The 144,179-nt window shown below is 35.8% G+C and overlaps 7 protein-coding genes and 1 non-coding gene across 24 annotated transcripts; 4 read left to right on the top strand and 4 right to left on the bottom strand.

Moving 5' to 3' along the window:
* The first annotated feature begins 11,278 nt into the window (after positions 1 to 11,278).
* On the top strand, positions 11,279 to 13,182 carry LOC126709682 (IRK-interacting protein-like). Its single transcript, XM_050410006.1, has 2 exons — positions 11,279 to 11,553; positions 11,647 to 13,182. The coding sequence occupies exons 1-2, from the start codon at positions 11,443 to 11,445 to the stop codon at positions 13,018 to 13,020; spliced, it is 1,485 nt and encodes a 494-aa protein (XP_050265963.1). The 5' UTR covers positions 11,279 to 11,442; the 3' UTR covers positions 13,021 to 13,182.
* Positions 13,183 to 28,075: 14,893 nt separating this feature from the next.
* Positions 28,076 to 35,069, bottom strand: LOC126708932 (uncharacterized). 13 transcript variants are annotated; one of them, XR_007649289.1, is made up of 5 exons: positions 34,870 to 35,069; positions 33,187 to 33,303; positions 32,219 to 32,290; positions 28,650 to 29,909; positions 28,076 to 28,503 (listed from the first exon to the last, which is right to left on the bottom strand). XR_007649289.1 is itself a non-coding variant. In XM_050408940.1 (5 exons), the coding sequence occupies exons 3-5, from the start codon at positions 33,104 to 33,106 to the stop codon at positions 30,952 to 30,954; spliced, it is 1,272 nt and encodes a 423-aa protein (XP_050264897.1). In that variant the 5' UTR covers positions 33,107 to 33,303; positions 34,184 to 34,264; positions 34,870 to 35,069; the 3' UTR covers positions 30,613 to 30,951. The 13 variants fall into 13 exon arrangements, 9 of the variants coding, with proteins under 9 accessions (XP_050264897.1, XP_050264900.1, XP_050264896.1 ...); XR_007649292.1 differs by having other exon boundaries at positions 28,656 to 29,909; XR_007649291.1 differs by having other exon boundaries at positions 28,076 to 28,885; positions 28,998 to 29,909.
* Positions 35,070 to 54,894: 19,825 nt separating this feature from the next.
* LOC126708369 (uncharacterized) lies at positions 54,895 to 56,022 on the top strand. The gene has a single exon (XM_050408160.1). The coding sequence runs from the start codon at positions 54,895 to 54,897 to the stop codon at positions 56,020 to 56,022; it is 1,128 nt and encodes a 375-aa protein (XP_050264117.1).
* A 7,249-nt stretch (positions 56,023 to 63,271) lies between these two features.
* LOC126708029 (SNARE-interacting protein KEULE) lies at positions 63,272 to 78,390 on the top strand. Its single transcript, XM_050407838.1, has 21 exons — positions 63,272 to 63,510; positions 64,578 to 64,636; positions 64,969 to 65,050; positions 66,406 to 66,484; positions 67,142 to 67,192; positions 67,296 to 67,392; positions 67,548 to 67,580; positions 68,775 to 68,900; positions 68,984 to 69,172; positions 69,269 to 69,352; positions 69,443 to 69,541; positions 69,635 to 69,711; positions 70,757 to 70,853; positions 76,107 to 76,232; positions 76,311 to 76,406; positions 76,540 to 76,659; positions 76,732 to 76,809; positions 77,196 to 77,386; positions 77,693 to 77,783; positions 77,868 to 77,957; positions 78,048 to 78,390. The coding sequence occupies exons 1-21, from the start codon at positions 63,435 to 63,437 to the stop codon at positions 78,099 to 78,101; spliced, it is 1,995 nt and encodes a 664-aa protein (XP_050263795.1). The 5' UTR covers positions 63,272 to 63,434; the 3' UTR covers positions 78,102 to 78,390.
* A 1,540-nt stretch (positions 78,391 to 79,930) lies between these two features.
* LOC126709152 (deoxyribodipyrimidine photo-lyase) lies at positions 79,931 to 84,319 on the bottom strand. Of its 2 annotated transcripts, none has more exons than XM_050409263.1 (9): positions 83,830 to 84,319; positions 82,696 to 83,036; positions 82,380 to 82,620; positions 82,016 to 82,173; positions 81,892 to 81,925; positions 81,623 to 81,681; positions 80,955 to 81,036; positions 80,788 to 80,859; positions 79,931 to 80,419 (listed from the first exon to the last, which is right to left on the bottom strand). In XM_050409263.1, the coding sequence occupies exons 1-9, from the start codon at positions 84,157 to 84,159 to the stop codon at positions 80,243 to 80,245; spliced, it is 1,494 nt and encodes a 497-aa protein (XP_050265220.1). In that variant the 5' UTR covers positions 84,160 to 84,319; the 3' UTR covers positions 79,931 to 80,242. The 2 variants fall into 2 exon arrangements, with proteins under 2 accessions (XP_050265220.1, XP_050265219.1); XM_050409262.1 differs by having other exon boundaries at positions 81,892 to 81,928; positions 83,830 to 84,318.
* Positions 84,320 to 102,281: 17,962 nt separating this feature from the next.
* LOC126708024 (uncharacterized) lies at positions 102,282 to 107,989 on the bottom strand. Of its 4 annotated transcripts, none has more exons than XM_050407824.1 (2): positions 105,027 to 107,989; positions 102,282 to 102,678 (listed from the first exon to the last, which is right to left on the bottom strand). In XM_050407824.1, the coding sequence occupies exons 1-2, from the start codon at positions 107,545 to 107,547 to the stop codon at positions 102,614 to 102,616; spliced, it is 2,586 nt and encodes an 861-aa protein (XP_050263781.1). In that variant the 5' UTR covers positions 107,548 to 107,989; the 3' UTR covers positions 102,282 to 102,613. The 4 variants fall into 4 exon arrangements, with proteins under 4 accessions (XP_050263781.1, XP_050263783.1, XP_050263784.1 ...); XM_050407826.1 differs by lacking the exon at positions 102,282 to 102,678 and adding an exon at positions 102,824 to 103,562 and having other exon boundaries at positions 105,027 to 107,988; XM_050407827.1 differs by lacking the exon at positions 102,282 to 102,678 and adding an exon at positions 102,824 to 103,559 and having other exon boundaries at positions 105,027 to 107,988.
* A 4,347-nt stretch (positions 107,990 to 112,336) lies between these two features.
* LOC126708368 (uncharacterized) lies at positions 112,337 to 113,857 on the top strand. Its single transcript, XM_050408158.1, has 2 exons — positions 112,337 to 113,007; positions 113,089 to 113,857. Exons 1-2 carry the CDS (start codon positions 112,337 to 112,339, stop codon positions 113,855 to 113,857), a joined length of 1,440 nt encoding a protein of 479 aa, XP_050264115.1.
* Positions 113,858 to 134,827: 20,970 nt separating this feature from the next.
* Positions 134,828 to 134,900, bottom strand: TRNAK-CUU (transfer RNA lysine (anticodon CUU)). The gene has a single exon. It is a non-coding gene; the product is annotated as a tRNA-Lys (tRNA).
* Positions 134,901 to 144,179: the final 9,279 nt, after the last annotated feature.

Raw genomic sequence — 144,179 nt, 5'->3', positions numbered from 1 at the left:
ATTAAAGAAAGGATCCCTGCCACCTCCCCCCCGCGCGCGCGCGCGCGCGACAACACAAAAACTTAAGCCTTACTCTGCCAAGCAAAATATATGGTGCAACCATGAGATTCAGCATCATTGCTTCAGAACCAATTAAACGAACATTATATAAAACAACAGCAACACAATACTAGCGTGGAAATGAATTGCTCCTATTCTCACCAAACTAATCATCTATGACTGCATGAGACTGCAACTAAAGAATCAAACAGCAAAACGAAATGCTGCCGTGCCACTAAAAAATATTTAGTGATAAACTAAAAGTTCCACAAATGCGGTCTGGTAGACCCTCGTAGCTTCTCCATGAACTAGTTTAATTTCTAAATTTATAAATTATGAGCACAATGTAAGTATAACTTTTGGAATTACAGCAGACAAAGAGCTTCACTCACCAAACTTACATCTATTTAACATCTCTTTCTCAACCACCAGGATCCCAAAGGATGCACCCCCACAACACATGCAAACCCAGAGAACGAAACATAGAATAAAGTTCAAACGAAATAAAATTCCTTATACATCGTCTCGAGAGGAGGACTTTAACACCATGATGATCAATGTTACAGTCCATGTACCACCTTATGCAACAACTATGTAAATCAGGCACAGAATCTACCCTTAAATGGGTCGAAAATAATTCATCTACATATTTAAGTGGAGATAAAGAAGTAGGTAAACTCAAGCAAAGAATCTACACTAAAATGGATAGAAAATAATTTATCGCCTGTAATCAAAAATAACTTCTACTACTAATATAAACAGGAACTCTCACTATATTAATAGAGTCTATAAACTAGAGCAATCCCTACTATTAGAAAATCACTCAAATACATGGAAACCATGGCATAGCAAAAGAATATGTTTTGTGCATAAATGTTTCATGCTTTTGTTTTTGATAAACGAACATTAAACAAAAACTATGATGCATATTAGAAAAATGAAACATGCCCACCGTATAATCATCACCACAAAATTGAGAACATAAAGCCTAGCCTGTTAATTAGGGCACTTTTATAAACAAAAGCATAAAACATGCGAACCTTAAGTCTTGAAATTAAGAGATTCTAAACAGAACTACTCACGTGACATGATTTGCAAAATAATACCCTTTGATCAAGTTGTTTACATTGATTTCAGAGACAAAATCGCACACACGAATTATACAAGTACTTATTTTATATATTTGAGATAGAATTCTACTCTAGAGCTTATTTAAGTGTATGCGTGTAAAATTTTCTTATGGAGATTTGAATTCTAGCTTTCTGCCTCTTACACTCTATAAACACTTATACTTATAAAATGATTGATACGTTTAGGGTGCGTGATGGTAATTAAGAGACTATAGTTAATGTATAGTACAATATAGTATTTGTCAATATCTTGAATATATCCTTGATTGAGCCAAAATTAAGAACAATCAATACTGTCAAACCTTGGTTTTATTTAGACCTTTACATCTACAAGTATCTAAGGGTCCGTTTGGTAGAGAAGTTTGAGTAATATTGTTTGTAATTTTTTGAAATACGTGTGGATGAAAAAATGTGTAAAAATACATGTAATATTGTTTAAAAATTAAAAATATATATTTAAAATATTATACCAAACGGAGCTTAAGTGTCTTGAAAGATTTCCTATCCCAAAATTTCAAATATAAAAAGATTTGTTTGCTTATGCTGTAAATTCAAACTCACTCCATAGAATACATATCAAAGTTGACCATATCGATTATAATAATCTCTTTTTTTGGTAAGGGTAAGTGGGACTTTTGCCTTTTGTTTTTGTTTTTTTGTTTTTCTTTTGTCTTGCTTAAGATTCAGAGCACACGAGGGAGTGGAACACCAAGACACAGAGAGAGAGAGAGGTCCAGAGTGGGGACACGTGCACGTGATCCTACACAACGATAAATAGATGACACAAGTCAGCGGTTAACCAGTGCAGCCTCGATCGATCATCGGAGTTCGCATAGGACCACATTGTGAGACTCACATCACATTTATTAACTTCACATGTAAAGCCAACGTCTTTCTCTCTCTTGCGTGAGACCATGGTTAATGTTTGGTGTGGGATGTGGTTTGTGATCCACAGCAGGTACATTTATCTGTGGGAATGAATGTGAGCAGTTGAGGCATTAAATGTTGGAGTTGGAGGATTAAAGATGGCTATAAATGTCACAACATTTCTTTTCGTGTAGTCATAACTCATAAATGAATGAGTCTGACACAATCCACCATTATAGCTGCTTCAATCACTTCGGGAACAGCACTTTCCCCATTTTTTACTCCCAATCATTTGTTTTAATAACTAATAAAAAAAAAAAAAAAAAAAAGTAAGATTCATTTAAACAATATTACACGTATTTTTATTTATTTTTTCACTCACATGTTATATATATTTTCAAACACATATTTTTGGTCAAAATGGTCAAATGGTCATAAAATCCTAACTATATAGTTAGTAGTTCTGGTCACTAAACTATATTATTTACTAGCATCTCGAGTCTGAGAGACTCGATTTTCGCCTATAAATCGAGTCTCAAAAACTCGATTTTCATGGTCTGATGTGGCATTTTTTTCCTACTTGGAAATCGAATCTTTAAGGCTCGATTTATAAACCAAAAAAATTTAAAAAAATTTTAAATCTCAAGTCTCTCGTACAAGCCAAAAAAAAAAAAAAAAAATTTAAGAAATCCATAAACACAACAATCCGATCAAAAGGAGAAAGAATCAGATCAGAGGCGACTTGCCCAAAACATACCAAAGAAGAACCCAGAGAAAAAAAAAATCAGATCAGACCATAGGAGAGGCTGCTTGGCCTGGGTCGCACACGGCGCGCGCGGCTTGGCCTAGGTCGTGCACGGCGAGCGGCACAGCCTGGCCTGGGTCGCGCACGACGCGTGGTGCGGCCTAGGTTCTTCTCTCTCTGTTTTTTTTTTTTTTTTTGGGTTCTTCTGGGTCTGGGTTCATCTTTGACCTTTATAAGGTTTATAAATCGAGTCTTAGAGACTCGATTTTCATGTGGTCACCACGTGGAAAAATATGCCACATCGGAAATGATTAGACCATGAAAATCGAGTCTCTGAGACTCGATTTATAAGCCAAAATCGAATCTTTTAAACTCGAGATGCTAGTAAATAATATAATTTAGTAACTAAAACTACTAACTATATAGTTAGGATTTTATGGCCATTTGGCCATTTTGGCCCATATTTTCAATTTCTAAGTCCATGTTCTAAACACTCCCTAAATTACTCTTATTTGGTATCTAATTGGTATTTTCCTTTTCAAGTGTTAATTTTGGTCATAGTAATAAGGATTTATAAGAGCATTCTCATCAATAATTTTAAAAAATTTAGCATTTACCATCTCAAAATCTAATTTTATAACATATAATACACCACTTTACAATACAACTTATATCAAAATTTCTATTTTTTTTACCATTTCATTTAAATATTGTTTCTTTATTATTTTTCAATAATTTTTTTTCTCTCTCTCTCCTGTCTCTCTCTTTCTCACAGCACTGCCGGCACCACACTACCCACCACCCACCAAAAACCCACCACCCATACCACAACCACCATTAACAAAAAAAGAAAAAAAAAATCATAACAAAAAGAAACCTCCACATCCACATCCACGTCCACCCACAACCACCACATCCACTCACCACCACCAACCACAACCAAAAAAAAAAAAAAAAAACCTCCACCATCGCCACCACCAACAAACCCATCACGCCGAACCAAAACCCACAGGACACGGACACCACTTCCCTCCCCGTCGTCATCTTGTTCCACGGCACAGCTTGACGTCCTCCTTCGCACCTATAAATCAAATCAAATCAAGACCCACCCCAACCAAATCAAGACCCAAAATCAAATCAAAGATTTGATAACATGTTGTTTTGTGTCGGCCTCGCACGATCGGAGCCCAATCGGACCCAAGAAGAACCACGCAGAACAAAAAACAAAAAACAAAAAAAAACAAAAAAAAAAAAGAGAGAAAAAGAAGAAGCCTCCATCGCCGCCACCAAACCATAGCCATCGGACCCATGATCCATGACCACAATCACCAGACCATAGCCATCGGCATCCCACAATCACCGAAGTACAATCATCGGCGAACCACATCGGCAAAGCACAGAGAGAGAAGAGAGAAGAAAGAAGTGAGAGAGGAAAGAGAAAGATAGAGCAGAGAGAGAGCATTGAGTGAATAAAAAAAATCGGCTTGGCTTGATGCTTCGACCTGGATTTCGTCAGAGAGGGAGGCAAAGACATCGAGCAAAAGGAGAGAGAGAGCAAAGAAATGGTGAGATAGGGAAGAAACGGAAATGAGAAAGACAAAGAAGAAAAGAAAGTAGGCCCCATCTGAATAAAAAAATAATATAAGGTTTACAATTGGTGAACAGTGCGATCTCAAATATGAGATTACACTGTTCATCAATGCCAAAAATTATAGCATTTAAAACACTTGATGGAGCAAGCTTTTGGGTTAAAAATGTTATTAAAAAAAAAAAAAAAAAGCATCTTTTAGCATATACAAGGATTAATGGGAATGCTCTAAGGACGAGTATATTCCATTTATGAGGGACCAAATTAATTAACATACAACCTATTTAGAGAACAAAGAGATAATTTACCCAATAGGAGCTTACAATTATGGCCAGTGCCCCTACACAACTTAAACCTTGCATGTGTTATGATGTGTGACTACTTGAGCACTGATTGAATTTATCATTACTTGAATTTACGAATTCCCAATTGTGACGAGTCTCAAAGCCTTTCTAGTTTCTACTTTCTACTACTACGCCGCCTTGTTAGTTGTTACGAACTTTTGTGATCTTTCTCCATTATTATTTCCAATCCTTTTACCACACCGTGAGGGTAGGTAGGGTTAAAAATGGATTCACATTAAAAGGAAGACTTAAATCCTTAATTAATATGGAATGACCCAGCAAGTTTCTTAACTATATGGCTTTCAACTATCGAATATGTGGAGTAATTGATGATAAATGCATTTAACTCTTTGAACCCAAAGATACTACTACTAGATTCTCAACAAAGAAAAAAACAAAAAACAAAAAGAAGATACTACTACTACTACTCCAATATGGTACCAAGCCTACGAGGTATACCTTAAAATGAACAATTACTTCTTCGTCCCTTCATTAATTTGATATTATCCTCACTTATTTTTTGATGGAAAATGTTGAGTAATTCTTAGGTACCTCTGAAACATGAAGAATAACGTTCTCTTCTTTCACATTCATGGTGAGGTTCACTCATTAAATTCATGGTAAGATCCATCATAAATATGAGAGGAAAAAACATCATTTTTTCGTACTTTGAGAGAACCTAAGAATTTTCTAAAAATGACAAAAGCAATTTAAGAAGCTTTTATGAGAAAAGAATAAAAACAATTAATTGTTTTGACGGCTTTTTATATTTCATGATAAGGTCCACCATAAATATGAGAGGAAAAAACATCATTTTTTCATACTCCGATAATATCTAAGAATTTTCCAAAAAGAACAAAAACAATTTAAGAAGCTTTTATGGAAAAAGAATAAAAATAATTAATTATTTTAACAGCTTTTTATATTTCTCATGAAAGTAGTATAAAAGCTTTTTTAAAATGATTTATTTACAATTGCCTTAAGAACACCCGTTAACAGGACCCTACACATGCATCAAACACAATGGGAAAAAAAAAATTCACACTTGCACTGAATATTTTTCTTCAAAATGTATTTATTGCGTATCATATGTGTGTTCCTAGACAAAAGGTGGCGAATTTTCTTGTATACACAGTACACAACATTCGTGCTCCCTCTTTGTTTTCACATTAATAAAACGCCTATAACATAAAACCATGGGGATGTCAAGGAAATCTAATGTCTAACCCAAGAATATTTTCTTTTCTAACCATTCATCCGTCTCAGTCCCTAATCTTCTCTAGGAAGGTTTTATCTGAGTAATGCAATAATATTCACATAATTTTCAACATGTACACAAATATTTAGGAACTTCACATCCACTTTACCATGTTAAACTACAAAATAACATGTTTCAAGCATTTTTAAAATCAAAACTAGCAATTTGGTCCCCAAAAAAAAAAAAAATTCAAAAGTACTAGCAGATGAACGTTATGTTTTGCTACACACATGATGACATGAACACTCGTACTTATATGCTATCACCTTACCAAGTTGCCCATCAATCCATCATATGATCATTTTGAATCAAAATCATCCTTGACATGGTCAATAACTCAATATCAAGTTCCTTATAGATGAGCGTGTACCATGCACAGTCTAGTCCAAAACGCCTGCTAATCTATATATATATATATATATATATATATATAACCGAAACTTTTGCTAATCTAATTTTAATGATAATTTTAAAACAAATTTAAATTCTATTCAAACTAAAAGTCTATTATCAAAAATTTCTAAACTTTAATAATAATTTAAAACAAATTCGAATTCTATTCAAACTAAAAGTCTATTATCAAAAATTTCTAAACTTTAATAATAATTTAAAACAAATTCAAATTCTATTCAAACTAAAAGTCTTTTATAAAAGAATTTCTAAACTTAAATCCCACACAACCCACGTTTTTGTTTTTTGTTTTTTTAGCAAGTATATATATATATATATATATATAAAAAAAAAAAGTTGAACTTAAAAGCCATGATTAGGTCAAGTGACTACTTTCACTAATTTGTAAATTAATTTTATTAAAAAAAATAAAAATGGTTCTCGTTTTGACTAAGGGATAAGATTTAACAATAATTTAAAAAAATTAACTCTATTCAAACTAAAAGTCTATTATCAAAAATTTCTAAACTTAAATCCAACATAAACCATGCATCCTCGAGTTGCATGATTTTATGATAATTTTAAACAATTTTAAATTCTATTCAAACTAAAGGTTTATTATAAAAAAAAAATTCTAAACTTAAATCCCACACAACCCACACTTTTTTTTTCCTCAAGTTGCACCTTACTAAATTAATATTTTATTAGTATATTAAGCTACAAAGCTCTTGACTAAATAAGATTTGACAATAATTTAATTTAAATAAAGTTTTATCATCTAGGTTTTAGAAATTTAAATTCTACTCCAACTAAAAGTTTATTATCAAAATTTTCGCCTTAGACATCAAAATGTGTGTTAAGCCGAACCTAGAGTTAGTGCCCTCCTTTCCAAGGAGTTGAATTTTCCTCAAGTCTTAAGCATGTTGTCTGGATAATCATTCAATATGGTTTTGCTTTGTTGAAAAGCAACATATTTTTTTGTCATGTCATAGACCTTTTCTCTAACATAGACAGGGAACAACAAAGCAACCAATTAGAATAGACCTATAACAAATGCCCTATTTTTCAAGGCATAAAAATATTTGGTGCTTAGGGTCCGTTTGTTTCGGCTAAAAATGGATTCAGGAAAATAATTTACACCCTACCGTGTATTTGGTTGCACATGGAAAATTTGGTCAAATGGAAAATCAATTCCGTTGACTATAAAATACCCACCCCACAAGTGTAAATCATTTTACACTTTCATTTTACCTTCGAACCATTTCCATCCTCAGAAAATTTCTCTCCTCACTCACTCTCATCACTCACGCCAAGCCCAAGCTGAAGGACAAAGAGAGCTATCGCCGGTGAAGCCCAGATCCAGTCCTCAACCCACGGCCCCGCCAGTCTGATCGCACTGCTCAAACCCATCGCCGATCTGATCACGCCGCCTCAGTTTCTCCGTCGTGCTCAAACCCATCTCTGATGAACCTAGCTAAACCCACCCCGATTTCACCTTCGTCCCAGTCCTCGACCCACGGCCTCATCGTCATGCCTGCAAGCCCCTCTGCCGGTGAAGGTAGTTTCTCATCTACTTCACCTTCGTCCTCTCTCTCACTCATTAGACCCATCCTTCTTCCACCCACGCCGTCGCTGCCTTAAATTTTTTTTTTTTTTTTTTTTTTTTGTAAAATAACATTTTTGCTTGGGTTTTGGAGGATTGGTGGTTGGGGTGATTCATGGGTTTTAGTGGTGGTGGGTTGGGGGTGAGTTTAAGCGTTGATGGTGTCGATTGGGGGTGGTGGATCGTTGGCTATGGTGGTTTGTGGTTTTCAATGGTTTTGATATTGATTTCTACCTTAATGGGTTTTGATTTTGATTTTGATTTTGATTATGTGGTGGATGATGGCCGACTGGGTTTGGGAGCTGAGAAAATGTGAAAAATTTGTAGGAAAATAGCATTTTCAGAATGTTACCAAACACCAAAAATCATTTTCTGGATTATTTTCCATTACAGAACCAAACACCTGGATTTCATTTTCCTTACGGGAAAACAATTTCCCCTAAAATCATTTTATGCTCGGAATTGACTTTCCGTTGAACCATACGCACCCTTAGCCACCTATTAGGTATTAACAACTTATCAATAATCTATATTTCCATTACGTTGTACAATTGGATTGTGAAGAACAAGTAACAAATATGTTTTGTGTTAAAGCTTGAATGACCATTTTAGTGACATGGTTACCTTTTTTTTTTTTTTTTTTTTGATACATGATAGAAAATCTACTTTAGCATGATCTCTAAGTGTATATATGTGTAAAGTTTCCTTTTAGAAACTTGAACCCTGACCCTTGCCCCCCACACCCCACAAGCACTTACATGTGTGTGAAGTTTCCTCATGTATGACATCATTAAAGATTTTTGGCCTTTAGATGTATTCCTTAGTATTAAATGTTAATCACCTTCAAGAAATAATTATTTTTGGGGTTTCTTTTATGTATGATGATATTGCAGAATTATTAAAGTGTATTTTTGGAAAGCTTTTAAAATACACATAAGAATAATAAACCCAAATATGTTTCCATTGAACAGGATACTGCAATGACAAAAGTATAAGTTGAGATGATGTTAAAAATGATGCAAAATGACATCAAGCACTTGGAGAATTTGATGAAGGAATTCTTTTTTCTTTTTTATTTTATTATTTCTTTTTTTATTAAATCCTTAATTAATGTGGAATGACCCAGCAAGTTTCTTAACTATATGGCTTTCAACCATCGAATATGTGGAGTAATTGATGATAAATGCATTTTAACTTTTGCACCCAAAGATACTACTACTAGATTCTCAACCAAAAACAAAAAACAAAAACAAAAACAAAAAAAAACAAAAAAAAAAAAAAACCAAAAAGAAGATGAACAATTACTTCGTCTCTTAATTAATTTGATATTATCCTCACTTATTTTTTGATAGAAAATGTTGAGTAATTCTTAGGTACTCTCGAAGTACGAAGAATGGTACTCCTCTCACATTCATAGTAGGGACCACTCATTAACTCTTTGCACCCAGAGATACTACTACTAGATTCTCAACCAAAAAAAAAAAAAAAAAAGATAACAATTACTTCGTCTCTTAATTAATTTGATACTATCCTCACTTATTTGTTGATAGAAAATGTTAAGTAATTCTTTGGTACTCTCGGAGTACGAAGAATGATACTCACTCCTCTCACATTCATAGTAAGGACCACTCATTAAATTCATGGTAAGGTCCACCATGAATATGAAAGGAATGAGTACCATTTCTTCGTACTTCAAGAGTACTTAAGAATATTCGGAAAAGAACAAAAGCAATTTAAGAAGCTTTTTATGAGAAAAGAATAAAAGCAATTAATTGTTTTGATGGCTTTTTATATTTCTTATAAAAATTGTGTCAAAACTTTTCTAAAATGATTTATTTATAATGGGAAATGCTATCAAATGCCCTTAAGGCATTGATTAATAATCCATTTAAAGAAAGTTTTTATGAGAAAAAAAAATATATATATTTTGACAGCTTTTTTGCATTTCTCATAAAAGTGATGTCAAAACTTTCCTCAAATTGATTGTTAACTAATGTCCTAAGGCAGGGCGGCGCTGCCTTAAGGCCAAGGTGGTCCTAGGACCACCCTGACCTAATTTTTTTTTTTTATATATAATAATTTAAAAAATTTTATTTTTCTACCCTTCAAAAAAATTTTGGGAACACCCTCAGTTTTTTTATGCCAATAAAATTAAATTTTACTTCATAATTTGTTCTACATTCAATAGATGAATGATTGCTTGGTTGTGTACATTAAAAGATATGTAACTTGTAGAATTGATAATGAGACTATCATGCACCGATTTCAAAATATGAAAACTCATAGAAAACAATTGTAAACTTTATGTATTTGTATTTTTTTTTTATTGTTGTTATCAATATATAAATTTCTCTTTTTATTAGATTGTATAATTTATATTTCTTAAGGCACACCCTGAAAAAAAAAAATTCTAGAGCCACCACTGCCCTAAGGGCACTCATTCACATGACCCATTTATAATTACCCTGAGAGTACCCGTTAACAGGACCTTATACATGCATCAACCACAATGTAGAAAAAAAAAACATTCACACTTGCACTGAATATTTTCTTCAAAATGTATTTATTGTGTATTATGTGTTCCTAGACAAAAGGTGGCGAATTTTCTTGTATACACATTACACACCATCCGTGCTCCCTCTTTGTTTTCACATCCTCTTTGTTTTCACATTAATAAAACAGCCATAACATAAAACCATGGGGATGTCAAGGAAATCTAATGTTTAATCCAAGAATATTTTCTTTTCTAACCATTCATCCGTCTCGGTCCCTAAAATCTTCTCTTGGGAGGTTTTACCTAAGTAATGCAATATTCACATAATTTTCAACATGTTCACAAATATTTTAGGAACTTTTCAAAAAAAAAAAAAAATTAGGAACTTAATATCAACTTTACCATGTTAAACCATAAAATAACATGTTTTAAGCATTTTTAAAATCAAAACTAGCAATTTGGTCCCAAAAAAAAAAAAAAAAAAAATCAAAGTACTAGCATATGAACGTTATGTTTTGCTACACACAAGAACACACCTACTTATATGCTATCACCTTAGCAAGTTGCCCATCAATCCACATATGATCCTTATGAATCAAAATCATCCTTGACTTAGTCAATAACTCAATATCAAGTTCCTTTACTGTTATTCTCAAAAAAAAAAAAAAAAAAAAAGTTGCTTTACTGTCTGGTCCAGAACGCGTGCTAATTAACACTTGTACTTGTGACTTACCCCTCTACGTGCGTTTCTATCTTTAACCATGGTTGATGATGATTAGAAGACGACGAAAATACAACCAAATAAGAAAATGAAAGAAAACGAAAAGAGCCTGAAACACAAAGGCACAATCCCAAATTAAAATCACAGCATAAAAAATAAAATTTTAATACTACTTCCAAGTAGCAGTGTATTTTTATTTTTCAGATAGATATGTATCTTCACAGAGCAAAAGGCAACCAAAAAATGCAATAAGAAACACAAACATGGCTCCTTCTTCTTCTTCTTCTTCTTCTTCTTCTTCACCTTCTTCTTCCTCTAAATCTCCTCCTCCTCCTCCTCCTCCTGCTTCCCACCTATCCCCTGACTTCACTCCAGTAAGTACACAAACATAAATAAACATTAACATGAAACAATTGGAAATGTTTTATTTGATGCTGTTTTTTTTTTTTATGTTTTGAATGTTGTAGATTCAAGAATGTGAAAATGAAGATGGGTATAGCGAGGAACAAAGGCAGAGTACTAGAGAGACTACACCAAGTGCTCCAAAGCACCACCCTACGCCACTTCATCAGCCTCACAAAAATGGCAAACCCAAGAAGATTATTAAGCAGTCAGATTCTGATGCCAACGGAATCGAAGATGGTACTACAGTGTGGTGCAACAAGTGTCGTCCACACGCGCGTGAGAAAATCTCTGTGGTTCCACTCGACAACAATGGCCTCAACAAGCACTCTTCTTATTCTTCATCGATTGCAAGTCCCAATGGCATATTAAAGTCGATATTTTTATCTTTAACTAAGAAGAGCCCGCGGTCTAGTCCATCAGAGGCGGCGAGAGAGGAGCAGTGGAAGATTGCAGTGGCTGAGCTCTCACAAAAGCTTATTCACGCTACAAGAAAGAGAGATGAGGCTCTTCTTGAAGCTTCAAGGCTTAAGTATTCCATGGCTGAGTTAGAGAAGAAGCTCAACAAGCTCGAAGTCTATTGCCATAACTTGAAATCTGGGCTCGATGAATGTAGCACCAACTCAGCTTATCAAACGGGAATGATAAAGACTAGCCACGGTAATCGACACAGCTCATTGGGGCTTAATGACAAAGTGATTGAACATTTTTTGGTTTCTGTTTCGGAGTCTCGGTCTTCTGTCAAGCTATTAAGCCGTTCACTCGCTATGCAACTTAGGCACACGGGAAGCAAAGTATACGAAAGAATTTCAGTTCTTCTCCAACCTTATGATATAAAAATTTCACTATCAAAGAACCCAAGAAGCTTGGTTTTTTACCTGGAGGCTTTACTGAACAAGGCTTTCTATGAAGACTTTGAATCAATTGGGTTTCAAAGGAATACCTCGATTCAAATCTTGAACCCGATTGATAGGTGCGAGGCTAACTTCGAGTCCTTCAACTTTCTTCGTGGGTTGACATGGGAGGAAGTGTTAAACAAAGGAACAAGGCATTTCAGCGAAGAGTATAGCAGGTTTTGTGACAGGAAAATGAGTGAAATTGTTTCGATGTTGGGATGGAACAGAGCGTGGCCAGAGCCATTGTTGCAGGCTTTCTTTGCTGCTTCAAAGAGTGTGTGGTTGGTGCACCTTTTAGCCAACTCGGTGCACCCAAGCTTGCCTATATTCAAAGTGGATATAGGTGTGGGGTTTGATGGGGTTTACATGGAGGATATGGGTGGAGATAAGGTGAAAAGGTTGGTTCCATCTGTGGTTCGTATCATGGTTGCACCTGGATTCTATGTCTATGGCAGTGTGGTCAAATGCAAGGTGCTATGCAGGTACTATAACGCCACCAACAACGATCAAAGTAATGGTGAAGGCAAGGGTATAATTATATGAACTTAAAACTTAAAACTTTGTGATCCTTTTGTAATACTTTTGCACTTTGTACTGCATATTGTTATATGGGGCATGTTTCTAATGGCCTAATGGGTACCTATGTTTCGAGACGTTGGGTTGTGGGGTTTTTGGGGTCAAAGTAAAGGATTGGCATTTCTTGGATCTCTTTGTTTTATTCTTTTTCTAGTCTACTCAGATCTTTATCATTTTCGCTCTTTGGTACATGAAAAATTGAATTCTGAATCTATAAATAGATAACTTTTGATGGGTCTTAACTATGTGGATATAATTGTCAACTAGGGAAGCAGAAGCAAAGGAAATAGAAAACAATCATGCGAATGGAATCAAAGGGTGATTTTCCTGTGTGAATGTTGTTTGGATTTTCTGGATTCAAATTTTTTTTTTATATGAGTATTGTTCTGGTAATGGAACAGCTGAAGCTATTCTCTGTGAGAGTCCAAGCCTCAACTGGGAAGTGCAATTCATACACCAAAGGGCTATAAGTATATTCCCCTTTCAAATATATGCATTTAAAAAATTAATAAAAAATAGAAGACTCATTTACACAGGTAGCACAATTGGCTTCAATAGTCTTTGCTTTCTATTTTAGTAGTGGTGCTGCCAGAATCTTTGCTTACCATACTTAATGTCACAATTTCAGTTGTTTTTACATGTATAGTTTTTAGATATGTGTATACGGATGCATGGAATAACGTGTTTGTAACAGCAATTTCCTTTTCCGGAGTAATTTTAGATTCCTATGTTTTGAATGAAATTGAGAGTACCTTTATAAGAGCACTCACAGCAGTGGTGCTAAAAAGTTATTTTTAGCACCACAAACTATAAATATTGGGCTGCAGTAGTGAAGCCATATCTAAAAATTTTAGCTGTTGAGCTACAGTGCACATCCATCTATACATGTGCACTGCAGCTCAAAGCTAAACCCAAATAATATTTTTTATTCTCCCTTTGCTTTAAAATATTGTTTTAATTCACCCAACACGTTTTGCTCTGTCTTTCTTCATTGAGCTTCAGACATCTCTCTCTTCTCATTCTCTCTCATTGAGCTTCTCTAGCTTCTCTCTCTCTCGTGCCACTCTAAGTAAATAGTTGCCGTCTTGCCGCTGATGGGTCACCGTCACACCGCTGAGGATCGCCATCGTGCCGCTAGATGGATCGTCGTCTTGCTGCTAACGGGTCACAGTCATGCCGCGATGGATCGCGTCGTGCCACTGGATGGATTGCCGTCATGCCGCTGGGTAGACCACTGCCATGCCTCCCCTCTCTGGGTGGATCGTGGTCGTGGGTTGCTAGATTTTGTGGTGGGTTCGGGTGTGGATGAGTTTGCAGTTGGCTTGTGTTGGCTTTTGATGGTTTGGATTGGTGGTTAGTGGCGGTGTGCCAACTGGTGAAGAACATGGGTTTTGTGGGTTTGTAGTGGTGGATCGTGGCTAATGGCAAATCGATGGTGGGTTTTGCCATGGATTGGTTGTGAGTTAGTGGTGGTTAGGTTGGCTTGACACAGCAGTGAGTGGTGGTGATGGTGGTAGTGTCGTGAGGGGCTATGGGTTGAAGAGAGGGAGAAGACAGAGATAAAAGATGAATAGTGAGAAAAAAATAATAAATAGGTGTTTATGGATATATATTATTTTATTATGATGTTTATATAATTTTATTGTGTTAAAAGCTAAAATAGATTCACTGCTGCAACATGTGAGGAGGTAAAATAGATAAAGTAACTTTTTGTAATGCCAAATAGCTATAATTATAGCTCCACTGCTGTAGATGCTCTAAATGAAGGGCCACCGTTAGTTGTTCCTTTTAATTCTTGAGATTGCATCATCTTTCGCATACTCTAATTGAAATTTTGCTCCAAAGTTCCTGGGCAACTAGCAGCTAAAGTCAAAATTTATCGACATTTTTGTTTTTGACAAATATAGAAAATAAACAACAAGAACAATAAAGTGTACATTTATAAAAGTGTACATTTTAGGATTAAGATTCTTTATAGACTGAGTCAACTCTAATGTGAGATTCTTAAAATCCTATCCCTACATTTAGGGTCTGTTTGGATAGAACTTATTTTGCTGAAACTAAAAACTTAAAACTGAAAATACTGTAGCAAAATAATTTTTAAATGTGTGAATAGTGCAGTGGAACCCATTTTTAATGAAAAAATTGCTGAAAAGTGAAGTTTGTGGGTCCCGTGCACTGTTCATGGGACCCACAGAACTGATAAAAGAGGGTTGAAAAGTCAATAAACGACGGCTATTGTTCATGAACAGTAGCTGTTGTCTCCCAAAAAGCGTGCGCAGTAGCAAGGAAAAAAAAAAAAAAAAAGGCGTCAAAACGTAAACGCAAGACGCGGACGTGAGATAAGTCCAATCCAAACCGCACCTTAGATTGTATTTACTTTGTCATATCAACTTGGTAATAGTAAACTTTTGTTCAACTTATCAAAAAAAAAAAAAAAAAACTTTTGTTCAAATGTTGATGAAGTGATAAAATCTAATTCATACGTTTCAAAATGGATTAATATGATATAAGCAATCTCATGGTGAAATCCCCCTCAGGATTCTAGAAAATTCTTTTTTTCCTTTTTAATGATAGGACCATAGTTGTCAAAATGTGAATCGTATCGTGAATCGATTTTTAATTTTTCTGTATCGTGTATCGTATCGTATCGTGTATCATAAGATACATAAACACTTAATAAAATTTATAAAAAAATTATAAATATACATATATAAAGGGTATATTCATTATAAGTTTTGAATATATTCAACAAATGACTAATTTGTTCATCACTTATGTAATAATATTTAACAAGCTAACTAAATAAATCAAACTAGCATCTGTTTATAACATACATATTCAAATTTCTTAAATTCGAAAGTGATAATATATTACAAATGACCCAAAAATAATAATTTATTTCCATCATATTCATCAAATTGCCTAATCAAACCCATCTAAGTCAATGCTATCATCATGCTTATAATTTTGCAAACTTATTTTTTCATTAAAATTTTCTTCATCATCATTTGTCATTAACATTTACTATCTCTTCTTTTTCTTTTTCTTTTAATAATATTTTTATAAATTTTTTTTGGCATTCTAGTTTCTTGGACTTATAACAATAATGATAAAAATAAAAAATTTATATTGTCAATTAATATTTTATTCGTAGTATATAAAATAAATTTGTAAATGTTAAAGTGAAGGATAAGTGTGTACTATGTAGTCTAATTGTAGGAGAGAGAGCAAAAAAAAAACTTGTGAACAAGCTAAGTAAACTAATAATTTTTTGTTAAAAACAAGTCTAACAACTTGTTAGATTCAAATAAAAGTACAAATTTTAACAAAAAATCTTATTTTAAAGCATTTGTCCATGAATCGTACGATACGTACGATTTTACAATACGATATGATTCATACGATATGCACACTGTATCGTACGATTCATGAGCACTTACGATACGCCGATACGATACAGAACTTTTTACACACGATACGATACGTATCGTACGATACGTATCGCGTATCGTACGATACTGACAACTATAGATAGGACACATTAGTGTACTTAACTTAAGAGACAACTGCGTCACATGTCTGGATTTTGAAAATATGGAAGTTTTGAACCACAAGCGATAAGGTCATAAACAACAATGTAAGAAGCCAACAAGTCCAATAATGTTTTACGATTCCAACCAGAAATATACAATATGAAGAGCAGAAAAAGGGGCACTGTTTATAGCACAAACTAAAAACTAAAAGGTCACAGCTCATCAAAGATTCCAATTGAACACCCTTGATCCCTTGAATTGAAGTAGTTATATCCAAGGTTGTCAAAATTGGGATCTTACGTAGGATCATAGGAGGTAGGTGGGATCGTGGATCGTAAGATCTTACATATTTTCAGATTTAAAGCAAAAAACACATTGATAACGACTTTATATGTTGAATAATCACGTAAATTGTGATTTTATCCATAAAAAAAACAAATATTTGCATTATATGATACAATTTGCATGTTATATATCGCTACGTCTATACTAACATAATAAATATATTTAATTTTTGACCCAATGTATCTAAAAAATTCAATAAATGTTTAATTAGTAACCAAATACCAAAATATTTATCAACACATATGGAGATATTTTCCAAGTTTAAAATCCAAAATAAGTTATCAAATGGAAACTAGCTAACTAAAATATGAAATTTGAAAGTAAGATGAATATTAAGGTGAAATGAACATTTAATTATTCTCATTCTAAGTTTCTTATAACCATCGTCCTAATCATCATCATCATCTAATTCATCACTGTAAAGTTGTGATTTACAACTATGTTTTATGTTGACTTTATTCCATGACAAAAAGTGTTGTAAGTGCATTAAATTATTTCCTTGTATTTTGTGAGATTTTATTGTAGCAAATACTTCGCGAGACAAGCCATCTTACGAGGTACTTGCAAAACATTCTGCTTGGAGGATTTTAAGTGTGACTTTTTTACCCTGCACCTATACTATATATACCCTCATTACCTACAAAAGTAAAAGAGGTTATTCAGAGAGAAAAACCTAGATAGGTTTCCACAACACAACACACCACATCCATGAGGGCTACTCATCCTTTAGTGAGAAATCATACCTTGAGAGCTGATTTGTACCTAAACATAACCCACACCTATTTAAAGTGTAGAGAGTGTTTTGGAGCTTGGGAAGCATTTGGGATTTGCCAAAAGAAGTCGGTGAGGCTTGGTGGATGCAATCGGGTGGTATTTCGGGATTCAGAAAGCTAGTGAAAACAAAACTCCGAGAAGTCTGTTAGGTAGACTTGGAGGGCTCAAGTATATTGGGTAAACTAGGCTAGGAGGGTCATTTGTTATTCGTGTACTACAACTTATTCACTAGTAGATTGATTTCAACTTTAAGGTTGCGGAGAGGTTTTTCGCCGAGTTCTTCAGTTTCCTATTCGATAACACGTCTTGGTGTTATCTTGTATTTGCATCTCTCTTCCCTTACTCTTTAAGTTTTATATTTATTGTTGCTTGCTAGCTTATGGCTTAGAGAGTAGTTTCGGTGATTGCATCTTATTTACTCTTGTTCTGCACTTAGATAAGTTAGAGTAAAAGCAATTAAGCCGTAATTTTAAAATTAGGGGTCTGAACAAGCTCTTATATTTTAGCACAAACCTAAGCTTTCAATTGGCATCAGAGCGAATACACTTGTATTGGTTTAATTATCTAAGTGTGATCCTTGACCTTTGTGTTTATTGCCATGAATAGTGCTTTGTATGCTTTTATGGATGTTGTTGATTGTAACATGCATGTGTTTGTGAAAATGCCTCTATGAGTGTTAATTCTCATGATTGTGATGACATGTTACATGAATCTTTAGTTGTTGTTAATATTCCAAATGTCAAACTCTTAAAGAAAAAAGGCTAAGAAGTTTCATGAGAATTTGAGCAAGTTCATTTGTGAAAATGATGATTTGATTGATAAGCTCTATGAATCTAACAAATTAGTTGAAAAGTATAAGAAACTTGCTGAACATTCTCTTGAAAAACGAAAGGAGTTTGAATGTGGATTTAGATGCTAAATTTGTTTTGTCTAACAAACTTTTTGATGATCTTAAATGTGAAAATGAATCTCTTAAGATGCATGCCAAGTGTTTGATTGTTGAACCTATTGCTAAAAAGGAAGATGTTATTTGTTGCAATTATGTTGTGTTGTCCGATTTTGTGCCTATTGTGAGTTCTATCTATAAAACAAATCGGTGTACATTCCTCCACACAATAAACCAAAAAGTGGAGAGAAAGGCTTTTAAGCCTAAACCTTCATTTAGGTCTTATCCTAGGGATTTGAGTGGATCTAATTTTGTTCCTACTTACCACCATTGCGGTGTGATCGGTCACATAAGACCTCAATGTTTCATTTTGAAGAGAGAACAAAACCATATTGCTAGATCTCTCCCTAAAAAGCCTGGTGGACCTAAACACATTGTTTATCTAAGATCTCGTTGCTCTAAGTTTCAAGCTCTTAAAAGAATCAAAAGAAAAGAGAAACTTAAGTTTTTTGGAAGTTGTGCTTTGCAAGCTAAACCGGATTTGATTGAAAGTGGTAAGTTGTTGAAACATGTGGTTAATGCTCTTACCTCCTTGTCTATGTGCATTTCCGATTCTCATTCTTCCAACCCTCTTCCCACTTCTCATGAGACACTCATTCCAAATAATTATTTTGTTTGGATGAGGAAGGGTTCCTATGGTTGAGCTTATGCTCTTTTAGTCTTTAATCTACTTCTTTCAATCTTTGTAAGACTCTTCATGCATTAAATGTTTCATTATCATGCATTTGTGCATCATGCATCTCTTTATATGCATTGTTTTTTTTTTTTTTTTGATCTTACTTTATTACATTTTTTTTGTGTGAGTAAAAATCTAAAAACACATAAAAAATTCAAAATTCAAAAAGTTTGATCATGTTTGCTTAAGCACATATCACATGTGAGTTTGGTCTAGTACCTCCATACTAATGGTGTAATGCATTTATAAGCTTAGCTTGTTATGCATACACATTTGTAAGTGTGAGCAACATCTAGAAATCTTCGTTTGATTGTTGAAAATAGATTTTCAAGCTTGTCATGAATTATTAGTCAATAGTCTTGTTTGATCTTCATACATGCATAGACTTGTGCCTATTTATTTTCTTACATTTATTTTTATGTCAAAAGCTCAATCATTAAAAGAGAAAGAGCTGAAAAAGTCTTGTTTCAAAAACTAGTTTGACTAGGAAAAGGTGGAACAAAAATGTATTCAAAATGTATGGTGCCAAAGCCAAAGACTTATTCGTCAAGAAATATCAAAAATTTCATGGTATCGCTTCTCAAAAAATTGAGTTGTATTGATCAAAAGTATGAAAAATAGAAGTCAAATGAAAAGCTTTCAATCAATTGTAAACACTTTGGTAGAGGGTCATATATGTTCATTTCTACTAGTGAGATAGGTCACTTGACTTCATGTTAGTTATGTATGACTTGATTCAATTGATCATTGAAACTTCATACTAGATTATGGACTAGTTCATACTTGATTCACATACCCAACACACAAGACTAATATTCAATGAATGCCTATTTTATTTGTATGATTGTACATGTTCAAATGTGATGTGTGTATACTCAACCATATGTGGATCAAATCAAAAAGATTTTTGATCATTTTATTTGTATTTGAAAGTGTTTTTCATCACTCCTTGTTTTTAAGTTTTGTACTTACTTTGTTTTTTAATGTTTCAAGCTTATTTTCATGTTGAAAAACAGGGGTCAGAGTCTTTCGCAAGTAGTTTGCGAGTAGTTCGCGACTTGGTTGCAAGTCGCAAAGCTGAAAAATGCATTTTTAGCATTTTTGGTCATCAGACAGAGACTTTCATGAGTAGTTCACGAGTATCTCACGAGTAACTCGCAAGTAGGCTATCCCGTGAAATTCCCAGCTATCTTGGGAAAATTCCTAGATCAGCTATTTTATGGGTATTTCATGAGTTTTGGTCAAAAACTCCTCATATGACTCTATGTTGACTCCATCCTCCCCAAACCCTCTTTTTCCAAGCTTCAACCTTTAAACCCAACTAATTTCAATTGTTTTACACTCCATAAACATCTCTAAGTTAATCTTTAACACTTTTAATTGATTTTGATCCTTAGATTATGTTTTTGGGGGGTTTTATGTTCATAGTTAAGATTTTTCTCAAATGTGGGTTAGAAAGTTTAATCTTTGTCAATCTTTTTTATTGGGTTTTGTTTTAAATGATGATTTGCTTTGGATATTGGTCCCTTGTGGCAAAAATAACATGTATTTAGACAAGATTTTCATATGTTCATGCATTGTTTAACATACATGTGTAGTGTGTGCACTCTAAGTGTTTGATAAAATGCCTCTATAGTATTTTTTCACTCTTTTGGACTTCGATAAGTACCAATTTTTGGGGATCACCATAATTATTCATGTTTATCATGTTTTGATCATTGGTTGTGTGTTTTACAAACTTTACCCCGTAAGTGCTTGCTTATGCATTAGTCATGCATCTCACATGCACACTAGATGCACCATTAATGCACACACTCTATCACTTGACATATTTTGCATTCACTCATGCTTGTTAAGTATTTTTAGACCTTTTAGCACATATAACATATTCTTGTGTCTTTGTCATACCTTGGTCTATATCTTGTTTCCTCATCCTTAGCATATCGTGTTTTCTTTAAGCTTTGTAACATTTTGTTTTTAAGATGTTTTATCTTTTGTTTAAGCTTTTTTTTCTCATTCATCTTGCAACCCTCATGCATCTTATCCTTGTTCATATCTTCTTTTCTTTTCCTCCTTCCTCTTGATTCATTTGTCTATTCGTGACAAAATGGAGAAGAGTATACTACTCTAGAGAGTATATCGGAGTATATCGTCATTTCTATATGACTCATGTGCACATTCTCAGAAGGAGAAATCCTATCTCATGCACATTCGCAGAGAGAGAAAGCCATGAGAGAGATGTATATATCAAGTGGGATAAGACATTTCTTTTCAAGAAAACCTTGCTTTGTTTGTTTTACTCTTTGTTTGTTTTCTTGTTTTGCTTTATGGTGCTTTGAGTTACATTAGTATTTATGCTTTGTTGCTCTCATCGCATCGTATTTGTGTGTTGGACATGCATACATCCTTATGCTATTATGCTTTTTTGGTTACATATTCGAATGATCATTTGCTTTACTATATGATCATTGCAGTCATTTCCATATGACTATCATGTGTTTGATCAAGTTGTGCATATGTTTCACATCATGTTTACTTGATCGCTTTTTATTTGTTATTTTATACTTGTCATTTTATTACTTGCTTTATCTTAAGGGTCAAATGTGATAGGCCAAGAATGTATTGACCCATTGTAATGAATTAATTGATTAATTAGTCAAGTTTACTAATTAATCAAATTAACATGCAAAGCGTGTGGTAACACAAATAAATCAGTAATTAACTAAAGTATGCAACGGAAAATAAATTGACACTATAATTTGTTTAAGAATAGGGAAAACCTATATAGCAAAAACCCAACCGGATGATTTTAAGGTCACCATTCCCAAAAATCCACTATTATCAAAACAAGCGATTATAAGTAAAGGAATCCCAGTACCTTATACCAACTTACAGTTGAACCCTTACCCCAATACCCAATTGGACTTGTTCTGTAGTGACAATCTCTCCTTTTCAATGCACAGCTCCCAGTATGTGACTGACCAATAAATGTGTGGATCCTAGTACGCAACTTGATCACCAACTTGAGAATGATGTTGGCTACAAAGTTCTTCTGTTCATCACACGATGAAAATCATGAAGTTGCTTGGTCACAAAACACTATGGTGTACAAACACAGCAGTTTCTTCAAGAGAAAAAAGAACTAAGGCAAACAAGGTTTCTGGTTACACTTTTCTTCACACTTATGGAATTGTGTTCTTGTGCAACATCATCACCTTTTACGGCCTTTAAAAAAATCATTATATATGTTTAGGGTTGTGAGAAAAGAAAGCTCAAACATACATTCATGGATTGGATGAAAATCAGCTTTGAAAAAACTGAACTTCATAAATCTCGACAGATACCCTATCTATCGAGCCTTGGGCTGAAACAACTCTTTTAAATTAACCTTGATAGATCCTAGCTGTCGAGCTAGCTATCGAGATTTAATGAACAGCACTTCTTCACTTGATTCTTGGACAGCTTGCATGGCTTTAACACTTGAACTTGAAACATTATTTCTCGAAACATTAAACACATCCTAGATCTACTCAATTACAAGTAAAGTGCGTTTTGTCAAAAGATTAGCCAATTACATAAAATGTTGACATATATTCCTAACATGAACCACATATGTCTTAATATAATGTGTCTTATTCAAGTGTTTCAAGATATAGGTATTTTGTTTCAAGTTCATCACAGGTTTTAGATTTAGGTGTTAGTGAGTTTTGCCATTGTTTCCAAACTCACGTTTATGTCTAAAGTTTGTTATAAGGTGTTTTGTCATGGAATAGCTAAAGGGAGAAATTGTAAAGTTGTGATTTACAATTATATTTTATGTTGGCTTTATTCCATACCAAAAAGTGTTGTAAGTGCATTAAATTATTTCCTTGTATTTTGTGAGATTTTATTGTATTGAGTTTAGTATTAAGTTGGTGAAGAATCGAGCATGAAATGAATATCAGTGCAGTTTCGCGACTAGCTTGCAAGAAGTTCGCGAGAAAGGTTCCTGCAAAAAAGGCAAATAAGAAGCACATGCTAGAAGCTGAAAAGTCAAATGCTAGGTTGCACTTCGCAAGACAGGTCATCTCGTGAGGTACCCGCAAAACATTATGCCTGAAGGATCTTAAGTGTGACTTTTTTACCCTTTACTTATATTATATATACTCTCATTACCCACAAAAGTAAAAGAGGCTATTCAGAGAAAAAACCCTAGATAGGTTTCCACAACACAACACACCCATCTTTTAGAGAGAAAATGACTCATTCTTTAGTGAGAAATCATTGTAGTCTCTTCTCATTCCCCACTCCCATTGTCATACCTTGAGAGGAGATTTGTACCCAAACACAACTCACACCTATTTAGAGTATAGAGAGTGTTTTGGAGCTTGGGAAACATTTAGGATTTGCCAAAAGAAGTCGGTGAGGCTTGCAGATGCAATTAGGCGGTATTGCGGGATCCAGAAAGCTAGTGCAAATAAGACTCCGAGAAGTTCGTTGGTAGTAGGAGCTTGAAGGGCTCAAGTACATTGGGTAGACTAGGCTTGGAGGGTCTTTTATTATTCATGTACTCCAACTTATTCACTAGTGAATCGATTTCAACTTGGAGGGTCGCGGAGAAGTTTTTTGCCGAATTCTTCGGTTTCCTCTTCGATAACACGTCTTGGTGTTATCTTGTATTTACATCTCTCTTTTCTTACTCTTTAAGTTTTATATTTATTGTTGCTTGCTTGCTTATGGCTTAGAGAGTAATTCCGGTGATTGGGCATCATTTACTCTTGTTCAGCACTTAGATAAGTTAGAGTGAAAGCAATTAAGCCGTAATTTTAAAATTTGGGGTCTGAACAAGCTCTTGTGTTTTAGCACAAATCCAAGCTTTCAATCATCTATGTAAACATTGTATATTTGTATACTAGAGCTGCAAAAGAAATCAAGATATAACTTCACGCTCAATTATTCAAAATATACCACTTAGCAACAATTACAAAGCATGCTCAAAAAAATCAATCAATCAATATACAAATACAAGCATACTAATAAAATTATATATAAGAAAAACATTTTAGTAATATTAGAACACAAATTAGTATATTGATCAAACAAATTTAACAACATTATAGCTTAAAAGGTACCAAAGCCAATATAAATTCTTCATTTAAAAATGATGAAACATTCTTTCATTTTGATTACAAATGAACTAGAAATTAAAAAACATTTACTTAGGTTAACATAAATATAAAAATATAAAAAAGTCATACTATCACAACATAAAAAAAATAAAAGCCCTTAAAGCTTCATCAAAACCAAAAATTTATCTCATTAAAAAAATAAATAAATAAAAATAAAAACTGATGTTTTGGGTAGGATCGGTAGGATCGCATACAATCCTATATGATCCTACATACGATCCTACCATTTTTAGGATCCTAGTGCGATCCTAAACGTTTTGGTGAGGTGGGATCGTAAAATCATGTGATCCTACGATCCAAATCGTGATTTTGACAGCCATGGTTATATCCAAGAGATAATAGATGCAAACAACTGAAAATTCACACCTCTACCACATAAAACATCAATGCATATGTTACTATTTGACAAAACTAAAATTCATAGAACTTTGGAACAAAATAATATAATATCAAAATTTCATGAGAAAAGAATGTAACCCATGGTATCCAAAATGTGTCACCAAATATGCTTTCGTGTGTCAACTTCAAAACAAGTGCAGATGGCCACATCTTATGATAAACATTCTCCAACGTTTCCTAGATTTCCATACTACAACCTTTTTTTTATTGGTACAATACATGCTCACAGCTTACTAAATCTTGAATCCATGGCCTTACCCTCGACTTCACCTTTTACAAAGAGGGGTGTTAATTGAGTTAAACTTCATTGGCATGTTTTACAACAACAATGCTGAGCATGACCAGCAGCAACTAGAAAAGTAGTTAATTTTGATTGACATTGAATACATCATACTGAAAAGAGAAATAGATTCTAGAGAGAGAATTTGAGAGAATCCTAGAATTGGATATTTTATATTATCACACACACTAATAGATTACATGATTTAGATATTTATACATAGTGTAGCTAACCACCTCTAACTAACCAGCGGAATTTAAGCTAAACTAACTCTTTAATGAGCTAATCGCAGCTATACAAGTGGCCACTAATCACAACTAACTCAGCCACTAATGCTATATACTAAACTACACGTAATTTTACAAATCTTATACTGAACTACATGTTGTTTTCTACTCTTTATGCTGCTCTTTCTTCTGCTCTTTAACTTTTGTCTTTACATCCCCCCTCAAACGAAAGGGAGGGACTCCCATGAGTTTGTGAACCAGAAAATGGAATCGAGGAGAAGGAAGAGACTTCGTGAAAACATCAACCAACTGATCTGATGTAGAAATATACTTAACCACAAGATCCTTGTTTAAAACCTTCTCCCTCACAAAATGATAATCAACCTCTATATGTTTAGAGCGGACATGAAAAATAGGATTAAAGCTAAGGCAAGAGCAGAAACATTATCATGCCACAAAATTGAAGGATGATATAAGTAAACACCAAGATCTTTAAGTAACATCCTCAACCAATAAAGTTCAGAAGTAGTGATAGCTAAAGATCTGTATTCAGCCTCTGTAGATGATCTTGAAACCGTAGGCTGCTTCTTAGCAAACTAGGTAATAGGAGAACCACCCAAAAACACAACCATATCAGTGATGGACCTCCTATCTATAGGATCACCAGCCCAATCTACATCAGAATAGGCAGAAACAGACAAAGGACCAGGCTAAAAATGAATCCCCATTTGCAAAGACCCTTTCAAATACCTAAGGATCCTCTTAGCTGCAATGAGATTATGCTGAGTAGGCTTACTCATAAATTAACTACCTTGTTGCACAACATAGGACAAATCAGGTCTGGTAAAGGTCATATATTGAAGTGCTCCAACCAAACTTCTATAAGCAGTAGGATCAGTGAGTAAAGGACTATGATTTAGAAAAAAAATGATGATTTGAGGCACAAGGATTAGAGCAAGGCTTGCAGTCAAGCATGTTAAACCTGGTAAGCAAATCCTGAGCATACTTAGACTAATGAACAATGACCAGAATCTATGTACTCAATCTGAAGCCCAAGAAAGTAATTCAAGCATCCAAGATCCTTAAAAGCAAAAAAAGAACCAAGCTAACTCACAATCTCAGTAATAAAGGGAGAATTATTGCCAGTGATGATAATATCATCAACATAAAGCAATAGATACACAATATGAGAGGAATGAATGAGAATGAAGAGGTTGGTGTTAGCATAGGAAGCATGAAATCCAAGATGAAATAGTTGAGTGGTAAAGCTATCAAACCAGGCCCTAGGAGATTGCTTAAGACCATAGATAGCTTTATGTAAGAGACACATATGGTCAGGTCTTAAACTGTCCTTGTAGCCAAGGAGTTGACACATATAGACCTCTTCTTGTAACACCCCATGAAGAAAAGCATTGGATACATCCAATTGCTTAAGAGACCAACCAAACTGCACTGCTAAAGCAAGAACAATCCTGATAGTAGCTGGTTTAACAACAGGACTAAAAGTTTTTGCATAATCCAAACCATACTGCTGCAAGTAACCCTTGGCCATCAACCTTGCTTTATATCTAGCAATATTGCCATTGCTATCTCTCTTGATCTTAAAAACCCATTTACAACCAACCACATTCTTGTCATAAGGTAGGGGAACAAGAGATCAGGTATGCTGTTGTTGTAGGCAAGCTAATTCTGAGTCCATTGCCTCAACCCAATGAGAAAACTTGGAAGCCACAACATAAGAAGGGGGTTCAATCATAGCATAGTTAGCCTGAACAACATAGGCTTTGGGCTTAAAAATACCATTCTTAGACCTGGTAAGCATAGGATGAGTATTGGTGGAAACAGTAGGAGCAGAAATAGGTGGAGACACATTGGGGACAATAGCAAGAGTAGTGTCAAGAACAGGAAAGAAGCAGGGTTAATAGAAGAAGATTGTGAACAAGACATGGGAATAGAAGAATCAAAGACATATGAAATAGACAAAGGAAGAAAAGTAGCCAACCAAGGATCAAAATCAAGAAGAGATGAAGAAGGGGAAGAAGACACAGAATCCATGCTTGACAATGAAGGAAACACAGATTCATGAAAAATGCAATGAGGGGAAATATAAACTTTCCCAGTGGAGACCTCAGAACAGATATAGCCTTTGGAAAGAGGTGGATGACCCAAAAAAATACACAATCAAGACTTAGGATCAAATTTATGAGAGGAGTAAGGCTTCAAAAATGGAATTCAAGCACAACCAAAAGACTTTTAAAACCTGAAGAGAAGGCTTCTTAAGATAAAGCTTCTACCTAGGAGACACAAAATTAAGAACAAAAGATGGAATCCTATTAAAAAGATAGACAACAGTACTGAAAGCATAAGACCAATAGGACAAAGGAAGATTAGTCTTATGAAGCATAGCTAAACCAGTCTCAACAATTTGTCTATGTTTTCTTTTAGCCACCCCATTCTGTTGACAGGTGTAAGGACAGGAAAGTTGATAAGAAATACCATTATCTAGACAAAAAGCCTTGAATTTTTTGTTAAAAATTCACCACCACCATCAGACCTCAAAGCCTTGATTTTGGTATTGAACTGATTCTCAACAAGAGTCTTAAAATGTAAAAACACACTAAACACATCAGACTTATGTTTAAGCAAGAATAGCCAAGTAAAACGAGTAAAATCATCAACAAATATCACATAAAACTTGTGTTCAAGTACAGATACAATAGGAGTAGGGCCCCAAACATCAGAATGAACTGATTCCAGAGTAAAAGTAGTACTAGATACATGTTTTGGAAAAGAAAGTTTGTGCATTTAGCACTTATACAAGAAACACATTGTGAACAAATATCACTAGAACCAAAAATAATAACAGAGGGTACATTAGATAAGGCAACTTGAATTGATAGAGGATAAGGCAGAATGCAATATCTTGGAACAAGGATGCCCAAGCCTTTGATGCCAAAGTAAAGCTTGTGCAGAAACAGCAACAAAGCAACTTGAATTGATAAAGGATGTAGGTGAAGATTAAAAAGAAGCAATAGGTGGAATGGGATAAACACCATCTTTACTCAACCCTTTGTATAGGACCTTCACCGTAGGTAAATCCTGAATTGAGAATTGATAGGCATCAAAATAACAAAATGTATTATTTTGTAGACAAAGTTTATGTACTGAAAGTAAATTTGAACCAATCTGGGGTACGCTAAGAATGTTATTAAGATTAAAATTGTGAAATGGAGCGAGAAGATTACCATTACCAATATGAGTGACAGGCAATTCTTGTCCATTGCCCATTGTAACAGTCTCACCAGCTGTAGATTGTTGATGAATAGAGAACTGAGACAAGTCTAGTGTAATGTGATCAAAAGCACCAGTGTCAGTGAACCAATTCTGGTTTGGATTAGAGCAAGAGTTTGCAACCATTGAACTTGCAGCCATTGATGCAAGCTTAGCTAGAGGGTGTCTCCCTTGATACGCAAAATTCATCCTATGGTAACAATCCAAAGTAGTATAGCCATTCTTATCATATATCTGACAAACAAGTCTTTGGCCTTGTTGAAAATTAGACTTGGATTGAAACTGTGAAGGGGAAAACTGACCTTGACCATTGTAGGATTGGCCAAAAAACTGAGAATGGCCATTAGGAAATTAAGTAGATTGACCACCAGAGAATTGGCCATTGTTGTTACCTCTTCCATTACCACGACCACGATTGTTGCCATTCCTTCCTCTTCCTCTATTGAAGGATTGATTGAATTGATTAACAGCCATAGTAAATAAAAAATAATCTCGAAAATTAGACCTTTTCTTGATTGATCTTTCTTCAACACTTAATAGTGTTCAACTCTTCAAGAGTAACTACATCATTTCTGGTTCATATGGCTGAGCAAAAGGCATCATATTCTGGAGGCAAAGCTTCAAGAGCTAAGTGAATAAGCTCCTCATCATCAACACAAACTGCCACAGCACCAAGTTTATCACGAATTTCTTTGATTCATTGAAAGAAAGTGTTCATACTCTCTGAACCTTTCTTAAGACTCATCAACTCATTTCTCAAGCTAAGAATGTGAGATCGAGAAACTGAAGCAAAATGTTTGTTTAGAATCTTCCAGACTCCTCTACCAGATTTCTGACCAACTGTGAGGGCCAAGATTGATGGAGAGAGAGTAAAATTGATAAATGTGAACAATGCTTGCTCACGATTCCTCCGTTGAATATACTCAGGATTAGCTTCAGTGGTATAATTCTCTGAGCTATCCTTAAGAAAAGGATTCGGAGCTTCAAGATTATCTTCAATGAAGTTGATCATTGAGTAAGCTTCCAAAATCACCTCAATTTGATGTCTCCAAACCAAATAGTTGTTGTAATCTAGTTTCACTGTCATCATGCTTGCCTGTTAGACAGAAGCAGCAACAAAGGATTAACTCCACGAGTAGAAATCGTAGTTTGTGAACTCGTGCTTGAGCTTGAAGTAGAGGAAGTTGAACTTGCAGAGGACACCATTGTTGGCTCTGATACCATGAAAAGAGAAACAGATTCTAGAGAGAGAATTTGAGAGAATCCAAGAATTGGATATTTTGTATTATCACACACACTAATAGATTACATGATTTAGACATTTATACACAGGGTAGCTAACCACCTCTAACTAACCAACGGAATTTAAGCTAAACTAACTAACTCTCTAATGAATTAATCACAGTTGTACACACGGCCACTAATCACAACTAACTCAGCCACTAATGCTATATACTAAACTACACAGTTTTTTTTTTTTTTTGATAAGTATTTCTGCAAAGTTGTATAATAATATGGAGGCGTGTGTAACCCAAACTTATAGAATCATTCTGTCAAATTTGGGCTTTACACGTAGTTTTACAAATCTTACACTAAACTACGTGTTTTCTGCTCTTTGTGCTGCTCTTTACCTTCTGCCTTTACACATACAACGCATTTATGCTGCATCCAGTACTGTGTAAATTTTGATCAAACAAATAATTCTAGAGAGCTCCTACGGTTATCATGAAAGCACCACCAAAAGATACTGGCTGATGAATTCCATGAACTTCAAAATGAAGTCCGACCCCCTCCTGGATGTTAATTCAAAAGATAGGATAGACATAGCATGTCCATCATCATCATCATAGATATAACATCGTGATTCATTGCAAGAAACATAAATAAATCAAAACCATCAATTATTTACACAAAAAAAAAAAAAATCAATGATATAATTCTTCAATTCTTTTTCTTTTTTTGATAGGCAATCCAATTCTTCAAAAATTGTACATTATTTGATAATTCTTGGCAAGAGAAGATAAGTTGATTTTACCACATACCAAACTCTAAGATACAAAACTAAAAGCAGTCATCCACAAGATTGTGAAGAAACGACATCAACATTAGAATCCAGATCTGACCAAGCAGTGCTGTCTTCCTTTTGCATGTAATCGTATAATCTACCCAACTAACAATACCTTCAAAATCCCCTTTCCCAGTCTCCTCAGCAACCTCATCCTCAAAACTACATACATTATTCTTCAACTCCAGGTTTTATGTCCAATCCAATCTTTTCAATGATTGTGAAGAAACATCACCATCAGAATCCAGCTCCCACCAAGACTTGCCATCCTCTTTTATATTATCATCAACTAGCCCACTAACATTTCCTTCAAAATCCACATTTTGGGTCTCCTCAACAACCTCATCCTCAAGATCATTTACCTTTTTCTCCACCTCAGGGTTATATGTCCACTCCAATCTCTTCAAAATGTCACGGTCCTTCCATTTCCCAACGACTGATTCTGCCTCCTTCTTAGCCTTCCCCATCAAAATTTCACTCCAAGAAAACCCTGCATCCGCAACCCTCTTCAAAGTCCCATCATTCATATCCCCCACAACAACCGTCTTCAAACATCGCAACTTCGCCTCCTTCAAAACATCCACAAAATCCGAATCATCTGACACAAGCACCATACACTCAACTCTCCTCCTATCCATCATATCCACCATATGATTCTTCAAAGCAACATCTGCAGCTTGTGGCTTATTTGACACAGTACGTACCCAAAACCCCGCCCGCTTTAACTCATCTGCCAAACCATACCCCACCTTCGGAGTCAAAACATCCCTCACAGCATTCTTATACTTCTCCATCTTCATGGAATACTTAGCTACTAACTTCACCCTCATCTTCCCCCTAGCTGACTCTATCTGATTCAATCTTTTTATCTGCTCACGCTCATGAATTTGCTTAAAATGATTTACAAACTTCTCATTTGAATAAAAATTCCTCCCACAAACCCGACAGAGATACGGCTCAACTGTCTTAATCACACCCCTATTCTCCAACTGATTCAATATTTTCCTCTCTTTTCTTTGCTCCCTAACAACTTGTGGAACATGGGTAAACGCGTGATGATTCGCATATGCCACCATGTATCTAACAACCCCAAAAGATGCCATTGCTGCCTTTAGCTTGACAGCAGTGTTGTATGGTGGGAACGAGTTCGGAGGTTTATTGTCCAAATCCCAGAAAATTGCAACATTGTTTTTGGTAATTTTTGGTCTCAAGGGCAAGGATGGGTCCCAAGAATTGAAGCCCGGTTTTGATTCAAAGTGACAAAATCTACTCAACGACGTAAAAGGGTTAAGGATTTGTAACGTTTTGAGTTGAGTTGTGCAGAAAAGTTCACAGAATTTAAGTAACACAACCATAGGTAGAGCGTTCTCCGCAATGCAATCATAATCTAAAAAGTTAAAATAGAGAATATAGTCAAGAAAACACAAGTGGACCAATGAAAAGGAAATATGAACTGACTTTTACAAGAGTAGTTTATAGCCTCAAACTCCAACACACAAGCTGATTCACACCACTGCTGAATTATAGGATCTGCAACCATAAATTATTTTATTATTTTAGTAATCTTTTTAAATAATGAAAAAATAAAAGCCCATCAAAAGATTCAAAACTGATTAGTGTAGTACCAATTGCAATATATTTTAAGCCATGCTAGCTTCCAAATGTATTGTGTATCACATCAACATTCCATCTACCACACATGTAAATTCTTTAATTACCTATGGTTTGAGTTGAGTTTTAATTTGTCGATATGTGGTTTAAAAAATAAACTTTACCCATTTTGGATCATATCCTTTACTACCCTTTAATATAAATCAAAAGAAAAGACAATTAAATCTCAGTGTAATAAAGTATATATTTAAAATATCAACCCAAGTGTCTTTCCTATACAACTAAATATCACAAGCAAACCAATTATATGTTTAAAAACAAATGAATGGTAGCAAAGATGATAAACAAATAATTGTCCTTAAAGCAAATCAATCATACTTTTAAGTTACTGCTTTTAAAGTTTGGTTTGTGACCAAGAAAAAAAAAGTTCAAGCAAATGTTAACTTCATTTCAATCACTTAGAGAATTCCTGTCTTGAACATCCTTCTCTTTTCTTTTTTCCCATTAGCCTTTCCAATACATGTATTTATTTAGTCTAAAACATTTGCTTCTAGGTCAAGGCCTAAGTTCATCAACATTTCCATTAACATCTTGTGGCAATTTCTCTTAAATATAGCCAATATAGGCTTCAACAATAGAGACCATGTCACTCACATTTCTACACTAGATGGCTAGCCCTTTAAGAAAAAACAAAAGCCAACAAACAACCCATATGCATTAGATTTCCATACCCATAAGCTATTTTAGCACTCCAAATACTAAAAAACAAGTTGCGCTATATCATATAGTTTAACAAGTTGTGCAATATAGTATACATAGCCGGAGTTGGAATCGTAGGTGGGAGGTCGCCAAAGTGGAAGGGGCGGCAGAAGGTGGCTAGGCTGCCATAGTTTGAGGAGTGTGAGGCAGAGAGAGAGAGTAGATCTAACACACTGTTTGTGGTTCATAAAAGAATAGAATGAGTATATTATAAAGAATGGGGGAATACCATGAGAAGTAATGGAAATGAATCATTTTATAACAATATGACTATCATAAACCCTCAACAGCAGTAGATTACATCTTTTTTGGTTGGCATTATTAGATACATAAATCCAATTACTCTCAGTGCATATTAATGTGTCTGTAACAATAAGTTAGGGACAACATTTTCACTGCACAACAACAGTAAGAACATGAATCCCCTACCACTCTGGAAATCACTTTTAACATTGAAATCAAAATCCATATTTTCATGTATGAAAATCCATATAGTCTTAAAGCTCTACTTATTTTAATAAGTAATCCTTAAGATATATTACTCCTATCAAACTAAAGATAATGTTCTATTTTTTATTAACCATTAGACCAACAACCTATACATTGACGAGCATTGACATTAATTTTATCATTAGTCCTGGCGAGCTAAAAGTATTGAAAACTATATTTAAAATATTGAATCAATTCTTGAAATACAATAGGAGCAACTAAGAGCCCAAGATCAACTAGACTATGCCACAAATTAAGAGATCCAAATCACGCCAACCCTAGGAAAAAGTACATCTGCACAGCATCAGTGCATTTACTTAAAAAGCAACACCATAAAGGCCGGTTTCCTGATATCTAATTAACTTTCTGATACACTCATCCATGCATCTAAAAAAAAAAAAAAAAAACGACTATAATTTGATATTTATTTGTCTTTGGTTTAGGAGCAAATCAATAAGGGCTCTGAAGAGAAGAAGACTAAGCTTCAACCTAAACTACTTGGAATACACGAGGCTTCGTCAGCATAAATCAAGTTCAGATTATATATTAACATGAAACTTTCACCTTAAACGGACCTTGGTTTAGAAACCCAAGGAGGCAGGAATGAAGAAGCACTCAGTTGCAGTTCAATAGTTCCTCGAAAAACTGGTAAAACAATAGATATTATTGATCATGTTTAGTCTTTTATTTATTCTTTATATGTACAGTTTTTTTGCTATTCTCAATTCTTAGTAAATTCTTGGTGGTTTGGATTTTATTTTTACTGCTTCATTGAAAGTTAATATCAATTATTCATGTTCACCATGTTACATTTGTTAAACAAAGTTTCTGGGATCAAAACCAGAATCTGAAGCTAAAAAAACCAAAGTCCCATTCAAATTTGGGAGTTGGGAAGAAGCTTAATTTGTAATTTGAATAAAAATTGGGTTCCTTACGACAATTTATATATCCTATTTAGATTCCTGAACAGAATTTTTTTTATTAGTTAACATTTTTTTTTTTTTGTTGGTATTCTACTTTATCTACAAAAGTTTATATATCCTAAACAAAAGCCCACAAATTTTTCTGGGAAAGTACAACGCATAAAATAACTACGGAAGAGCAAGAAGACTCCATAGCTACACATTCCATTTTTGAATTTCAAGACAATAACAGTTTTGAAGGAAGAAGGGACATACAGACATGTAGGAAGCCATAAAATCACATAACAGGTGATAGTGCTGATTCAAGAAGGTTAAAAGAGAACTTACAGAATAGGAGATGGGTGGCGGCAGCGGCGGCGGCGGCGGACTGTGTGAGACGCGGCGGCGGCGTGTGTGAGACACGGCGGAAGAGAAACGAGGGAAGGCAAGAGAAAAGAGTAAGGGAAGGACTGTCAGTGTCTGTGTGTGGGGGTTCGAAATATACGGTTGCTCCTATCTACCCATAGCGTTTTAGTCTAAGGTTTTTTTCTCCCAAAAAAAAAAAGTCTAATATTGTATTTTAAATGACCCCTAAAGTATAAAAAAAATAAAAAAGACCCCTAAAGTGAAAAATTGGCACTAACTTTTTTTAACATTTTTAATTGGAAAATGATAAAGCCACCGTCTGTCTTACAAATTTTTTAATAAATTACCAATGCGGTAGGTAGTTATTAGTAAGTAAAAAAATTATATTAATAGTTAGTCTATACAAGAACTGATAAGAATTTATTGCATCAAAAGTTTATAAAAATATTATAAAATAACTTGTACATTAAGCATTGTTTTTTTTTTTCAAAATATATATCTAAAAAATCAAAAAGGTTACTTTTTTTTTTTTTATATACAAGATAGAAATTCTACTATAATCTAATCTAAGTGTATATATGTGTGTGAAACTTCTTTCTAAAAACTTGAACTCTAACCATGGTTTTGAAACTCGAACCGGACCGTACGGTCCGACCGAGTTAATTGGGAACATCAAAACAATTCTTTTATCTTCCAAAACCAACATATGTAGAAAAAGCAGCGAACTGTGATTGAACCTGTCGGTTTTAAGAACCGTGGACGGTTCTCAAAGGTTCAACTTCAAGTCAGAATTTTTTTTTTTGATACTTACAGCCATTGTTGAAGCTTCTCAACCACAATGAGATGTTGTCAGACCTTGAGCTTGCATCTCCATTTCTCCTTCTTTTTCTTCTTTGTCTCTCTTTCTTTCTTTCTTTTTTTCTACGTGTTTGCCATTTTTGCATTTTTGCTGTTTTTGAAGTTTGCTATTCTTCACCCGTTTGTCAATGATGAAGATGAACTTTTTACTTTTTTCTATCACAATCTTCCACAAGTCAATAAATGCTTGGCGGTCAAAGTGTAAGGTATCAAGCCTTTCTTCTTTTACTTGTACCAGATGCTTGGGTGTCGACCATTTACTTTGGGCCTTGTATTAATAGTTATTATTTAACTAATTTTTTAATGAGCAAGTCTGCAACTCATTTGGTTTTACGATTTATTTTTTTGATATTTAGGGTTCGTTTGGATAGAACTTATTTTGCTGAAATTGAAAACTGAAAACTAAAAATATTATAGCAAAATAATTTTTAAATGTGTAAATAGTGCCGTGGGACCCATTTTTAATGAAAAAGTTGTTGAAAAAATGGAATTTGTAGGTCCGTAAACAGTGCACGGATGCACTGTTTACCGTGAAAAAGTCAACAAATGCGGGCTAAAAAAAAAGGGAAAACACGGAAGAAGCAAAACGTGGATGTGATAAGTTGGATCCAAACCCGCACTTAATACATAATTGACCATTTAAATGGACTTGGGCTGTTGGGCATAACATAAGATTAATTTAAATGAGCTGAATGTTTCAATCATGACTTCTTTTTCGGCTTTGAACAACCTTGAGCCCAACGTGATGTGACATGACATAATATACGTGTATTGCCAATTTGTCACAAGCCCACAAGTTCTTATATTATAATAATAATAATAATAATAATTATTATTATTATTGTTATTATCAAGGTTTTACTAATTAACATATAAATAAATACATACTATATCTATATTTACTTAAGATTTGATATTTTTTATTTATTTTGTAAAAATTATGATATGAAAAATATATATGAAATTTGGATTTTTATTTTAATTAGACTATTTTAGTTAATTTTTCAATTTTTATTAATTTAATATTTATATATATATATATATATATTTAAAATAATTGTTAAATTAATTATAGTGTCATCACGGTTCGACCTCAAGAACCTTGAACCTCTCCCTTGTACGATTTAATGAACGGTCCGGGTTTCAAAACCATGATCCTAACCCTTACCCCTTACACCCTACAAGTACTTATACCTGTAGAATGACTATCGCACCAAAGGTATGCGGTGATAGGGTTACTTTTTTTTTTTAATGACATGATATTTTATTTTATTTTAAAAATTATATATAGTTGTATTTTGATCACAACTTGTCTTTAGCCAAAAGAGAGGGAAAGTATGATCCTTAGGGTTCGTTTGGGATCCACTTATTTTGTTGAAACTGAAAATTTTTTGCTGAAAAAATGGTAGATAAAGGTAAAAGTTAGCTAAACTAGTACAATGGGACCCATTAATAGTACCAAAAAATACAGTGGGACCCATTAATAGTACCAAAAAGTACAGTGGGACCCATGAATAGTAGCAAAAATAAGTTAAATAGTAAAATAAATTAGCAAAAATAATCTTTACTAAATGAACATTTAAAGTGACAGTAAGCCTCCCTCAGGCACTCCAACAAATCTCTAGCCAAAAGAGAGAGAGATAGCGTCCTCCCTGTCTAACTCTTACATTAGTTTCTATTAATCCTCTTTCCAATTTCAAATTTCAATCTTAAATTTCCCTTCAAAATTAAATCCCTAAACATTTTGAGTCCATCGTCAAACAAAATTTCTCATTGCGAATATATAGAAAATAAAGAAGAATTGTAGTATTGCTCAAGTGAAGTTGCCCAAGCAAGTATAGTCAAATGACTCAGATGAGAAGCAAACTCGTGGATAGTGCATATGTGTTGTGGGGTACAAAAATTTGATAGAGTGGTGTTGCCATGTGTCATACCAAGGCTGAGGAGGCTATGCCATTCCGAGGAGATCACCCCTTCGGATGGTAAGGCCACGTCAGTGGCACGTGGCCAGAGGAGGCCCTACTGTTGAGAAAAAGTTTCGGAGAGGGGGTTAGCCTTGACATGACTAAAGGGATGGTGGATGCCCTCACATTTAATGCATCCCACCAAACCTCCTGGCTGCATTTATGTAGAGAAGACCCCTGAACAGTGCTGCCTTGGTCGCTGCAACTCACAAGAGGTTTGGGAAGGTGTTTAATGAGACAAGCACTCAAGTGGTGGACTGGACGACAAACAAATGGAGGGTCAAGATCGCCTAAAGGGAGCTATATAATATGAGAGACCCTCCAAGGAAAGTGGGGCAAAAAATCTGTAGAGAAAACACTGTAGCATTAAGAACAGCAACTGTAATCAAATCTAAGAGAAATATATTCAAGAACTACTCTCCTAAGACATTGCCGAGGAAGAATTTCTATGCACCACATTTGTTTATTCATTGCTTTTCCTTGCTCTCTTACCATCTTTAGCCCATTGAAGGCGTTGTCCAATTCGTTGAAACCTAACTTTTTAGCCTACTCTCTACAAATGTATTGTACTGGGCTCTTTGGACCTTAATCCATTCATCTTTGGGACATAAGAACCAAAGCCCACCCCTACATGTGTTATTTTGAAGAAAAATAATTAGCCAAAGTGAGTCTTTTATGTTCCCACTTCATGAGAACCACATCCAAAAGAGCAATTGAGTCCTTCAAATAATTTCTTAATTGACAATGTCATACACCCCTATAATGAAGGTTTTATATAATGGATTTACTACTTAATTTAATTAAATAGGGTTTCTCAAAAAAAAAAAAAAAGAAGGAAAATTTAAGAAAATCTAAAAAAAAAATCTTTATTAAATGAAAATTTGAAATTACATTGTAGTTCAAGAAATAAACTAAAACCAATAGTTACATTTCTACCATTTATGGGTCAAACTTACCATTTTACCATTGATATATGGATCGGCTCCTCATTCCAAAATGAGTGATCTATATTCTCTTCACATGTGATATTTAAAAATATCACTTCATCAGTTATAAAATAACCATTCATATTCAATTTCTATAAATTTTGCAAACCTATTACAAAAATTCACAAGATCCTCCATATTTGTTATTTGTATAATCATAGCATAGTTTATCACGGAGATGATTTGCTTGCAACCTTTTAGCAAACTTCTTGTTCTTAGGAACATAAACAAATAAAATGCATTTCATAATTTACAAAATAATGATTCACAAAAATTGTATTTCATTTTCACTATAACATGAAAATATAATTTGTACTGTCAATTCAATGAGATTGAGGGTGACCAAATTAAGGCGTAAGCAATGTCACTCTCTTGAAACAATACTTGCCATTTGTAAGACATTTTATCAAGTGATGCAACATACTTTTAGGCACATTGTCCTTAGTATATAATAGTTTTAGCCACCCTTGTCTATTAGTCTACACTCCAACTAAGATAGAAAGTTTTAAAAAAGTAGAACAAAGTTTCTCTCCAAACTAGTTTGGAGATAAACTTTTTAAACTTCTCATATATCTCTTTTTTTTTTTGTGAATTTTAAAAATCTAACCGTTGAATTTCATGTTTCTTATGTTCTTAACATGTATATCAAATTTCGTTCAAATCGGATGCTATTTACTATTTGATCAATAAACTTATTTTTTATTTTAGATCACAAAAACTTAAAATTTTAATATTTGTTTGATGACATAGCAATTGATGTTTAATCTTTTTAAAATTTTGCAAGTATGAAAAATATAATAAGAATATGCAATCTAATAGTTAGATTTTCAAAATTTACACTCAATATAAAGATATATGAGGAGTTTGAAAAGAAACTTTGTTCAAAATAGTACTCTCTTTCATTCTCAGTTAACATAGTTATAGAAAGACAGAAGTCACACAACTCCTTTTTTTTATTTTTATTTTTTTTTGATAACACATAACTAAAATTTTTTTATAGAATAAAAGTTAAGAATACAAAGAGTGACAGTAAGAGGGCCTATTTATTGTGTATCTGTAAAGGCGGAGGAAGAGGTCCTATTTATATGCTTAATGGATTAGTGCGTCACAGTAAGAATAAATAAGTAAAATAAATATGAAATAATGGAAATAAAACTATGAGTTTAATATGGTTATAAATCTCAATTACAACCTGAGTAAAAATTCGTGATCAAAGTTTTAATATACAATTTCTTCTTAAAAAAAAATACAATTAATTGAGAAATAAATTGTTGTTTCTAAAAATAAATAAATAAATTGTAAATATCAATTTTTGAATAAAAATACCCAACTGTAGGGGTGATAGGCCCAATAATATGTATCTATGTATATATTGGGCTGGTGGCCCAATCCGAGGACATTAAGTAGTCCAAGGACGAGTAAAACACTGTCATGGGAGTCCATGTTAATGAATGAAGATGTGAGGTTTGGTCATAAGAGTTCAAGAAGGTGGTTCGAGGATGAATACATCCTTGGCTGAGCAAGCCGAGATCTGAAGGTGTGGTCTGCCATCCAGGGCAACGTTCTAGGAGATTCTATTGATAAAGATAAGCATCCTAGAATCACAAGACAGAGGGAAGCCATATAATCAAGGTTGTCAAAATCGGGATCCTACGTAGGATCGTTGAAGGTAGGTGGGATCGTAGATCGTAGGATCGGATCGTGAATCGTAAGATCCTACATATTTTCAGATTTAAAGCAAAAAACACATTGATTATGACTTTGTATGTTGAATAATCACGTAACTTATAAATTCATCCATAAAAAAACTTAGATTTGCATCATATGATGTAATTTGCATGTCATACATCACTAAGTCTATACTAACGAAACAAATATATTTAAGTTTTGACTTAATGTATCTAAAAAGTTCAATAAATATTTAATTAGCAACCAAATACCAAAATATTTATCAAAACATAAGGAAAATATTTTTAAGTTCTAAGTTCCAAATTTGAAATCCAAAATAAGTTAACAAATGGAAACTAGCTAACTACAATATGAAATCCAAAAGTAAGATTAAGGTGAAGTGAACATTTAATTATTCTCATTCTAAGGTTCTTATAACCACCGTCCTAAATTCCTAATCATCATCATCCATATCATCATCTATATAGACATTATATATTTGTATACTAGAGTTGTAAAAGATATCAAGATACAATTTCACACTCAACTATTCAAGTTATACCACTCAGCAACAATTAAAGAATATACTCAAAAAAATCAATCAATCAATATACAAATACAAGCATAACTGATAAAATTATATAAAAAAAAATTAAAAAAAATTTAGTAATATTAGAACACAAATTAGTATATTGATCAAACAAATTTAACAATATTATAACTTAAAATGTAGCAAAGCCAAGTCAAATTCTTCATTTAGAAATTATGAAACATTCTTTCATTTTGATTACAAGTGAACTAGAAACTAGAAAACATTTTCTTAGGTTGACATAATTTTATAAAATAAAAAATAAAAAATCATACCATCACAACATGAAAAAATAAAAATCCTTAAAGCTTCATCAAAACAAAAAATTTATCCAAAAAAAAAAAAAAATACAAAAAACTATGTTTTTGGTAGGATCGGTAGAATCCCATACGATCCTACGATCCTACACGATCCTACACGATCCTACGTACGATCCTACCATTTTTACGATCCTAGTGCGATTCTAATCGTTTTGGTGAGGTGGGATCGTAAAATCGTGCGATCCTACGATCCAGATCGCGATTTTGACAACCATGCATATAATATCTAAAAAAAAAGGGCTACCACCACATTGAATGCTCTGTAACTAACTCTCTAGCCGCATTAATGAGGAAGTAATACCTAAACAGTAATTTTCAGCCTTACAGCTATTCCCCAAATACTTTAAGAATGTGCTGATGGGACAAGAATCAACACCAGCAATCTAATCTACATATGAAGGGTAGAGATGAAAGGAGGAAGATAGTATAAAATAGAAAGAAGACCCTAAGGGAAAGGGATCAGAGAATGAAGAGAAAAATATTGTAGCAACAAGAACTGTGCTTGTAATCAAATTCAAGAGATATACACAAGAACTGATCTCCTTGAACTGTGTCGAGGACGATTTTATTTAGATAAAACCAGTTTATCTTTATTTTATTGTCATTTGGATCCATTATAATTGTTACCCAACTCATTAGATTCTAGTTTTCTAACCCACTCTTTACAAATTCATTGTATTAAGTTCTTTGGATATAGATCGTTTTACCTTTTGGGCTTAAGAACCAAATTGTGTCCTTACAATTGGCGCCGTCTGTGGGAAATTACTTGAGCTTTTTTGAGTTCAATGTCCAACTATGGTAGGTTCAGGGCCAAACCAGGAGGAATCTGTTGGCTCCTAATGTCAAGATCAATTCCTCAACCTCAAGCGAAGGAGGGACCAGGAGTTTAGCGTGCATACCACGCACACTGGAGGAAGTCAGTCTCGAGGTGGAAGTCACCTCTCTCATGAAGAGAATACTAGGATCATGCAACTGGAGATTGATCGTTTGCGTAGAAGGTTACGCTGTGAGCAACATAGAGGAACCCCATCGAGCTTTGACCCTTCTTTTGATTATGATAGTGATAATAGCTACTGTCCTAAGTCCAAGACTCCTCCTAGTGAGTCCTTTTTGTGTGATCAGGATCATCATTATAGGCGGACAAGGGAGAGTCCGTCTTGCCAGGGTCTGGGCAATGACACTATGGGTAGGGCTTTGAATCAAATTTCCAGGTCACCTTTTACCCGTAGGATTGAAAGTGAAAAACTTCCTCGGTGGTTTACTTAGCCAACGTTCACCATGTACAACAGCAGAACGGACCCAGTGGAGCATGTTAGCCACTTTAACCAGAGGATAGCCGTTCATTCTTGAAACAAGGCCTTGATGTGCAAAGTTTTCTCATCTAGTTTGGGGTTTGTGGCGATGAGATGGTTCGATGGTTTGAGAGAGGGCTCTATTAAATTCTTTAAAGAGCTCACTAGGGCATTCGGGTCCCGATTTGTGACTTGCAGTAAGGTTTCTCGGCCTTTAGATTCCCTATTGTCTATGGTCATGCGAGAAGGGAAGACCCTAAAAACGTACTCAAACAGATACTAGGAGATGTTCAATGAGATCAATGGGGATTTTGATGATGTGGCCATAAGGACTTTCAAGGTTGGCCTACCTGCCGAGCATGATTTGAGAAAGTCATTGACCAAGAAGCCTGTAAGGAGTGTGCATCAACTTATGGACCGTATTAACGAGTATAAGCGGGTCGATGAGGACCAGCAGCAAGGGAAGGGGAAGGCTAAGGTTATCTTTGAGGATATGAGGGATTTCAGATTGGATAGGTACAACAATAATCGACCCCGAAGAGATTTTGCTGGGCAATCTGGGCCTACTACTACTCAGGTGATCAACATAGTATTCCGAGAGCCAATACATCAAGTTTTAGAAAAAATAAAAAAAGAGTCATACTTTAAATGGCCAAATAAGATGGGAGGAGACCTTATGAAACGCAATCAAAGCCTTCATTGTCAGTACCACCAGGAGCGAGGACACACCACGGAAGATTGCAGAACCTTGTGGGAATCATCTGGAATAACTAGACAAAAAAGGGAGGTTAAAGTAATTTTTATATCAGCCCAGTGGGCAAAGGGGCCAATCAGAATTGGGACCTCAAAGAGATGCTTCTTTAAGGCCACCTTTGGGCACGATTAATGTCATCTTCGTTGCTCCGGGAAGGTGATGTCTGTAGCTCAGCCACCTGCCGAAGAGGGCTAGGATGGAAATCCGACCAGCATTGAGTTTCTTGGTTGAGGACAAGGCTAGCACCATACAGCCACATGATGATGCCTTGGTGGTCACCCTCAGGATAGGGGAGTATGATATGAAACGAGTGTTGGTGGATTAGGGCAGTGGGGCAGAGATTGTGTATCCTAATTTTGTACAAAGGACTAAACTTGAAGTCTGAGGATTTGACAACATATGATTCATCTTTATTAGGCTTTGACAGAAAAGTTATTGTTCGGAAGGTTCAGATTAGACTACTCGTGCAGGCACGTTTAAAGGTAGTGGAGGTAGACTTCATTGTGGTGGATGCTTATTCTCCCTACACTGCCATTGTAGCAAGACTTTGGCTTCATGCCTTAGGGGCTGTTTCTTCCACCCTACACTTGAAAGTGAAATATCCATCTAGGGATCATATCGAGGAGCTGGTTGGGAGCCAGTTCGTGACTAAGCAGTGCTTGGTGGCTGCAATTATACATCAGCCTGAAGCTGGGTCCTCAACCTCTACTGATAGGGGTTTATAGCAATTAAGGACTCCAGTTTTACCCATGGATGAGGCATCAGAAGGGACGAAGTGTGAGGAGTTAAAGAAGATTGTTGTAGATGATGATTTGGAGAAGTTTTTTCAAGTCGGAGCTTAGCTACCTCCTCGAGAGAAGGAAGAGCTGATAGTGTTTCTTAAAAGGAATATTGACGTGTTCACATGGAGTGCTTACGAAACTCCTGGGGTGGATCCGAACTTTATCTGCCATCATTTGAATGTTAATACATCCGTCATTCTCAAAAAGCAACCACCCCGGTGCTCATCTAAGGACCATTCTGATGCTGTCAAGGATGAGGTGACCAAACTTAAGCAGGCCGGGGCTATTAAAGGGGTGTTTTACCCTGAGTGGCTAGCCAATACTATAGTGGTGAAAAAAAAGAGTGAAAAGTGGTGAGTATGTGTGGACTTCACAGATTTGAACAAGGCCTATCCAAAAGATCCTTTCCGCATGCCTCAGATAGACCAACTATTGGATACAACGATAGGTCATCATCAGATGAGCTTTTTGGATGCCTTCCAAGAATACCACTAAATACCACTGGTTCTGGATGATTAGGAAAAGACAGCTTTTGTCACTCCTATTGGAAATTACCATTACAAGGTGATGCCCTTTAGATTAAAGAATGCAAGATCTACCTATCAGAGAATGATAACCAGGATGTTCGAGCCACAATTAGGCAAAAATATTGAAGTTTATATTAATAATATGGTGGTGAAGAGTAAGGTGGTGTCCGAGCACGTGGGAGACCTCAGGAATATTTTTGAAATATTGAGGAAACACAAACTACGCCTCAATGCTTCCAAATGCTCCTTTAGCGTGGGATCAGGTAAATTTCTAGGCTATATGGTTACTCATCATGGAATTGAGGTCAACCCTGATAAGGTTAAAGCAATTAACAGTTTACAGCCACCTCAAAATCCCAAAGAAGTCTAGAAATTAACAAGAATGACTGCCGCTTTGAACCGGTTTATCTCTCGGTCAATGGATAGGTGTAGACCTTTCTTCTAATTTTTGAATAAATGGAAGGGATTTGAGTGGACCGAAGAGTGCGCATTGGCCTTCCAGCAGCTTATAAGGAATACTTTTCTCGGCCACCTATTATGTCCAGGTCCGATGTGGATAAGGTCTTGTTTGCTTACATTATTATGACTTCTCATGCCGTGAGCTTGACTAATACGGGTTGATAGTAGTGTGCAGAGGCCAATTTACTATGTAAGCAAGTCGTTGCATGAAGCCGAGGTTCGTTATTTACCACTGGAGAAGGCCATTTTGGCAGTAATACATGTTACCCGTAAACTCCCTCACTACTTCCAATCCCACACAGTTGTTATTATAACCCAACTTCTGCTTCAATCACTACTTCAGAGTGCTAACTACACTGGAAGGGTTGCCAAGTGGGGTACAATCCTAAGAGCTTTTGATATCATGTATATGCCCCACACCTTTATCAAAGGCCAGGTCCTCGCGAATTTGGTGGCTGAGTTTGCTAAATCCCCATTAGAAGAAGAGATAGAGAAGTAGGACATGGATGAAAAATCAGTTGGTGTGCTCTCCTTACAAGATCCTTTATCCTGGAGGGTATACATTGATGGTGTAGCGAATCAAAGAGGATCTAGAGTGGGGTTAGTTTTAATATCTCCTAAGAAGATCACTATTGAGAAATCCTTAAAATTAGGTTTCTCGGCCACAAGTAATGAGGCTGAATATAAGGCTCTATTGGTAGGGATGACCATGGTTCAGAAAATAGGAGGAAAAGCAGTGAAGATATTCTCTGATTCAAGGTTGGTTGTAGGCTAGAAGAAGGGAGAGTTGGAGGCCAGGGATGTGAGGATACAAGAATACTTAAATTAGGTTAGGCACTTACAATCAGGGTTTGAGTCTTTCAACTTACTGCACATCCCTAGAAGCGGAAACATACATGTTGATTCTCTGGCCATTTTTGCAACCTCCTCGACACAGAGCTTGTCTCGGGTTATCCTTGTTGAAGACTTGTGCAAACCTATTGAAATGAAGAAATAGATGGTTCAAATTTCATCAAGTTAGAATGGGACCTAGCTGGATAGACTCTATCGTGCTATTCCTTAAGGAGGATATTTTGCCCGAGGGGAAGTCCGAGGCTGACAAAGTGCGAAGAAAGGCTCCTTGGTTTTGGCTGTCCAAGGATCAAAAGTTGTACAAGCACTCTTTTTCTCGGTTATATTTGCTATGCATACACCCTGAGGTATCAAAGCTACTCCTAGAGGAGTTACATGAAGGGATTTGTGGAAGTCACACATGAGGCAGATCTTTATCTCACAGAGCTTTCACTCAGGGATATTGGTGGCCGAACATATAGACGAAAGTACAAGAGTACGTGAAGAAGTGTGACCAATGTCAAAGATTTGCCCCAAACATTCATCAACCAGAGGGAGTCCTTAATCCTTTATCCAACCCTTGGCCTTTTGCTCAATGTGGCTTGGATATTGTAGGGCCTTTCCCTAAGGCAGCAGTAAATAAGAGATGGTTGCTGGTCGGCACGGATTACTTCACCAAGTGGGTTGAAACTGAACCACTGGAAAATATTAGGGACATGAATGCTAAGAGATTTGTTTGCAAAAATATTATCACCCGGTTTGGGATTTCTCATACCCTCATATCAGACAACGACCTTTAGTTTGACAGCAAAGCCTTCAAGAGGTACTGTTGTGACCTAGGCATTACGAATAGGTATTCCACCCCAATTTATCCACAGGGGAATGGACAGGTTAAGGTTGTCAATAAGGTGATAGTGAATGAACTCAAGAAGAGGCTGGATGATGCAAAGAGAAAATGGGTAGAAGAACTGTTACACGTCCTTTGGACATATCGGACTACACCTCGTAGGTCAACAGGGAAGACCCCTTTTTCAATAATTTATGGAGCCGAAGAAGTGATTCCTCTAGAGACCAGATTCCCAACACTGAGGACGAGTTCTTTCACTCTAGGTAGTAATGATGGGTTGTTAGAGAAGAGTTTAGATTTGATTGAAGAGCGAAGAGAAAATGCCATGGTTCAATTGGCATATTATCAACATAAGCTCAAGAAAGGATACGACGCCAACGTGAGGTTAAGGCCATTAGCGTCTGAAGACTTGGTATTGAGAAAGGCTTTGGGCACTACAAAGAACCCAGCATAGGGAAAGTTAGGGCCCAACTGGAAAGGGCCATATCGCATTACCTCGGTGGTTGGAACATGTGCATATTATCTTAAAGATCTAGATGAAAATGTTGTACCATGCTCCTGGAATATAAATAACCTACAAAGGTATTACTATTAATGAAAGTCTTTTTGGCCATATTTTCGTTTATTACATTATGTGTTATACTTCTTATTTGCTTAAGTATTAAACAGAACCTTAATCATGTTTGACTCCTCGAACCACATGCTTTGGGTAAATTAATGCTTCATATCATTTTTCTAAGTGTTAAATAGAACCTTAGTAATGCTTGGCTCCTCGAACTATATGTTTTGGGTAAATTAATACTTCATCATTTTTCTAAGCGTTAAACATAACCTTAGTCATGCTTGGCTCCCCGAACCATATGCTTTGGGTAAATTAATACTTCATATCATTTTTCTAAGTGTTAAATAGAACCTTAGTCATGCTTGGCTCCTCAGACCACATGCTTTGAGTAAATTAATACTTCATATCATTTTTCTAAGTGTTAAATAGAATCTTAGTTATGCCTGGCTCCTCGGACTACATACTTTGGGTAAATTAATGCCTCCTATCATTTTTCTAAGTGTTAAATAGAATCTTGGTCATGTCTGGTTCCTCAAACCATATACCTTAGGTAAATTAATACTTCTTATTATCTATTTAAATATCAAACAGAATCTTAGTCGTGCTTGGCTCCTCGAACCACATACCTTGGGTAAATTGATATTTTTAATCACTCTTCCTAAGTGTTAAATAGAACCTTAGTCATGTCTGGCTCATCGGACCACATGCTTTAGGTAAATTAATACTTTTTATTATTCATTTAAGTATCAAATAGAACTAACCGTGCTGAATGGCAGAGACCTTCGTGGTAGTAACTTGAGCAAATGGACATTCATGGGCTTCCCTTAAAGCATTTGTAAGTATATCAAGTATATCTATTATCTGTTTGAGAATTGATTGTCCCTCCAATCCTTTAGACTTATTAATAAGTGGGGGATTAAGTGGAGTCAGACATGTATAAATACTTTACCATTGTGTATGTTTTTGGAGTAAAAGATATACTTTGTTGAGATTTCAAACACATTATCATTTACACAGATAGCTAAGTGAAACTGTGTCTCATTTTCATATTGGTTAAGTGTTAAATAAAATAGAAACTATTACAAGACTTGTATAAGTATCACAAGAGTAAAGGAAATGTTCATAATTTTCATTAATTTAAGCCTTAGAAAAAGGTAGATTAGTTACAAAAGATCAGACTGATTACAAATTCTGGAAACAAAAACAACAGTTAAAAGAAAAAAAAAAAAAAAAAAAAAAAAAGCTACTTCTTTTTTATTACAATTTTTTCTTTGGTTGAGGCTTTGGTGGACTGGGTGAGTGCTGCTTCTAAGGCCTCTAGGCCCTTACTCGTGAGGTCACCCTTGGCAAGCACGGGGAGAGTGGCTAGGACAATCTCCATCTTGGTGGGGGCTTCTTTCTCTTTGGGGAGGTCTTGAGGAGCAACTGGGGGTTTCGTGGCATCAGGGGCCACTCCCTTGGTTGTATTTGTTTCCTTTTCAACAACCCCAGGCTGCTTGGCCACCTTGGAAGTGTTGTCAGAAGAAGGAAGGACCTTGGCTGGACTAGCCTTGCCTATATCCACCACCTCGAAGGCAGTGTCAATCTTGGAGTTAACAGGGCCAAATGCACGAATGACAAGAGGGTAATATACACTTTCTGCTTTCCTAAGTGCAAAAGAGGCCTCAACCCTAACTTGGTTGAGGGCCTCGTTCCACACTTGGAGGCAATAGTTCCTACGTACCTCTAAAACCTCAACCTTGAAGGCTTCCTCAGTCTCCGCCACCCTCACATCATACCCGTCTTGCTTGGCCTGGTCCCTGGCCTTCTCAGCCTCCTTCAACTTCTTCTTTAGGGCCACAATTTGTTCCTTAGAGGCGGCCAGCTGGTCTTTGGTCTGGCGAAGTTGCCTCCGTTGACCCTCAACTTGCCTTTTAACTCCTTCCAAGGCGGTTTCAGCACTCTTTTTATCTCACTTCGCCTTGGCTAGCTTATTCTTCAGCTCCTACACCCTTTTCTCGGCCACATTGAAGGCGTCTACAGCCGTAATGCGCCTTCCCTCCTCTTCCTTCATCATCCAATAGGAGTTGTTCACCATCTTCTCGGTCCTAAACATAGCTTGGATGGCATAAAAGGGGAAGGAAATATAGTTAAAAAAAAAAAAAAAAAAAAAAAAAAAAAAAAAAAACTTGGGGCTTACCATGGCGAGGTCCTTCTTTAAGCCAAGGAATATCTTATGCTTCCTTATGGACCTAAGGTCGGCCATGTCGTTAAGCAGTAGCAAAGACTGCTCCATAACGTTAGCCACGTACCCAGCCTTACCCTATTGGAAGTCTCAAATAGAGGCATCATTGGGGAGAGGAACTCCATCCAACACCAGAGGTGGGGCCTTGGCTGGGACTATAGCTTGTTGGTCACCCCTCCTCTCTGTGATAACACTCTCACTAGAGGACCTCGTTTGCATGACTCTGGCATGTTTGGCCCCCCTCTGGGGCTCAACCTCCCGAGAAGGGTGGCTTTTTCCTACTTCCACCACCTCTTTGCCCTTTTGCTCTCTCTTCCTCTTATGGTCGGCGGGATCAGATCAAAGGGATTGGGTGGGTGGAGGGGTGGGAAGCTTGGTCTGGGCTACCTTCCCAAGCGCGTTTCCCCCAAACTTGGGACTCCAATAACTCTTAGAGACTTGACCTTGCCTTGCGTTGTATCCCCATAGCTTCTAGAACAGAGAGGTCTCCTTACGTCTGGCTTACTTCTGCTGAAGGCAGATGATTGAGGTCACCAGTGAGAACCTTTGGAGATTGAGGTTGGTTAAAGATTTCGAAATCGTCTTCGGAATTAAACACTTCAACCATCTCTTCTTCTACTTTTTCTTCTTCTTCTTTGATAGTAGGATGGGAAGGGGTGGCTTCTTCGGTTGTATATTGAGGTTGCAGGGTTACTTCAAGTACACCTTCTGGAATAGGGTCAGTGGTGAGGAAACCAAGGGCAGCAACGCTTATCTGGTGCAAACGCGGATCCTTCACCTTTATCTGACACTTCAGGGCCTGAAAATTGAACGAAAGAGGCTTATAGCTGAGGATGAGGTGGGCTGCTCTTAGTTGACTGTCACTATGGACAAACACCTCGGCTTTAAGAATCTTGTCTAGGCTCGGCTGGTTGACAAGGTTGAAGTTTAGAACGGCGGTGTGCTTATCTGTAAACACATTAAGAAAACAAACAAAAAACACTGTCAAAAAAGGAAATGACGCAAATCAAAGGAAAAATCAATTACCAACATAAACTGAGAAAAACAGGTATAGAGTATGTCAAACGGAGAAGGGAGTAACTTTAAAATAATCAACCTAGACCTAAAACCCCACCTGGTGTCCCCTCTCTTGTCAAGCAGGGGAGGCCATCATGCCACTCCCATGAAATGATTAGGAAGTCTTTGTTCATGCCTTTGTTAGAGTGAGGGAGGCATGAGATAAGCCTAACCTCGGGGTACTTAGTTTTTAGGTAATATCCCTGCCCTTTTAAGTGGTGAAGGTTATAGACCCAGTTGACATCGTGGTGGGTAAGATTTAAGCCCATTCTCTCATTAAAGGCGTCTACACTACCTAAAATCCTAAACATGTTTGGGGCGCATTGGGTGGAAGCTAACCTATGAGCCTTTAGATAATCCCTAGTGACTGTACCTATGGGGATTCTTATCCATCCCTCTATGAAGGCAATCATCGGAATTACCACTTCTCCCTTCTGCCTATCGGTGTGCCAATCCCCTTCCTTACAGTACCTAATGGAGACTTTTGGCGGGATTTTGTATTGAGCTTTAAAGCTGTCAATACTCTTCGCGGAGTCCATTAAGTAAGAAAATCTACCAATTTTGTCAAAGATAGGTGAAGGAGAGAAGAAAATGAAAGGAAATTAAAAGGCCCGAGGAGAAAAGGACTCTGTGTAAAGAAAAGTACAAGGAAAAATAAATAGAAAGGATTAAGAAGACTTACGCAAAGAAAGGAACTCTCCTCGGACCAGCTCTTGATATTTATGAGTGCAAAAGTTCAGTTTATGAGTGCAAAGGTTTAGCGAATGAGAGAAAAAGTGAAGTGAAGGAAGTGTACAAGCACTATTTGTATCAGAAAGGTGAACAAGCGGGAAAATTCCCTCCCAAGTTCCAATAAAAACCCCAACCATAGGATCCACATCACACCGTAGAACATGGGGAACATGGAGCCTCAGAAATTTAATGAAGGCGCGTCTTAGATGTCGAAGCGTTAGGAGCGTGCGTTGGACAGTTAAAAAGGTACCTGCGCAGACAAGGATGATGCATGATAAAAGCGGGGTAATTGTAGTGACATCGAAATCCTCCTTTCTTCCCGAGGAGCCAGAGAGGAGAATTTCGAGGGGCTATTATAAGGGTGATAGGCCCAGTAGTATGTATCTATGTATATATTGGGCTGGGGGCCCAATCCGAGGACATTAAATAGTCCGAATATGGGTAAAACACTGTCATAGGAGTCCGTGTTTAGTGAATGATGAGGTGAGATTTGGTCATAAGAGTTCAAGAAGGTGATCCGAGGATGAATACATCCTCAACTGAGCAAAGTCAAGATTCGAATGTGTGGTCTGCCATCTAGGGCAACATTCCAGGAGGTTCTATTGATAAAGATAAGCATCCTAGAAGCACAGGACAGAGGGAAGCCATATAATATCTAAGAGAAAACTGCTACCACTGCATTGAATGCTTTATAACTAACTCTCTGGTTGCATTAATGAGGAAGTGATACCTGAACAGTAATTTTCAGTCTTACAACTACTCCCCAAAGATTTTAGGAAGGTGCTGATGGGATAAGGATCAACACCGGAAATCTAATCTACACGTGAAGGGTAGAGATGAAAAGAAGAAGATAGTATGAAATAGAAAGAAGACCCTAAGGGAAAGGGATCGAAGAATGAAGTGAAAAATACTGTAGCAACATGAATTGTGCTTGTAATTAAATTCAAGAGATATATACAAGAACTAATCTCCTCGAATTGCGCCGAGGACGATTTTATTTAGATAAAACCAGTTTATTTTTATTTTATTGTCATCTGGATCCATTATAATTGTTACCAACTCATTAGAGTCTAATTTTCTAATCCACTCTCTACAAATTCATTGTATTAGGCTCTTTGGGTCTAGATCCTTTTACCTTTTGGGCTTAGGAACTAAATTGTGTCCTTACACCAACAAAACCCAATCAAGTGGGGACAAATATTGTTTAGAAAAAATGATTAATTTGTGTCTCTAAACCTACTTCAATTAATTGTTCTTTTATTTACATGTAGTTGACACTTAATAACCAGTTTAACAAAAAATTTCGGTGACAACCTAATTGTGGCAATGCCATTGCCGAAATAGGAGAAAAAAAATTTAGCAATTGTGGCAATGGGATTGCCGAAAATGAAAAAAAAAAAAAAAATTTGTGGCAACGGGATTGCCGAAAATGTGAGGAAAAAAAAAAAAAATTGTGGCAATGGGATTGTCGAAAATGTGAGGAAAAGAAAAAAAAATAAAAAGAATTGTGGCAATGGGATTGCCGAAAATGTGAAAAAAAAAAAAAAAAAAAAAAAAGAGAATTGTGGCAATGAGATTGCCGAAAATGTGAGGAAAAGAAAAAAAAAGTGGTTCCGAAATCTCTGGAAGAGTAAAAAAAATTGTAATTGTCCACAATATTTTTACAACATTTTCACAATAAATCACATGTAATTAGTTATTATTAGTTAAAAAAAAAATTGTGGCAATGCCATTGCCGAAATAGGAAAAAAAAAATTTGTGGCAAACTAATTGCGGCAATGCCATTGCCGAAATAGGGAGGAAAAAAAAAATTTGGTGACAATGGGATTGCCGAAAATGTGAGGAAAAAAAAAAATTGTGGCAATGGGATTGCTGAAAATGTGAGGGAAAGAAAAAAAAAAAAAAGAGAATTGTGGCAATGGGATTGCCGAAAATGTGAGAAAAAAAAAAAAAAAAAGAAAAGAATTGTGGCAATGGGATTGCCGAAAATGTAAGAAAAAAAAAATTGTGGCAATGGGATTGCTGAAAATGTGAGAAAAAAAAAAAAAGAATTAGGCGAATTTTTTTTGGTAATTGTGGCAATGGTATTGCCGAAATAGATGAAATTTTTTTTGAGATAATTGTGGCAATGTCATTGCCGAAAATGGGGAGGGGAATAATGGAATGGAATTGTGGCAATGCCATTGCTGAAATAGGTGAAATTTTTTTTTTTAAAAAAAGGTGGTTGCCAAAATCTGGGGAGGAATTTAAAAAAAAAAGTGTTACGCTCACAATATTTTTATAATATTTTCACAATAAATTACAGGTAATTAATTATTATTAGTTCAAATTTGAATTTATCACTATATTACTTTTTTAATCTAACAATAACAACCTCCACTTAAAATTTGTTGTTAAAATATTGTAAAAATTGTGTGTACCTATCATTTCTTTAAAAAATAAAATGTGGAATGGATTTGTGGCAATGGCATTGCCGAAATAGGAGAAAAAAAAATTTGTTCCCATTGCCGAAATAGAGGAGAGAGATATAAAAAAAGTACGCATATTATTCTTTCAATATTTTTTTGACTGAACCAGTTTGGTTTGTCATGTTCTTTTAGAAATAGATAAGGATAGATTCAAGTACACTATCTGCTACATTGAATCTTTTTTTAAAGTACACGTTGTAAAAAAACAAAAAAAAGTACATAGATTCTTATAGAAGAAAAAAATGACTGATGTGCACGCTGTAAACAAAAAAAACAAAGAAAGTATACAGATTCTTACAATAGAAAATAAAAAATGATTGATGTGCACACTGTAAACCAAAAAAAGCAAAGAAAGTATATAGATTCTTACAATATAGAAGAAAAAAATTATTGATGTGCACACAGTAAACCAAAAAAACAAAGAAAGTACATATATTCTTACACTACGGAAGAAAAAAAATGATTGATGTGCACGCTGTAAACAAAAAAAAAGTAAAGAAAGTACATAGATTCTTACATGTACGCTGTAAACAAAAAAAAACAAAGAAAGTAAACCAAAGAAAACAAAGATTCAATCAACCAATCACCTCAACTCCTCATCTCATCTGATTTTTATTCTCTGCAGAAAATATATTTTGCCACGCCTAAATCTCCAACGTGATTCTTTTTTGTCTACTCCTCATCTTATCTCCAACATGATTCTTTTTTGTCTGCTCCTCATCTCATCTGATTCTTATTCTCTGCAAAAAATATATTTTGCCACGCCTAAATCTCCAACGTGATTCTTTTTTGTCTTTTTATTGTTCAGTTGGTAATAAAAGATAAGGGAAGTGCGAATTAGAATTGCATCTCATCACAATTCCTCAGGTTGCGAAGTTACTCTTTTACTTTGTTTCAGTGTGCCACAACTAAAGATTGTAAGTTTTTTTGTTAATGTAAGTTTTTTTGCTTTGCTTATTAACTTATAGATCTAGAAATTAACAGATTTATTATTATTGTATAAACATGTGCTTTGTAAATATTAGAAGCTAATACATTGTAAAATATTATGTATTGTTGTAATTGTAATTAATATTATTTGTATGCCTATGATTAGGAAATACAATGGTCCACACACATGTACAGAGTCCACGCTCACACAAGATCACGAGCAATTAGACACCCATGTTATTGAGAAAGAGTTGAGGGATGTTGTCAAAAATGATCCAATCATAAAAATTGCTTCACTTCAACAGACTCTTTACAATAAGTACCAATACAGGCCTTCTTATTTTAAGGTGTGGGAGGCAAAAGAGAAAGCAATTGGTAGAGCGTTTGGTGATTGGGACAAATCTTACCAATTATTGCCAAAATGGTTGAAAGTTTTGACTGATTCAAACCCGGACAGCAGGGTTATTTGGAGAACAATACCTGCTACTATGCCAGACTGTGCGATATTCGAGAGAGTGTTCTGGGCTTTTGGTCCATCAATTGAAGGTTTTCAACATTGTAGGCCAGTAATTAGTATTGATAGAACTTTCCTATATGGTAAGTATAAAGGTACGTTACTGATTGCATCAACGTGGGATGGTGACAACAGACTTTTTCCACTTGCCTTTGCCATTGTAGAGAAGGAAACTGATGATAGCTGGTATTGGTTTTTGCATTGTATTCAGATTAATGTCACTAATCGGGAAGGGTTATGTGTCATATCTGATCGTCATCCTGGTATAATGGCAGCGATACGGACTATATGTCAATCGACACGTTGGTATCATCGTTTTTGCCTTTGCCATGTGGCTAGCAATTTCAATCAACAAATTGGGAATAAAAACTTGAAGGCTATGGTAATGTGGGCAGGCATGGAGAATCAGTTACGAAAGTATCAAATCACAAGGGATAGAATTACTCAATTAAGTGCAGATGGTGAGAAGTATTTAAGGGAAATACCGATGGAAAAGTGGACGTTAGCATACGATGGTGGACATTGTTATGGGGCAATGACCACAAACTTGTCTGAAAGCTTCAACGGAATTCTAAAGAGTGCTAGAAATCTGCCCATAATTGCATTAGTTGAACTTACATACTATCGTTGTGTCGCCTACTTTGCTGATCGGTATACTAAGGCATGTGCAGGGGTTACTGCCGGTGAACGCATTATGGCCTATGCAAAGAATAAATTCAATAAATGGGAAAAAAAAGGCACCAAAGCATTCAGTTACTGTGTTCAGTCATGAAGATGGTTTGTTTGAAGTCAGAACACCAATAAACCCTAACTCTGCATATAGGGGTAATCATCGTCATGAGGTAAATTTGAGGCAGAACACTTGTAGTTGTCAAAAATGGCAGGTTTATAAGATTCCGTGCTCACATGTCATTGCCGTGTGTAAATATCAAGGCATCTCTGCAATGCGATATATCGACCGTTGCTACCATTTGGAAGAACAAGTTGCTTGTTATGCACCTAGATTTCGCACGGTTCCAGATAGTGTACATTGGAATGAGCCTAATTTCCCGGTCTTGTATCCTAATGTCAAGCTGCGCCGTGAAAAAGGTCGACCAAGAACAACTCGACTTCGAAATGAAATGGACGAAGGGGCAGAGCATCAACCAAGGCCATTGTGCAGTCTCTGTAGGCAAGAAGGCCATAATAGAAGAACATGCCCCACTCGAACTGTGGCTGGCTCCACTAGTGGCCAAACTAAATGACCCAACATAAGTATTCAATCTACTTCAGTGGATTGGTTGGACTGTTGTTTTTTTTTTTTTTTTTTTTTTTTTAATTATGTTTTTAGGAGTTGGACCATATTGTTAGTTTGTATTATTTGAAAGAACATGGTACTAATTCCATATGCTATGATGTTACAGCGTGCACATCAGTCATTTTGTAAGAATCATGTACTTTTTTTGCTTTTTTTGGTTTACAGTGTGCACATTAATCATTTTTTCTTTTCTATTGTAAGAATCTATATACTTTCTTTGTTTTTTTTTTTGTTTACAGCGTGCACATCAGTCATTTTTTTCTTCTATAAGAATCTATGTACTTTTTTTTTTTTTTGTTTACAGCGTGCACTTTAGAATAAGAATCAATGTACCAGATAGTGTACTTGAATCTATCCTTATCTATTTCTAAAAGAATATGACAAACCAAACTGGTTCAGTAAAAAAAATATTGAAAGAATAATATGCGTACTTTGTTTATATCTCTCTCCTCTATTTCGGCAATGGGAACAATTTTTTTTCTCCTATTTCGGCAATGCCATTGCCACAAATCCATTCCACATTTTATTTTTTAAAGAAATGATAGGTACACACAATTTTTACAATATTTTAACAACAAATTTTAAGTGGAGGTTGTTATTGTTAGATTAAAAAAGTAATATAGTAATAAATTCAAATTTGAACTAATAATAATTAATTACCTGTGATTTATTGTGAAAATATTATAAAAATATTGTGAGCGTAACACTTTTTTTTTTTAAATTCCTCCCCAGATTTCGGCAACCACCTTTTTTTTTTTTTTAAAAAAATTTCACCTATTTCAGCAATGGCATTGCCACAATTCCATTCCATTATTCTCCTCCCCATTTTCGGCAATGCCACAATTATCCAAAAAACAAATTTCATCTATTTCGGCAATACCATTGCCACAATTACCAAAAAAAAAAAAAATCGCCTATTTCGGCAATACCATTGCCACAATTTTTTTTTCTCACATTTTCGGCAATCTCATTGCCACAATTATTATTATTATTTTTTTTACATTTTCGGCAATCCCATTGCCACAAATTTTTTTTTTTTTTTTTTTTTTTTTTTCATTTTCGGCAATCCCATTGCCACAATTGCTAAAATTTTTTTTCCCTATTTCGGCAATTGCATTGCCACAATTGCCACAATTAGGTTGTCACCGAAATTTTTTTTTTCCTCCCTATTTCGGCAATGGCATTACCGAAATTAGTTTGCCACAAAATTTTTTTTTCCCTATTTCGGCAATGGCATTGCCACAATTACTTTGCCACAAATTTTTTTTAATTAATAATAACTAATTATATGTGATTTATTGTGAAAATGTTGTAAAAATATTGTGGACATTACACTTTTTTTTACTCTTCCAGAGATTTCGGAACCACTTTTTTTTTTTTTTTCCTTTTCCTCACATTTTCGGCAATCCCATTGCCACAATTTTTTTTTTCCTCACATTTTCGGCAATCCCATTGCCACAATTCTCTTCTTTTTTTTTTCATTTTCAGTAATCCCATTGCCACAATTGCTAAATTTTTTTTCCCCTATTTCGGCAATTGCATTGCCACAATTAGGTTGTCATCGATTTTTTTTTTCCTCCCTATTTCGGCAATGGCATTGCCACAATTAGTTTGCCACAAATTTTTTTTTCCCTATTTCGGCAATAGCATTGCCACAAATTTTTTTAACTAATAATAACTAATTACATGTGATTTATTGTGAAAATGTTGTAAAAATATTGTGGACATTACCTTTTTTTTACTCTTTCAGAGATTTCAGAACCACTTTTTTTTTTTCTTTTCCTCACATTTTTGGCACTCCCATTGCCACAATTTTTTTTTTTCTTTTCCTCACATTTTCGGCAATCCCATTGCCACAATTCTTTTTTTCTTTTCCTCACATTTTCGGCAATCCCATTGCCACAATTCTCTTTTTTTTTTCTTTTTTTCCTCACATTTTTGTCACATTTTCGGCAATCCCATTGCCACAAATTTTTTTAACTAATAATAACTAATTACATGTGATTTATTGTGAAAATATTGTGGACATTACCTTTTTTTTACTCTTTCAGAGATTTCAGAACCACTTTTTTTTTTTTTTTTTTTCTTTTCCTCACATTTTTGGCACTCCCATTGCCACAAATTTTTTTTTTCTTTTCCTCACATTTTCGGCAATCCCATTGCCACAATTCTCTCTCTTTTTTTTTTTCTTTTCTTTTCCTCACATTTTCGGCAATCCCATTGCCACAATTATTTTTTTCTTTTCCTCACATTTTCGGCAATCCCATTGCCACAATTCTTTTTTTTTTTTTCCTCACATTTTTGGCAATCCCATTGCCACAATTACTTTGCCACAAATTTTTTTAACTAATAATAACTAATTACATGTGATTTATTGTGAAAATGTTGTAAAAATATTGGGGACATTACACTTTTTTTTACTCTTTCAGATATTTCGGAACCACTTTTTTTCCTTTTTTTTTTTTTTTTTTTTTTTTTTTTTTCATTTTCGGCATTGCCATGGCCACAATTACCAAAAAAAAAAAATTTATTTTTCTCCCCTATTTCGGCAATGGCATTACCGCAATTGCCTTTTTTTTTTTTTTTTTTTTTTTTTTTTTTTTCGGAGCACTCCACACTAGGACACACAGGAGGCAGGGTTCGGGCAGCAAAACTGGGCAGAGGAATTTCGGTATCCACGTTGCCAAAATTCAACATTTTCTCTTTCCTCCTTTTGCATCTTCTCTCTCTTACTTTTGGCTGAATTTCGGCAATGGTGATACCGAAATTTAGTCTCTCTCCTCAAAATCTCAAATAAGTTTCAATAGTACCTATAATGCAAATTAATTTCAGATTTTGCAATATTAACCCAAAAGACTCAAAATTTTGACAACATTTTTCACATATTGAGGTGTCAAAAATATTTTCTCTAGCGGGCGCAGCGAGCTACTGCGTTGGCATCATTGAACTTATGTTCGATTCCAACTGAATGGACTCAGTCTGAACCACAAACGAACCCAGATGCATGACAAAAAAGGTAGGTCACGAGGCCGAATATCCAAAAGTTGAGTTTTTATTTTGCCTTGAAAGAAGTATTTGTATTTCATTTAGAAAGGAAAAAGGACACAAGCATTATTCTGCCCTGCAAAAATTGAGTTGAAAAAGTTCAAATGGTAGTTGGGACTTTATTACTTTATGACAGGGAACCTGGTGATTCATGCTTTTAAGCAAAACACATACGAGATGCCGAATTCGAAATAGCTGTGTGGTTTGTGGGTGGAAGAAACCCCAGCATGAAAATTGAAAAGCCTAGTGCAAAGATATTCTAGAAATCAATGATTAATAAAATGATTTTTTTTTTTATTATTAAAACAAAATTATGGTGCCATGTCAAAGCTTGTCAATTGATTTAGAAAGCATTTAGCACAAATACTTTAAAATTAAAAAAAAAAACTAAATAAATATAAATTTTAGGGCGTGGTAGGAGGATTTTTGTTTTTGTTTTCAAAACAGTATAAAAACAATTTTCAAAAAATTGAACTTAAAACTAGTTTTCAGATAATAATTTTTAGGACAAAACTTAAATATAGTACCTTAGGTGTTGTTTCTTAGGTTCTCATTTTAAAATTCAGCCATGTGGCTACTTAACTAAAAAATACATTTTCATCTCATGAAAAAAAATTTACATGACAGAATTTTAAAAGGGGAACCTAAGGAACAGCACCTAAGTACTGTACCTAAGTCTTGCTCTAATTTTTATATTTTATGTGTTTGGCTTCCACTTTTAAGAACAATTTTCAAAATACTAAAAACAAAAATAATTGTTTGGGAGATCATTTCTATTTTTGAGATTTAATTTTTTTTTACCAAAAAGTAACGTGTAGCATTTGTAGATTACTTTTTTTTTTGTGTGGATAATGATAAGAGAATAGAGCTCATCATTTTTTTTTTTTTTTTTAATGATAAGTTTCAAATTTGAAGTGTGGGAATTTTTTTTGTAATAAAGATACACTCCTAAATTTAAGAGATAAAAGAATTTGGACAAATATATGGGGTCCATTGTTTTTAATTTATTTATAACTATGTCATTAAAAACATTTTTTGTATCCTGAAAACACCTTCTAAGCCGTTTTCAAAATCCTGTTTTAAATCAGGAAAATAGAATACAGTTTTTTGAAAACTGTATGTAGAAAATATTAACCAAATAATAAATTTAAATGCAAGACCCATCATTTTATGGATTGCAAAACAAAAAACTATATTTAAATAATCTTACTAAACAGACCCTTAGTAAACAAACTAGCCTCATCACACGCGCTTCGCATGTGTAATGCGGGTTTTTTTTTTTGGTTTAGTGAAAACGTTGGGCTTAGTGGTCCTATTTTATAGCCCAAAAAAAAAAAACTGTCTTTATTTTTTATATATATTTTTTATTTTGAGAATCTAATTTATAAATGAATAAAGTAATTTGAAAATCAACAGAAGAAGGACCCTACCAACGTTTTAGTGAGAGTTAAGAGTTGTATTTTTACCGAATTGTCTTTTAATTTTATCTCTGCATAAACATAGAAGTGTAGGGACGTTTTTGAACCAAAAAAATGATATTATAGATAATAATATTATTTTATATCAATCTCTAAGTTGTATTGATCTCATTCTAAAAAAAAGAAAAAAAAAAAAAAAGAGTTGTATTGATTTGACCTTTTGTTTCAAAATTTCAAAGTTCTAATATGCATAAACACAAGAATTTTTTTTAATTAGTTGTTACTTTACCTAAAACAAAATCCTTAAAACTTTGAGCTCTAAAAAAATTTAAACCCAACAATCTAAACCTATTTTATAGAATGTGGGTTCCAATTAACTCAACTGGTAAAGTCTCTGATGGTTGTATAAGAAATCTGTGGTTCAATCCCCGCTTACACCAAAAACTGATTGGTGTTTTGGTCTGATGATAAAGAATTATTATCAAGAGCGAACGCAATAGGTTGAAATTCTCTAAAAAAAAAAAAAAAAAACCTATTCTATAGAATAGATAAATACAAAGTCCTTTACTAAATGTAATTCATAATTAGTTATTTTCTGCAAACTGAAACTCATACAAAAAAATAAAAAATAAAAAAAATCTATTCTTTGATACGAAGTCTTAAACCAAGAACCTTGTAATTTTGTTACATTACTTGATTTTATTCATATAAAAACTAATGTACAAAGTTCAAACCTCTATTCTTGCTTATTACGACAATTGAATTGAATTTAAAAAAAAAAAAAAAAAAAAAAAAAAAAAAAAAAAAAAAAAAAAAACCAAATCCTTATAGGCCTAAACCCCAAATTTGGAGAAAGCCAACATGCTCGTATAGCCAACATGCTCGTATTAAACTCTAAATTCTATATTAAAAAAATGATTTTTAATTAATACAATTCAAAGTAGGAATTACTAGGAAATTGTTTATCTGTTTAATATTTTAAAATTTAAATATTTTTTCAAAGATATTATTCCCCTCTGTCTCTCTCTCTCTGCAAGCTTTCACATAGCTCCACGACAATGTCTCGATTTTAACGGAGAATGGGAAAAAAATGGCTGTCAAATGGTTCCTTCTATCTTTGTCAAATGGTTGTAGTAGAAGAAGTTACAAAGCCGTGTCAAAATCAAAATCACAATTAGAATTTTCAAATTTGGTTTCTTTTATATATACGGAAAGTAGAATACTTCAAGGCAAAGAAAATTCCCACAGAGGGGATGGATGGATTCTTTGGTGGGTGAGGGTCCCACATCGTTAAAGAGGATAATGCAAGATTTTTAATCTATATTGATTGTGTGTATTTAATATATGTTGTTTATAACTCCAGTCTACAATTACAAAGGCCTAATTTTTGTAGTTGTACTCTAATTATATATGTATTATAAACCTGATTTAGAGCACTATAATTATTTTCGTGGATAGTTCTAATAATTACTGTGCTTACTAAAAATATAAATCTGCGTGACGTTGCACAACTTTTTTTTTTTTTGTTTTTTGAGAAGCGCATGACGTTGCACAACTATTTCCACCAACACAAACACAATGACACTGGACCGGACGTACGGTCTAGTCCTTTTGTCTACTCTTCCTATTTTGCCGGTTCAATTCAACATTGGCCAACATAATTATTTTTTTTAATTTAAAATTAAAAAATCAACATTGGCCAACCAACCTGTTCTCAAAAAAAAAAAAAAAAAAAAAAAAATTGGCCAACCAAACCCCAACTCACACTATTTATTAAAAAAAAATTAAGAGAAATATTATCTCCCCTCATTTTAACAATAAATGTTACACTACCAGCAAATTGCTAGCCGTTAAATGGTGGATTCAAATTAGAACAGTAAACTACCTTAAATATGTTATAAAAATATTGTGAATATAGCACTTTAAAAAAATCATAATTTTTTTTAGAGAGTTTCAACTAATATCAATTGATTTATTGATGTAGGTAAGATCGAACCCCAAATTTCTTATTAGATAAAAGGAGACTCGCAACAAAATTCATACCTTTGTCATCAAAGCTGTGGATTTTAAGTAAGTTGCGGAAAAAGTTGTGGATTTTGTTGTGAGTGCTATCATTATTCTATTTAAAAAAAAAAAAAAAAAAACCGGCTTGTCAACGCGTCAGTACGCCACCTTTCGAACCCCATAAAAAAGAAAGACGAAAACCAAAATAATGACTAGGTTTTTTTTGAAAAAAACTAATTAATTGAAGCAAAAATAAAAAACCATATTCGCTTCTCTCTCTCTCTCACACGCTCTCTACTTGTTTTGTTTAACTTTTCTCTCTCTAACCCCAAACCTCAACCAGTTCACGATCTCTCTGATTTCATTTTCTGAGCGATCAATTACATAAGAAAGAAAAGAGAATCAGAGGCTTCAAGCACCATGTCGATGTCCGATTCCGATTCGACGTCGTCTTATGGCTCCGACTACAAGAATTTCAGACAATCCAGCCGCGAGCGTGAGTTCAATCTCTCTCTCTCTCTCTCACTTTGTTTCTTTCATTCTTGATTAATCAATTTTTGTTTTGTGTAATTTACACGATTCGATAGTTAAAACATTTCTCTGTCAGTATGTTACTTTATCTATTACTAGTTCATTTTATTATATTTTTTTTCTTTCAAATTTGGTGGAATTAGTAAGAAATAGAACCAAATTAGTGAAGTTATTAGTTCATTTCTTACATTTTTTTTGTTAAGATATAAGGCTTTGTGAATAATTTAATTTTAATCGGTCGTTTATATTACTTGCAGTTGGGAATGCAATTGATCAAGTATTATAACAATGTATTTCAATGGTTAATGCATTTATTAACAAACTCATAGTGCCAAAATTTCCAGATTCTGTGCCTAGCGTCTACGGTCATACTATTTTTGAAGAACAATAATTTTTTTATTATTACTAGGATTTGAAATAGTTAGGGTGGCCGTGAATTGAAGTTAAGTAAGCCAGTAAATTGAGGTTCAGGTTGCATACATTTTTAACCAAATGATTATGACGTTTGTGCGTGACTGCCTTGAATATTTGTGTTGAGTAAAGGAAAAATGAGTATAGGTTAAGCTATTGGTGGTTTCATGATATTGGAATATTGGAGCGAATCTTGGGAGGTGAATAGGGACATGAAAAACAATGAATTCGCCTTAAAAATATTACGGTCTGGATCAATGGTCGTTCCTAGCTCAATAAACCGCTTATATAATTACGTTGTCCTTACATACCAATACTGCAGGGTTCGGTGAATTTTAGATAGTCCTTTTATTTAGCGGGAACTTATAGTTTTTTTTTTAGCAACTAAATGTTGATTAGTGTAAAAGATGTTTGTTCGAAGCTTGTATGTATGTTGATTCGGTGATGGATGTCATAACTTATTTGGTTATCATGAAGTGATATGTGTGTGTGGGCATGCATTATTGTTTGATATGAAGAGAGAGATCAGGGAGAAAGATTAGGCAGGGCCAAATTATTGATTGATAGCTTGGTAATTGACTTATTTTTTTAATTTTTAATTTAAATCCTATGTATGCGCAGGATTATTGCATGAAATGCTTCGGTCATCCAAAACAGGGGATTCAAAATCAACTTGGAAGGTACATGCGCTTGTAGTAGTTTTCTGTAATTCAAAATGTTTTTGGTGAGCTGTACTTTTGAGATCATTTCGTGTTTTTTCCTTCTAAGAGAAAAAAAATGCACATATACAAGGGTACTATGAGCCTTCACTAACCATGCTTTTTTATAACCCATGCGCTAGTTATATAATTTATGCATTTACTTCCTGCACTGCTGAATATTTTTGTTTGTCATCTCTCTTGTAAATGCTTGGTGCACTTTTATTCGCAGATCCTTAAATATATATATATATATATATATTTACTAGTAATTTATTTTTCAAATTTTCTGTCCTTAAACCTGTTTCCTATAGGTACTTATCATGGACAAACTTACTGTTAAGGTAATGTCTTACTCGTGCAAGATGGCTGATATCACAGACGAAGGTGTTTCATGTAAGAATCATAGGGGCTTTTTCTAAAATGTTATTCTTTCCCCCCCCCCCCCCCCTCCCCCCCCCCAATTACGTTCATTTTATTTTCTGCTTAGTCTATGCAATGTGTCTGCTATAAGGAAAAGTTTTATGCCTGTGATATTTAATACGTATTGTTTGTTTTATAAGTAATATTTAATATGTATTGTGCTCACAGTTATCCGTCAACACACATTTAGCTGACTAGTTAATATGGTGTTGACGTGTTGCATGGTACTTCATATCAATAGGCACCATGTCTTCAATTTCCTAGTGATGCTCTGTTGCCTCTGATGCAACAATGTCAATTCCTACTGGGGAGTTTCCCTTGAGATAAAAATGGTCCTTTGACTTTTGGTTGTCTCCCCAAGGCTGATGGTAATTAGTAGAGGTATATGATCTATCTCATGGTCCTGGCACACCTTGCTTTTGTTGGTCATGCCCATCACATTTGATTCTTGAATGTCACAGATTATTGACATCTACATGTACATTTTAGTCTATGAGGAGAGGAACTGAGGCAATTTGATTGCTGTATGTGCAGTGCGGCTGAGGCATACATATTTTTTTAATTTTTATATTATATATATATTTATTTAAAAAAAATAAAATTCTATATGTTTTTGAGATAGAGATTAATGCACGTCTATTGTTAGAATTTTAATTCTTGTTCCAATTAGTAGGGATGCTTGAAATTTTTTTATATTTCAAAAGGTTACAATTTAGATTTGTAGAACTTATTTTAATAGTAATGTAGTTTAATTTATTTCAGATCATAAGCAAATGAAATGATTTGTGAACGGTAGTCTGAAATTAACTTTTTTTCTTTCTTTTATAAAAGTATACTTTATCAACTCCCCCCAAAAAAGAAGAAGAAGAAAGAAATGGTTGTCTCTTAGTCCTTGAAATCGAAAAATTGCTCATCATTAGTACTAGGAGCTATTTTTCTGCTGCCTAGTGTTTATTTGACCTCCCTTGCAGTCCTATGGCCTGATCTGGCTATTATTGATCAATCAGACAAGTTTATAAACTAGGTAGCTCCATGGACTACTATAATGTTTGTACCCATTTTTCCTTATAGAGCCTTAGTTTTTGAAGAGTTTGTTATGTTATTAAGCTGGAAGGCTGTTACACTGCATTTTTATTTTTGATTTATACCAATTGGGATAATGGTTTAGGTGATGAGACAAGTGAAAAGCTATATTGGATCGCATTTTCATTTTACTCTAATTAGTTGGTTTGTTCCCCTTTCCCCTCCCATTGGGAGCAAAGCTTATTAAGAAAAAATTAGTTGGTTTCGTTGCTCTGAAGTCCTCAGATTTTCAATTTTTCCTGCAGTGGTAGAAGACATATACAGGAGAAGGCAGCCATTACCATCCATGGATGCTATATACTTCATCCAGCCATCTAGAGAGAAGTAATTTTTCTCCTTTTATTACTGTTAATTTATAATTTTATTGCTCATTAAGGGTAGTTGCATATATTCTGTTTTCTGGTTGGTTGACGAACTGTAGCTGTCTTATTATCCATTTTTATTTTACAATATTTTGGTCAGTTCTGTTATGGAAATGGAATAATGAATTTAGAGACTTTGTCTCCCACTCCTCGTAGTTTTGATTGCAAGGTTTTGTCCTTTTAATCGCATATGGATGACTGCAGTGCCTTATGGTTGCTTATGTTTTCGGTTGATTTAGTTTTCAGAGTGGTGAAAGCCTGAATACACTAGCTTATGTTTTGCTACTGCTATATTCAGTAGTTGCTGTATAGAGATCAGTTGTCTTACAATAAATGGAGTCCTAAAGTTTCCACTCAATGGCACAGGAATCAAAACTTCTGCTGCAGTTGATACTAGTAATGCTGAAACTTTTTGAACATCTGCCTCATTATGCCTACGTCATCAATAATTTCTGTGTGTGTGTGTGTGTGATATTTCATTGTTAAGTAGCACATTTTGATTTTAAGTTTTTCTGTTGCTCTCTGTGAAGTGAACAAAAATATTTTTTCTTATTTTTATAGTACAGATGCATGGGTGGGACCTTTTTAACTCTCTCTCTCACACACATTTATTTCGCAGTGTTATAATGCTCCTGTCAGACATGGCGGGGAAAGCACCATTATACAGGAAGTATGTGAAGGATCTTTATTTCCTTATTTTTGCCTTGCAGTTCACTGAAGCTGTTTTGGTTTTCTTGTGGTTTTTTTAATTGATGTCCTTTGTATTTGTGAAGGGCATTTATTTTCTTCAGTTCACCTATATCAAGAGAACTGGTTAATCACATCAAGAAGGATACAACTATTTTACCTCGAATTGTTGCACTGAAAGAGGTATAGTTCTCTTGTTTAGGAAAATACTTTTTGGATCGGTATTGATGCTGAAACACTTCATATTTCAGCTAGTTGTATTGTTTTCTTGTTTTCCATTGTTGGTTGTAAACTTATTAGTGGACATTGATATATTTCCATTTGGTTTTGAAATGCAGATGAATTTGGAGTACTTTGCTATAGACAGCCAGGTATCTGATTCTACTTCAGTCACTTGTTAATACCTTTTTCATGGTATAGATAATTGTGTATTTAACATAGATGATGGACTTATCTTCTTAAAAATTATCATGAATTTTGTATAGAAGATTCTCTTTTTTTTTTTTTTTTTCTTTGTATCTTTAGTGAATTTAACAAACCATTGTTGCTGATGACGTGTGTTCCATGAATGTACCTGTGGAACTTTGACTGCATATTTTAAAATGCTTAATGTAACAAATAGTATTTGTAACCTATTAAAAAAAAAAAGTTTTTGCTGGCTGCTGCACTCAAATTTTAATCTATTGAGGTACCAATCATGCAGATGTTTTTGGCAATTGTCACATTTTTTTTAGAGATTCTAAATACTTATATCATTTTTTTTAACATGGTTCAGTTGTTTGTACTCTAAAATGTAAAATATTGGGTTTTACTTTTGAAAAAATATCCTAGCTCTAGCCTGCTCCCCACCGTTTTGCTAAATTTGATATAAAGCCAATAACATGGAAATGTGGGGTAAAAAGAGAAAAAATAGTTCATTTTTTCCCCTTCAGAAGGAATTTTCAACAGACACATTTGAATGTGCACCCTAATAACACTTAAACCATGGGCCAGGTGGTACTGATATTTAATATCATAGTGATTAGTGACTTATACTTACCAAAAAAAAAAAAAAAATAGTGATTAGTGACTTATAGGGTGACTATAATGAGGAAACTTTGATGTTTGAAGATCTCTTCTTTTCTTGGATGATGTGGAACCTTACCAAGGCAAGCCCTTTGGACCCACCCCTAGGAAGTAAACCAGGGATACACAACCTCACCCGCCAAAACCGTGTATTAGGTAATCCAGGAGTACTCCTAGTGGGGATTGAACCTAGGGTGTAGGTTTGCAGTTCATCCCAAGCCTCTAACCACTTGGCTGCACCTTAATGGGTTTTGAAGATTGCTATATGATTTCAAATAAAGCCCTTGTTTAGTTCTTAGAGTTCTATGCTAGTTCCCGAGCAGTTGGAAAAATATACTTTTACCAATAGCCCGACCTTATAATCATTTAAGTTCAAGCTGGAATAAGAGTAGTTTGCTGTGGTTTAATTATATAACAGTCAAAGCTTACAGTTTGTACCTTTTGATGGTACTATGTTATTAATGTCATGGTCTTTCTTGTCTTTGATTTTCTTCAAACAGGGTTTTATCACCAATAATGAGAGGGCTTTAGAGGAACTTTTGGGGGATGAGGACAATACTCGCAAAGGTGTTATGTGTTTGAATGTGATGGCTACCCGAATTGCTACAGTTTTTGCTTCACTAAGGGTATATAGATTTAGTTATTTCTAAATTTGATTTATTATGTATTAAAAATTTTCCAAACCATATTTATGTTTAAATTTTATCAGGAATTTCCTATGGTACGCTACCGTGCTGCTAAGTCCTTAGATGCAACTACAATGACAACTTTCCGTGATCTAATTCCTACAAAGCTCGCTGCTGGAGTCTGGGACTGTATTATGAAATATAAATCACTTCCTGGCTTTCCTAAGACAGAAACATGCGAGTTGCTAATACTTGACAGATCTGTAGATCAGGTTTTTAGGTGCATGTGTTTGTTATGAATTTATAATTTGGTTACTGGTATATTGTCTATATTGATTATGATGAATATACTTGTTTTAAAATTTTAGATTGCTCCTATCATACATGAATGGACATATGACGCCATTTGCCATGATTTACTGAATTTGGAGGGAAATAAATATGTGCAAGAGGTAAGTTCTGCCATCTCAAAATTTTATAAATGCTTTGGATTCATATGCAGTCTCTTTGGATACTGTACATTAATGGACTGTACTGTTCAGGTTCCTGGCAAAACTGGTGGTCCACCTGAGAAAAAAGAGGTTCTTTTGGAGGATCATGATCCTGTCTGGCTTGAGCTTCGACATGCACATATAGCAGATGTATTTCTCATGTTTATATCATATGTGTGTGTGTGTGTGTGTGTGCATGCGCACGCACAATACTTATGCATTTTGAATGGGTGATCTTCTCAGGCTAGTGAGCGGTTGCATGAGAAGATGACCAACTTCATTTCAAAGAATAAAGCTGCGCAAATGCAACATGGTTCAAGGTTGATGCAAACTCATTAATTTTTTTCATCAGTGAATGATAGTGCATTTTGTATTTGATTACAAGACTATCATAGCAAAACAATTGTAGCAAAAAAAAACTATTATAGCAAAACAATGTTTCCAAGTACATGTAATTACCCTTATTTAAGTAGAGCATTTAACATGAGAAGTTTGATTTTGATTGCCTAACATCTCATTGAAGTCCTCAATAAGCATTGTTCTTCATTTTTACTATGTAAGGTGGACCTGTGTGCTCAAAAATGGTTAACTTTTTGGATGTACTCCCTCCATCTCATATTGAGTCTCTTTTTCTTTTATGAGATGTACCCAAAAGAGCGTGCACTTTCAAAAAGTGAAGGAGTTCTTCCCCCAAAAATTTCTTTCTTTTCCTTATCTATTAAAATAGTTTACCATTGAAAGTCATGCCCACCTTTATATCCATGAAGATATCTTGGGAAGATTATTCTACTTATTTGTTCTTAATTACAAATCATGTCAAAACTAGAATAGTCATTTTGGGATAGAGGGAGTAGCTTTTACTAGTCCTCTGTGTATTCTCCCTGTACCTGAGTATTTCCTCTCTAATTTTAAAAATTTGTTACCCATAGAAAACAAACAAATTGAAGAATGGGAACCATTGTGGTCCTTGTATTTATCCTTGATAGAGACCATAACAAGATTAGGTAAAGATTGATTATTTATTATGGGTCAAAAGGATGGAAAAACCCTTATTATGACTCAGCATTTATTTAGATTAAAGTTCCTGCAATATTCCTAAATTTGTTAACAGTTTAGAGGAACGATGTCTAACTAATCATTTTTAGTGCTCTGTATCTCCCCCCCCCCCCCCTCTTTTAATTCAGTGTCTAGTCTAAGCAGTACTTTACATCTAGATGTTAATCAAAATTTCTGATTTCTGGTTTCTGACCCTTTGTGCTATTATAAGCTATGCATTTTATAATTTCCATGAACCTTTGAGTCAATTGCAGTCTGTTACGATGACTGTTATGATCTGCTTTTGACCTTTAGTCACCTTTTATATAGGGATGGAGGTGAGCTATCTACACGGGATTTGCAAAAGATGGTTCAAGCACTACCACAGTATAGTGAACAAATTGACAAGCTCTCCCTCCATGTAGAGGTTAGCATCTTTGTTTATGTGAATTTTTTATTATTTTTTTGGGTGTTGGGGGGCAAGGGATTGTGAATAATTTAAAGCTCTTTGAAGTGCGGCATCCCTTTCACTTTTGTGTAAGTCTTGGGAAAAGGTTCTCTGGGAGTGTCTTCTGCACAAGTTTTATGCCTCTGTGTACTCTTCCAAGTTATGATGCACTTGGATAACTCAACAAATTTTATGTTCCAACTACTTATGGGTTGACTACAAATCCTTTGTTTTTAAATTGGTTATTAGTGTTTTTATAAGTTAGCTTGATGCATATAATTTGCGAGCATGTATTATCTACCTTAACCTGTTCATTTTGTGGCCTTCCTGAATAGTGATTGGGCTTGAGTTAACCTACTCACTTGAGTGGTACTAGTGCACCAGCCATTGCACAGAACCTTTTGCCATCTCTCTGTTGTATCATATCACCTTTTTAACTTTCTAAGGTTGCTTTCCTGTGCTCAACATTCATTTATCATGAAATTCTCTATTGATTTGCAATCTTTTCTTTGTGTAATTTCTTCTATTGCTGCAGTAGAATGTATGGTTGTATATTTTATGTAAGAGGTTATTTATCACCTGCTATATTTGTGAGGCAATTTATAAATTGTTCATGCTTCTCTATCTACATGAGAAATCTATCTTCTTGATTGGCAACAGACAGATGCAAATTAATGGAAATGATCTTTCATTAAGATTTGTTGATCGATTCCCCTGCCCCCACACCCAAAAAAAAGAAAAAAAAGAAAAACTCTTGAATGGTACCAAGTATGTGTTTTGCGGCAGGCTTGCTTGTTTGTTAAAGGTATATCTGCAGGTGACAATGTACATTGTGGAAACTTCTTTTCTGGATGTTGCTTAGCCAGCTTGTCCATTTCCAATATATAAGGGCTTTGTGCTAATCTCTAAGCTGTGCTTCTTGTGTCTAGAGATTAATATTTTATTTGATATAATTGTTCTCACACTTTTATTAACCTACCTAGATGTCCTTAATCCCATCAATATGTGATTAAATACTTGGTGCCTTCTATTTAGGATTTTATAATGCACCTTTTCAATGTTGATATTTACTTGGTGCCCTTCTAGTGTTCAACAGTTTCCCCATTGGCCTTAGAACATTGTTTTTATGTTTAATGTCCCTATTATCAAATTGATTTTTAGATACATTTTTTTGTTTTTGTTTTGGGACTTTGCTTGGTCATTCTCATATATCATAGGGTTGTTAACGTTAACTGTAGTTCTAGATCCTCAGACTCCATTAGGGGGAGTACAACGACAATATTTTTTTTAAGGACAACGTTTGGCACTTTGGCTACAATCTAGTTTGTAGCCAATTGCTACAATTCCCTCTAAAAAATGAAATTAACATGGCTATATATTTTGAAAATTTAACTATTGGATTGCATATTCTTTATGTTGATATGCATGTCAAATTTCGTGCCAATTGGATGTTATTTGCTATTCGATTTATAAACTTTTTTTTATCCATAACTTTAGACTACAAAAATTTGAAATTTAAACATTTGATTGATGACATAGCTATTGATCTTTGATTTTCTGAAAATTTTGCAAGCATGGATATAAGAAAAAAATGTAATTCAACGGGCAATTTGTCAAAATTCACATCCAATGAAAATATATTGAGTGGGGTTGTAGCCAAACTTTGTCATTTTTTAATGAATAAGCCAGCTAGCCAATGACCTCTCCAAAAAAAAAAAAAATTTAGCATAAGGCTATCTACCATGACCTCTCTTAGACCCCGCAAATTGGGAGTTTTGTGCACTGGTTACAAGCATTTTTAAGCTAGTTAGCCAATCTAAGAAAAAAAAATGTCAGTCTTGGTGCTCCTGTGTTTATTTAGCTATTTCAAAAAGGAAAAATACGGTTTGACTAATGAAAGAGCAGCACAATGGAAGCTGTGATCGGTTACACATACGTTCAGAAGTATCCCCTTTTATGATCATGAAAAAGGTGTACGGTATGGCTAGAACTGGCATGTGACTGGAACAGCTAAAAATGGGCCGACCTTGGAACTATTAGAAAGTCAAATTTGAATTTGTAAAATTCCCATTAGTTGATTCAACAAAAGCATTTTTTCCACTCTGTAAGTAAAAGCATTCTAAACTGTTCTTTTATGGTAAGATTGGTCCCAAGAGGAGGGGGAAAAGTGGAGATTCAAACTGGTGACCTTCACTTCATGAGGTTTGGTCCCCAGCCAATTGTACTACCCCATAGGATTGTAAAAGCATTCTAAGCTGCAATAAATACAGAATATATGTGAAGACATGGAGCTTTAATTCTGCCTTGTTAGGAAAATGTTTGTGGAGGTATGGCATAGAGACCGATTCTTTATGGAGGAGGGTTATAGAGGCAAAATATGGGAATATTTGGGGTGGTTGGTGTACGAAAAAGGTGATGAGTCCTTATGGGGTCAGCCTGTTGAGATTCATTAGAAGTGGTTGGTTGAACTTTTCTAAACTCCATGTGTATGATGTGGGGGATGGTACTAGAGTGAAGTTTTGGAAGCATGTATGGTGTGGGGATTGTACTTTCCAAAAGGTTTTTCTGGAGCTTTATTGTCTTAGTGGGTCAAAGGATTCCTCAATAGTTGAAGTTATGGGTTGGTTTGTTGGGAGGATTCACTGGAATTTGCAATTTCGTCGTCCACCACAAGATTGGGAACAAGAAGCTTTTGATCAGTTTATGGGGTTGGTCTATTCTTCGACTGTGTGGGGGTTTGGTCCTGATAAGGTTTGTTGGAAGCCAACAAGGAGTAGAGTTTTTGAGGTTAGAGGATTTTATTGTTCCTTCTACCCTCTTACTCCTGTATCCTTCCCTTGGAGATTGATATGGCAATTGAAGGTTCCTCCAAGGGTAGCTTTCTTTGCTTGGTTTGCTTCCTTAGGTAAGATCTTAACAACAAACAACCTTCGTAAAAGATGTGTGCTTGTGCTTGATTGGTGCTATGTGTAAGAGATGTGGAGAGTCAGTGGATCACCTTCTGCTTCATTGCCCCATAGCTTGGGAGTTGTGTTCTTTGGTTTTCTATTTGTTTGGTATTTACTGGGTTATGTCTCATACAGTTATTGAGTTGTTTGAGTCTTAGCAGGGAAAGTTTGGGTGACATCGTAACGTAGATGTTTGGAGAATAGTGCCTCATTGTTTGATATGGTGCATTTGGAGTGAAAGGAATGCTAGAAGCTTTGAGGGTTGTGAGCGTTCTTTGCTAGAGATTAATTCTTTTTTCTTGCACACTCTATGATTGGAGTGTGGTCTTTTCTCATTTTTCTTGTTCTTTCCTTCCTGTTTTTCTTAATCATTGTAATTTTGGTTCCTGTTTTGTGAGTACATCCCCAATGTACTCAGTTTGGCATTTTTTTTTTATTATTAATAATATTTTTATGTTACCTATCAAAAAAAAGAAGAAGCTGTGATGTAAAACATATCATAATATTCATTTCTGGATTTAAGCTTTCTAGAGTGTGTTGTTGATTGGCTACTTGATCTGATAATAATATAGGTCTATGTTGGTCACTAACTCTCTATATCTAAAAGCAGTCAGTTTTAATTTTGTTTTGAAGCTGTATCTATTCTAAAGATCAATTTAGGCAAGTCTGAGATGATTCCTATCGGAAAGGTTCCAGAGGTGAAAGTTTTGATTGGCATCTTGGTTGCAAGATATCTACTCTGCCTATGAATACTTGGGCTTACCACTGGGAGCTAAATATAAGTGCAAAGCAATATGAGATCTGATTTTGGAAAAGATGGAAAATGAAATTGCTAGGTTGGAAGAAGCTTTATTTATCAACAGGATGATGAATCACCCTAATAGCACTCTTTCCAGTTTACCAACGTGCTTTCTCTTGTTATTTCCCCGCCCTGTTAGTGTTGCTAATCGCTTTGAGAAATTACAGAAGGATTATCATTGGGGTAGCTTGGGGGAGGATTTTTAATTTCATGTAGTTAATTGGAAGACAGTTTGTTAGCTGATCCAATATGAAGGCCTGGGGCATTAGAAGCTCTGTACATTTTTAATCATGCCTTATTGGGGAAATGGCTTTGGCAATGTGCCATGAAAAAAGACATTATGACGAACAATAGTAGACAAAAAATATGGGTGTGCGCGGGGTGGTTGGGCTTTGGGGGTAACACATGAACCCTATGGTGTGAGCCTTTGGAAGCATATTCATAATGGGTGTGAAAGCTTGGTCAGGGAGTGGTTTTTGCATTTTGAATTGGCAATGATCTTTGCATTCATTTTGGGTTTGGGGTTTTACACACTGTACTTCCATTTTTGATTTCCAGCATTCAATTAGTTCCTCTCTTGATTTGATTGTCATTGTTTTAGATACGTTGTATTCACCATCATGAACATAGAATTCTAGTTTCTTTATCAATAAATTCCTTATCACTTATTAAAACAAAGGTTCTTTCTAACAGATCTCCCCACTTTTCCATGGAAAAGTATTTGGAGGGTAAAGACTCCCACATAAGTAGCTTTCTTCACATGGACAGCTACTAGAGGGAAGATTCTCACAATGGATCTTTGGTAGAGAAATTTCTTCACTGTATAGTGGTGTGGCATGTGCAACAGAAGTGGGGAGTCCATAGATCACTTGCTCTTTAATTGTGCCTTTGCATAAAATATATGGTCTTTGGCATTTTGCTTGTGTGGACTTCAATTGGTAATGCTTAATAGGTCTATGGATTTACTAGCTTGTTCGAAAGGGGGTTTTGGTAGTGTAATTCTGACTTGTGGGGGGCGATCCGTTATGCATCATGTGGACTTCTGGAGAGAACTCAACCAGTTCGATGGGATTGAACTCTCGTCCTTGGGGATAAAACTGCTGATATTACGTTCTTTCTATGATTCGATGGTTGCTTTGAATGGTCACTCTTTCTCTAGTTTGAAGGAATTTCTAGATATATGTAACTCTAGACGATGTTTGTAGCTTCCCTGGTACATTTTTTTTTCCCTAATTTTAAAAGATTAAAAAAAAAATCATTTTTCCTTAAAGAAATTTTTTTATGCTTCAAGCTTCAATTGTTTCCTTGACCAAAGAGGCAGAAACAGTACTAGCTTAAATTACTTTAGGTAGTGAAGCTTATATAAAATAATAAAAAAATGGAGATTTCATTGACAATTATTAAATATTCAGTGATTGGAATATTTTTCTTTGACTTATGAGTACACGAGCCATAGATTCATCTAAATTTGGTTTTATTCACCAGATTGCCGGAAAAATTAACGGAACTATTAGGGAACTGGGGCTTCGAGAACTTGGGCAGCTGGAACAGGATTTAGTTTTCGGAGATGCTGGAATGAAAGATGTAATCAAATTCTTGACCACAAAAGAGGTGCGAATCGTAGTGGGCCATATCTTATTCCTTGTCAATATATATTTAACAACAGAGCTACAATTTTTTATTTGGCAGGATACAACTCGTGAAAATAAGTTGCGCTTGCTGATGATCCTTGCAGCCATTTATCCTGACAAATTTGAGGGTGAGAAGGGTCTCAACATAATGAAGGTTGGTGTACTTGTTACAGTTTACCAATTGAACTGCATGTTTCTTCCATTTTAAAGTCAGTCATTTTATTGTCGGTTTTGATGGTGTTTTTTTATGCTACCTGTTTTAATGGTATATTTGTAATTTGGTTCAGTTAGCAAAATTGCCACCTGAGGATATGAACGCTGTTCATAATTTGAGGTTGCTTGGGGGATCCTCTGATACCAAAAAAAGCTCAACTGGAACTTTCACTTTGAAGTTTGATATGCATAAGGTAATTGCTTTATGTTAGTTTTGAATGCAGCTTGTTGCTGATTTATGCCTAACTGAACTTTTTAAATGTCAGAAAAAGCGTGGCGCTAGAAAAGACCGTACTGGTGAAGAAGAAACATGGCAGCTATCACGTTTTTACCCCATGATTGAGGTAAAATAAACACTAATTTCCTTTCAAATGGTTCTATGTATATAGGACATGCCTGTCATCATTAGATATTTCGTATTTGGGAGTACCTTTGTGGTCTTGTTTTGGCTAATGGTGATGTTTACAATTTGCTCCCACTATTATATCTGCTTAAGGTTGTCTGTTTTTGTTAGTGATTTAAGACTTGAGAGAAAAACCATATTAGTCGACATTTGCGTGTCTTAAATATATCTTGCTACCTTGAGAGTATCGTGGCAATGGAGGACTTATGTGTGACCAATATCTTTTCTACATTGTCATAGTGTGATCGATTCAGTTATCCTGTAACTTTGAATTAAAGCTATATGGAATCAATGGCTTACTAGGCACAAATTCTTGACATCTTTCAGGAACTTATTGAAAAACTTCACAAAGGTGAACTCTCAAAAGATGATTATCCATGTCTGAATGACCCGAGTCAAACTTTTCATGGGACGTCTCAGACTGCTGCAGTAAATCATGCTCCAGCTGCTAATCCAGCTCAATCAAAGCGGACACATAAATGGGCTCGGCCTCGGAACTCTGATGATGGGTATTCAAGGTGCTATTTTCATGCTTCCCTCACGTGGGTCTGAGTAGTCCAATAAACTCAATAATGGCCTGCACTATACAAGCCCCCCACCCCCTCCTGTCTTTCTCTTTCCCCAATATGTTGATGGTTATCTTCTATATGTTGTTTGTCTTAACAAAGTGATGCCTTATATTTTTATGTTATCTTGATCTATTTAGATACTTGCTTAGAGGACTGGTAGGCATTGGTGGAACTGACATAGACTGATAGGAGTCTTTTCTAATATCTTTCTGTAGATTCTCATCATAATAATGTTTTTTTTCCCCTGGTCTATAGTGATTCAATTCTAAGACATGCATCTAGTGATTTTAAGAAGATGGGCCAACGGATTTTTGTATTCATCATTGGTGGAGCTACTAGATCTGAGGTATGAAATTTTTTATGCATTTTGTACAGTTTTGACATTTGCCTTTCTGGATTTTTTGTACTCATAAAATTTATTGATCCTCAGCTTAGAGTTTGTCACAAGCTTACAACTAAATTGAAGAGGGAAGTTGTTCTGGGCTCATCGAGTATTGATGATCCTCCACAATTTATTACGGTGATTAATTTCAGTTCCAACTTTGATTTAGCAGCTCCACCTCTTATTTTTCCGACCAACTAAACCTTAAAAATTCATTTTTGATTGCAGAAATTGAAGATGCTGACAGCACACGAGCTTTCAATAGATGATCTCCAGATCTAAACATGGGGGTGGCTTTAGGAGGCCCAGTGTTTTCTATGCTCCAGTCCCCAATCCAATTTGTAACCATAGATAACATCATTTCATTGTATCCATTTTTTAACATTCAATATAGAACCTTTTCATTTGGCAATGGCAGTGGTTCTGTATCTTTGCATATTTCAGATGAGCATCTCCCTGGCCTAGCCTCTTGCTTTTTGGCTTTGTAGTGTAATTGACATGGTGTTGCCATTACAGGTGTGTATAATATACTAAATCATAGAAAATGACCAAGAATTTTGTAACAGATAAAGCCTACATCCTCTCTATCTCTTACTATTCTTGTACGAGTCTGCCACAGCTATTTTGGGCTTTGTTTGGTTTATAATTTCACTGCATGCTGAAGAAAGTCACTTGAAGAAAATATATTCTCAAAGAAAGAGAAGTGAAAAGGGAGTCGACATTTACATTATTATTATTATTATTTAAATGATGCATAATCCTTAAAAAGTGGGTTTTGAGGTAAGTTACTTTTTGGCAAAAATATACTATTGGTTTTTAAAGTTTGTTTGCTAAGCGCTTTTAGTCCCTGAAATTTAAAAAATGAGCACGATTGGTCATTTTATTAGTTTTATTGCCTATGTGTTTAACAAACATTGACATGACATTTTTTTAAGTGATGTGACAAACTTTTTATTGTTAAAAAATTACACATTACATTATACACATCTCAAAAGGGTCAATCCAAATAGTTTGGGTTTTAACATATCAAATCAGGTTTAAAAAAAGAAAAAGAAAAAAAAAAGGGGCCTTTTCCCCAAATTTTCTGCTAGAAAACAGTTGGTGGTGGGATTGTGACATTTCTTTCGTTTCCCTAACATCAAATGGATTAACTTCAAAACCACCCACCCTTGAGACATTGTAATATTATTCTCCAAGCCCTCCCTTTCTTTAATCTTACGTTGCCAACAACATAACAAAATCTGTGGGAGTATAAATATATCTCCAGATATTTTCTTGATTGCAAGGCCAGTATAATTTGCATGACAACGGATCATATGTATTGATGAGATGGGAATCCAAAACAATATTGATCTGATTAAATTTGCAATATGACCACCTGTTTACGAGGTAAGAGTTGAACATTTTACTCTTTATGCAACTAAGATTATGGATGTGATATGGGAACTACGAAACCAAGTCCAGCATAATGGCAGCAACTTAAATTTAAATGAGTTGCCTTCCAAAGTAACCAAAAGATCCCATGAACATAGGCTGAGAATACTAGTTTCACTTCCTAAGATCCTAGTGATACAAGACGTGGTTTGGGAAAAGCCTCCAGGTGGATACATGAAGATTTTATGTTGATGCCGCAATCCAAGGCAATAATGTTTGTGTTTGCTGCTATTTGTCGAAACTCAGAAGGTGCATTTGTGAAGGGATGGACAAATCAGGTGCCAGTGCGCAACACTGTAACTCTGAACTCAGCACGTTTTGCAGGAATAACCAAAGTAATTATTGAAGTAGATTCCAAGTTTTTTGTTTTGATTTCCTGCCAGGAAGATCACATGGTTCCCCATGGGAAATATTTCCCATTCTTGACGCTGTAAAGCTAGAAGAAAAGGCCAATTCAGCTGCTCATTGCTTAGGGAGATGAGCTATAATAACTGATTCTTTTAGTTGTTTTTGTGTGCAGAGGCTTCCTGCTGAGGTCGTTTCAGTATGTAAGACGGATGATGGTTTTTGTAACTCTATTTCTTCTTTATTTATGAACATACATAAAAGTAAAAATAAAAACACACACACACACAGACCAAAAAACTCAAGCTACAATGTTAAGTGTAAAGCGCAGATTGCAGCAAACAAACGAGTTGCATTTCACTATTTCCAAATTCATACATAACGTTTCTAATTATGTCAAAAAGGATAAATTGGAGGGGGAGGGGGAAGTACATGGAATTGTGGAACAATTTTTTTATTTTTTATTTTTCACTAAAAGAGATCTAATGCCTCCCCCTAAAAATAGAGGTTCAATGAATAGATCTGCAATTCTGCCTACAATCTAAATGGTGCTTCTAGATCATTACTCTTTTCTTCTGGCTACCAACAGACACCTTTAACATACTCTTCAAAAATTACTCTTCATATTCAATTTAGGACCCAAGTTATGAACTGCGAAGTTCCTTTGCCTTCTGACTGAGCAGGCTTTCTGATTTTCTTTTCTTAACCTCACCCACTAGCCTTTTAACATAAGAAATGTATCCATCAACATCAAATTTCCTTTTGCAGCCCGCATAATTCATGTAACGTATTTTCCCAAAAATTGGTCGCTCCCGCCAGCCCTGAAATGCCAGCAAGAAGGATGTAAATACTAGGTTAAGGACTAAGAAAGAATTCATTGCCCAGTAAAATATCCAATCTCATTTCAATGGCCTGTCTCTTGTCCATTTATAGAAAGGTAAGACTGCCTCCAATGCCTACCATTTACAGTTCATTCAGATTTCTATGTAAAGATGCATGCCTTCATTTTCCTAAATAACAAGACTAATTGGGTGACTCTACCAACCCTCTGATTTTTCAATATAACAGCAGGCCCCTCTGCACTTTGCTGTAGAACAATTGAACTAAAATATCGTAACAAAGAGTTATTGCTGTCAATAGATATTATTTTTAAAACCTTCCAAGATAAAAGAAAATGATCAGTCCATACCTGGTCATGAATGCCACATATTGACCACATGCAACCAACGTATCCACTTGGGTCCCTCCCATCTATTTCATACTGCATGCAAAGTTTTTGTTTAAATAACACTTGGTAGTTGATAAGGCATCAGTAACAACCTCCATTAAAGCACAATAAATCTGAAGTGAATTAACCTTGTCATTCAGATATATTGATATTTCAAGTGCTTCTTCCGGTCCTCTTGTCCACTCAAGAATCTTTTTGGCCCAATACATCCTGCACAAGGTTTTGCAAACGCAATGACAGGTCAAAAAGATTGTGATTCTTAACAAAAATTCAGAAGTAGTAGTAGAATTAACAGTGCATCTAATGAAATTGCATACTACTGTATATTCAAGAAAAATAATGCATCAATCTCCAAAAGGAAGCAAATTTCGCCCCACATATTTATATGTACAGCATTTTCATAACAGAAATATTACTGGCAATATGGCACTAGTGGCGAGGGAATCAAAATAAAGATAGGAACAAAATGGTAAGCCACCCCAATTAACACACAGATCATGATGCGAGCAAACAAAGGAAGTAAACCGTGACACCAAACTTCAAAACATCACAACACTGTTATAATCTGAAGAAATAACCAAATCAGTTCATGAAGACCATTTATAGTTAATATCACACGCTATCCCTAAGTATCAAGAAGTACGAAGAATATAAAAATTGATAATGGAAGGGTACTTCTGGCCTGCTTTCCAGAAGAGAAAATACTTTCACATTAACAAAGGCCATTTAAGTTGCAAGCAACATAAATCTCCATAATGACAAAAGAAAGGAAAAAGTCCTTCAGGAAGTCACTTGCCGCATAAAACCATGCATCTTGCCATAGTAAACCATCTCCAACTGAGAAGCATTCCAGAGCTGGAAATCACAAGCCATAAAGATAGTCAAAACAATGACAGCATATAACACCAACTAGATGTATAAATAAGACTGAAAATGCTAGAGGCATTTGTAAAACCAAAGGAAGACCTCATCAATATAAAGGTCAAAACATAAACTATGAAACATCAGATACTTCCAACATCTCATCAACATTATTACAAAATAATCTTTAAAATTTCAGCTTACAGGATCAGCTGTTTTTGCCTTTTCCAATTGCTCCCTGCTGCAAATTCCATAATCAATTAAAAGTTAGAGAACCTTACACAAGGAATGAACACAATCCAATCAAAGTAGAGCAAATTTGACTCACGTGTAAATATGTTCTCGCTCATCAGAAGCATGGTCCATCAAGGTCTTACGTGCCCATTCCCATGCTCCTTGCAGTGAATCATAATGATGCTGATAGAAGCAGAAGTTATCGGCAAGTTCTCTGCGCACAATCAACTCCTCCAAGAATGTATCAACTGCCTTCAGAATAACAGGTAGAAGATAGATCAAGCTATCATTGATGCCATTAAACACTGAACAAAAATAAATAAATAAGAAAATTCAAATGTAACAGCAAACTACAATTAATTGTGGATGCCAAGAACAAGTTCAAAAATAAGAATTTTTAAAAAGTATTCTTATTTTTCCTAATCCTGATTCCATAAAAATATAAAAGATAAACTAACCTGAGGAAAAAGTTTCCTGACCCTACGAGCCTCCAAAGCACACCGTTGCGAAGATATTTGCCCAAAGTGCAAGTATGGAGAGAGACCAGAAAGCCCTCTAGGTTTTAATGGGTTATTCCTATCTGCTGAATAACCTTTCAACCTTTTCGTCAAGAACCCATTTTTACTCCCCATCAACACTTCCATTGCTGCCTTCTCCCCTGGTTCACACCACTCAATTTCAGGAACTTCTGCTCCTTTCCTAATTTTACAAGATTATTTTATCAACACTACAATCCAAAAAATCTCTCAACTCAACCAAAATAGAGCATCTAACCTCAAAACATCGGCAATGAGGTCATCCCAATCAATCAACCGACTTGTGGCAGCCCATTTTCTACTTGGAGGTTGCAATGTAGGAAAATCAATGAGGCACTCAGGAAGCATTTTGTTTATCTTTCCCCTTATGGTTCTAGCGCTATACTCCAACTTCTCCGATGCCACCCATGTAGGTACTACATTGTGGGCATCAACCTCATGTATGGTCACCAAATCACTCACTCTCTTGCAAATTTCCTCTTTACATCTTTGAACTTTGCGTAAAGGTGAGAAGTCTGTAACTAAAAGCGAAGCCCCGCATTCTCTCAAAAAATCCGGTATAGTCTCTTCTGCTTCTCCCTAAATACATCAACCCACAACAAAATTTGAGCTTCCCAATATATTGCTTCATTTAGTTTCTAAGATAATGCATGGGAAAAAAAACTAAGTTTCAAAATCATAAGTCTAGGAAGCACAAACACAGACACGGACACAAGTACAGGATAGTGACATGAGCAATTTTTGAAAAATTATAACATGAAACAGCCAGTAAACACTGGTATGACATAGATACGACATAGACACAGGTATAGGTATGGCATAAGTTCAATTTTTATGACCCACAAGTACAAATTTTTTACTCAATTGAACACAACTATTGGTGATAGCAAGCAAGTTACGCATAATTCTAAAAAATGTCAGTGCTATTAAACTATAAACCACCAATGCTAAAAAAATATAGTAGCTAAAATAGCTTTCCCTTTAAATAATTTATAACAAATTTAAATGCAATTTGCTACATCATTTCCTAACAAATTAAGCTTTTCTATCAAGTGGTAGTATATCATAGTATCAAATCAATTAGTCTAAAGTTTGAACACATAAGAGAAGTGATAGAACAATGGTTAAATAATTAAATTCAACATTTTCTAACTAATTAAACTTAACTTTTGCAACAAGTTGTAGTTTATCATCATATGCCCAAAATATATTCAGATTAATTTCAATATTGCCACTAACGCATTAGCGCACGTGTTGAAACACTTTTCTAACTCATCATTTAAGCTTTCCTTTCTCTCCTAACTTTCTTGGGATCCAAACAAAGCGTAAATTTTAAATAAAAAGAAGAAAACGTGAACACGTGTGAGCTCGCCTGAAACAAAAAGAAAGGGATTTGAAGACTCTCTTGGAGATCGAGCTGCAACTGCTTCAAACCCCGCAACATAAACCCTAGTTGCCGAGCTTTCGCGCCAAGAAACTGGTCGAAGAGATTGAACGCCACGGCCACGGGTACACCGGCCCTGTTGGCCTCATCAACGGCGTGGATCAAAGCCCAGTTGTCTCTGATCCGTTGATCCCTCAACATCCAGTACACAACGGGACCATCCCCCGACGGTCCAGATCGTTCCTTCAAAACCCTCATTCGTCCCGGTGGTTGTACGGACGACGATAACTTGTTCGTCGGAGAAGAAACGGAAGCCATTGACGACGAAGAAGGAATAGCGGCGAAGAGGACGGGTTTGCTAACGTGCGCCGGGAGTGTAGGGAAGTGCAGGTGTACGCGGTGGTGGAGGATAATGTGAGCCAGGGATGCGTAGGTTAAGAGACTCTGAGAGTGGGAATTGGGAGGGACTCGGAAGAAGCGAGGGAAGGAACAGTTTTAACAGTTGAAAGTTGTGGTTTTGAAAGAGTACACGTGGCGGATTCTTAACTGAGACACGTTGCCTCTAGTCGTTAGGTTAGTTTTTCTTGGTGGGCTGTGATTTGTTGGGAATCTGGCCCAATATCTAATTAATGGGCCTAAACTTTCTTAAAGAGCCCACGTAGGTGCAATGGGGCTAGAATCGCACTATTGTTGTCATTCCATTGTTGTAGGGATTGGCCATTTGAGACTGTTGGAGATATGCACAATTCATTCGTGCTTTTATCATGTATACTTAGATCAGAATTCATTTTTTTAGTTATAGAGACTAATTTTGACAATATTGAATTTCAATTGCCAGGGATATTTTCATTTGAAATGATTTATTTCATTGTTCAAATTAAATATTATAAATTTAAAAGTATATTCAGTGCTACGTCATTTAAAATTTTAAATGATGTGACACTCTGTACACTATCAATTATAAGAAATGTTAATATTCTCTCTCTCATAGATTAGTTGCTCTTGCCATCAATCTCAATTCTATACAGTGACACACTGACACTCATCAACTTGTTCTTGGCTTATTGGCCCTAATATTGGATCGTCGGGACTGATCATTGTCCAGCACGACAGTTCCTTTTCTTGCCCATTTCTCATTCTTAGTTTTTCTTTTCCTTTTATTTCGTTTTGGTCTTGATCTTCGTTTTTTCTTTTCTTTTTAAGTTGCTAAGTGTCTTCTAGTCTTAATTTTACATTTATTTATTTTTTCTTTTTTACTTATAGATTTATTTACTAAATGTTACATTGTGATTAAGTGTATACTTATTTTGCCTTTTAAATGTTGTTGGGGGAGTCTTTTATGTGAGGATGATTTAGGGAGCAAACTCGGAACTCAACGTTGGGCCAAAGAAAAAGCCTAACGGCTATTGACGTGCATGCATACTTCATATCAGCCTAAGGCCCAATCATGATTGAGTGACTCTTGGCAAAGCCCTCAGTCCTTTTTTTTTTAAAGACTAGAAAACGTCTCCTGCAATGCTGAATCACCACACAAAAATTCAATTACATGCTCAACGGTAGTCCAGTGGTTAAACACAAAAATGGTCCAGCAATATACGAATTAGACAAGTTCTGATCATGTCTTCCTTCTTTTTTTGGGTTTAATACACAGTCATGTCATTTCATATTCCAATAGTAAATCCATACAAGAGACAAACTCAATAATAAAAAAATATATCATATCCATCTATATGAAAATATTAATGCATATATATATATATATATATATTGGTCTTAGCTAAAGATAGTGTAGGGGGGCAAGGGCCCAAGATTGTATATTGGGCCTTGGACTTTATTTGAGGGCACAAATGGGTCTGAGGAGAAGCAAATAATTATGAGATATTCCCGGACCAGATCCCATTAGCACAAAACAAATGAAAGGTCATCTGAGGAGTACATTCTCTTCGGACTTAATGGATAGAGTTCAAAATATATAATCCAACAATTAAAGTAACCGTCCAGGAAGCTTCAATGACGTAGATGTACTTCGCGGACACATGAGAAGGGAGAAAACCTGAAAATATTTAAGAGAAGACTGTTATTACCATATTAAATGCACTGCAGTTACTTTTATGGCTGCATTTATGTGGAGAAGACCTCTCAACAGTGTTACCTTGGCTACCGCAACTCACAGAGAGTTAGAGAGGGTGTCTGATGGGACAAGTACTCAAGTAGGACTTCGGATGATCAACAAGTGGAGGGTGAAGATTATTCAAAGGAGGATATATAAGGTGAAGGACCTTTTCATGGAAGGGGGGATTGGAGAAGAGAGAGAAAAGATAGAAAAGCAATCTAAACCATTTTGATATTCTAGAGTGATCATTATGTCCAGATTTAACCTCCTCGGATTGAAAGTTTATCGATATCAACATCCTTGGTTTGTGTTTGAACGCCATCCAATTCAATATTAGTCGTTGTCCAATTCATTATGACCTAGTTCCTTGACCCATTTATCTACAAATTCATTGTATTGGGCTTATTAGACCAAGACTTCATACATTTTGGGCTTGGGCCTCAAATTGTGACCCTACAGATAGTAACTTCATTTCCCTCAAGCTATTTGGTCTTTTTTCCTATTTGTTAAGGTGTGCAAACTATTAGACAAAATGCATTGTTTAGCATTTAAGTCTTGGTTAGGTCTTTGAGTTTAGAGAATTGGAAGTCTCATCATCTTAAGTTATGTCAAGGGTGAGGAATGGATATTTGACGTTTGCTTGTTGCACATGGATTAATGCTAGAGGCCCAGGAGGTAGGAGAAGACATCCCAAGCTCTATACTTCCCATTTGACCAAGAGTTGCTAGATCTCAATTGGACAACTCTTCATGCTCTCGAAGCCACGACTCCCAATGTTTCCCCTCTTGTTATTCATGTGCTTTGTTCATGAATCACTGCATGACTACTACTGTGAAGGTTTATGAATCAATGAATGACTAATATTGCGAAGGGTTTCAGTATTAGAGTCTTGGTTATGACTCCCTTGAGCATTGACCGAAATTTTAAGGAAAAGGGGGAGTTCCTTCTTCCCATGCTTGACAAAGCCAACAAACATCATAGGTCTTGTCTTTGTTAGTAGCACGAGATGATGGGAGAAGGGATTTAAAGTTTTAAACTCACCTTGTTATGTGTCAAGTCTCCTATCTATCTTGGTTAAGTCTATTATTTTAATACCTGATTGGACTAACTATTGTCTGGTTCACCTTAAACAATTGAGAAACCGTAGTCTTTCTATGGGCTTTACATGTCTTCATTATTTGCTAAGTATAGTGAACAGAATTGCTGGTATTTTATTTTACCCATGTCGTGTGGTCTAGTGTGGAGAGAGAGAGAGAGAAAGAATGGGTTTGTGGGCCTAGCTTGACTGGAATGAGAGATTTCAGGCTTTTGACTTGGTGATGTCATGGTGGGTCTTTCAGCCCATTTTCTAGGGAGTAAAGTGAAGTTCATGCGATGTAGGGCCCAAATTCCTTTAAGTAAGAGAAATCTTGGGTAAGGCTCACTCAACCAGTGTCCGTGTGGTGTAAGAAAAATAATTTTGGGAGCTCATATATATATATATATATATTTGCTGACTGGACAAGTGTAATCTAGCTAGCAGTGAAGTTAGGACACGTGGTGTGTGCAAAAAATTGTACCTCAACTACTGTTTATTGTTTTGTTTGCTGAATTATATATTGTGAATAGTATTAAAGTTAAACACTTAAAATGTGTTAGTAATAGTTTATTATGTAATTAATTACAATTTATTATTATTATTATTATTATTATTATTATTACTAATTATAGTCATTTAGTTATTATAGAAAAAGAGTACGTAGTTAAACACTATTTGATTTTTTTTTGAGATAACACTATTTGATGTTTTATCGTAGGTAAACAATATAAATCTTGAATTGTAGCCTAAACATTATTTGACGATTATTAATGTATTTATTTTTTGTTCTTTTTAATTAATTTTAGATAGTACTTTTTCAAATATTTTGATGGCCATTACTTGTTTCTAAAACCTAAAATAAAGATAAAATTTGTTACTCATCTTAATTTTTGAAGAAATACCATGTGTCGTCGTATCATTTCCCTATCCATCCATATTCATGGGTGGATTTTGACGGCATATTGTACTTTCTCTCGTTGCTGATGTGCCTGTAAGAAATACATGTCCTAAGTACGAGGCAACTGATAATCACTTGCAGTGACGCATGCTTAGTACAAAAGCAAGACATGCATTTAAAAAATCCTACATTATTACTGCTTCTTCTGTGTCTTTTATGTGAGATACAGAGAACTAGACTCCTCCTCCTCTGTGTCGACTACAATAATTCAGGTCAGTTATTTTGCCTCGTTGTGCACACTTACGGTCGAATTAACGTGGAACATGTGAAACTCAAGTTCAGCTAATGAATGGGTTGGCCCGGGCTTGAAAAATCTAACAATGATTCACCTGGAATATTCTCAATACCCAATACTTTTGCCATTCACGAGGAGTTTTATGCCTATATACTTGAGGATTGAGGTTTAACTTCAGTCATTTTCATGACCAACCATCTCATATATATGATCGATCCTTACCAACCAAGTCATGGCCTTAGATCAAGTTTGGATTTTGAGGTTCTACGGTTGTGAAATATATTTTACTCCTTAATATAACCTACTTCTTATGAATGTTCTGCTTGAAATTTGATACACCTGAGACCATAAATTATTTTCATTGTTTTCTTTTTTAAGGGGGTTAGAGAGAGTTTACCCTTTTTGATATACACATCTTCTCCTTAAATTTGAAGTCAATGAATTAATTCATCAGAAAAACATAATGCAACACAAATCTGATGCATATACCAGAATCTTCTGCCTTTCCTTTTTGTGGCCAAACAAGTGAACAACCACTACTATAATGTTCATGACTCTTTGTATTTTTGTTTTTGTAAGGATGTGCATGTATCTGTACTTAGAAATAGAACAGGATGATAAGCCCGTATTCAGTGCCCCAATCCACGGTTATACTTTACAATTCACTATAATCGTACTCATTGATCAATATTGGAGATTCTTTATATGATTTGTTACCTACAGTTCATTAGTCCTACTATCTTTTTTGCTTCGAGAAATAATTGTTGCAGTGCCTAGTGGCTAGCTACTAAATGACATGCAAAGAATTTCACTCATTTTTATTTAAAAGAAGAAACAAAGATTCCGTAGTAACACCACATTACCCATTATTTTGCTAAATTCATGTCTAATATAATAAGAAACAGAAGTCATCTTCTTCATCATGATCCGTAATGATAATAATTACGCACACCATTCTCAACTTTCTGGTTTAGCTAGGTAAATAGTAATAATGGTAGTAGTCCTAGTTTTAAATAGAATATCAGTCTTTTGGATTTTTTTAAGGTATGCGTATTGCTTGCACCTTAATCTTCTTCAATATATATAATTCCCTCTGGATTCAGCTTTTATTTCTTTAATTCGCAAGTGCTTATAACTCATAACTTGCCATTTTCATATAATTAATAAATGCAAATGCCACTAGTGAGTATGAAAATAAATCTATATATTATGATAAAACTATGTGTATCTACGAGGAATCTTACATTTTGGCCTAACAATAATTATATACTACTTTCTGATAATTATATGATAATCTTATATTATTTCTCCGTATCTTGTCACGTGTAATACACTACCACATGCATGTTTCTTCTAAATGGAGCGATATGGAAAATTAAATAGCATCTAATTAATTATATCATGTGAATGCCTTCAAAATGGTTAACTAATAATCCCACCAACTTCTTTCGTGCTAAGCAATCAAATAAACTAGGAAAAATACATACCCACCAAATCTCATTTTGAGATTCTATCTATACTAACATACAAAAAGTATTTACTACTTTACAATAACTAGGCACCCCCACTTACTAAAAGGACCATTTTCACCTTCCAAAAAAAATTGCATTCTTGAGAGAGAAAGGCCTCCTTTGTCATTTGACACTTTGATGAACTCAATCAATTAAGCACTTAAATATTAATTAAGCACCTGTACAAATAATGATGGTAGATATATATATATATATATATATATATATATATTTAATACAATACTCAAAAGAATGCACAATCAAATCAAAGCACATTTGACTGCTTAAAAAGTTAAAAGAAAAATATGGGTGTTAGGTCAAATTAAGTATTTTAAATCGGTTATTTAATTTGCCCCCACAGACCAATTAAAAGCAAACACACATTTTTTAAATAAACCATATTAGAGGTACAATGAATTCTATAGTCTTGCACTGTACTCACAGTGACTGTTTATTTATTATTGCATTATTATTATTTTTTTCCAAAATTATGGACCACCATGGACCGTTATTTGTGAACGAATAAACTAGCTACCTCTTAAGAAATACAATAGTTCATTCTAAAAAAAACAATACAATAGTGTAATATCCCTTTATTTATTTAATCTAAATATTGCGTTGTACAATATGCAATTATAGCCAGCAAGAACGTGATTAAATAAAGTTAATTACTATAATAATAACTGAATAGATGAAATAAGTGGAAAAAAATGGTAGCAATGATTTCGTTCGTTGTTTGTGAAAGCTATGTTTGAACCGAACCTTAATTAATTAAAAGAAAAACACAGAGATAGAGAGAGAGAGAGCTTTGGTTTCATGCACATGAAAAATGAGAGAGAGAGAGAGATTAAAAGGGTAATTACAACCACTCTAGCTCACAGAGTCCCACAACCACATTGTGCTATGAGTATTGCCGCGTGAGATCCCAGCAGTTCCCGAGTATGATGCCCACACGTGCCAATGTTGCAGACGCACGTGGGCAATCTCTCCAAGTCTTCTGCACGGTGCAAAGACTACTTCAAATTAATCTCTTCATTACTTCTACGTGCAATGTTCTCATTATAGTAGTAGAGATTTGTTATAATTGCATATATATTAGGGTTTTTGTATTAGGATAGTTTAGGTGGAGTATTTGTCACATTAAACACCATGATGATAAGTCTCTTTAAGTTTAACACAGTCTACAGTCTACATTCATTGTGTTGAGACAACCATTATAAATATATTAAATTATATTTAGTCCCTGTAATTATTATAGGACACAACATATGTACAAATTAACAATATCTATTCATATTGAGGAATTTTGGAAGGAAACATAACCCTAGAATCAGTAAAAAAAATGTGAATTCCAAATAACTCAATTTTTTAAAGGGCTTTTGTTTTCTTACACACAAAAAAAAAAAAAAATGATGTTGATGTATTGATCGAATGGTAAAAAATTATTATTATAGCACGAACATTATATTTCAAATTTTACCACATTTAAAAAAAAAAAAGTATAAAATTTAATTGATTATGCTTTTAGAATCCAGATATGTAGAGCATTCATTTAGTAGGTTCAATATTCATATTTTCATTTCAACTATAATTGTTTATGATATGAAAAACATAAACGAATTTTCAGGACTTGTAAAATATCAATTTGTTTTATTAAAGAAATTAATCAAGAACAATTGAGTTCTTTTCTTTTTTAAATGACAAGAGTGGAAATTGGAGATAATCAAAATTTTCTTAAATATAACAAGTGTGTGTGTGGTTTTTTTTTTTTTTTTTTTTTTGTAATGACAAAGTGTATATATAGTAGATTGTGTGCTCAGGCACGCACACATTGATAAATAAATTAAGATGTCTATCTATTTTTTTTTTCCTAAATGCAAAAACACTCTTTGGGGTTTCAATTCATCCTTAAAACTCCTTGACATTTTCATATTTACCAAATTAATTATTGGAACTAATTTTCATTAGTTTTTAAGGACAAAAACAAAAAAAAAACAAAAAAAATTATACAACTATCACATGACTAGTAGCGTGAATCAATTAATGAATGTTCCTCCTAATGTGGTCACGTAATTTTTAATATATTAGAATTATAACCGAAATTAGTCTTAGGGATCAATTTGGTGGATATAAAAACCTCAAGGAGTTTTAAGAAAGAATTGAAACTCAATGTGTAACTAATCCAAGTCCTAGAGGGTGTCTTTGCACTTAAATTTTTTATTTAATTTTTTGTTGGTTAAGGTGTCTTTTACTTCTTAATTCTTGTTTCGTTTTGTTGCATAACGGATGCTCCATTGAATTATTTAATTATTTATATTTCATTATATAATTTTTTTTCATAAATTGATGAAAAAAGAAGAAGTGTAATAATGTAGCTAAAGCGTCAATGAGCTTCAACTCAATTGATAGTTCTTCCTCTCCCAATCCCAAATGTAAATCCTCAATCTATGAATGTGTGTATCTTATCAATAAAAAATATTCTTAAAAAGATGTCATAATGGTATGCATGTTTTGGCCTATACAGCAAGATGTATGCATAATACAATAACAAACTAATGAAGAAAGTTCAAAATTTACTATGTATTTGAGATCTTTCAGTTCGTTAAAGTTAAGCTATGAGGAAAATCTATAACTTCAGACGTTAGCAAGGGGTAATTATTGAAAACACAAAATAACCTTATGTTTAGAAATTCAAAAAATTGAAATTGATTAAAAAAATATGAATTTGTATTTATGAATGATTAAGTATAATTCTCTTTATCCGATTCTTTAAAAAAAATAATAATAAAAGAATGATCATTTAATTTAATTTTTTAAAAGTTCTTCAATCCAAGAATCTTGCAAATAGAATCATGATTCATATACATCTTCTCCACTTTGATTAGACAGAATAAATACTGTAGGGTCTCGATTTACAGTCCAAGCCCAAAACGTATGGGATATTGGCCCAATGAGCCCAATATAATAAATTTGTAGAGAGTGAGTTGAAGAACTAGGCTTTGATGAATTGAACAATGGATAGTTTTGATTTGAATGACAGTTAAACACAAATAAGAGATTTTGGTCTTAATACACTTTTAGTCCAAGGAGGTCCCCCTTGTATAAATTAATCACAGATGGATAAAAAGATAATTTAGATTGCTACAATGCTTTATTTCTATTTTTCCAATCCCTTCTCCATGGAGGGTCTTTCACATTATATATTTCCCTTTGGACTATCTTCATCCTACACTTATTGATCATCTGAGCTCTTATTTGAGTACCTATCCCATCAGATACTCTCTCTGATTTTTTGCGAGTTGTGGTAGCCAAGGTAGTACTGTTCAGAGGTCTTCTCCACATAAATGCGGCCAGAAAAGTAGCTGCAGTGCATTTAATGCGGTGGTAGCAGTTTTCCCTTAGATATTTTTAGGTTTCCTTCCTTCTCATAAGTCGTATGTTCATGAAGCATGTCCATATCATTGAAGTTTCTTAGAGGATCACTCTAATTGCTAGAGTACATACTTGAACTGTATTCATCATATCCGAAGAGGAGTTCTTCTTCGGATCACTTTTCATTCGTTCCCTACTTATGTGACTTTAACTAAGAACATCTAACAACTATTTGCTCCTCCTCAGACCTATCAATGTCCTCGAACAAAGCTCAAGGCCCTTATCCCTACAAATACTATTTAGAACGAAAATATATTGGAATGTTGGTTACGAGCTTGTCAGAGATTTCTTGTTCTTCACGTTATTCAAATTCAAAAGCTTTTGGGTGGAATTCCCCCCCCCCCCCCCCCCCCTAGAGATTTAGAGACTCGAATTTGTAAAGCGTCATTGATTTAGGGCATTTTAAAGTTTCAAGAAACTTTACTTAATTCTAGTAGATATTTACATGGAAGAATGCAATGAATTCTCTTTGAATACTAGATTTTCTTCAGATCGAGTTCCGATGCTTCAAAATTCACTCTTAAGGAGATATGGGGTTTCCTCTATTTATAGAGGTCCCCCAGTATGAGTCCTACTCTAAATTAATCTCTTTGATGTAAGTAGTGAATTTCACAGTGTCTCACTAGGAATTATGTCTATTTTTAATTCCTTTAATAAGGATAATTATCAACTATCAATATCCCAATTTAATTGGAAGATTGATCTCTATGTTGTGGGTCCAAGCGATATGTGGCAATTTTTTATTAGCCAATATGATATTAATTTGACTGACAAATGATTTTCACACAAAAGATTGCTAATATGATATTAATTCGAATGACAAATGATTTCCAAAAAAAAAAAATTGGATGACATATAGTACCACTTGATTTATTTATTTAATTAATTTAGCGAAAAATAAGATTAGGATTAGTCACTAAATTTTGACATGGACTTTTGTAATTGACTTAATTAATTTTCACTTCCTTCAATTATACAACATTCCAAAAGTAAAATAATAACATACTTCTTTCTCTCACATAAGAGTGAGTCTTACCATTTAAATTAATGCTGAGATTCACTATTTATGTGAGATAAGGAAATAAGACATTAATGTAGTCATGGACTATTGTATAATTTTCCATTATCCATTTTTTCTAAATAAAATCAAAGGAGACTCACAAAAGTAGCCACTACTTTAGGCCCACTTAAATCTTGTCATGTGTGGTGTGAGACCATACACCCACATATTTTTTTTTTTTTTTGAAAGCATACACCCACATATTAGTGATACTTGTTATTGCTCAAACTCACAACTTTTAAGCTCATAGGTGTAATAGGTCATAAGAACTCTCTACTGGCTACTAGTATTAAGTCATGAATTGTTTTATGCACACACTCCGTCCAAAAACTCTTGTTACCTTTTTTATTTACATATTTCATGATCATTTTAAATTAGAGTAATGCTAGAGATGCAAATTTTTTTAAAAAAAAGAATTACAAACTAATGATATGGTAAGTAGTTATTGGTAAATGAAAAAGTGACGTTAATAGTAGGCTTAAATGAAAATTAGTAAAATGTTGGTCACATCAACAATTTGTAAAAATGTTGTAAAATGATTCGTGGCTGTAGCATTACTTTTTAAATTAAAGTTAACAAAAATAATTTTTCCCCTCTCTCTGTGTTTGTGTTAAAAATACTTATTCTCAAAAGAATTAACCACATTGGAAAAGTGTGTGTGTGTTAAAAATGGAAAATGAGTAAATAAAAGAGGTTTAAAATATGTGTTGTGTATTCAAGAGTTATGTAATTTTGAATATACACCACTATCAGTTTGTTTAAGACATTTTTCTCTCTCCCGATGTGTGTGTGTTAAAAATATTTAATATTCTTTAAAAAAAAGATTAACAAAAATTACAATTGCCTAAAAATTTTGCGTATAATATGTAGTAACAATATTATCTAGTATCTACCTAACTATCTTCCAAATATTATCATTATAAAACCACCGGACTTATTTGTTTGAATTGAGAATGGTTCTAGTAATATATATAATTATATATATATAGTTACAAGTAGTGTGTGTATATATATATATATCTTCCAAATGGGTTTGAGCCACATGCGACAAGGCATACTAGTGTGTGTATAGTTATTTATTTTTTGGTTAACTACTAGTGTGTATATATATATATATATATATATATATATATAGTTACAACTAACTAATTCCTCTCAAAAAAAAAAAAAAAAATAGTTACAACTTACAAGGTAACAACAACAGGATATAAAATAGAAAATGAGTAGTGACATCATTATCCTATAAAGTTTAACGTCATGGTGTACGGACATTGACATATTCTATTGTATTCCCACAAACTATTCAAACAAGTAGTAGATGGGCCACGTGAGTCTTCACCTCAATAGCTGTTTTCCCTTTTTTGGTCAAAGGATGTTGGCAGTTTGCACTTTGGTTTTTTTTTTCAAATGTTTATTTGTTGGCGGGACGTTCCGTACGTTTGTTCTCTTCACATGAAATGGAAGTTTTTATCTTCTTCTTCTTCTTTTTTTTTTTTTTACAAGTTCGAGTGAAACGATGCCGTTGAGTATATATCCTTGTTAAAAATGCAGAATTGGCCTTGGATATCAATATTTTGGACTTTGTTTAGTTAGAGGATGTAAAAAAGTGAAACGAAAGAAAACTCATTTATATATATATATATATATGAAAGGATTAGAGATGTAGATGGATATTTTTCATCAAAGCCCCTCTTCTCTCTCATTTTCTCCTTTCTACCAAACGTCTTTCCATGCTATTTTCTCCTCATTTTTCTCTTTCTCATTTTCATCCTCCCAAGTTTTACATACTACGCTTTTGTTAATATATGATTGGATTCTCATTTTTCTCTCTCATTTTCATCCTCCCAAATTTCACACATTGTACTTTTGTTAATATATGTTTAGATTATAGGAAAATGCTAAACAGATGCCCTTAGGTAACAGTTAAAAATTCATTTAAAGAAAATTTTTATAGAAAAAGAAAAAAAAAAAAATTAATGTTTTGACAATTTTTTATATTTATCATAAAAGGAATGTCAAATTTTTTTCTAAAATCAATTGTTAACTATTATCTTAAAGGTATCTATTAGCATAATCCTGTAATTTATATTACTTACTCATAAATATATCACCATTAATACTATATAATTAATCCAATGGACGTGTATTATTTGTAAGAAGGGTTATATATATTGTTTTTAGAATTTAGGATTTTATTTATTTATGGGGGTGTGCCGACAGACAGTCCATCTGGACCGTACACTTTGTCCCATTAATTTTTTCCAACAAGGACCACTGTTTGATAAGAATTCTGCATCATCATAATTTATTTCTTTACCGGGAGATCTGACGGCATCAAAATTCATAGTTCATAAATTCCCTGAGTGAGTGAATCTTACTGAGCCGTTCAAGGTGGGACCCTAATATGAAGAAAATGTCAAAGATTAAAAATTGACGAGTCAGTCAAATTTAGACGGCCGCAATAAACGCCTTTGTCTCACCATTGGTCCCGCAGTAGGTCCTGTCCTCGTATGTTAAACTCTCTCATATGTAGGCCTAGTCCTTTGATTCCATATAAATTTCATATTTTTCCCGTATTTAAATAGATGCTAATACTTTCTATCTTATAAATATATATATATATATATATATAATGATAATTGTAACAAAACACTTTTATTTTTTTAAAAAAAAACTTGTTAAAAAAATAATCTACTAACTAAAAATATGAATTTTTTATCAGTAAAATATTAAATTTCTTTAATTGTTTATTATTCCCTTTTATATTTTTTGAAAGATAAAAAATTTTTAGATTGCACTACATATAATCAAATGTTTCAAAAACTAAACTGTTTAAAAAAAAAAAACCGAAAATGGAGGGTGTAAACACAAAATTTTATGTTTGAAAATTTGATGAATAAGTGAGTACAATTTTTTATATTTATACTTTGTTACAAAAGAATAATCTTTTCTCCTTAAAAAATTATTCTATTCAAAACTATGCCAACGTAGACTTGATTCATTCAAACTCATTACCTCTTTCACATTGATTAGTGAATAGATTGAAAGGTCTTTACAACGTGACTTTCATGAAGCTCTATGCACCTGTTATAAAGACCTTTTGTTCTTCATGTTTTTTGAATGTTCTCTGCATTTGAATACTTTTGGATGGAAGTTCTAGAGGGCTTTAGGGGTTGAATCTATAGAGTTTCAATGGATTTGGGTTCTTGATGTTTTAGGAGGCTTTGGAGCTTAATATAAGTAAAGCTTTAAGGTTTGGCAGAATGACTTGAATAAATATAATTCAAACATTTTTGTATTCACAAGATTTATATATAGAAGTTATTTAATTTCAAGATTTGTAGTTTTTGAAGTTCTTAGAGGCTTTTGATAATTGTAGCAAAGTTTCATAATTTCTTAGAGAATATGACTACCAAGAGACTAGCGAGTACCAATATTTATAAGAGTCTTGAGGAAGTTTAATGACACGGGGTTAATTTTAATTGGCAATACATGTCATAATTTAACAAGAGGGACTTTAGGTCTTGTTCTCTAAGAGACAAATGTTATTATTTGATTCACCAAAGTACCTTAATTTTAAGTATCAAATTCTAATTTTTAATTGTACCTTAATTGTGTCACTTTAAATCAAAATATCAACACATATTTGCATGTGCATGGATTTTGGATATTCTTTATAATTTTAATTTACTGACACTTGAAATTTTTTTATTAGTCGATGAATAACAACAATAGGAATCACTAAGTAGCAGGTGCCACTTTGTAATTGGCTATTTTGACATATATAGACTTGGTATGATGTAGTAGTTTGTGTATGGTTGAAAAGTCCCCTTTCTATAGAGAACTTCAAAGTTTTAAGGTTAAGTGTGCGTTTGGATTGAAATGAAAAATTAAAATTATTTCGTTATTCAACTTATTTTTGCTACTATTCATGAGCCCCACTATACTATTTCAACTAACTTTTACCTTACTTTCAGTAATAATTTTTCAGTTTCAGCAAAATAAGCAGTATCTAAATACACCCTAAATCAAGATTGGACAAAAAGTTGGAATGCAATGATGTCATATATAATATAATATAATATCAAGTAAAATACAAATAATAAGAATAAATTTGTAAAAATTAGTAACCTTGATTAAAAAATATCTACATATTTGTACAGCTTAAATATAGGAAAACAAGGATACAATTACAAAGTATAAACAACAGAAAAACAAAAGAGAGTAAAAAATGATATATTTATGTATAACGTTTCTACTTATTAAGTAATAGGCTATATAATTCTCAAAAAAAAAAAAAAAAAAAAAAAGTAATAGGCTATACATATTCATAGTGTTATATATATGCATAATAAATTTGAAATGAATTTTTTATAGTTTCTAAATTTAGATATATAAACTTGTCTGTAGATATATTGAGACAAATTTTTTTTTTGAGAATCATTGAAACAAAGTTAAAGTGTAACTAAAATGATACTTGACATGAAATTTGAGTGCAATTATAATCTAATTTAAGTTATGGATTGAACTTTCTCTCAGCTTCAACTTTAACTTTAATATACTACTTATATATAGATTATAAATTAATATAGAATCATAGATACACATAAGGGCCATAAGGCCAGTGTAAAAGCAAACATTCGATGGGCTTCAAATTACCTTTTGATTGGCTATTGTTGTTCTTTACTAATCCTGCTTTAAGCTCACTCTTAAACTTCTATAGGTTAAAACCTTTAGCGTTTTATTAGTTTTTGCTATCTTTATTCCCAAACTACCCTACTCCTTCAACCTCATATATTCTGCCATATGCATTAGGTCAAAGTGTGAAAGCACATCATGGAGACGCTTATTTTTATTACTTTTTTCAGCGATGACGGCTGCTACTCATGAAAATAAACCATACTTTCACTTCTCTGTATCATTTGACTTCTTGTTTTTAAGAAACCATTAATCTCTGTTGCTTTTATGCCCTTCTTGTTGGGAACTTTGAAGTGTGCAACGAAGACTTACAATTACAAATGAGAAATGTCTGAGTTTGCTTTTTTTATGTGTCGGTCATACGCCTCACTTGACTATAATATTTTATCAATAATTTTGCCATGATAAGAAAGCAATGTCCTATTCTCGTTGTTGTCGCAGATAATGGCAACACAAAGAAAGAAAGATCAAAGAATCGCATTCGCACCAGTAAATGTGATGTGAATTAGGTGCTAATTACCATTTAAACCACATTAGACTCATTCATTAAAAAATAGCCTTACTTTTCAATTTATTTTCTCTATTAAAAAAAAAAACTACTTATTTGGTGGCTTGCCAAGTATTTGGTTTGAAATACCCATCAATTTTTTTTTTCCGCTTGATCAAACATAACAAAGATATTAGGAGACAATTAATCCGATAAAAAAATGTGTACACAATTTATTTCACAATTTGAATATGATTAATCATAATTTACCATCTCAACAAGTTGTAAAAAAATGGCAAAATATATATTGCCTTTTAACATATATTGCTCGGATAAATATATATAGAATTTTTTTTTTTTTTTTTGGAGGAACAATATATATAGAACTTAGCTGGTTGAGGAGACTGTTTTGTAATTTTGTGCCTTTGTTTTTTCATTTTCTTTTTGCCTAAGTTATAAGCGAAAAAAATACAAAGATGTGAGGCCAGAGCGGGTTTGTCAAAACTCAAAATACAGGAGAAAATTAACTAACGGAAATGCAATAACTCTCTCTCTCTCTACATCGTGCTGATTCGTGCATACGTGAGGATGATTCTTGTACAACAGTATTATTAAGTTAGGAGTTGGGACCACGTACAGAATTTATGTAATGACAAATATGGACATGGAAGCAAAACCAAAGTTATGGGCATAAAAGAAGGAAGACTTTTGGCAACATTTCTAAGAAGGCGCCAATTAACTCAGAAACTATGCATAAAGAGCATAAAAATAAGGTTACCATGTGAAAGAACAGTAAAAAGTAAAGTAGACCGTATCTTCTTTCCAAAAGTAAGGTATTATTTTCTATAGCGTTAATGTTTGTGATTTGTGAATTTGTAAATTTGTAAAGGCCAACCCCAATGAGCTGACCTTTTTAGATTAAAAAAACTTGTGGTCCATGGACCATCTTATTGGCAATAAAAAAAAGGTTCAATCATACGATTGTTTTTAAGTTTTTTCCCTATGCACTATAATAAGCTCACGTTTTTTTCTTAATTCTTATGCTAAAATACATGCCTTGACCCTGCATTTTTCATGCAGCTAGTGCTCTGGACCGTTTACTTTTCTTGTAATATCTCCTACACGTCACTCTCTACATAATCTGGAATTCGCATTTCTTTTTGGGTTGGATTTCTTTGTTATGCTTTCATCCAAAAAAGAAAAAAAAAAGGGTATGTCATGCTGCTTTGTAATTAACAATTTAACATATATAGTAGTCAATAGACACTACTAAATAGTATTTTTATTGATGTTTAATTGGATTAATAATCCCCATGTTTCATCAGAATGTAGAAGCTATAAGTGGTGTGCTGCAATGGGAATATGGTGGTTTAGGGATAAAAATAAAAAAGGAAAGGAGGTTTAAATTTTGACTTTTCCCATGGGTGTGCTATTGCCTGTGGGCCAAGTATATCTTCCAAAATTTTCTTTGTATATACATCACTTCAATTGCAATGATCATTGATCATTCCTAATACGATAGTCCATGCTAACCAATGTTAAAGATAAACAAAGATAGATAAAGATGCACTTAATAAGTAGATTCCAATTAGGTCAACTAGTAAAATCTTTGATGGTTGAACAAGAGATTTGAGATTCAATTACCGCTTACACAAAAAATTGATTGATATTTCGATTTGATGAAAATAGCACAATCATAAAAAACAGACACCATAGTTGAAACTCTATAAAAAAAAAAAAAAAAAAAATACAAACAATAATCTCCTAGTGTGTCTCTCTCTCTCTTCTTGAAAAATTTAAGGAAATCTGAGTTATACTCTATATCAAGAATAAGATGGAAGAGAAGGGGGGGGGGGGGGGGGGGGTGTAGGAAAGAAAGAAAAGTAGTATGATGAGGAGCATTGGAAGATAGAAGATTCTTGTATAAAGAGAGAGAGAGAGAGAGAGGGTCGTCCTATACTAATCATGATATTTCCTTTCCCTTTTTTAACAGCACAAAAATTAAAAATGAGTGGAGTGAGTGAAGCATACCATACTGATGAAAAAGCTCTCAACCTCTAGAGAGATGGAGAGAGGAGCTTAGTTGGTGAGCAGTCAGCATTACCGACAGGAATTTCTGTCCTCTCCACTAAAAATGAGTAATTAGACCATGGTGGTAAAATAATACTATACTCAATTCCTTCATACTTTTCTACTCACTACTAAAAAGGTTAAAGTGACCCACTGTTTTTTTCACCTTTGTTACTGTTTATAGGAGGTGGGTGGGTGATTCTGAAATCGAGAGCGAGTGTGTATGTGCAAATTTCAAACTGCTTTTTAAGGATTTTGTATGATGAGAGTAAATGATATTGGATGGAGGGTGTCTTTGAAAATCTACTCCGTGTGACTATGAAAAGATGCAAAAATAAATTTTGATGGCCTTCCATAATAGAATAATTGCATTGCTTGGATCGAAAAATGGTTGATGGCAAGCCATTGTCAATTATACATTATTTTCTGCTTGCCTTGTGTGTAAGTAGTAAGCACCAAGCAGTACTTTCAACCCCACAAAAAAGGAAAAAGAAAAAAAAAGTGAGAAGTACTCTACACACATGTACATCCAATTCAATGTCTTTATGTTTCTGTTTCTGTTTCTTCTCTCACCTCTTTTTTTCACTCAAAAGAGTTTGCACACTTGCAATCATAAAACAATGTGTATACCCATCATGCTACAACCATAGAATAATAAGTGGATTAAATGCATGGCTCAGACTTATGGGAGTGTATATATGAAGAATATTGAAGCCGTTATTTTCTTTTTCTTTTTCTCAGAAAATTAAATATAGATTAATGTACAAAGTTGAAAATTGGCAATGTTGTTGGGGGTAATTAAACGAAAAGATTACACAACAACTTTATTTCATTTCCATTTGGTGTCTAGTCACCTGCATAATTATTATGCTTTTCTGGCTTAAAGATATATCTTGCTTGAGCCATGCAAAAATGTCAGTTTACTACAATACCCATTATAGTTTCAATTCCAAACTCTTTACATTCTCTAAATGTGACACCCCAGTTCAAGTTATACCACGAGCCAACAGACCTGTAATTCGAAGTCTTGGTCAAGAGAAACTCCTAATATTTTCAAAGTCATTCACGGACTGTTTCTGATTGAGAGAGGCACAGACATTCTAGACCAATGCTATGTAATTTGTAGGAAATTATTTATATTTCGGACTTGGAGCACACATATTCCAATAATCACTAACTTGGAATTGATCCTTGCCTACAAGAAAGAAATTGGTTAGTTTTTTGGCTTAATGATAAAAAACAATCATTATATAATTAACTTGCACCATAAGTTTAAATCTTATCGTATCTATTAAAAAAAAATGATAAATTAACAATATGTCTATGTGAATGTAATCACATCATTAAAAATGATTATATACACAGATGAAATGAGGATAAAGTCTGATAACAACACTGCCTGTTAAACATAATTTTCAACTCCCATAGCTAATTGAAACCAGAAAAATCAGTTCAAAGTTCGTTGTAGAATCACTCTCAAGCACCTTCTGTGTTGCTTCAAGCCGACAAATCTTCTTTGCTTTGGGGCCTTTGAAGAACATTTTCACAATCATGGGGAGCATCACCCAATGACTCTGCATGAACGTCACGAGGCTTAGGAATGTTTAAAAGAGAAGTAACCCAAAGCTGATTTGATTGGGGTTAAAAGAAAAGGGAAAACCAAAACCCCCCTGATTTCTCTCCATGACAATCAAAACTTTGATAAAGACTTCCACTTCTTTCATTTTGTGGGGCTCCACTCTCTCTCTCTCTCTCAAAGACACAAAAAAACAGAAGATATGGATGAGATAGAAACAGTTAGAACTTAGAAGTGCTCTTCCAGCTATAAAGGTTTGCTATAAGGTCCTTCCCAGGTAGTTGACCCATGTAGCAATACCCTCCTTGCCATCGATCCACCCAACCGGTTCGAGCAAGCTCTGGCCTTTTGCTAAAAGACACTTCAATGCCGGATTTTCAAGTCAAATCCTCTCTTGGATCCTTTTGGAAAATTCCTCTTTAATCATGGTCCAACCAGTTCTACTAACAACCAACCATCTTATGGTGGCCTCTCCAGTCCAACCATATCTTTGTCCAATGCTTCTGCCACCAAAAAGATCAATTTAGTACTAATTATATCATCAGATTCTTCAGTTCAACTCGTAATCATTATTTCTTTCAACTGCAAAGATTAAAGGTCTCTAAAATATAGCAACTTTGTTATTTTCCTATGCTGAATTTTATTTTTTACTTCAAATACACGAAGTCCTGTACTATACTAACATTGAGGGAAAACTGTAGAGGACTTATGGGTGCAAGGATTTTGAACTTAGCTCAGAGAAGAGGGATTTTTTTTTTTTTTTTTTTTTAACTAGCAGCCAGTTTGAGTAGATCAGCTATAAATACTTTTATAAATCAAATGTAATTCCTTAATTAAGTAGTTTTAGTGTCTCAGCCAGTAAAAATAAGTTAAAGGTTCAAGCAAGAACCTATTTTGTAAAGGAAGCCCCACTTAAACTTGGAATCTCATCCCAACTTTAGTGAGCTAAGAGACCAACCACAAGACACTTGCAGAAAGGACATTTGGAGCTTCCAACGCAAAACCCCTCTATACTGTTCAGCTATTGTCACAAAGAGCACTGTGGCGCATGGTGTTTTGAACAGAAGACTAAATATGCATCCCAACTTCAGTTACATTGGCTTCAAATGTGCAATTGGATTTTGGGATGCATTTGCAGATTGAATACTTCATTAATCATGGTAAAATGGTGAAGAATAGTATTAGAAGTGCAAAATTATGGAACAAAGCAGCGCATTCTAGGATTTTGAGAATGCAATGACCAAGGTTAGTTTTTGAATCATCAATGTCTTCTTGAGAAAATCAACTAGTACCTGTAAATATATACAAGTTGCAGACCTAAAGACATAATGTTACAACCAAATCACGAAAGAGCATCATTTCTAAATTACAAGCCAAATCAACTCTGATAAATGATAATGCACATCCACGCTGAAGATAACAATTAGTGCTGCTCTATGTTCTCTAAGATTATCATCCATGTGTTAGTTAACCAAATCTAATGAAAAGGTTTATGGTAGAGATTCAATCATAAAGCTAAAGGAGGAATTATAAAACCTTCCTCTTCATAAATATTATTTATCTGGAATTAATTGAAGGAACAAAAATTTTACAACATTCTTCCTGTTCTGTAACTTTGTTCATGCAGCAGTCTCTATCTTTACAAACAAGAAGATTTCCTTTTCTGCAAACCCAAAAACTTTAATATTATCTAGGGTGAAGATGGGCAGTTGCTCAAATCATGAGGCCAAGCACAAGTAGGAGTTCAAAATTCAATCTCCCTATCAATGTCCCTCTCTTTCCTACCTGACTGCCCCAAAATCTTCTAAAGAGTAAGTAAAGAAATACCAAAAATGGAAGAGAAGAAAAACGGAAGTTGTGGAAAGAATTCAATAAATCCTAAAAATTTAAATTTCTAAACAAGTGAAAAGAAAAATGTTACACTGAGGATGTATCAACAAGAACCTCATTTAGCACATCATCCTCACCGTTTGCAAAGGAGAACAGCTCGGCATCCTTCTCTTCATCGCTGGAAAAATCCCGTCTCTCAAGTTTCGAGTGAGCTGCAATGAATATCAACTTCTGTGCCCGGTCCATACCTGCCCTTGAGTGCCCATGGGCACACACCCATCTCAAGAAAGACCAATTGCATTTGAATCCACAAGAAGTTGCATGAAGAAAGATAAGCCTAACTGCAACTTTCCCTAGTGACTTAAATTCAGTAAGGTACGTTTCCCACACCAGCCTACTGCTCTGGGGGTTGGCAATTTTCATCTTTCCAGTAATGGGGTCCCTATCCTTCATCTGCACAGCTCGTGCATAGACTGCTTCAAGCCCTTCTGTTCTCCATTTCATAAGTTCCATTAGCGCAATGTGAGCTTCTTCCCTCGACACAAGCCGGGTTATGAGCTTGTCCACATCCTTTTCCTGCTCAGGTGTCAAGTATTTGAACGGTGGAAGGTACTTCCCACTAGTGTCCCTAATCAAATAAAGAGGATCAAGTATATAAGCAGCAGCCCAAGCTGGGTGATAATTTTTCTTGAACCGCTTTTCAATCACCCTCTCTAAGGGTCCTTCTGCAATGTTGAACTTGGAACACCAATCCTTCACGTTTTCTCTAAGCTTGTCCCAAAGTGGAAGGCATTGCCCAACTAATGGCCTTTCTGTCTCAATCTCTTGAGCCATGTCCTTGACCAATTTAACCAGCGAGTGCACTGCCTCCAATTCATTCCAAAACCCCACATCCTGAATCATCTCCCCGACTTCTCTTGCAATTGGGTCCTCCATTGCTGCCATCTTATATGAATCATCCAGCAAAATCGACTGTAGTGCTCGAACTGAATTCAGTATATCCTCCACCATTGTATATACAGGCCCAAAGTTTACACTCTCATACTCGCGCAACGGTACTCTAAGCAATCCAGCTTGTCCGTACTCCTGCAACTGATACTTATGAAAAATATTTCGAATCTGAGACTTGTAATTAACGAAATTGGCGAGCTTGAAACAATTATCAGTGACTGTCTTGAACAATGAAAGCTCCTTGCTAAAGACCTTAATCAAACTATTGAACCCTTGAAACTGACAAGAAAGGTTAATCATCCAATGATTCTTAGTCTCCAAATTCCTCAATGCCTTTGCCTTAAACTTGTCTGCAACTATTCCTACACATTGCTGCACAGCATGCCCACAAATGCCTGTGATTGTCTCCCACAAAATCTCTTCGGCATACGTAGAAGGCACGGAACCACTAACAAACACTGCCCTCCTATACAAACTAGTCCCATTTGGAAGATTCACAGTCAAATTCACCAAACTCTCTTCCCCCAAAACCCCATAATTCTTGAATTTCCACCCATCAGTGGCAATCTGAAAGAACATAGCGTCTCTAATCCTCGCTTCAGACTCAACCTTAGCTTCCTCAAACTTAGTATCCAATCTACCACCTGTGAACTCTCTCCGAGAAATCCCCGGCAACCCAACTTGATTCAAGAAAGCTCGAAACTTCGGGTGCTCCAAGCTCGAAAAAGAGACAGACCCACATGACTCAAACACCCAATCAGTGAGAAAATCAAGCGCGCAATCAATCTGAGACTTACTTAGTGTCGGCCCAGGTGAAGTTTTCGGACTCTTGAGCTTCTTCACACTATCTTCCAACATAGCAAGAGGCCCCAAATCCTCTTTCCCACCAGATAACATCAAATGCGGTTGTTGTGTCAGCATGGCCCCAGCACTCACCGCCGTAACAACCGTCGTCGCTGACACCGTCGGAGAGTACGGCAGCTCAAACCTCGTCGGATCCACTATCGCCAACGGTGGTACTTGGTAGGAAGAACCAGAGCCTACACCACCAGTTGAAACCGAAGAAGAGCTACGCTTACGATGATTATGTTGCAAAGGAACTGAAGAAGGAGGTGGAGGGGAAGCCATAGAAGCCGAAGAGGGTGAGATAGACGAAATGGGTTTTGCCACTGAGTTGAAATTGGGACAAGTACCACGCTTGAGGTGCTCAGAGGCAGTGCGTGACGGGTTTGAAGCTGAGAAAACGGCGTCGCATAAGGAACACCTGAGTTTGACTGCTTTGGGAAGACCGGTGTCAGTGTTTTGAACCAACATGGGCTCAAGGTGCGCCCAGTACCACGCACCTTTGCCTTTTATAGCCTTTGTACGAACCATGACTAACCCTTCGTACCTCTTGTGTACGGCCTTTGCAGTCAACTCGTCAGTTGAGGCTGAGGCTGAAGCTGAAGCTGTTCCAGCTGAGGCTGAGTCCACTGGAGGTGGTGCTGTAGTGTTAGTAGAAGCCGCCATTGTCAGGACCCAAATGAAAAACAAACACAAAAAAATTGGGGTCTTGCTTTGGATTTTCTCAATCTTGAAGGGTATTCTTTGTTCTTTTCTTAATTTAGTATCTTCATCGTTCTTCTTGTTGAAGTTGTAGTTGTAGTTGTACTTGTCATTTTTGTGGGGTTGGAGGGAGGTGCTGAAACGGTGGCGTTTTGGTTGCATTTAGCCCTGGAAAGTAGGAATTGGGTGGTGGCCGGAGTTTCAGTTTCCGGCGAGTGGCCATGCCGGAGACCGGCGATTTAGGAAGATTTTTTTTTGTTTGTTTGGGGTTGTGGGGGGGGAGAGAGAGGGGGTTGTGGTTTTAGTTTCACTGATGGGTCACTTCAGCTATTTTTGAGACCAAAGTATTTCTCATTCTCTCTCTCTCTCTCTCACAAACAGAGAGTGAGTATGAGGGTGATGACGCGCCCTCACGCGCCGCTACCATGCGCGTGGGGAACATGATGGAGCCATGTTGATGGGAACTGGTACCAAGGAAGGGTAAAAACACAGTCTAACGTGCGAAAACACAACATGGGGATTGGTCATTACTTGCTGGTGATTGGGGAGTGAAACCCACGCAGAAATGAAGGGGTGGTACTAAGGTTTTGGGCACTCACTTCTTTTCTCTCTGCCTTTGATGTTTCTTTGCTTTATTTATATATATATATTTTTCTTTCTTTTTGTGTTGTTGGGTCTTGTTGTGTGGGTCTAGTGGGGAAGAGTCTTCCTTGTCCGTTTCTTTCTTTTTCTTTTTTAAATAGTGTAGTAGTATTATTATACTAAATTTTCTATTATTTCTTTTTTTATTTTATTTTTCTCTCTACCTCTCTCTCTCAAATTAAATTTGGCTTGCCTTTTGTGACTTCTTGTTCATGTGTTTTTATAATACAGGATGTGGACATAAAAGGGCAACCTAGGAAATGAACTCCAACCAGTTCTTCTGGGACAGTGTTGACCAAGACTTGTTGGAGAATTGCCTTGAAAAAGTTCTCCAAATATCTCATATGCAATTTGGACCCGAGGTTATTTTTTATAAGAAATAATGTGTTTATTATGTTTTCGTATGACTTTTACAATAATGTTTGTAGGCAAAAAAAATAATTATAATAATATATTTAAATTAGAACCAATAATAATTTATCATTTAAAATTTTTTATGAAAATATTATAGACATAATAAATATATATATATATATATATATTTTTTTTTAAGGCCTCAATAGTAGGTAGCTGGCATCAACAGAATGTATGTAATCTGGAGTCTGGACCGTGCATAGCCTAATTTGGCATTTTGGTCTTTGTAACCCGATTTTTCAGGAATAATATCATTCACAATTTATATAGTTCGTTTCAAATGAATCATTCAAATTTTGAAAGCAAGTGCTTCCTTTATTTATTTTTCTCTTTTATATAATCCTGGTGATGCACGACTTTGTGCGGATTTGGTATAGCTTATTTTTATATTGATTTTGAAGAAAAATTAAGTCAGATAAAAATATAATTATACTTAAAAATGAGGTTCTAAAAAGTTATGTGCAAACAAATAAGTATATATAAATAAATCCAATAAAAGTCATACTTACATTTATTCCTTTAAAAACCATACAAAGATTCACACAAAAGAAAAGAAAAGAAAAGAAATATATATATGAAAAGTATTAGTATCAGTAATCATCCTCTCAATTTGAATGACTAATCTCTAAAAAAAACATAGTAATAATAACTGAAAGTCAATTTTTTTATCCTATCACATATTTGTACATATCAATCTTATTATAATATGTTGGGTTGTAATAATAGGTGCTCTTAGAGCATTTGTCCCGCTAATGGACTATTTTAGGAAAAAAAAATTGAAACTATTTTAATAAGAAATATAAAAAATTATCAAAAAATTAATTATTTTTTCTTTTCCCATAAAAATTTTTAAAAAATATTTTCTAAATCAATACTCGTAAAGCATGCATTAACTTTTCCCTTACATGCTATCTCACTTATATGTTAAATGTTATCACTTATATGTGGGGTGCAAAATTAAGAATCTGTGAGATGCCCTCTCAAAAGATTTCCTTGCATTTCTTCTTATTTTCCTCTATATTTATTAATGCATGCATCCCATTTTATTAAGCCTCATTAAAAAATCAAAAAACAAAATTACATCATTTAATGCGATGTTTTTTTAAATGAAAAAAATAAGTCTTTAAAACCATCATCTTTAATTTATATTTTAGTGAAATAATAGGCTAGTGTATAAAGGAATTTATTTTTTGACTTTTCAAAGAGAGAATTTTATTTGGCACATTTGAAAATGATAGAACCGCATAACAATTTGGAATGGAAGGGGTATTACTTTTCTTTATTGATAATTTGATAGTTACCATGGGGAGGAGAGATTTAAACTACAAGTATTTTTATTGGAAACATCAATAAGTGTCAAATTGTTGAACTACAAAACTCTTGCAATATTGGTCTTTACTTTTATTTCACTATCTTATTTCCTATTTTATGCCATAACATTTTCATCTTATCATTGTCAAGACTCTTGTCGTTCAACTGTCATCTCTTGTTATTTTTAATAGAAACATCCACAATTTAAATCCTTCAACCTCTTTATAACTATCTAATTAAATTTTTTTTTTTAAATTACGTCTTATCATTAAGGTTGTGTTTGGTTTGAAAGAAAATAGTTTTTGATCATAAAATATTTTCAAGTGTATGGTTGAGTTCTTAAAAATATTATAGAAAACAAATTTTCTACTATTTTCCCACATTTTTCTCATCTCCCAAGCACATATATATAATAAAAATATGAGAGTTTTATATTAAGAAAATCGTGATTGGTGATTGGCATTGTCGATAGTGGTTGGTCACTAGAGACCTAGGACGTTAGGTGGTGTTTAGGCAACTAATAGTGGAAAATTCTGTTGACTAGTTTTGAATTAGGCAGAAAATGAATGGACCAAAAATGAAAGTGTAAACATTTTCTGTCAAAGTGCTTTAATTTTATGGTCAATCGAAAAATAATTTTTAGTTCATCAACAATTTTAATCACTACTGTGGGGACAAGGATCCCAAATCTAATTTAAATAGACAGTCAAGGTTATTTCCAAGGATGCACCTCGAACCTCGGGGATGAGCACTACCTAGGACGTTAGGTGGTGTTTAGGCAGCTAACAGTGGAAGGTTTTGTTGACTAGTTTTGAATTAGGCAGAAAATAAAAGGACTAAAAATGAAAGTGTAAACATTTTATGCCAAAGTGCTTTAATTTTACGGTCAATCGAAAAATAATTTTTCGTTCACCAACAATCTTAATCACTATTGTGGGGACGAGGATCCCAAATCTAATTTAAATAGACAGTCAAGGTTATTTCCGAGGATGCACCTCGGACCTCGAGGACGAGCACTACCTAGGATGTTAGGTGGTGTTTAGGCAGCTAACAGTGGAAGGTTCTGTTGACTAGTTTTGAATTAGAGAGAAAATGAAAGGACTAAAAATGAAAGTGTAAACATTTTCTGCCAAAGTGCTTTAATTTTACGGTCAATCGAAAAATAATTTTTAGTTCACCAACAATTTTAATCACTACTGTGGGGACGAGGATCCCAAATCTAATTTAAATAGATAGTCAAGGTTATTTCCGAGTGTACGACACCTAAACGCCCAAGTTCATATTGGGCCTTGGACCATGAATCAATGATATAGGCCAAGGATCTAATCTTCACATTGACAAAGGCCCCGGCCCAGACGCACAAATAGCCACCAACGTGGATTGAGTATTGTCAGGACACTTAGAAAGCGGATCGCATACGCCCTGCTCACAGGATGCTCGGGAAACCATTCCCGACAACTATGCACATGCTTGGTCACATCGCCCGGACACATCACCGTTTACGTGCCCGGTAGAACCTTAGGAAACTCCGCTGCCGAACACATTAACTGAAGTGGGAACCATTTCTAAGGCCACTCGTACCTAAAAACCCACTTAAGCCCATTGACATTGGACCCTTCTTTGCACTAAGGGAGAAGATAATGATGATCACCCCATTAACGAAGGCTATAAATAGGAGAAATGAATGGATAGTTGGGGGATGCAATTCTAAGGGAAAGAAGAGAGTAAGAAAGAGAGAGAGAGAGAGAGGAGTTAACGTTGAGAAAAAGGGAGAAAAGTGTTTGCATTGGGTCCCTTAGCCTAGGACAACCCAAGGTAGGATACTCAGACCCACCAAATAAATAGATTGTGAGCCCAAATAGTGGTTTGGCCCATCAAGCCCGTCCTTGGAGCTTACAATTGGCGCCCACCGTGCGGCTCTCCTACAACGCTGTAGTTCTAGAGGGACTCAAACTCGGAGACAATGTCTGAAAGGCGTTCGGGGGACTGCGCGGGAACTGGATCCGAAGGGTCTTCTCGGAGGTCAAGTTGGCGAGAGTGCAGACAAAAAGAACGAAAAGATAGGAGGCATGACCAACTAGAAGTGAAGTCCGGCACGGGAGAGGGGTCGTACCAAACCCAACGAACTGTTTCTGGCGCCACGGGACATAGGCAGAAGGAGGAACGGGATGAAGAAGTCGAACGGCTCCACAGATTAGTTAGGGGTTTGGAGCTAGAGGTGAGAGGTAGGCACCGGGGAGGTGACAAAAATGACCGGCAGCAGGAGGACAGGATTGGGGGAAATAGATATGAAGAGGGATCCAATCAGTCTAGACCTCGACTGCAACAGAATCGTTCACATTCCTGAGAATCATATCGGTATCGAGACCGTTCGCACTCAAGAGGGTTTCGACGAAATAGGAACCGGTCTCCCTCCCGGGAAATGGGGCAACGTCGAGGCCGTTCACATTCTCAGAAAAATCAAGTAAGGGATTCGCTGTCCTCAGAAGAGGGGCGACCCTGAAATGCTGCCATGGATGCCATGAGCCACGCTCTATGAAAAGCAGCTCGGTCCCCGTTTTCGACCGAAATTGAGCGAGCCAAAATGCCGGACAGGTTTGCCTGCCCACCGTTCAACTGCTATGACGAGAAGACTGATCCGGTAGAACACGTCAGCCATTATATTCAGATGATGTCTTTGCATACTCATAACGATGCGCTTATGTGCAAGGTATTTCCCTCAAGTTTGGGACCGACTGCATTGAGATGGTTTAATGGGTTACGGAAAGGACCCGTACGAAGTTTCTTCAAGCTGATTCAAGAGTTCGGAGTCCGGTTTGTGACGTGCAGCCGAGTACCTCAGCCAGTAGACGCGCTCCTGTCAATGAAAATGAGGGCGGAAGAGACCCTCTGTAGTTACGCTAGTCGGTATTGGGAGCTATACAACGAGATCAGCGGGGATAACGAAAGGGTGGCGGCAAGCACATTTAGAATGGGGTTGCCCGAGGATTCAGGGCTACGAGAGTCATTGACCAAAAAGCCGCTTGAAGGCATGCGGCAGCTTATGAGACGCATCGAGGAATACAAACGATTAGAAGATGACCGGCTACAGAGCAAAGGTAAAGCGCTGATGATGACTCGTCCCCGGCAGGCAGGTTTCCCGTTCAGGCCCCGTGGGGGTCCGACGATTCAAGAACCGGCCACACAAATGGGAGAAGTGAACGTGACGTTTAAGGAACCGGTACATAGGATTCTTGACCAGATCAAACATGAGCCGTATTTTCGGTGGCCGAACAAGATGGGTGGGGATCCATCCAGAAGGAATCAAAGTCTATACTGCACTTATCACTGAGATAGGGGTCACACCACCGAACAATGTCGGGTATTAAAAGACCACCTCGAGCAGCTAGTTAAGGCCGGACACTTAAAGGATTTCGTGCTAGACTCGGGGGACAGAGTAGTAGGGCAAGATATCCGGCAAAGGGGAAACCCTCTCCTACCCCCTGTGGGGATAATTGAAGTAATCCATGTTGCGCCGGAGAAGCTCATTGTAGGAAGAAGGAAAGGAGTGTTGACAGTAGTGCCGGTAGAAGGTAACCCAGGTCTACAGTCGTCGGGTAAGAAAATGAAGTTTGCACGGGAGCCTGTCTCGTTTAACGATGGTGATCTAGAGGGGACAATTCAGCCACATGATGACGCGTTAATGGTCACGGCTCGGATAAACGGCTTCTTAGTAAAAAGAGTGATGATAGACCAGGGAAGCGGGGCCGACGTGATGTACCCTGATCTGTTCAAGGGACTTGGTCTGAAGAAGGAGGACCTCATGAAGCACACTTCACCTTTGGTTGGATTTGATGGCAAAGTAGTGATTCCTGAAGGGCAAATCTCCCTCCCTGTGATTATGGGAGGGAAAGAGGTATCTGTAACGTTCACAATAGCAAGCTCATTTTCCCTGTATACTGCCATCCTGGGAAGACCATGGATCCACTCAATGAGGGCCGTCCCATCAACATTGCATGTGAAGATTAAATTCCCAACCGAGTGGGGTGTTATTGTAATAAAAGGAGACCAACAAGCGGCCAGACAGTGCCTTACTACCGTAGTAAACTGGAAGCAGAGGAATTAGATCAGTCAGGGAGAAATCACCGGGCAACTAGATGGAGACATGGAGACTGGGCGGCCCGAATAGGAGCGCGTTGAACAGGAAGATGTGTCCCGGAAAAACCCGTTATAGCAATTAAAGGACCCTCGGGAAGGAATGGGGGCTGGGTGTGCTGAGGAGTTAGTAAAGGTAAAAATATTTCCGGACACCAATAAACATTTTCAGGTCGGAATAAGCATGAGTTGCGAGGAAAGAGTCCAAGTATTACTATTTCTGGTTCAAAACTTAGATGTTTTCGCTTGGGATCCCTATGAAGTTCCCGGGGTTGATCCCGGGTTTATCGTCCATAAACTTAATGTAGACCCCTCATATCCCTCGAAGAAGCAGAAGCCGAGAAGGTCAGCTAAAGACCACGTTGAGGCGGTAAGACAGGAGGTGGAGAAGCTGAAGGATGCAGGGGCCATAAGGGAAACCTTTTTTCCGGAATGGCTGGCAAATACCGTTGTTGTCCGGAAGAAGAACGAAAAATGGAGGGTTTGTATGGATTTCACAGATTTGAACCGGGCATGCCTAAAGGACCCGTTCCCCATGCCAAAGATTGACCAATTAGTGGACGCCACTTACGGGCACTCGAGGATGAGCTTCCTGGATGCCTTCCAAGGGTACCATTAGATTGCCCTGGCCGATGAAGACCAGGAGAAAACGGCTTTCATATCCCCTGATGCTAATTATCATTACACCGTGATGCCTTTTGGACTAAAGAATGCTGAGGCGACATACCAACGGATGATGAAGAGGATGTTTCAGGATAAAATTGGGCATACGGTCGAAGTGTATATCGATGATATGGTGGTAAAAAGCAAGCAAGAGGCCCGGCATGTAGAGGATCTCCGGGGAGTGTTCGAGGTGTTGCGAAAGCACAGATTGCGTCTTAACGCAGAAAAATGCGCCTTTGGAGTAGGGGCTGGCAAATTTTTGGGGTACTTGATCACCAACAGGGGGATAGAAGTAAATCCCGACCAGATTGAAGCCGTGAAGCGACTCCGGTCTCTAAGCAACCTGAAAGAAGTATAGGTATTGACCGGGATGCTGGCCGCTCTCAATCAGTTCATCTCAAAATTTTCGGATCGCTGCCTACCTTTTTATCAGCTTTTAAAGAAGTGGAAGGGGTTTCGGTGGGATGATGAATGTGAAAAAGCTTTCTAGGACCTTAAGGAGTACTTAATGCGAGCACTAATGTTGAGTGCATCAGAGCTCGAAGAGGAATTATTCATGTACCTCTCGGTATCCGAACATGCTGTAAGTGCTGTGCTTTTAAGGGACAAAGGAGTACAACAGCCAGCGTATTATATCAACAAGATTTTAGTTGACGCCGAGACCAGGTACTTGCCCTTGGAGAAGTTGGTGTTGGCCCTAATACATGCTACCAGGAAATTGCCTCAGTACTTCCAGGCTCATACCGTATATGTGCTGACCGAACATCCCTTACAGTTATTATTGAAAAGATCTGATCTTACGGGGCGAATAGCTAAATGGGGGACATGGCTCGGGGCATTCGACTTAAGGTATAAGCCGAGAAGTGTAGTAAAGGGACAGGTGTTAGCAGATTTTGTAGCAGAATTCTCTCCCAAGGGGGAAATGGTTTGTTAGGTGGAGCATCGCTCATGGATGGGGCTTCCAACGCCAAAGGGGCCTAAGCCAGGGTAGTCATAATCACCCCGGAAGGAATTCTCTTGGAACACTCGTTCAGGCTGGGGTTTAATGCCTCCAACAATGAGGCAGAGTATGAAGCATTGCTTGCTGGACTGAGGGCTGTTTCAAGGTTTAAGGCCCGGGACGTGGAGATCTATTCGGATTCAAGACTCATTGTCAACCAGGTATAGGGGAATTTTGAGGCTCGAGATCCTCGGATGAAAGCCTACTTGGACTTGGTGAAGCAGGTCATGGACGACTTTTGTACGGTGAAGGTGATTCAAGTGGTCCGAGTGCAGAATAGACATGCCGACTCTCTCGCCACTCTGGCATCGTCAATTGCCAATGATATTCCCCGGCTTATCAGAGTGGAACTCGTCCCCAAACCCAGCATTAAGGTGGCAGGAAGTGAGGGGGCTGCGAGAGTCGAAGTCACGGCAGTCGCAACACTTGGTCCGAGTTGGATGGACCCCATCGTGGATTTCTTGGCCGATAACCGGATTCCAGATGATGAGAAAGAGGCTAACAAAGTCCGTAGGGTGGCAGCTCGGTATTGGTTGTCCGGAGACCGGAAACTCTATCGTAGGTCATTCGGAGGGCCATATCTGTCATGCTTGCACCCGGAGAAAGTATGCCAGCTCCTGGCCAAGTTGCACGAAGGGATATGCCGCAGCCATGTAGGGGGATGATCACTGGCACATCGGGCAATGACTCAGGGATTCTGGTGGCCCCGGATGCAAAAGGACGCTGCGGAATACGTTCGGAAGTGTGAACAATGTCAGAAGCACGCCCCTCAGATACACCAACCAGCCGGGCATTTGAACCCGATTAGCAGTCCTTAGCCCTTTGCGCAATGGGGGCTGGACATACTCGGGCCATTTCCCCAAGCAACAGGCAATTGAAGATTCGTGTTGGTGGCCGTTGATTACTTCACCAAATGGGTGGAGGCAGAAGCTTTGGCTAATATCCAGGATGTAGATGTGAAGAAGTTCGTATGGAAGAACATAAACACCAGGTTTGGAGTCCCGGACTCCCTTGTATCGAACAACGGGCTGTAGTTTGACAGTGGAAGTTTTTGCGAATTTTGCAGCAATCTTTGGATCAGGAACAGGTACTCTACCCTGGCGTATCCTCAGGGCAATGGCCAGGCTGAGGTCGTGAACAAGGTGATCGTGAACGGCTTGAAGTGAAGGCTGGAAGGAGCGAAGGGCAACTAGGCTGAAGAACTACCAAGTGTTTTGTGGGCATACCGAACAACTCCTCGAAAATCCACGGGTGAAACCCCATTCTCTCTCACTTACGGAGCTGAAGCCGTGATACCGGCCAAGATCAACCTATGTAGCGCACGGGTCTCAGAATTCGATACGAAACAGAACGAAAGTCAGCTGACGTGATGCCTAGATTTACTTGAAGAACACCGAGAATCAGCAACCATAAGGCTAGCAGAGTATCAACAAAAGCTTACCCGGCGCTACGATCAAGGAGTAAGGGTGAGAGAATTTAGCGCTGGAGACCTGGTACTAAGAAAGGTAGTAGGAAGCATGCGAGATACAAATGCCGGGAAGCTTGCCCAAACTTGGGAAGGACCGTACAGGGTTACAGCTATTGCAGGCGTGGGGGCGTATTATCTTGAAGACTTGAACGAAGTACCATTGCCCCGACCTTGGAATGCTTATAATCTAAAGAAGTTTTATCATTGACTGATCATGCTTAGAAAAAAAAAGTATATATATATGTGTGTGTGTGTGTATTGTACTGACTCATGGTAAAAATGCAACTAACTCGTTCTTGCCGGGCAGATTATCTTTGTTAACTATGTTTGGTTGATGGATAAGTAGGAAGCTAAGGAGATTCAAGCAGCCCCAAAATATTTCCAAGGACAGGAGCCTGTTTCTCGGTTCGATTCCTATCACCGAGCAGGTGGAAACCTTGCTAAAATATTTATAAGGACAGAAGCCTGCTTCTCGGTTCGATTCCTATCACCGAGTAGGTGGAAACCTTGCTAAAATATTTCCAAGGACAGAAGCCTGATTCTCGATTCGATTCCTATCACCGAGCAAGTGGAAACCTTGCTAAAATATTTCCAAGGACAGAAGCCTGCTTCTCGGTTCGATTCCTATCATCGAGCAAGTGGAAACCTTGCCAAAATATTTCCAAGGACAGAAGCCTACTTCTCGGTTCGATTTCTATCACCGAGTAGGTGGAAACCTTGCTAAAATGTGTCTAAGGACAGAAGTCTGCTTCTCGGTTCAAGTCCTATCACCGAGCAGGTGGAAACCTTACTCGGAACTCCGGAAAGCATAACCTGACTTCCCGGTTCAAACCCAACCAACCAGTAAGGGAAAGCCGCGCAAACATTTGCGGGAACTTTAAAACAAACACAAGAGATAGAAAATATACATGCATCATCTCAATTGATCGGCAAATAACACAAATTTGAAATCAAGCATGATAAATAAATTTTGTCATCACCAAAACCCGGTGATATTAAGATTCAAAGACCAAGCAAACTGTTTAAAACAGGAAATAATTGTCTAGTCGCCACAGCCCGGCGACTTGGGCAAACTAACTCCAAATCAAATAAAAGCAAGTAAAAGGAATATAAAGCAGGTTCGGCAATTAGGAAGAAAGCTCCACGGGCTATGTCTTGGAGGCGATCTCGGCAGTATGGCGCTTGGGCACGGGGGCTGGGAATGGGCATCTTCACCTTGAGGGCCTTCAGTGGGAGGGTTGCTGGTTACTTCTGCCCCGATCATCTCTACGTGGGCATCAATTTGCTCCACCAGCTCCTTCAAGCTATCTGTCTCCTCCTCTTCGTTTGGACCGGCTGGGTTTTGGGTAGTAGGGACAGAGACTGGAACAGGGATCTGATCAGTGCCCTTAAGAGAGGAGTCCTTAGGCACCCCTAGAGCCTATAGAGCAGCTCTCCAGCCCTCCCGGAAAGATAGCTGCCGAGCTTGCATAACCACCGGCTCCACGCTCTTCTCGGCGTTGGCAAACCCCTCATCGTACCACTTATTCTCACATGCTTTAAGGGCCGCTCGCAGATCAACAACCTCTTCAGATAGAGTGGAGTTTAGGCTTGTTGTTTCAGCCAGCTTCATCTCTGTCTCATTCTGCTGCATCACCAATTCCGCCGATTTTTTCTCTGCCGAAGCGCGAGATTTCTCCGCAGCAGCAGCCCTCTTCTCGGCAGATTCGGCAATTTTCATTTTCTCCTTTGCCGCTTCCACAGCCTTTTCCTTACCGGCTCTCTCCCGACCAACCTCCTCGGAAAGATCCATCACCCTTTCATTTAGTATATGGGCTAGTTGGGCGGCCTGTTAAAGACAATGTTATTAACACACGGCAATTCAAAGTTACACCGAATACAAAAAAATAAAAATAAAATAAATATAAGGACGTGCACGGAAGGAAAATGATAATAATGAGAGTGCGAAGGAAGAGGACTAACCGCGATGGTGTGCCATTGGAGCCTTCTCCCCATAGACTCATTAGTCGCATCTGCAAATGCCCTTACGTCCGCGGGCAGGAGGAAGTCGTGAGCTAAGCTTTGGGCAACCTGGCCCCCTTCACCTTTCTCTCAGCCCCGAACGCTTTCGTTAGCCCGAAGGGGAGTGCCGTCCAGCTCGTACGTTGGATGCCACAGAGGCGCCGATCTGGAGGATGAGGCCACATTTGTTCCGACTTGGGCCGGCGGCTCCTAGATGGTGATACCCCAGGAAGGTTGAAATGGAGATTGTACTTGGCCCTCTCCCGGGCCGGTGGAGGATTGATCGGCAAGCCTTTGCCTCTTACGTTGTCGCCCGGGAGTAGAGGGAGGCGGAGGATGAGCGGGAGGAGTCGGGACGCGTCCTTGAGGTAGAGGCTGCAGCTGCTGAATGGCCTGGCTTGCACCAGGGATGAAACGGCTGACAGTCAAAGTCCTTTTGGTCACCATGTCTTCAGAAGCGGAGTGGGTCCTGGAAGAGTCACTGGACTCCGCGGCTTCTTGCGCGGCTACTTGAACCGGATTCGCAGGTTCGGCTTGTATGGCTTCACGCTGAACGGCCTCGTGAGCGCGTTCCCGGAGATGCCTGGATGCTACTTTGGCCAATTCGTCCCTTATGGGCGTAAGTTCATCCAAACAGGTATACCATGGGCCAAGGTCACGAGCTTCCCCTACAGTGATGCTGGGGGGGAGGAAGTTCGCGTGCCGAACACCTATGTAAGAAAGGAGTGGGCTATCTACAAGGAGTGCTTGGCTGAAAGGTTGCCAAGTGGAGTATACCGGGTTACGCCGAGAATGAGGTGGGAAGCACAAAGTTGCCCGTCTCGGTGAACGAAGATTTCAGACCTTAACACAAAATTTAGATCTCGGACGTGGATTGTTCTGACTTCCTGAGTGAACACTAAACTGTCTGCAGCAAAAAGAAAACGAATCAAAGTTAGAGTAAATAATGTATTTACAATTTTGGGAAACATGAGAAATTAAAGGTTAGGACGAACCAACTTCACGCCTTGACAAAGGGGGAGGGATGTCATCGGCAAACCAATTGCCGCGCACCCGGACAAATTCCCTGGCAGAGTTCCTATTAGAGTCCGGCAAACAAGAAATCAGCCGTACCCTGTTATCTCTAGTCTTTAAGTAATAGTTTGATTTCTTCTTTCCACAGAGGTTGTACATTTGGTTTATGTCGTGGTGGTCTAATTGCAAGCCGAACGTTTGGTTCGGCTTGGCCACACAACTCACTACCCGGTAAAAGTTGGGGGGAAGTTGGTCGGCACTCAACCCGTAGTATCTAAGGGTGTTAAGTAGGAGGGGGTTTATGGGAAACCTGACCCCACCTTCTAAGATGGACATCAGTGGGAAAAAGGCAGTGCCTGCCCCTCTATGGAGAGCTATTTCACTTTCGTGACAATAAGCCAACTCCACATCATCAGGGATGCTAAAGGCTTGCCTAAAAGCGGCTAAGGGAGCTTTGGCGTTCAAAAGGTGAGCAAAACCCATTCTATGACTAGAAATTAAAAAGGGGCTCTGGGGAAGAAAATGAAAATAAAGGAAAGGGGAAGAAAACTTACTTCTGGCTCTAAGGGAGAGGAGGATTCTGGGTTTGTGGACTGGAGTGCAGAGGAATGCTCGATAGAGAGAAGTTTCGAAGTGACAGAGAGTGAAAAGTGGGAAACTGAATTAGAATAGGTTATTTATAAGAGCCAGGGAAAGCATCAGTTGGTGTGCAATGAGTGACATTAATTAGCAATGATGAAGTAGAAAAGGGGGTGACCTTAGAAATGCCCAGAGCAGTCCACACGCGCGCCTCGGTTTGTGAACTGTCAGGTAATAATGACTACAGAGCCGCAGGATCTGAAGCGCTGTGTCTTTTGAGAAGCGCATTTCGCTGTAACCCCCAAGCACGTCCGTTAGGCTTCTCGGGCAAAACACTACCTCTCTAACTCCTTGATTCGTCCCTGGGGCCCGAGGACGAATCAAGGGGGGGCTATTGTACGACACCTAAACGCCCAAGTTCATATTAGGCCTTGGACCATGAATCAATGATATGGGCCAAGGATCTAATCTTCACATCGACAAAGGCCTCGGCCCAGACCCACGAATAGCCACCAACATGGACTGAGTATTGTCAGGACACTTAGAAAGTGGATTGCATACGCCCTGCTCACAGGATGCTCGGGAAACTATTCCCGGCAACTATGCACATGCTCGGTCACATCACCCGAACACATCACCATTTACGTGCCCGGCAGAACCTTAGGAAACTCTGCTGCCGAACATATTAACTGAAATGGGAACCATTTCCAAGGCCACTCGTACCTAAAAACCCACTTAAGCCCATTGACATTGGACCCTTCTTTGCACTAAGGGAGAAGATAATGATGATCACCCCATTAATGAAGGCTATAAATAGGAGAAATGAATGGATAGTTGGGGGATGCAATTCTGAGGGAAAGAAGAGAGTAAGAAAGAAAGAGAGAGAGAGAGGAGTTAACGTTGAGAAAAAGGGAGAAAAGTGTTTGCATTGGGTCCCTTAGCCTAGGACAACCCAAGGTAGGATACTCAGACCCACCAAATAAGTAGATTGTGAGCCCAAATAGTGGTTTGGCCCATCAAACCCGTCCTTGGAGCTTACACTGAGGATGCACCTTGGACCTCGGGGACGATTACTAGTTATGTGAGGCAGATAAAGTTAAAAAATCAAAAAGGAAAGGAAATTAATTTGGCACAGAATACGAGAAGAATGAAGAAAAAAGGGAATAGAAGCCATCCCCTCCGCATTAAATACGAGACAATCACTCCTCTGGCCGCATTAATGAGGAAATGACCATGAATAGTGGTGGCACAATTAAGATTATAGGGTAAAGCTTGCTAGTATGTTTTGGAGGGGACCAGAGTTCTAGGAAGGCAATCTCAGCCCTCCAAGTGTAAGATCCAGATAAGTTGTAGCTGGATATAAAAGCAAGAGGAAGATCCAGATGCTAAAAAGAAAAACAAAAGAAAAAAGAAAGAAGAGAATCTATCCATTTGTAAACCCAACCTCGGATTAGACCCGAAGACCAACACTTGTATTTTTTCTTAACCAATTCTTAAACTGTGAATTAATAGAAGAGACACCCTTTCTTATTCAATTCTATGATATAAACATTTTGATTTTGCGCATAGGATATCATAATAAGATTTGACTTTCCATCTCTAAAAAATTTATTGTGATTGCAAGTAGCAAAACCTTCATTTATTTCCATTTGTTGACTAACTGCTTTTTTGCCATTATAACTACAAAATAAGCAAATACAAAAAATATTTTTCGAAAATCAATTTCCAAAAGGTGTGTAGAGTCTGTTGTTTAATAAACCCTATAGCGATGCTCAATGCCCACCGTTAAAGGTTGTCACCTATAGCGTCGGGTCTATCCCGTCGCTAAAAGGTCACTTGACCCGAATGATAATCTCATATGGCGTTGGTTTTCTGCCCGCTACAATAGGCCAAAAGTGCCGCTAAATGGCCAATCTATTGTAGCGCTTTTTGTGACCACTACAATAGATCTATAACGACACCACAACAGTGGCAAGTAGAACCGCCACAATAGCCCCCGCCACTAAAGGTTAAATAGACCTTTAGTGGCCGTTTTTTGGGCTTTTGTGACGGTTTTGACCCACTGCAATAGTACATTTTTATTTTTATTTATTTTTTGGGTAGTGAACAAACACAGCCTAAAAACTCAAAAATTTCAATGGCACGCACAACAAATGCGCAGTCCCTTCAAATTATTATTACCATCCAAATTACCTAACCTTTTGTTTTGTTGAGGCTCTTTTTTTGAGAATGAATTTTGTTGAGGCTCTAAAAAAGCTTCCCACTAGGAATTGTTTTTTCCTTGTAACTACTGCCGTCCTTTCAGGTTAGTTGTTTATGATTGCTACATTAAATCTTTTAGACCAATATGAAGAACAAATCATTCATTAACATATGTTGTACTAAACAGTTTATGAGGTGAACGTTAGGCAACATGAAATCTATGGGAAAAAACATTAGGTGGGATGAATACGAGTTGGGACAAAACCGAAAGGGACCAATTATTCCATGATCCCAAAATTCAGCGGGGGGGAAAAATATTTATACACAACTCAAAAGGTTTAACATTAAGTTATATTCATTTTTAATGAATACGTTTAGTGCTCAAATCTCAATCCAATCATCAAAGATACTATATATATATATATAACTTTAAATAATATTATACTATCAGCTAATAATTTTTTATTTAGAAAATCTAATTATATTCTATATATTCTTAATACACGTATGTATCAAATGTTATACTAAGAGATTTGGAGTTCAATTACCGCCTATACATCAAAAATTAATTGGTATCTTCGTTTGATGATAAAGAGCTATCATTAGGAGTGAACGTCATAGGTTGAAACTTTCTTTAAAAAAAACGTATCAAATGTTATATACTATTTGATCTGAAAATTTATCTTTTGCAAATAATTTGAGAAAATATAAACTTGAAATTTAAACATTTAACAAATGACATAATTATTGTTCTTTAATCATTTTGAAATTTTACAAGTATGAAATATATATATATATATATATAATCCAACAATGTATTCAAAACTTGAATAAAACAAAAATTGAGTAGTATAACATTATTTAAAATTAATCAATGTTTAACTTGAACTCAACCCATCTAAAAAATCAATATTCTTTCTTCAATAGGGGCAAAAAATATATGAGCATTTATATGGTATTTTAGAATAATTTTGAGTGATTGGCACATACTTGTTTATATATATATAATTCCATGTTATATATATAATTTTCAAGGAACCGTTATATAAGGGAAAAAAGAAAAAAGAAAAAAAAGCAAATAGCGTTTTACAACATACACCCTTTGCATTTGACAACAAGAGTGTCCAAATTAGAGTGTCCAAATGTTGTGACATAAGGAGTTAGTCATGTTAAATTAGCTTGATTCATGGAAATTTTAGCAATCAAAAATTTGTTGAATCTTCCATTCAAGAATAAAAATAAAAATTGTTGAATCTTCTTTTAAAGCTGTTTGGTTTCTTTATAAATTTGTCTTTTTCTTTCTATTTTTTCCCCCTTATTTGTCTTTTTCCTTCATTCGTCTCAATAACCAAAAAGAGCATGAGTTTGTTGGAGTGTTTAATGGGTTCTTGCATTGCAGGCTGTAGCTGTAGCACCCAAATTGACTATATGTAGTATATAATTAAAAAAAAAAGTAGTAAAAATGTCTTATTTGTCAATCGTGAATATTCTATGAGTCAATAAATTATGAATGTAAGCCCCAAGGCCCCCAACTGTCATCCACCACCAAATTTTGAATCCCTAAAGACAGATTTGACATCTTTGGCCTTAATAGGTTATTGACAAACAAATTCAAACTATGCAAGGGACACTAATTTCCACTTTGAACCTTGTTGTTGTATTATGGATGCTTGAGATTTATTGCCTGGAAACTCAATTTTCTAAGCAGAAAGAATATTAAAAAAACACACAGCGATTTGAATGGGTCTAAAATCTTTATATTTTATAGCACAAATATACAATATCTAACATTATAGGGATTATTTCAACTAATCCAAATGTTCTGGAGCTTGTCATTGCTTGTCATTCTCAAAGCTTCAGTGCTTCTTAGGACTTTCATTTTCCTTGTAATAAATCACTTTCTTCGAGGTCTTTGACCCTTTATTGTTCACTCACTGTCTTTCCAACTGAATTAACATGTTTCTCCAACATATCTATTCGGGATATTTTCTGTAGGACTTTCTCTTCCATCTTTGCTCATTTCAGGGGAGATAGGTGGAATCAACCATGAAGAAGACTATCTTCAGCACACTTTAGTCAGATGATTTCCATAAGTAATCTATACTTTTAGTGTAAATAACTGTAAGCATATATCATCTAAACAACACATTATTTGTACTACACTTATATGTCTTTGATATGAAAGTACCTCCTATACAATTCACTGTTATCGAATACAATAAAATTATTCAAATTCTAACATGATATTAAAGTAATTACTTAGACCCTCCGACATGTTCTTAAGCAGTCTTATTTTCCTTGATATCTTTCATTGCCTTTGTTTGTCATCGCCATCACCGCCTTCACTACACCGAAACCATTGCCCTACCATCTCTGTCGTGTATCTTGCTCTAATCAAGTCGACATCATCACTATAAAGATCGCCTCTCTTGGATCTGCTAACATGGATGACAACTAGCGTCATTGAAGTTTGCATGCACTGCCCCACATTGCTTGAAGAGCCAATATGAAAATAAAACCAACAACATGGTTAACATGAAGAAAAAAAAATCAAATATGAAGGGTCAAAATAAACAATAAGAAACGTAAAAGGTCAAAATGAAAATAATCTTAAACTTTAACGGTCAAAAGAAGTGGCAAAGCCAGGGATTCAACTTCAAGGAGGCTAAAATCTATATTTTACATACATATGTCTCTATATACTTGCTTACATAGCTTTATACACCTTATGGATGAGCATAAGACGGAGGCATTATATATATCATATTCAAGTCCAACATGTACAATGAAATACCCCTCATGTGAATATTAAGCGATAATTTAATGTTAGATTACTTGTATGGCATACAGCCTCAGGCCCATTGGGCCTTGGGTCTTGGCCCGGACACACCCCTAAGGCTTTCTTAAGCCCAAACCCAATGGTATGCCCGTTCCATTGATCGCAAGTTAGACAAGCTCATGCTGATCATGTATGGATTGGTCGAGGGCTGTGCTTACCAGGGGCAACCCACGACCTTGGCAGCTCGGTATTGCTTTGGGAAATATCGTTGCCGAGCAACTTTTTAGAGGCTGGAACCAGTTCCAACGCCATTACCGCTGTTTCCAAGGAAAGCATATTCCTTGTTAGGAATAATCAGATCGGGTCCCACCCACATGAGTGAGACTAGAAGGTAATCATGAGCTCCCACCAACCTTAAACTATAAATAGGAAAAAATGAGTAAAGAGAAGGGTTGGTCATTTTGAGCGAAGACAGAGAGGTGAAGGGAGAGAGAATACCATCAACAGAGGGCAACTTAAAAGGAAAGAGGGGAGAGTATCACAGGAGTAAAGGAGTGCAACTTAGAAGCTCGATTGAGAGTTACTCATAATAGGAACCCATAACTCACTATACAAATAAATTGTGAGCCCACCTCTAGGTCCAGTTCAATGTGGAAATCTAGGCATATACATTACCCATAAAAGATAGGATTCAGATCCTCTAGATTTTCTAGGATACTCTATCAAATAGATTTCCTTAAATCTTAACCATTCTTTAATGATTTAATAGTCTAGATTTTGCCATATTAGCACTTCACTAACAATAATCTTAATTGTTTTGTTTGCAACATTATTTTATTATTTTGAGAGTACTATTAGTGGAATACTAATATGACAAAATCTAGACTCTTAAATCATAAAAGAGTGGTTAGGATTTAGGAAAATTTGTTGGCAGAGTACTCTAGAAAATCTAGAAGATCTGAATCTTAAAAGATAACATATCCATTATATTGTGTCGATTTATTAGGTTTTTTAAATCTAAATAAGTTGTGTTGTCATTTTTTCATTGTCAAAATTTCACTTTCAATTCTCATATAACTCATATATGTTTTTGTCAAAATCAGATAATATTTACACTATTACAATTTAAAACCATATGGTAACCATTTTGTGCATCTAAAATTTTAGAATTTAACTTGAAAAAATATATATCAATTTATGGATTTTATTATGTAATCGTTTCCAATTTTTTTGTTTTTTGTTGAGAAGATCCAAAATTTATTATTTATACACTATTTAATGAAAAATAATAAGTTACTACATAAATATTTAATGTCCTTACACTTTTTAAAGGTAACAATATTTTTGTAATTTTTTTTTTCTCTTGAACTAAAAATTTTTCTTTTTTCTTTCACTTTTTCCCCCTGTCCTTTTTTTTTTTTTTCTTTTTTTTTTTTTAATTTTAAAAATTTTTAACCCTTAAAACCATTGATATAAAGGAAAATATTTTCTTTATATTTTTAAATGAAACATGTTCTATAAAAAGAATATTAAGAAAAAAAAAAAGAATAACTTTACCATTTTGAAAGAGCAATTCATTTTTATATCATATATTTGGTGGAAATCATTTTAATTTTTGTATGTCAGAATACAAAGTGTTCGTTTATATGGCTCGACATGCACCTTAGTTTCACCACATAGGCTCATAACCTACGAAAAAATGGTTAACAGGTTCGGAGTAGTTGAATTACTTGATGAGGAACTACCTAGGGCTAGGAGTGATCAACCTTAGAGTTCTTTTATTAGTGACTCTGCCACCACCTGTAGTTAACAATATACCAACATGATTAAGTACAAATATTTATCCTAAATTTTGGGGCATTATGTAATGTGTAATTTAGAGTATAAAATTTTAAAATGAACACACTAATTCAATACTAATATGCAATTTGTAGCTTTCAGCCAAGGATGTAGTCAGGACTTAGAGTTAGGGGGGAACGGGTTTGTTGTTGGCTATGTGTGGCAGCTCCGACCTTTGGCTTTACTACTACTTTAGCCATTTGAGGGATTTTTTGTGTGTGTGTGTGTGACTTTGATGTTGCTGCTGGGTAAGGACAAAATAATCTTATTTAGAATTTTTTAAAGAGCTAGGTTTTTTGTGTTGGATAAAATTGGTTAATTGGGTTTATTTTGTTTTAGATTTACTATTGGTAATTTTTGTTATTGTGCTAATTTTTTGGGCTTGTATATTTTGTTTTAGATTTTAGATCTATTGACTTTTTTATGGTCTTTACGAGGAGAAATGCTAGAACTACAAACTTGTTTACAAATTGTTGATGTAGTAAGTGATTATTGGTAAGTTAAAAAGAGTGTAATACACCCGATGAGCCAAGTGCAAACTAATATGGATTTTCTATCTCAACAGTTTATAAAAATGTTATAGAAAAGTTTGTGGTAATATCATTACTCTTAAAAGAATTAATAATATTATTAAAGGGGGGCAAAATGTAATTTTATAGAACAAAATTGCTAAAATTAGTACTAGAGTATATACTAATATTAAAAAAAGAAGAAGAAAGGATTGGGGGGTGGGGGGGGGGGGCATTGCCCCCCACGTCAAAGCATGCCTCTGTCCCTGCTTTCAGCTATAACAACTAGTAAAAAAATTTATCATCGTATTTCTTATAGAGCATGCATCATAGGTTTATTATTATTATTCCATCACTGCCTAATTAGAGTTCTAATTAACAAATTTTTGGATAGTTATCTATCATAAAATATGAGGCAATTGGAATGTGTACTTTAAACTATAGAAATTCTACAATCTACACTCTAAATTGAGATTAATCTACTTACCAATTTGATGATCTAGAGTCAGAGTCTAGAGTCTAGACACTAATTTAGACATTACGTGGATATTATAATTAATTTGGGATTGAGATATATATATATATATATATATATATATATATTGTTGAGAAACTGGGATTGATATATTGATTTGAAAAGTTTGTGGTTAAGGTGCACATTATAATTGCCATTATAGTCCGGTTCCAAAGTTTCAACATATCAGCCAATAATATTTGCCGTCTTCCAAACTCAAGTTGTAATTTTTCTAAAGTCCAACTAAATTTCATAATTCATAGTGCCAACAACATAGTTAGCTACAAAGTGAGCCTGTTTGTTCCTCCAATTTCGCTCCCTTACCTGGGAAAGACTGTTTTTCTTGATGGAAATAATAGAATCTTCTTTTAGTTTTTACCAATATTGCTTTTGTCCTATCAATCCCAGAGATAATCCAATATTTAGTTTGGGATACTTTCCCCTATTTGCTAGCTTTCCATATGCTTTGCTTAACCTATATTTTTATTTTCCTGTTTACAGCAGTAATAAAAAAACTCTCATTTCTTATATCTTGACCCCCCTCTTTTTTTTTCCCTATTCCAAATTCTTTTCTTATTAGAAATAATGTCTATCTCCGTCCATCCCTGACATAATGGTCATTTTGTACTTGTGGAGTAGAGGAACAAAAGTTGGAGTTCAAGTATTTGGAGAAAATTTCATATAGTTACACTTAGATTGTGCTAAAATATGATTTCTCTATATCATATAATAAAAAATAAAATAAAATCCAAAATTGGGTCTAATTTGGTACGAACAAGCCAACTAATGGCCAATATCATACAATACCATTTTTCTCTTACGCTCTGTTTGTTTCAGTATTAACATTTTTTGGAAAATTGATCATTTTCCAAAGAGCATTTTCTAGAAAACTGTCTCATTTTCCAGTGTTTGGTAACGACCTTGAAGATGAGCTTGAGAATGTTTTTTAGTGTTTTGTATGAATTTTTTTTTAAAATATTTCTTTTATAATTTAAAACATGTATATTAAGTAAACTAACTAATGTAATCATTATAAATAAAAAACCAAGAATGAATTTGGTTTTCATACTAAAATTTTGACAATAGATACAATCAAAATTAATTAGTTGTCAAATTTTCATGATCTCTACCACTCATCTTGCTCATATATATAGACAGTAACGTATGTACACACACACACACACATATATCAACCATTTGTCTATATATATATATATATATATATATATAAATTTGACAGGGGAATACATTTTCAATAAGTATAAATAATAATAACTTTTAATTATCTACTCTTTTTGTTGGTATACTAATTGTCTACTATGGTCAATCACAAGTCTCCAATATTATTCTAAATTATGTATTTACATAATGTACTGTATAATATATCATCATTGCATAGTATCTGCCAACAAAAAAAGTATTTGCCAACAAATGCAATTCTCCTAAACAATTATCATTCATTATATAACAATATTATTAGTCCACGGTAAAGATTGTCCCATGTAAAAGCAATTTAGAGCAATATAGGTACTATGTTTAAAATTTTCATCTTTTACTTCATTCTTTCTTTCTTCTTCTTCTTCTTCTTTTTATTTTATTTTTTATTTTTTTGCACTTTATGTACGAAAAAGAAGTAACTTTGCCTGGAATCCATCAAACCGAAAATTTCTTAGAGAAAAAAGAAAATCGACTTGAAATTCAAAGCAAAGAATTGGGATTTTGGTAGAGAAGAATGAAATAATTATCACTACAAATTTGTTCTTCTTTGCAAGTCGGAGCTATTGACTGATCAGTGAAGGAAAAAAAAAATCTAATTAGAGAATTGCGTTACAGAGGGGAAGAAAAACTTGGAGAAAAGAGAGAAGAGAGACAGAGAGAGATCTATAGGAAGAGGAGAGACCAGAGTTAGTGACAGTGAGAGTGTGAGGAGAGAAAAAGCAAAGGAAAGAAAGAAAAAGTGAAAAAACTTACCATGAGAGAGAGAAGGCGCCAAAAAATTATGTTTCCCACGGCTATAGACGAAGATAATATTTATAGGAGATGCAACGCGTGAGAGAGAGATTGTTTTCCAAAAAAAAATTTTGGAAAACAACGTATAGAAAATAAGCCTTATTTTTATTAGAGTTTTCTGTTGACTAAAGATAGTTTTCCATTGACCAGGTTTTTTTTGTGCTACCAAATACTGGAAAATGTGGAAAACTATCTTTACAGAAGGTTTTCCAACGAAACAAACAGAGCGTTAGGCTCAATAAAATCCAGTCAATAGGGCTACATAGGCTACATTTGATTGCCTGAATTTAGAATTGAATGGGTTTTGGAGCTCTTAAATGGTCTTGGATTTGATATCTTTTTCCTACCCAATTACATACATGTCCAATGAGCTTTTAGGCATCGTGTCGAGAAAAATTTAGGAAAAATTACATTTTATTATCTTAAACTATACACCTTTTTACACTTATATCCCTAAACTATGAGAATACACATTTACTCCATTAAACTATTACTTGTGTAATACTTTGCACCCTATCTCATCCCATGGATAATAGTTTAGAGAAGTAAGTGTATATTCTCAAAGTTTATGGAGGTAAGTATAAAAGAGGTCATAGTTTAGGGGGATAAAGTGTGCAATCTTATAGTTTATTGTGGTAAGTGTAGAAGGGAGTATAGTTTAAGGGGGTAAAGAGTGCATTCTCATAGTTTAGGGTGAAAAGTGTAAAAGTAGTCATAGTTTAAGAGGGGTAAAACGTAATTTTCCTAATAATTTTGGTTAAAATGTATTTCACATCATGGGTTACTTCTAAATCCATCTCTCAACTTTTAAACTTGCAATATACACCAACAATTATTACAATAATGCCAATGTGCCTTTTACTTTATGGTCCATCACATATTTGTTGTTAATCTCCCTAAGAACGACGTTATTTTTCTATTTTCATATCCAAAATGATATCATTTTTGTTAATAACATTCTTGTAACTAATATTTCGGCATATTATTGTAACCTCAAACTCAAAGGGTATAACGAGTATTTTAGAGGGTATTTATTTATTTTAACATATAGGTACATGTGTTACATCTCGAGCTAAAGAGCTTAATATTAAGCTCGAGCTTGACTTAACTAACGAATCAAGCTAAGCTCAAAATTTTTTGATTTTTTGAGGAACTCGAATTTAAATATCATTTGTTAACATGGTTCAAGCTTGAACCAAACTTGAATATTTTATTTTTGTTATCAAGCCGAGCTCATAAATTCTATACTCCATAAAACTTGGTTCACTTACAGTTTTGTTTAAATTATCTGTCACAGGGATATAATTACTCCGTATAATATTCTATAAAAGAAAATTTTGATTTGTATAGCATTGTTCTTATTAGTGATGATACTGTTCTGTTTGCACACACACTTAGGATACCAATGAGCCTTTTGGTTTTGTCCACCAATTTCCTTATTTAGCACAAGCAGAGCTTCGTAGACTCGTAGTAGTTCGAATCCGTAACTTAACTACGATAACTTACCGTCAAAATGTTGGGAATTTGTCTGTATCTCTGTCTGTCTTTTCAGTGTGTCCTAGAAGATAGTTGCAACCTAACCAACTTTGATAGACAGGACTTAGGGTAGGACTGAGGTATTGTACGACTTTTTATAAAGTTATAAAATTTCCATCCTATCAAAAAAAAAAAAAAAAAAAAAAAATTCCATTTTCTCGCAAGGGCAAAATAATTGTAGAGAAAAAGTTTACCTTAACTTGGTTGTGAGAAATATTCCTCTCATTCACCATTTAAAAAAAAAAAAAAACAATGCACATGTACTTTATGTTGCATAATCTATTATGTAAGTTACATGACTTGTTTAAATAATACTAGTAATTAATTTTATGAATAAACAAAGTTTTCTTTTAAATTAATTTGAATGAATCTCCTTTAACCCATTACATACCAATTTATAAAATCATTCGCGTATATTATTTAAACATAGCATAAGATTCATTAAAAATGTGATGTGACTTTTTTTATTATAGACAGACAGATTCAATTGACAACATTTGTTCTTGATAATTGCTTTTTATCAACAAATCAAAACATTAATTAGTTTTTAATATAGACAAATATCGAATCTTAAATCTCCTATTTGATAAAAAAAAAAAATTATTAATTAAACTAATTAAAACCCACTAAATATAAGTTAACGGGCATCTCAACCGTTAAGAAATAAATTGGAAGAATTTTCCTTCGCACACCGAATGAGTTTGAGTAGATTCCTTTGAATAGGTTTGATTATAATATAATGGTCTTTGGCAAGGGTGCAAGGAGCCAGGGATTGTCATGTACTCAGGCCCCATGATTACCAGGGTCCGCACCACGTGTATGGTAAAGATTGAGAAGCTGACATCCCCCAATGATGCCACACCAAGAAGAAGAAGAAAAATAATAAAAAACCAAACCAAACCAAACCAAATCATAAAGCTCTCTAGGACATACTGGGAAAGCTAATTTGCAATTTCTCTCCTTTATAAAAGTGGGGAAAAGTAAATGGGCCAAGGATGCAGAGGAGGCCTAAAAACACTGAAAGCTGAAACTTGTTTTGCAATTCGAAACAGCTGGCTACATGATTGATGGACCCACTCTAGGTGAAATTTATAATAATAATGTCTTTCATTCCACTTTGGAGATCACTTAAGATTTAACTTAGATTGGTTGATCATTTCATAGCCACTGAATCATATTATTGTCCCTCACCTACAGTTTCTGCTTTTTTACTTACGGGATAATTTGCCTAAATGGGTCTATTTTTTATTTATTTAATTTTTATGACCCATCGAAGTGTATTATGTTGTAGAGTATCATTTGTATATTTTTTTTTCATGGTGATTAGATACGAGGATCATGATGGGAAATTGAAAATGCATGTATGAGTGAGTTTTGGATAGAAAGATTCACACTGTTTTTTTTTCATCATCGCGGTTCTGTTCATATATTGCATTATTTAACTCGTGTGCTTAAAGCAGAGATGCGGAATTGATGGGCCTTGTAACCAATGATAAACTCGGGAGCATCCTTGGGTGCTTGGAGGCCCAAAAATAATTTAGGCCTTTTTGAATAGATGTGCCTTAAAAGATAACTTTAAGGGCCTCATAAATGTTTCTGATATATATGGTAAGTATTTTTCTGCCGTCTCTATCTAAGAGGGCACGTACGGTACACACTATATTCATGATCATTTATTTTAAGTGTTTTAATCCTAACCCATTTTTATTTTTTATATTCATGAAATCACTTGAAAATTACGTGATTCTGAGTACCATACCCTCCCTAAAAAAATAAACAAAAAAGGCTACCATAGAATTCCCTCCTTCAATAAACATAAAGGGGTCAGTTCAAGTTATACTTTTTTTTTTTTTTTTAAATATTATTCTTTACTAAATCAGTTCAAGTTATACTTAATATAATGTTTAATTAATCTGAACATCTTTATATCTTTTTATATATATATAATTTGATAGTTTAGGAAGAATAATTTGAATCCTAAATGTCTCATTTTAAAATATCATAAAGTATACCAACTAAACTACAAAGTTCTCGAAATTTTTATTCTTTAGCGTTCATTAAACGCAAAGCTAATTGCATGTTTTTCCTACGCCCATCATAGTGTCAAACATTAAAATGATGATTGGAAAATAATAAAACATCTCATATATAAATTCTTCAAAATTTAGTTCTTTTTAAAGAAAACAATATTTAAAATGCATATATTTATGGGCCAAACATTAAATGACATCTCATTGATAGGAAATTTGGTTCATAATTTAGATATGGAAGACAAGTCTCTTTAACAACAAAATCTTGATACAATTTAAAGTTGTGACGGCAATGCAGTAGTAAATTTGAATGTAACTTTATTAAAAAAGAAAGAAAAAAAAAAGTTTGACAGAACACTAGACAAAAGAAATTCCAAACTTTCCATAAATCTTACATCCTACTCTAAATGAGAGTAAAAGACAAATTCCATACAAGCTCCAAGCAACATGGTTTGAACTTAGAACTAGAAGGACAGCACGTACACCTATTATCCGTAACTTTAGAGAAAGTTATCTTCTATTCCAGTTACCATTTATCAACTTACAAGTAAAATAATATTCTACCCCCCAAAAAAAAAAGTGCTTTTTCTTTTTACTGGATTTGAGATTGTTTAAGCCTTTAAGGTATATTTCAGGTGTCGGCAATGAAATAAAAAGTTGGACAGAAACAAATTTTATGAGAAATCTGAGCTGGACTAGAAGCCCAGATTCAATTGTAGGGACTCTCTCCTGGGCCATTGTCACCTCTTACGCTCTTCGCCCGTATGGTTCAAAAAGTAACAAAAATCTATTATATTCGCCCACCGTGGGGCTCGAACCCACGACCACAAGGTTAAGAGCCTTGCGCTCTACCAACTGAGCTAGACGGGCTGTTGCTCTAATCGCTCATCCTTTTTCTCTAAATTTATAAAAACAAACCTCATCGCCATTCAGGACATTCCAAGTAGGGATGGCAACGGGGTAGGACAGGACCGTAGGATAGGATTTTCGTCCCCGCTCCACTTAGTTTTATCTTACTCCATCCCTGCCCCGCATGACGGGGAAAACTTTCTCATCTCATCCCCGCCACTTGAGGCTCAGCAAAGCCCCGCCCCACCTCGTAAAACTTTACTTTTTGTTAATTTTCCCTATAACTAGTACAATTTTTTTAATGAAACCTATTTCATTAATATACTTGAAATTACAACTAAATTTATCCCATCAAATAAATTCAATTTTTATAAAAAAAATTAAATAATATATCCAAGCATTTAACAAGACAATCAGAGAAAAAAAAAATCTCATAGTGTAACACATAACAAAATAATGGCAGAGAACCACATTAGATAAAATAAAATAAGTTAATATTGATGTGTTTGTTTAAATAGTAGGGTTTTAGGGTATAAAAAATTTACAATTATAACCCTTAACAATGCGGGTGGGGTGGGTCTAAAAAGTCTAAACTCATCCCTGCCTTGCCCTGTGGTGCGAGACTTAAATCTTGCCCCATTTCCGCTCCACCACCTTTGCGGGGCGAGAAAAACCTGCGCGGGGCGAAGCGAGGAGGGGTAGGTTAAGCGGGGTGGGGTAAAATTGCCAACCCCAATTCCAAGGGAATATGAGAGAAATAATGCTACAATTAATAACACATTGGGCACAATGGAAACAACGTCGTTTTGAAAACTTTAATGGTGTTAAAAAGACTTCCGTTATTTTTATTTTTTATTTTTGACAGAAAAGCAGTAGAAGTATATTAATATAGTAAAAATTACAAAGTAAAAAACCAAAGGGGTCTACCATACATAGAAAACGCCAAACATAGTGGCTGGCAGACCTAAAGAAGAGAGTTACTAAACATGCAAAACAAACCAAACTACACATGAACGTGTTCATTAATTGGGGAGACGCACAGATAGGCGCTGGTAAATCATTCAGCAAGGATGTGGCTCCTTGAAGGATTGCAGTGGGGTGGGACTGTAAGCTCTCAAAGTGATATATGTTCCTCACATTCCACAAGGCCCAAGAAATCATTGCCGAAGTTTCTAGTTCCTTCCTATCAACTTGATCGACTAGGTGACAAACCAGGAGGTAGAAGTTTGAAGCATTAGCACTACATTTCTGCAACTTACCTCTGACTAAAGCCCAAACGTTTCGTGCTAGAGGGCACTCCCATAAAATATGGACTGTCGTTTCATCATGCTGGTCAATGGGGTGGCAAACGGGCGGGTTGGATCATAAATGGGTTGGGTCATAGATGGGTTGGGTGTATAATTACCCATTTATCCATTTATGACCCGTTTATATATAAATTAATTATCCATTACCAACCCAACCCATTTAATTAGTAACCCACCCATTTAACCCAATATGACCCAAATACTTCTAAAACTACTTGAATACCCTCTTGATCTCCAAAATACCCATAAATACCTAAAATGATGCAAATACCCCTAATCTTCCAAAATTACCAATATACCCTTGGACATCCAAAATTATCCCAAAAATCTCTAAAATTATCTCAAAATACCCATGAAACCTCTAAAATGACCAAAATACCTCTGATATCTCTAAAATCACCAAATATTCCTAAAAACCACTAAAATGACCAAAATACCCCCTAAAACCCAAAAAATGACCAAAATACCCCAAAAACTCAAAAAATGACCAAAATACCCCCGAAACTTAAAAATTACCAAAATACCCCCCAAAACCTAAAAAATAACCAAAATACCTCCAAAACCTAAAAATGACCAAAATACCCCCAAAATCCAAAAAATGACCAAAATGCCCTCAAAACCCAAAAAAATGACCAAAATACCTCCGAAACCCAAAAAATGACCAAAGTACCCCCAAAACCCAAAAAATGACCAAAATACCCCCAAAACCTAAAAATTACCAAAATACCCTCAAAACCCAAAAAAATGACCAAAATACCTCTGAAACCCAAAAAATGAACAAAGTACCCCTAAAACCCAAAAAATGACCAAAATACCCCCAAAACCTAAAAATTACCAAAATACCCCTAAAACCCAAAAATTACCAAAATACCCCTGAAACCTAAAAATGACCAAAATACTTCCAAAACCCAAAAAATGGCCAAAATACCCCCGAAACCCAAAAAATGGCCAAAATACCCCCGAAACCCAAAAAATTACTAAAATACCCCCGAAACCCAAAAACTGACCAAAATACCCCCCAAAACCTAAAAATTACCAAAATACCCTCGAAACCCAAAAAATTATCAAAATACCCCCAAAACCTAAAAATGACCAAAATACCCCCAAAACCTCAAAAAATACCAAAATACCCCCGAAACTCAAAAAATACCAAATACCCTTGAAACCTGAAAAATGACCGAAATACCATCGAAACCTAAAAATGACCAAAAGACCACCGAAACCTAAAAAATTACTGAAATACTCCAAAACCTAAAAATTACCAAAATACTTCTGAACCCTAGAAATTTACGGAAATAACCCTAAAACTAAAAGATGACAGAAATGCCCTCATAACCTAAAAAATGGCTAAAATACCCTTAGAATCTAAAAGATGATCAAAATAACCCCGAAACCTAAAAAATTACCGAAATTCCCTCGAAACCTATAAAATGAATGAAAGACTCTTAGAATCTTTAATTTGTCAAAAATATCCTTGAAACATCCAAAATACCCTGAAACCTCTATTTCAGTAATTTTAGATGTTTCAGGTGTATTTTGGTCATCTTACATGTTTAGGGGCATTTTGGTCATAATTTGGGTTTCAGGGGTTTTTATCGATCATTTTTTTAGGTTTTGGGGTTATTTTGGTCATTTTTTTTAGGTTTTTGGGGGTATTTCGATCATTTTTTAGGTTTCAGGGTATTTTGGTAATTTTTTTAGGTTTCTGGGGTATTTCAATTATTTTTTAGGTTTTAGAGGTATTTCGGTCATTTTTTAGGTTTATGGAGTATTTTGGTAATTTTTTAGGTTTAAGGAGTATTTTGGTAATTTTTTAAGTTTAGGGCGTATTTTGGTAATTTAGATTTTATGTTGTTTATTTAAATTTTAGATGTGTTTAGTGGGTATTAGTGGGATTATCCATTTAGACCCATCTAATTAAATAACCAAATGGGTCTTTACCCATTTAACCCAAATATTCAAATGGGTTGGGTTAAGACTTATCCAAATAAGGTGGGTAATGGGTGGGTTCATGGATATGGATAAAAATTGCCACCCCTACTGGCCATAGATGGTGCATATCGGATCAACTTTGATTTTACGACAGAGAAGATTGCTCTAGTTGGAAGGATATCGGAACAAGCTCGCAATACAAAATTTCGAACCTTTGGTGGAGTATTCAACGTCCAAAGCTTTGTCCATAGCTTGTGATCATGGCCAGCCAGGGAATGTTCACCATCGGGAGACTTGGCCATTCTAATTGCAACATGATATGCAGATTTGACAGTGAAGTTTCTACGCTTAGTCTCCATCCAGCACAGCTTGTCTCGGCCTCCTGAGTTGCTTCCCAACTTAGCTTCCATAAATGAACATGTAGGGAAGTAACGAGCCTTATACACTCGGATAGAATAGCAAATGTGTTCCCTGGATGAAACACCAAGCTTGCTTTGCAAGCATAGCTAAGTTAAAAACATTAAGGTCCCGAAAACTCATCCCTCCTTTATTCTTAGGCGAGCATAATTTCCCCCAATAGTTCCAGTGGATTTTTTTCTCATTTTGTGTTTGGCCTTACCAATATTTTGCCAAGACCGAGTTAATGCCATCACAACCGCTTTAGGTATTCTAAAGATGCTCATGGAATAAGTCGATATTGCCTGGACTACAGTTTTGATAAGAACCTCCCTACTTGCCTTCAAAATGTACTTCTCTTTCCAACCTATCACCCATTTAGTGATTCATTCCAAAATTTCCTTAAAAGTACCCACTTTTGACTTACCACCCACCATAGGGAGCCCTAAGTACCATTCACAATCTGTCATAATTTGTGCACCTAGCATTGTTCGAATATCCTCCTTCATTTATTGGCTTGGGTTACGACTAAATAACAGAGTTGTTTTTTGTCTGTTAATGGCTTGCCCGAAGGCTTCTTCATATTGGGCAAGGATGTGGAGGAGGTGCTGACATTCCTGACATGTAGCTTGGCAAAATAAGAGGCTATAATTTGCAAATAGGAGGTGAAAGATATGAATTCCCCCTCAATAGGAAAGTATTACTTACATTTGATTCATCTCTGTCGCCTGTCTCAACATCGAAGATAGGCCCTCAGCACATAAAAGAAAGAGATACGGGGAAAGAGGGTCCCTTTGTTGGATGCCCCGTGACAGCTTAATAAATCCCTTGGCTTCACCATTGATGAGCACTGAGTAAGATGCAGACCGGACAGTTTCCATGGCTAGGTTAACCCATTGCTCAGAGAAGCCCTACTTCAACATAATCCGCTACAGCAATTCTCATTCCACTCGGTCATAGGCTTTACTAATGTCCGGTTTTACCGCCATATGGCCAACCTACCCTCTTCTCCTATTCCGCATTTTGTGGACCATCTCAAAGGTCACCGTAGTGTTGTCAATGATAAGTCTTTCAAGCACAAATGCACTCTGAGAGTCTAAGATGACTTGAGGGAGAATAGTCTTCAAACGATTAGCTAGAACCTTTGTTACAATCTGTGAAACCACGTTGCTCGAGCTAATCAGTCGATACTCAGTGACATACTGCGGGTTATTTTTTATTTTGAAATCGATATATATTGTGCATATATTACAACAAAATAAACAAAGGTTTAAAGAATAATTAGGAGTAATTAAGAAAAAAATTAATGTATCCACATCTATAAACCTTCGTTCATAATCTAAGGTTTATTACCACCGCACACCCTTGGTGCAATGGTCACTCCACAAGTATAAGTGCTTGTGGGGTGTAGGGGGGCAAGGGCTGGGGTTCAAATCTCCAGGAGGGAGCGTTACACACATATACACTTAAATTAGGTTAGAGTAGAATTTCTATCTTGTAAAAAAAAAAAAGGTTTATTGGCATTGGATGACAATTTTTTTTTCTTTTTTCTTTTTATGGCAGCGTAACTTTTGATTGATATATATATATATATATATATATATATATATATATATATATATTTGATAGTTTAATGAATCTTCCACCAAATACAATTTGTTAGTGAATATAACCCTTTTGGTATGAATAATAGTTTATCAATTTAGGCATGGATGTTCTTATTTGGACATCTTGTTTGGGCTACTGGATTTATGTTCTTAATTTACGAGGTGAATATTGGCAAGAATTGATTGAAATTTTAGTATGAGCAGAACATGCACCTTTGGCAAATTTAATTCGATAGAGAGAAAATTATTATAAAAAAAAAAAAATTTATGATAAGCATTTAATGATAAGGAACAGTTATTGGTGACCAGTTAATTGGACAAATTGATATGGACTAATTAATTTATATCATGTGAAATCATGTGTCGAAATCATCTTAAATATAGACGCATGTCAGTGCATAGAATAATTTAACACAATACATAGCAAAGCCTAAGGTTAGGCTTCTGTAATAATATAGACATTATAAAAGAAAATGTAAACTTTGAACTCCTATTTTGCTTAATGCTCCAACATAGCAATAAATGAGAAACAATGAGTACTAATTCCATCACAACCTGGAAGAACCCAAGTGTCCATCATTTGCCTCGTAATGTCCTCACAAATCCTTCTTTTCAAGAGTTGCAGTTGTAACATAGATTGATCATTCGTCCATGTATCAAAATAGTTGTTATATGGATAAGAACTATCTAGTATCTACCGCTACATTCTGTTTTCCCCAAAAAGTGACATTCATATATTGAATTTGACATATGATTTGTGGTTTGCAACAGCCAGCCTTCAAAATGTCAACATACAAAATTTCATAAAACACATAATTGAAAGTAGAAGTTATATGCATAATAGTTTCTCAAAAAAAAAAAAAAAAAAAGTTATATGCATAATAAGAAGCACGTAAATGTATATAGCTAATTATATATGCTCATCATAATCATAAAAAAAAATAATAATAAAACTACTACAAATTTCTAAAATCTTATAAATTAATGTGACAATAAATATGATCGATAATAATTTAACAATATAATAAACAATAAATGCGATCAATGAAATTTTAACAATATGATAAATAAATATTGAATGACTTTTTGGTGATTAATGACACATCAACTTATTAAACTATTCGCTCAAAAAATTTTTAAATTAGGTCTTTTTAGATATACACCATTATCAATTTTTTTAAGACGTTCTCCATTCTCCTTGTGTGTGTGTATTAAAAATACTTAGTGTAGGGGCGGTTTTGGGGCTCAGGCCCAACAGGCGGGTGGTTCTGGCCCAAAAGTCCCTCAACAATGAATTTGTAGAGAGTAGGTTAAAGAACTAGGTCTTTGACAGAGGAAACGCAGTTATGAACAAGCCATGCAACCAGTTGGACGTAAGGATATTCCTCCAAGCTTTTGGAATAACAGTTCCTGGGGCTATATCTTCTGCTTCTTGTCTCTAACTCCTTTCTCTTTTTCTATCTTTTCCTTCTTCCCGCTTGCGATCCCCTTTCCATGGGGATTTCCTTTTCTTATATAGCATCCTTCCTAAGATCATGACCCTACACTTGTCAACCATCTGACCCTCTACTTGAGTGTCTGTCCCATAGGTCATCCTCCCTCTTTTCTGTGAGTTGCACTGGCCAAGATAATTCTGCGTTCCTGTCCTTTCCACATTAATGCGGCTGGAAAAGTAGTTCCTTGGCATTTAATGCGGTAGTTGTGGTTGCCCCCCTTCCTGAACGTCACGCACTATTCCTTCGTATTGGGTGACTTTTCGCCATGTATGGAGCGTGAATCGGACACCCACTTGGCGAGTCCGAGGAGGTACTCCTCCTCGGACGCCCCTAAACAGGCCCGGCCCAACATGGTTGGGATGGGATATCCTATGCCCATGCCTTTTCTTCTTGTCGTGGTTGGGCTTGGTACATATACTATGGCCCAACATCGGCTGACGGATTTTACCCCCACAATAGCCCCTCAAAATGCCTGCCTTTTTCTGGGTCCGAGGAGAAAAGGCGGGATTTTGATGCTCACTAGATGACTCGTGGTGAATCACTGCTTCACACGTGTAGGGGGGAAGCACGCCTTCACGTGCCTCATTAATGCTGCGGGCAGTTAATGACCCAGGGGAAAGTAACCGCAGCTTTCGAGGTTTTACGCTCGCCCAATCCAACGGTTAGAGGTAGGATCTACAGTGGACAGCGTTTCACGTGCCTTAGACGTGAGTGCGTCTGTTCAACTTCTATCGAGTATAATAGGCTTTGAGGGCGTTTGTCCCTCACTTTTGACGAGCATTCCAATATTCAGAACTTCTCAGAGCTTTCTCCTTCAGTCCGTTCTTACTTCCGCTGCCATTCTCTTGAAGACTCCTTCGAGCCTCTTACCCGTAAGTGCGCGCTTCTTCTCCATTATTCTTCATTAATCATACTGCCTTCAAGTTGTTTTTAGGATTAGAGGGGATGGGTAGGCTTGAGAAAATGGTAGATTCTCCAGCCGGTATGGCGGGCTTCAGGGCGAAGTATCGTATCCCACCGGAGGTAGGTTTAGAGTACTGTCATCTGGAGGACATTTTGCTCAAACGGAGAACAGGAGAAGTCGCAATTCCAATGATAGCCTTCGTGGAAGGAGGAATGACTATTCCAATGGGGAGAATAACTAGGGATTACCTACGTGGTCATAGATTGGCCCCCCATCAATGCACCGCTAATTTGTTCCGGATCCTGGGGTGTGTCGAAACCCTGAACGATCAGATGAACCTCGGCCTCTCATGGCACGACGTGGTTCATCTTTATGAATGCCATAGGCTCGGCGACACATACTATCTAAAGTCTAGGACTGACGAAGTGAGGTTGATATCCTGCCTTCCGAAGTCCAGCAAAGGCTTGAAGGACGACCATTTGATCGTCTCCGAACCATGGTATGACGGCCCTCACTGTCCGACTAGGGCGGGAACGCCAGGTGGGGTGTCGTTGAAATAGATTCCGTGGGGAGGACTTTGGTTTCAAGCTCCTCCCCCTCTTTTTTCCCTTTTTTATTTTAAACTTGTTGGTTTGGTTGCATGTCTCCTCGGACTAACATAAATCTTTTAACGGCCTTTGCAGACAAGGGACGAACATCTCCTCGGTTGAGCCTAGTCAATATCCCGGCCCTAAATTACCTCCTGAGGTCCGAGATCTTCGTTAGCGAGGACGGACAACTACGGTCGGCTCCTTTGATTTTGGATTACACTCCACTCACTCGAGCCCAGGTAGAAGTCGGACAAGCTATAAGGGCCGGTAGTCCGAGATTAGCACGGATTGACGTTTCCATACCAGGGTTCCTCGCTAATACAGACTTGCCTCCTATTCAGTTACCTCCCCAACGTGTCTTTCCCCTAGTAGTTATCCCAGAGGAGGAGGCCGGCTCTTCACATTCATCCTTAGAGGATCAGATAGACCAGTTCCAATTTACTGAGGAAGGGGAGGCTTCGGTCAGAGTAGTAGAGATCTCCGACTCTGACGCTGATTTAGACCGTGCCTCAGCGGCTCCTGGTACTAGTTTGGTCATTGCACAACCTGATATCAGCGAGGACACAGAAGAAGAAGAAGGAATGGACCTCCAGCCGAGGACTGGCCTCAGGGGTCTTCTATCCAACAGGTCCAAAGGGTAGACCTCCAAGGAAGTCTCGAAGGGACAGATCGTCCCCAAAGCCCCCGTTCCTCCTCCCCCTCCCTCGTCGGGTGCGGCGCTGAAGCCTATGCCTAACCTAAGGCGAAAAAGGCCTGTAGAAGAGACGGAGGAGGGAGAGGTTGCCCGTGAGAAAGCCGGGCCTAAAAAGAAGGGCAAGGAAACGAAAGAGCCCCGAGAGAAAAGGACCAGGTCCACTGAGAGCCGAGATGAGGCGGCCACTCTGAGGGGACCACGAACATGGTCTCCTCGGATCGAGCTAAATGGCGCTCCAATCCTCTGGGATGTGACCCTATGGGAGTCCCAGCGAAAGCAGGCTTCGTTCATGGCCGAGGCGCTGCAGCAGCCTCTTCTCTTGCCCCGTGATATGGAAGGCCTTAGGAAGATTCGTCAGCCAGAACTTTTCATGT

The sequence above is a fragment of the Quercus robur genome, chromosome 12, assembly GCF_932294415.1.
Source record: "Quercus robur chromosome 12, dhQueRobu3.1, whole genome shotgun sequence".
Classification (NCBI taxonomy): Eukaryota; Viridiplantae; Streptophyta; class Magnoliopsida; order Fagales; family Fagaceae; genus Quercus; species Quercus robur.
Note: the sequence above shows the minus strand (reverse complement) of the source record. Positions and strands in the feature narration are given on the sequence as shown.

What these genes read in the sequence shown, in the direction of transcription:
- LOC126709682 (XM_050410006.1), top strand. Translation starts at nt 11,443, where the DNA reads ATGGCTCCTTCTTCTTCTTCTTCTTCTTCTTCTTCTTCACCTTCTTCT. An exon ending in TATCCCCTGACTTCACTCCA is followed by an intron (nt 11,554 to 11,646) that starts GTAAGTACACAA and finishes TGAATGTTGTAG; the next exon opens with ATTCAAGAATGTGAAAATGA.
- LOC126708932 (XM_050408940.1), bottom strand. An exon ending in TATAAACTACTCTTGTAAAA is followed by an intron (nt 32,148 to 32,218) that starts GTCAGTTCATAT and finishes TTAACTTTTTAG; the next exon opens with ATTATGATTGCATTGCGGAG.
- LOC126708369 (XM_050408160.1), top strand. Translation starts at nt 54,895, where the DNA reads ATGATTAGGAAATACAATGGTCCACACACATGTACAGAGTCCACGCTC.
- LOC126708029 (XM_050407838.1), top strand. Translation starts at nt 63,435, where the DNA reads ATGTCGATGTCCGATTCCGATTCGACGTCGTCTTATGGCTCCGACTAC. An exon ending in ACTTTGCTATAGACAGCCAG is followed by an intron (nt 67,581 to 68,774) that starts GTATCTGATTCT and finishes TTCTTCAAACAG; the next exon opens with GGTTTTATCACCAATAATGA. An exon ending in GTTTTTACCCCATGATTGAG is followed by an intron (nt 76,810 to 77,195) that starts GTAAAATAAACA and finishes GACATCTTTCAG; the next exon opens with GAACTTATTGAAAAACTTCA.
- LOC126709152 (XM_050409262.1), bottom strand. Translation starts at nt 84,159, where the DNA reads ATGGCTTCCGTTTCTTCTCCGACGAACAAGTTATCGTCGTCCGTACAA. An exon ending in CTCATTGCCGATGTTTTGAG is followed by an intron (nt 82,621 to 82,695) that starts GTTAGATGCTCT and finishes TTGTAAAATTAG; the next exon opens with GAAAGGAGCAGAAGTTCCTG. An exon ending in TATGTGGCATTCATGACCAG is followed by an intron (nt 80,420 to 80,787) that starts GTATGGACTGAT and finishes CTGGCATTTCAG; the next exon opens with GGCTGGCGGGAGCGACCAAT.
- LOC126708024 (XM_050407824.1), bottom strand. Translation starts at nt 107,547, where the DNA reads ATGCAACCAAAACGCCACCGTTTCAGCACCTCCCTCCAACCCCACAAA. An exon ending in GCTGTTCTCCTTTGCAAACG is followed by an intron (nt 102,679 to 105,026) that starts GTGAGGATGATG and finishes TCTTTCTTGTAG; the next exon opens with GCAAGGATCAATTCCAAGTT.
- LOC126708368 (XM_050408158.1), top strand. Translation starts at nt 112,337, where the DNA reads ATGCCGGACAGGTTTGCCTGCCCACCGTTCAACTGCTATGACGAGAAG. An exon ending in GACCAGATCAAACATGAGCC is followed by an intron (nt 113,008 to 113,088) that starts GTATTTTCGGTG and finishes TCACTGAGATAG; the next exon opens with GGGTCACACCACCGAACAAT.